Here is a 144,179-nt window from a genome sequence, read left to right as displayed (position 1 = left end):
AAATAACTCACAGAGCCTTATTCGGCAGTCTTTTTCAGTTGAGAGGCCTATTTGGGTGATAGGACTCTAATAAAATGGGAGAAAGAACACATGCCAACTCCTTTTATTAAAAAAAAATCTGAACAATCATTATTAAATAGAAATTAAAAAATCAAAAATATTTCCGAATATTTATTAGTTACTGAGAAATACACTATGCTGTAGAGATAAAGCAAAATGCATGATTTCATTTTCTGAAGTTCTAGAAAAGGCAAAACTGTAGTGGCAGCAGAGTAGAGATTGCCATGGGCCTATGAGTGGGCAATTGACTGCAGATAAATGTGAGCAAATTCACTGGGATGATGGAAATATATGTCATGATTTTGGTGGTTATTCCATTTGGAAATCGCATCCATTTTAAAATTCCACTTTATACATTTGTCAAAACCTATGAAATTGTACACTTATATTTAGTGAACTTATTATATGCAAATTATAACTTGATAAAACTGAAAAAAAAGTAAACCTTTACTACTAATTAAAGAACAACACCCTTATTTCTTAAACAAGTCAGAGGTTATAGACCACTATGTTCTTTTACCTTAACTCATCCTTATTACAGGCTTTATTTAGACATAAGTACAACTGAGAACTCTCAGAACTTTCAGACCCTCTGATAGGGGATTGAGGTCTTTGACATTTAGCAAGGAAAGAGAAGGTGGTCATTGCGGTGATAAATTAATAAATTTTTATAAGCATAAGTAAAATATACATGAAAGTCATCATAGATTTGGTTCAGTTGTACATTAAGTTTCCAAAAATTATTTAAAACTTTTTCTTAACTTCTGACATGTACATCTTCCCCCCAAAACACCCCCTCAGTACTGGCAGTGAGTTCTTTCCCCCCACGCATCTGGGCAATCACTAATATACTTTTGCTCTCCATAGATTTGCCTGTTCTGGACATTTTATTTAAATAGGAAAGTACTATACATACTTTTTTATTTTTTAAGTGCATGGTCCAGGAATCTAACCCAGGTCTCCCTCATGGAAGGTGAGCATTCTACCACTGATATATATACTGTTTTGCATGACTTCTTTCCATTTGCATAATGTTTTTAAGGTGTAACCAGGGAGTTAAGAACTAACTAATGATTATGATTGCTGAATCATAATATAGATGTTTTCTTTCTATATTACAGGATAGCCAAATACTAATACCTGAAATTACTGAAACTCAACTAGCCTCACACCTGTTTAAAGTTATTATTGTAATTATCACTCTAGCCTAGGCTTACCCTTGTTTTTACTTACTTAATAGTTTCAGCCTTGTGTATAGTTACTATTGCAATGGTTATTCTTGCCGATTCTCACCCTGGTTTGTACTTACTATTGTAATGATAACAACTATGTCTCCCTTGTTTGAATCTATAAAAACCATAAACCTCTTAGACTTGAGGACACAGATTTTTGGGCTGCTAGGCCCAAAAATCTCCTGCTTCACACCTGGCAAAGCATTATCCCTTTGAAACCTTTGTGTTTCAGGAAATGGTCATTTGAGCCACTGGGCAGAGAATTTACTGTCTTTGTCAGGTAACAATTTGATGACTCTGGTGGAACCAAAGGGCCATCTGCTGGAGTCTTGGGGCCCCAGTAAAGGACAGGCCACTAAATGTTCTTTAGTCTAGATGCTGGGCAACTGGGTTTTCTCTGGTGTATTGATACTCTAGATGCTTTCGGCGCCTTAAGAAATTTCAAAGAAAGAAATTGTTTCCAGTTCCAAGTCCAGACATCTGACTGGGTACATGGGCCATCAAGGTAAAAGTGGATCGGGAAGTCAGTTCAGAGGTTCGAGTCCCCTAGGCCTATAAACCTATAGGCCTAGAGTGAGAATTGGGTCTCACTTCTAGAAGATTCTCCTTTGCTCTGGTCTCTACATGTTCTGTTTTCTGAAAACCATTCTGTTTGGGGTTTGAGGCCCTGACCTGAGTTTGTCTGTTGAGTATACTCCTGAAAAATAAGTAATCCAACAATTAATTGGTTAAATAAAATTAAGTAGGCCTGTTTAACTGTTAGCCAGTAAGTTACCTGGGTATAGTAAGTGTTTAATGCTTGCAAATCAGTGTCTTAAGAACTTAATGTCTCTTTGTTAGTAGGTGTGTTCAGTCTAGTTATTAACTGATGTGCACTTAAATATAGTAAGTGTTAAGTGTCTGTTTAAATTTGTTAGTTGCTGTGTTCCTGCATTTGAATTGCTTAATTGTTCCTAATTGATTACAGAGTAAAAAAAAATTCAATAGGAAATCCTAATTCCAATTGCATTCCTCAATGTAGTAGTTTTGGCTTTATCTTGAAAAATTGGAAATATTTTAGTTATAAGCCTATGAAAAAAACAAAAATAGTTTATTGCTGCAACGCAGTCTGGCCTCAGTATGATTTTGGATCAGAATAGAAATGGCCTGAGAATGGCTTTATAGAAAAGAACACAGTTTTAAAGTTTGAGTTGTTTTACAGGAAAAAGTAGAAATGGGATGAGTTGATAGATGTTTAGTTCTTTATTTGTCTTTCCCAGCAATTCATATTGATGAGAAAATGTAGAATTTTACTGGTAGAGACTAGCAGAGAAAAGAAAACTGTCCTCCCTGATTCAAATCTACTGGATCTACTAGAATCTTTATTAACTCCTTCAGCTGCTCCACCTCCACCCTGTAATCATTGAGCCAACAGATCAGAAAAGGAGGAAGCTCCCTGACCTCCTCCTCCATATCTCTCTTTAGCAGAGGAAAAAGCTGGAGATAGAAATGTTCTTCCCCTCCAATACCTGTCAGGGAGCTCAATTTGGCCAGAGCTACTCTCAAAAACTGGCAGAACTACCAAAAAAAAAAAAAAAAAACTCTTGCCCCTCTGGCGAGTGCCTATAAGGATAGATGAACAGGGAGACCCAAGAATATTCCTACATGCGCACACCCCATTCACCACATTGCATTTACACAACTGTAAATAATACCCCACTCTATGGAGAGGACCTGAGGAAAATGTCACACTTTTATTTGCTTCAATATTTGCAATATATAATGAAAATAGGGCTGATATTCAAGCCTCATTAAATGCCCTGGTAAGAGGAGAAGAATGGAGAATAGTAATGGAAGAGGCAAAGCAGGAAGTAGATAAGAAACAGAAAAATCCTGGCAACTCCAGTGTATTCTGGAGCAAGTTTAGCAATACCTACAAGGGACCTGAGTGGGATCCAAATGATGCAGGTGACCAGGCTAAATTAGAGCGTTATGAAAAGTGCATGGGTGGGGGTGGGGGGGCAGGTCTGCAAAAAGGGGAAAAACTTACAAAATATAAATAAATAAATGAGATACTGCAGGGACCAAAGGAAAATCCCTCAGCTTTCCTTGAAAGAATTATATTATTTATTGGCAGTTCACAGATACAGATCCTGAAAGTCTAGAGAATGCCAGAAATTTAAACATGACTTTTATTACTGAAAATTTTCCTGAAATAACCACAGAACACAGATGGGGGGTTAGGATTGCCTGTCCCTAGGCTGGTTGAAATTACTTTTAAAATTTGCAGCAATGCAAGCAAGTTAAAAAAAACTGGTACTTCCAAAAGCAAGCAGCACTTGACGAACAACACCTTACAAGTCCTATGGCACTTCGTGGGTGCTCCTGAAGCAAGAATAACCAAGATGAGAAAAAGAGCACAAAGGTAAGGCCCCTAGAACCCCCCTTGAGAGTTAGAAGGGATTCCTAAGGAATTAGGAAACAACCGATGTGCATACTGCAAGAAAGAAGGGCACTGGAAAAGGGATTTTCCTGTCCATTCCCATGGTAAACACCTAAAGGACGTCTAGACAAGTCAAATTCCAGATATCGAAGGTGATGATGATGCAAACAATAGCAACTTGGAATGAAGGGGCCCAGGCGCTCTATTAGAAGAGAGGCGGCTTCTCCCAGTCTCCCAAAAAGAGCCTATAGTAACAAATACAGGTGGGTAAACAATCAACTTTCTTGTGGATACAGAAACCACATATTCAGGATAAATAAAAAATCTAATGTGATTTCCAACCAATCAGCTACTATAATGGAAGTATGTGAAAAAAGAGCAAATTTGAACCATTTTTGCAGCTGTCAAATTGGCACCAAAAATTTAATCCATAGTTACCTGTATTTGCTGGAAGGTCTGTTTCCTTGCTAGAAAAAGACCTGCTAACAAGTTAAATGCCCAAATAAACTGTTCTCCGGATTGTTTGTCAATAGAGGTGCCCCCAGGACAAGGCTTTGCGTTGAAAGCTGCCCTGCAGTTCATGAAGGAGGTAAGCAGACCATGCCTATTCCAGAAGAAATCTTGAGTGCTGTAAAACTGGAGTTATGGGCTGATGAAAAACCCGGATGTGCAAAAAATAGTAAGACTGGTTTGTTTCAATTTGCTAAAGTTGCCAGAATGTAATATACCAGAAATGGATTGGTTATTAGGTTACAAATTTACAATTGTAAGGCCATGAAAATGTCCATATTAAGGAATCCTGGGGAAGAAACCTTGACTTTGAAGAAAGGCCACCAGTCTCTGGAACACCTTTCTCAGCTGGGATGGCACTGGCTGGTGTCTGCGGGTTGTTACTTTTGGTTTGTTTTCCAGTGGTTTTCCCTCTAAGCTTGTGTGGGTCATCACTGAGCTTCTCTGGAGCAAACTCTGGATTTCATCTCTTAGTTTAGCACGTCCAAATATCTGTATTTCAGTTTCATCACTCTGGTCTCTGTTGGCTCTTAGTTTTCTCTCATAAAGGGCTCTACCTTGAATGGGAAAGATCACATCTGCATGGAAACAACCTAATTAAAAGTTCCCACCCCAAAATAAGTCTGCCTCCACAAGATTTGATTTAAAAAAACATGGCTTTTCTTGGAAACCTAACAGCTTCAAATCAGCAGATGGTCAAACTGAAACTTCAAAAGCCTGGTACTTATACCATGTTAAACAATACCCACTCAAACTGAGAAGGAATTATTCCATTAATTAGAGATATTCTTGAAATATCAATTAATACCACCCTGTCAATCTCTTTATAAACTCCAATATTGTCTGCATGAAAGCTAGGCACCTTAAATGAATGCCAGTTTATGCATTACCTCTGGGCCATTAATCAAATTGTATATGACATCCACTTGGTAGTTCCAAATCCATATGTTTTACTTACTAGTATCTAGAGATCTCTGTTCGTTTACTGTCTTAGATTTGAAAGGTGCCTTTTACTGCACACCCCTTAACCCGGGATCTCAAGCACTGTTTGCTCTTGAATGGGAAGACCCTGGTACTCATCTAAAATAATATTGCAGGATTGGTTTTCCCCAAGGATTTAAAAATGCTCCCACAATATTTGGAGAAGCATTAGCCAGAGACTAAAGGGATTTACACTTACACAAAGGAATACTGTTACAGTATGTAGATGATATTCTAGTAGGAAGCTGTACCAAAAAGGCATCAGATAAGAACACTATTTAAACTCTGAATTTCTTGGCAGACCGAGGGTACAAAGTCTCTAAGGAAAAGGCCCAGATTTCTAATGAGGCAGTGAAGTATTTATTTTTTGTGCTATCCAAAAGACAGATAAGCTATTGCCAGACCAGAGAGAGGGTTTAGTCTGAGTAACGGAGCCACTTACAAAAAGGCAGTTTTGAGGATTCTTAGAGATGGCAAGATCCTACAGAATTTGAATACCTAATTTTGGACTCATAGAAAAACCCTTATATAAAATCTTGACAGGATCTGAGTAAAAGCCTCTAAATCAGACTACTGAATGTAAAGATAACTTCCATAAAATAAAAAGAGAACTTTTAACTGCCCCAGCCCTTGGCCTCCCAGACCCAAGGAAACATTTTGACATTTTCATACATGAAAGACAAGGGATTGAATTAAGAGTGTTTACTCAAAAATTAGAAATGCCAGATGTCTTATGGACTATTTTTCTAAACAGCTAGATAATAGTACCCAAGGATGGTCAGTATGCCGAAGCGCTGTAGCAGCCATCTGTGACATTCTCAAAGAAGCTGAAAAATTTAGGACAATCCTCCACTGTGCACACACCAACTATGTACTGTCACTGTTAGGATACAAAGGTGAGTATAGGCTCACTGCTGGAGGCTTAGGTAAATATCAAGCTATTCTACTAGATGATCCTAATGTCACTCTAAAAGCTTCTTCTAGTCAAAACCCATGTACCTTAATTCCAAATAAGGAAAGTTAACTTGTGCATGACTATATACAATAATTAGTGAAGTCTATTCCAGCCACCTTGATTTGGCAAATCAATCTTTAGAACATCCAAACATGGAGATGTACACTAATGGAAGTAGCTGCATAGAAAAAGGACTTCAGAAAGCTGGTTATGCAGTGGTCACTCTACAAACAATACTAGAGAGTGGGCCCTTTTCACCAGTTCTCCCATGCCTATATATTGAAAAGATTATTCTGTCATAATTCAGTGGATTTGGGGCCCTTATCAAAGATAAGGCTTTTCAGCTTTGTTGATATGATCATATGAATTTTCCCTTTTGATTTGTCAATGTGCTGTATTAGATTGTTTGATTTTCTTATGTTGAATTACCCTTGCATTCCTGGTATAAACCCCATGTGGTTGTGATGTATATTTCTTTTAATGTGTCACTGAATTTGATTTGCTAATATTTTGTTGATAATATTTGCATCTTTGTTCATTACAGATACTGGTCTTTAGGTTTCTTTTCTTTTAGCTTCTTTATCCACTTTTGGTATTAGAGTGATTTTAGCTTCATAAAATGAGTTAGGTAGTGTTCCTTTTTCCTCAATTTTTTTGGAAGGGTGTGAGCATGATTGTTATTGGAATGTTTGATAAAATTCCCCCGTGAAATTCTCTCATCCTGGGCTTTTCCTTGTTGGATGATTTTTGAGGACTCATTGAATCGCTTTACTTGTAAGTGGTTTGTTGGAATCATCTATTTCTTCTTGAGTCATATAGGTAGTTCAAGTGTTTCTAGGAATTTGTCCATTTCATCTAAGTTTTCTTGTTTGTTCTATTTGTTCATAATATCCTCTTAAGATTTTTAAAATTTCTTCAGTATTCATAGTAACTACCCCCCTCTTGCTTCTGATTTAGTTTATTTGTATTCTCTCTCTTTTTTTCTTTGTCAGCTCAGTTAAGGGTCCATCAATTTTATTGATTTTCTCAAAGAATAAATTTTGGTTTTGTCGATTCTTTCTTTTGTTTTGTTCTTGCTTTCCAGTCCATTTATCTATGCTTTAGTCTTTGTTATTTCTCTCCATCTCTTTGCTTTTGGGTTTGTTTACTGTTCTTTCTCTAAATTCACCAGTGATTTAAGTCCTCCATTTTCACTAATTCTTGTTCTTTGATATAGGCATTTAGGGCATAAATTTCCCTGTCAAAACTGCCTTTGCCACATTTCATAAGTTCTGATATATTGTATTCTCATTATCATTCATCTCCAGGTATTTACAGATTGCTCTAGCAATTTCTTTTTTTTTTTAAACATGGGGAGGCACTGGGAATCGAACCTGGGTCCTCTAGCATGGCAGGCAAGCAGCAATTTCTTTTTTGACCTACTGATTATGAGTGCATCTTTGAATCTCCATATATTTGTGAAAGTTCTCGTTCTTTGGTGATTAATAATTTCCAGCTTCATTCTGTTTTGGACAGAGAAAATACTTTGGATAACTTCAATTTTAGTAAATTTACAAAGACCTGTTTTGTGCCCCAGCATATGATCTATCCTAAAGAATCTGCCATGAGCTCTATGGGAGAATGTATATCCTAGTGTTTTGGAGTGTAATTTTAGGTCTAGTTCATTTATCACATTTCTAAGTTCTCTATTTCCTTGTGATCCTCTGTCTTGTTGTTCTATCTATAGTGGAGAGTAGTGTATTGAAATCTCTCACTATTATTGTTGAAATGTCTATAGCTCCCTTCAGTTTTGCCAATGTTTGCCTCATGTACTTTAGAGCTCCTTGATTGGGAGCATAAACATTTATAATTGTTATATCTTTACTAAAGTTGTGTCTTCGTCTCTTATGATGTGTTTACATTTAAAGCCTATTTTATCTGATATTAGCATAGCCACTCCTGTTTTCTTTTTATTAAAATTTGCATATAACATCTTATTACATCCTTTCACTTTCAATCTATTTGTGTCCTTATGTCTTAGATGTGTCTCTTGTAAAAAGCATATAGATGGTGTCATGGTCAGGTTCATATATCAACTTGGCCAGGTGGTGGTACCCATTTGTCTGGCTCAGCAGGTGCTAACCTGCCTGTTACTATGAGGGCGTTTAATTGACTTAAATCATGTTTACATTGGCTACATTCACAGCTGATTGCATTTGTAATCAGCCAAGGGGCGTGTCTTCTGCAATGAGTGACGCTTAATCTAATCACTGGAAGGCTTTTAACAAGGATTCAGAAGAGATCGCCCTCTTCCTCTTTCAGCTGGCTGGCCTCTCCTGAGTCTATTGAAAGTTGGGCAGGGGAACACAGGAATTTCAGGGCAGAATGCACCCCACCATATATGAGACCTGAAATTGACTCCCAGCCTATGCATCCCCCAAAATGAAAGAAAAACTTCAACAATATTATGCCCCAAAGTCTGGTGGAGCAGCTGATCACAGTGCACAGGGCCAAGCAGTTTTGCTGCTCACAATATCCAATGGGACATCTATTCATGGTGTCCAGTGGAGCAAGGCTTTCACAATGGGTGGCTCCTTGCACCTCTGGGCTCCTCACAGGTGCTCCTGGCTGCAGGGCCATGTGGAGAGGTTTCTTCAGCTAGGTTGTATTGGAGGAAGCATTCTGCTCCCTCACATCTTCACTTCCCTATGTGCTGTCATCTGACCCCTGTGGGTTTGTGACCAAACCCTTCTCTCCCCATCCTAAATTTCCCACCTCTCTCTATGAGGACTTTCCCATGTAATGCTGAAGACCCTTTTTATCTTTCATCCCCTGGAATTTCATTCAGTCCTGGTCATTTTTCTATCCTCTTTCTTTTCGCCCCATGAAACAGGGAAAAACCAGCCTGCCTTTCACTGCCATCTTCCTGGAAGTCCAATTAATTAGTTTTAATGTGGAATATTCCATTGTATGAAATATCACTTCTTGTTTATCATTCATTGTTTATTGGATGTTTGATTTGTTTCCTCTTTTTGGTTCTTCTGAATAATGCTGCTATGAATTTTCATTTGTGTGTACATATAATATTATTTCTCTTGGACATGAAACTAGGAGTGGGATTAATGTCATATGGCAACTCTTTGCTTAAAGTGTTGAGAAACTGCCATATTGAGTTTCTCAACTCAGAGGCTGCAGTAGTTAACAATACCACCAGCAATTATGAAAATTCTAATTTCTGTCCACCCTTACTCACACTTGTAATGGTTTGTTTGTCCTTTTGATTATAGCCATTCTAGTGGGTGTGAAATTGGATCTCTTGTGGTTTTGAGTCATGTTTTCCTGATGATTAATGATGTTGAGCATGATAGTTGAGCATTCTCATGTGCTCATTGACATTTACATTTCTTCTATAGGGAAAAGTTTATTTGAATCTTTTACCTCTGCTTAATTGAGTTATTTGCCTTTTTACTACACAGTTTTAAGTGATCTTTATATATTCTAGATATAAACAAACTAACAGATGTATGATTTGAAAATATTTCTTCTCATTCTTTTGGCTTTTGTTCTCTTTTGCAACCTACTCTAGTGGAGGCTTTGCTCCCATTAAACTACAAAACTGGCCCTTTTCAAGAACAATGATCACCATTTATGTTTCTAAAATAATGGTCAGTCTCCAGTCCTTATCTTACTTTATTGCCAGCAGCATTTGAAGAAGTTAGCCACTTCATCTTCCATGGAACAGTCACTCTTGCCTCCCTGAAACAATGTTCTTCATTTACTGCTCAGGGAACAATTCATTCTTAAGCTTTTCTTATAGGATTATTTGTTTCTTTTCTGGCTTCTCTGTTTCAACTCTCCATCCTGATCTCTTCATGCTGGAGTGCCCTAGATTATTATCTAACAATACATATTTTCTTGTTGATCTCATTTGGTCTCATGACTATAATCTCAATTTATAGTATTCTGACTTTCAAATTATCATCTCTGAGTGGCATTATTTCCTCAACTCCAGACTTATATATCCAACAATGTTCTCAGTGTTTCCATTTGGACATCAAATATAAATCAAAATTTAAAAGGTCAGAAGTCTTGATATTTTTACCTAAACAACTCTGCCGTATTATCCCCCCTCAGTTCATGGAAAAGCCATCCTCCAGTTGCTTGAGTAAAAAACTATAGGGGCAAAAAGCAAAAAAAAAACAAGAAAAAACTATAGGGTCACTTTTCACATCTGTTTTACTTGTATTTCACATCCAGTCTACATTCAGCAGCCTCTATTCTCCACATACAACCAAATCCAATTGCTTCAAACCCTTCTACTGCCATGACCCTGATCCATTCTATATTCACCTCATGATTTGATTACTGAATCTCCAATATGATCTCCATACTTATGTTCATGCCTCCCTCTTTTACATTAACATTGAACCATGTTTTATTGTTCAAATCTCTCTATATATGTGTGTATGCATGCTTAAGTAGGCTAAAGGCTGTAACTTCTCATTTCAAAGTTTATGATCGTTTATTCCATCCAAAGAAAAGGCCCATTACTTACCTCACTCATCCCCTTCTTCTCTACTTTCCCTCACTCACCTCCTTCCATCACACTAATATTTTACTCTTTATGGAACACAACAGTCAAATACTTGCCATGGAGACTACACTGCCTTTTCCTTCCTCCAAACCTTTCTTTCACCTGATGCCTATTTCCCTTAAAAGTCTCAAGTCTTTTCTCTAGCATCACCTTTGCCAGAGTACACACTATTTAAAAATGCACTCACTCATCTGCTCACCTTAGCAGCACCTCATTCCCAATTATATTGCAATGATTTTTGTTTCTTCCATAATTAATATTACTTTCTGATATGCCAAATATATTCATATTCATCATGGTTATAGGATATTGCCTAGCCCTAACTCCAGAAGGTTAGGGCATGTTGACTCTGTTTACGAATGAGCTCCAACTACTTAAAATTGTGCCTGACACATAGGAGACATTCAATAATAATATTTGTTAATTGAATGCATGAATTCACATTGGTTTATCTGTATAAACATAACAGTAATTTAAGTTCTGATTATTTTTATCCCTTTTAGTTCTAAACACTAGGTCATATATTCTGAGATGAGACAGACATAAAGAATTTGGAGATGATTAAAAAAAATTGATCAGAGGTTTAGAAACTAGTACCTATAAACAAAATTAATGTAACTAGGATTATTTATCCAGGATGTAGAATGGTGACATAAAATCAATGCCACAGCCTTAGAAGGAAATTAAGGAAAGAAAAAATAATCTTTTTCCTCCCAAGTTAAAATTTTAGCCTTCCAGTATGGTTATATTCACTCACCTTAGTTTATTTCAATTGTGATACATGAGTAAAGAAGTATAATTAAGTAAAAGGATTTGTACTCATTTTTTAATAAGTCAACAACAGCATATACTTCTGTCTTTCCAGTTCTGTGACCTAACAACTAGCATTACCTCTGCTATCACATTTAACGCTACAGGCAGTAACAACTGCAAAACAAATTAAGTAATGTAAGACACAAAGTATTTTGCACCGTTATTTCATGTGCACTTCAAAATAAACTAGAGGGTTGTTAGACTAGATGTATTTATTGACAACACAGTTTATAGAAAAAGAAAGAGCACACATTGTTTAAAACGTGATGAGTTAAGATGTTTGGGATCTTTCAAAACTAGGTAAAAAAAAAAAAAACAGTCCTCTGTATATACCAAACAGCAGTCTGACCTTGTACTATTCACTCTGGGTGCAAACATTTCTTAGAGTTAACATCTTTCCTTCCTATAATGGGTTGAGAACATTCATCTTCCTTTATTTTCTAAAATAAGCTGCAAAGGAAGACTGGTGGAAGAGAAGTTTAATTATGCTGCATCAATATTTACTTTAATGTTTATTTTTAAACTTATAATCTATTTTCTATTTTACTTTTTTCTAATTTTCAGTTCTGAAAATAATCATCATCTATAAACTCCAACACACAGCTGTTTTCACAAGTGTCATCTCTCATTCTCCTCTGCCCCCAATCATCTAGCCAATCCACCAATGCTCACATTGAACTTTCTCCAAGAGTTTCCTGACTGCCCTCACTCTTTCCACATTAACCCCTAACCAATGCCTGGTTTGTAGGAGGATTTTTCAGGAACTTACATGTGAGAAACTACCTAAGGAAAAGGAATTCCTTAGGAAATATGCAGGGATCTTTTATTTTAGAGATTGTATGACATATATGTGATCAGAAATGACTCCAAAAATAAGCGGACTCTTTATTATTTGAAAGATAGCCAAAGGAATATTAAATTTCTCATGTTATTTAATCCCAAAATGGTTAGTGTGCTGATTTGAAACTATTATTTACCCCAGAAAAGCCAACTCTCAATCCTGATCCGGTGTTTTGGGGACAGCCATTTTCCTCTAATCAGGATTATAAGAAAATGTGGGGTGGAAACTTCGATTGTATGTTTCCGTGGAGTTGTGGCCTATCCAGTTTTGGGTGCATCTTTTGATTGGATTACTTCCATGAAGATGTGACTCTGCCCATTCAAGGCATGTCTTGAATAGTTTACTTGAGTTCTTCAAAAGGAGAAACATTTTAGAATTGCTTCAGAGCTGACAGAGATGCAGACATTTGGCGATGCTTGGAGTACTGACAGAGAGAGCAGATGACTGGACCTGGATGTTTGGAGATGCAGAGTCCAGCAGATGTCGCCATGTGTCTTGCCACGAGATGGTAAGCAAGCCAGAACCCAGAGTTGTGTCCCAGAGAAGCTAAGTGAAGGCCCACTAAGAAGAAATTACCCACATCAGAAGCTGGAAGCAATGGAACCAGGAACAAGGACCAGAAGATGCCAACCGTGTGCTTTCCTATGTGATCGACATCAGCCTTTCTTGAGTCAAGATATTTTTATCTGGATGTCTTAGTTTGGACATTTTTATTGCTTTAGAACTGTAAACTTATAACTTAATAAATACTCTTTTAAAACACCAACTCATTTCTGGTATATTGCATTTCAGCAGCATTAGCAAACTAAAACAGGTAGAAATCATTGTTTACTAGTTTTAGAATACAAAAATTTGAAATCATGCTGCTTTCCTTTCCCTTCTTTCTCTCCATCCTTCCTCCTTCTCTCCCATACTTCCATTTCTATTTCCATGCTTCCTTTCTTACTTCCAAATGCAGCCTAAGAGAGATTGAAAGACTTGAAGAGGGCAATCATGTCAACCTGCATAAGAACTGTGTAAAAGCAGAGCAGGGCAATAGCTCAGAATAGTAGGGAGTTTGTGTACACACAGGTCATTGAAGAAATAAATTAGTATATTGTAGCTAAAGGGATTCAAGTTCCTTATGGATGGAGAAAGGAGATATAAATATAGTAAAGCAGAAAGCTATTAGGAACACTAGTATTGGATTTGACACAAAACTCTCATTGTTATTATCTTCCTAATAATTCTATTTATTATATATGTGTGTTTATATTCTACATATACAATAATGTGTGTATATACACAAACAATGCATATGTATACATGTAAGTGTATGAGCATATATGAAGGTTTGTGTATATGTGCCTATATAGGTATGCAGTTTTCTATGCATATATACATAATCCACATGCACATATACATACACACACACATATATATATATATATATATACACATACATATGCATATGCAAACATGTATATACACACATGTACTCTAGCTGCATTCACTGAGAGGACTAGTGTTCTAGTTTGTTAGCTGTGGGAATGCAATATAGTAGAAATGGAATGGCTTTTAAAAAGGGGAATTTAAGAACAAGAAAAGTGTCCCAATTAAAATAAGTCTATAGAAATGTCCAATCTAAGGCATCCAGGGAGAGATACCTTGGTTCAAGAAGGCTGATGAAGTTCAGGGTTTCTCTCTCTAGTGAGACAGCACATAGCAAACACAGTCAGGGAGTCCCTCTTATCTGGAAAGCACATGGTGCTTTTTTTTTTTCTGCTAGCATTCTCTCCTGGTTTCACATTTCATGAAACTCCCCAGAAGGCGTTTTCCTTAATCATCTCCAAAGGTCACTGGCTGGTAGACTCTGTGCTTCTCGTGGCTATGTCATTCTCTGCTCTCTCAGAATCTCTCACTTTCTCAAAAATGTTTCCTCTTTTATAGGATATGAATAAACTAATCAAGACCTACCCAAATGGATGGAGATATATCACCACCTAACTCGGGTTAAGCACTACTCTTAATTGAGTCACATCTCCAGGAAGGTGATCTAATTACAGTTTCAAACATATAGTAATGAATAAGAATTAGAAGAAATGGCTGCCTTTGCAAAATGGGATTAGGATTAAAAATGGCTTTTCTAGGGTACATACATCCTTTCAAACCAGCACAACTCATGATCAACAATGCTCTATTAGAAATGAGTATACCTAGCACCCAGATCTTTTTTTCTAAATACCAGTTTCCACTAAAGAGAACACTAAAGAGAAAATTAATTGGAGAGATTCCCATTCCAGAACTACTGCTGAAAAAACCATGGTATAAACTAGAATATCTGTTTAGATATTCTATTAGATTCTCCAGGATTGATACAAAGAGGCTATGACCACCTGCTTCCACTTCTGGGACAAAAGGACGTTAATGATGGAAAAAGTTTCAGGCTATCTATAAAGAGGAAAGAGGTTTTCATAAAAATAAAAAATATATGTATAGAAAAAAAGGAAATAAACAGTTAAATTCTAATGGAACTTTTGAAGTCATTCATAAAGAATGGGCATGGCATAAAAGGAAATGAAAGAGCTTACTATTATAGACTTGTTTGCCCCTAATTGTCATCTGGGAGTAGGGAAATTTACCCAAGCTCAACCAACAACACTTGATTAAGGGGCTCCATTATATCATCTCCATTTATTCTAGCCTGCATGAATTTAACTAAAATTTTTTTGAAGAAGACTGGTAAGTAAAGTCATTAGAGCTGGGTATGGAATTCAACCAGACTGTTTGTTTAGGTGCTTGAAGTAAAGATTATTCACTTAAGGGCCGAGATCTTCTCATCTGGTGAATCCTGCTGTCCTGGGTATTGTAATACTTGATGGTGAATGGGACAGTAATGCAAAGGACCAAAAGTTAAGCTTGGAAATGCATTGGTATTATGGCACAAGAAACTATGTTTAAATTACAGATTAAAAGGCAAGAAAATATAAAAATGTCTTGTGATAACATCATCTACACCTAAAAGCCTATTTGGAGTCATGATGGCATATGAATGGATGAATTGCAATTTTATGCTATGCTGTTTGTAAGAAAAGTCTGTCATGTACCCAATCTTATTTTTGAGTTAAATTAACCAAACCTTTCCCTTCTCTATAGTGAAAATATAGCATGATTAAATCTTGGGAGGAGAAAAAGAAGAAAGTTTATATTTACTTTCCTAAAATGCCAGTTTTCCAAATGTCTTTATTTTAGCTACACAGAAAGTATGGAAATTGAAATCACAAATAAAGTATGGTAAAATACTTTATATGCAGACACAGATGTATTACATCTCTATATGTCAAATGTTTATTCAATGGAGAAAAAATCCCTTTTTAGCTTTGCATTTCAACAGTGTTTCAGTTAGATATTTTCAAGTGATCTGTTTTACAGATAATGTGTTCAAAAGAGATCAAAGAATTTCAGATTTCCTTATGTCTGCATAGGCTTTCTGGTAGAGATTTAGGATTTATTTCATTCTAGAATTATGTGGAAATTCATGGAAAATTTACCAATGTTTTTTGACTTTTAACAATTTACCTTCATTGAAGGAAATGTTCCATTTGATCTTCCTTCTTCTGCTGTTGATTTGCTGAAATCAAAATGCCTCTGAACTAGCTTACAGGGTTTGACAATTGCAGTTTTAGAGGTCAACCTCGGACTACATTTGTTCTCCTAGAATGCACATTCAGAGGTGTAGAGCAAGTTGTTATAAGATGTGCCATAGGAACATAGGCTCAGGCAGGACAGAACTTTCAGCAAATGACCACTTTATTACTCACACAATCCACAGGGTCCAGAAGAGTAGAGGAAGAGATTCCACCGTGGCTGGTCTGGAATGCCAATTGTTCATGTCGTGGTCAGTGGATGGCAGGTGTATATGCCCCACTTTGTGGTTGGGAGGGAAAGTGCCTGTGTTGTCAGATAGTGGTTATCTGTACACCAAGTGGAAGGGGCTTTGCCATTTATGAACAGCTGAGGCTGCTTGTTTCTCATACAGAATTCAAGGTAAGGTCAGGACATTTCATTATAGCTGACATCTCCAGGCTACAGAATGGAAACCGACTGAAATGTCTACACAACAAAAAAACATGATGGGTAAGCAAGGGCTGGATGTTGGCCACTGAAGGTGTCCATGACTTCTGCAGCGACTGATAGATGCTCAAAGCCAACTCAGGTATAACACAATGTAGGATTTGAGAGATCTAAGGGAAATATATGAGCTCTGAGACATGTTAAAATCCATACCCTTTTTGTTATATTTAACATGAAAATATTTTTGCATCACTTCCTCGTATGTGTTCTAAGATGGCAAGCATCTTAAATAAGAATAATTATTAGTTTTTCAATTTATTTGTATGTTGTTTACATCTAATTTTTTAATTGAGACAAAACATGCTTTTTTTATTAAAAATGATATTTCACTATGATAGACATTGAGTTACTTTTATGATGAACAAGCACTAATATAAATTATATATATATTAATATGCATCTAACATCAAAATATTCAGAAGAATTATAAATTTTTTAGAAGCTGTTTAAAAAATGGTGTGTCACCATGACAAATATTATCATGCCTCGCTAATATGGACTAATTATAATATAAAAACTCGGTGAACTGAAGTTGAGAGCATCGGCTATCAGGCTGAGGCCTATTGTAAAGGGTCTTAGATAGTCACATATTTTCAGGAGTTGTGACTGTTATTTCTAAATTGTGGGATAATGAGCTATTTGTATATAAGCCAGGTCTTCAGGTATTTACATGACACCCTAAGACTTAGAATTATAGCTCTAAAGCTATGAAAATCAGCAGTACCCCACATAAGAACTATTTAAAAAGTTGTAAAAGGGATCAGACTTTGACTAGAGATATGAAAGATGCTAATCTGAATAGAACTAAGGTAGATCAAAATACAGGGTGAAGGATGATATTATCCATATTTTTAAACTTCAACTTCTGTGTGAGACCAAAGAGAGATGATTATTTGGTGCAGAATTTATGTTTTCTGTTGCACATTACCTCATTTAACTTGTATGTCAGTTTAGCTGAACACCATAAGTACATGGAATATTGAATAGAGTGTGAGATTTTGTTGGTTTGTCCAAGTTAGTGAGATGCCCTGATATATCCAATAATTTGGGCAGTGAATAAAGTACTTGCAAAATGTCTTTGGGGGACTGGGGAGAAAGGAGGAAATATTAAATCTCCCCATTCGGAGAATTTCTGGTATGCTCGCAAGCAGTGGAGACAAACAAATCAATAGGTCAAGTCCTTGATCTTGGGATTCACCCCTATGAATCTTTGCAAAGGATAGGCTAAGTCTACTTAAAATTATGCCTAAAGTCACCCACAGAGAACTTCTTTTGTGCTCAGATGTGGCCTCTCTAAGCCAGCTAGGCAGATGAACTCACTGCCCTCCCCTCTACATGGGACTTGACTTCCAGGGGTGTAAATCTCCCTGGCAATGTAGGTGAGAACTTCTGGCATCATGGGACTGAGAAAGCCTTCTTGACCAAAAGGGGGAAGAGAGAAATAAGACAATATAAAGTGTCAGTGGCTGAGAGATTTCAAACAGAGTCAAGAGGTTATCCTGGAGGTTATTCTTATGCATTATACAGATATCACTTTTTAGTTTATGGCATATTGGAGTGACTGTAGGAAAGTACCTGAAACTATTGAGGTGTGTTCTGATAGTCTTGATTGTTGAAGATGATTGTAAAAAGATTTACGTTTTACATTGTGACTGCGTGACTGTGAAAACCTTGTGTCTGATGCTCTTTTTGTCCAGGCTAAGAATATATGAGTAAAAAAAATATGGATAAAAAGTAACTAAATAATGGAGGGGGTGAAGGGTAAAATAAATTGGATACACGGAAATACTTGTGGTCAATGAGAGGAAGGGGTAAGAGATATGCATGAGTTTTTTCTTTTGTCTTCTTGTTTTTTTTCCTGGAGTGATCCAAATGTTCTGGAAAATGATCATGATGATGAGGACACAACTATGTGATAATATTCTAAGCCACTGATTGTACACCATGTGTGGAGTGTATGCATGCAAAGATGTGTCGATAAAAATATTTTTTTTTAAAAAAGAAATACACACACACACAAATGGTGTTTCAAATATAGAATAAAAGTGAAATCTATTAATACATATTTAAATATAATACTGTGTATATATTCAAAGCAAACCCAAAGTAAAATATAATGAAATGGAGAGCTTAATAACAAAACATTTCAAAACTTTCACATAAATACAGATGAAAAATTGATCAATTTCTGACTACAAATCTGAATCATTAGTTTCTAGAGAACAATAACTCATCTTTGAAGAATTTATATAACACAACAAACTTAAAATAAAATCCAGATATAGTATTTATTGGAAACTTTGGTTTTTATATTAACAATTCCAATAACAATGCATAGCTAAGTAAGGAAATTGTAGTAAGATCCTATTGTAATAAGATCGTATTACAAAGTTGATGCAAGTTGGAACAGGTGATCGTATAGAAGGAAAGCTATGGTAAATTCTGTAAGAAATTTTTTATGGTATTCATTTTAATTCCCACTTTGTAAATAACACCAAATACCTACTTTCTTTGCACAGCAATTCTTAGGATTAATGATTTTGTTGCAATCTTTCATTGATCTTGAAACCCAATATGGTAGAAAATATTTCTGCTTATTTATGAAAATACAACCAACTCTTCATAGTTGTGTGTTGACTAATAATGAGATGCATACAAAAGAGATACAATTTTCTGCACTACATTAGATCAAAATGTTGAAGCTTCATTTGTAATCTTTACTCTGACTTTTTTTTTTTTTTTTTTTTTGACATGGGAAGGCTCTGGGAATCGAACCCAGGTCTCTGGCATTCATTTGTATCTGTAATAAGGGATTTAAATTTAGACATCCCATTCAGCTATTTCATAAATGTTTGTCTCAACACAATGCATAATGAGGATAAGAATTGGTAATTCCTAATTTATTTAAAGGCAACTAATTGTTATGTCCCACATTTAGTTTATCACAATTTTGATAGTAGTCGTGTTAGTTAGATTCATTTGTCAACTTGGCCAGGTGAGAATACCTAATCTTGTTGCTGCGGACATAAGCCAACAGTACATGTGAACCTCATCTGTTGCCAATTACATCTGCAGTCGGCTAGGAGGCGTGTCTGCTGCAATGAGTGACATTTGACTTAATTGGCTGGTGCTTAAATGAGAGAATGCAATGTAGCACAGCTAAGCAGCTCGGCATTCCTCATCTCAGCACTTGCAGATCAGCCCAGGCCTTTGGAGATGCAGAAAGAAGTCACCCCGGGGAAAGTTGTTGGAACCCAGGGGCCTGGAGAGAAGACCAGCAGAGACCATCCTGTGCCTTCCACGTAAGAAAGAACCTCAGTGGAAAGTTAGCTGCCTTTCCTCTGAAGAACCAACAAAATAAATCCCCTTTTATTAAAAGCCAATCCGTCTCTGGTGTGTTGCATTCCCGCAGCTAGCAAACTGAAACAGTAGTTTAAAATCTATTATCAAAATAGGCTTGAAACCTATTATAGGGGAGTACTAGGGTAGTTCAGTGGTAGAGTTCTCATCTGCCATACAGGAGACCTGGGTTCAATTTCACAAACAAACAACAAAAAACCAAGCAAATAAAAATTCAACAAAAGGTTGAATAATGGGATGCTGGCCTGGAAAAAGAATGAAGTGTGACCCCTACCATACAGAATAAAAAAAAAAAGTTGTACAACAACTTTAGACTTCTTCCTTACCTTTGATGTTTATATTTGTGTATTTATCAACCAATTTATTTTTTCTTCCTTCTCTTTCCTCTATATTTTTTCATATACAAATATTAAAGGTATTGTTCCTGTTTAATTTTTGGTTGCAGAATATGGAGGTGTGTTTGTGGTTGTCCCAGAAAAGAAAGTAAACTCACCTGGAAAATTGTGGTTAGATGAGGTTGTATTTCTCCTTTTTGGGAAAAGGGGATCTCTCTTTGAACTACAAAAATTTGAAATCACAATAGGCAGACAAAACTGCTGTCATTCTTGCTGCTTTTAAGTTTAAATATGGTTCAAGGTAATAACTTTCAGATATACAAAGTATTCATTTTCCTAATCATTATATCTATCATTCTGTCATAACATTATACAAATTTCATGACTTCGTTCACCCTATAGTATGTAGCAAATGTTACTAGGAATAACTGTGCAGGAAAACTAAATTTGTGGTATACTAAACTTTTTTATTTTTAATATCAGAAGTAAAGTGGATTTATAGCATCTAATTATACAATCAAAAAGTTGATTACTATATATTGTGCCACAAACCTTCTCTTTGTTGTACAAGGATGGGCTTAACGACAAATGTAATTTTTTTTTTAAAAAAAGAAAGAAAATTAAGACATCAATGAAATTGTATGCCTAGTAGTAAAACTCTTTATATCATGATCAATATATAGCCAATAACTCAAACAAGAAATTAATTCTTTAAAATTGTCTAACTTCAGAAATACTAAGAATAGATTGGAAATTATTTTAAGCATATGTCTTGGGATTTTTATGATTTTATAATAACTTGAATTTTATCACTACTCTTTTAATATAAAGAAATAGATTGCCTTTGACACCTGCAAGTGAGTGTAAGGGAAGTAATAATTTGGGAATAAATAAAGTCTTCTTTAGGGGTAGATATTCATTTTACGTATACATAAAAATGTGCTTTTAAGTAGCAGATAAAAATAAATGGTAGAATAAATTTAGTTATAATCGTAAGTATAGCATTATTGAAGAAATACAATATTTATTTTACATTTTCATCTCAAATATTAACTTTATAATAACAAGTCATATTATCTACATAACAATATTTGAATCATGGGAATAACTTTTTAAGCTGTAAAATCATTATATAAATATAATTCTTGTAAGGTAAATTTTATTTTTCTATACAACAAGATTTCTACTTATTTTTAAATGCACTCTTCTTTAGGAATATTTCACTGAAATCTATTCAGTTTATATAAGTTTACATATAATGCATAAGACATACATAAAGCATCTATTCATACTTTACATATATATTTAAAGATAGAGTGATAAGTGATAAATATAAGATAGAGCTGTGAGTGACATAGAGGTAACACCTCCTATGGGCCAGGCATTGTGATATAGTTGATAAATGATTGAGTAGATAGTTTAATCTGTTTAATGAGTGATTTATAATTAAATAAACAAGAGACTATTTATGCAATAAAGCCTATCATAAAGACAGTAAAAGTACAATGAAAATGCCTGTTCTAGTTTGCTAGCTGCCATGATGCTATATATCAGAACTAGAATGACTTTTAAAGAGGGGAATTTAATAAGTTGCTAATTTACACTTCAGAGGCTGAGAAAATTTCCCAATTAAAACAAGTCTATAAAAATGTTCAAATTAAGGCACCAGCAAGAGGTTACCTTCACTCAAGAAAGGTCGATGAAGTTCAGGGTTTCTCTCTCAACTGGAAACACACATGGTGAACCTGGCGACATCTACTAACTTCCTCTCCAGGCCTCTTGCTTCATGAAGCTCTCCCAGGGGTGTTCTCTTTTTTCATTTCCAAAGATAGCTGGCTGGTAGACTCTGTGGTTCGCTCATCATTCTGAAGCTTTCTTCAAAATGCTTCCTCTTTTAAAGGATTCCAGTAAAGTAATAAAGACCACCTGGAATGGGTGGAGTCACATCTCCGTGGAGATAACCTAAAATCAAGTTTCTAACCCATAGTACTGAATATGGATTAGAAGAAATGGTTGCTCCCACAAGATTGATTAGGATTAAAATATGGCTTTGCTAGGGTGTACATAAATCCTTTCAAACCTGTACAATACCCAAAAGGGAAATTTAAGCCAAGTTTGGCAGCTTCATGCAATTTATATCTAATATAGGAAGTTTATGCTAAAAATAAAAAAGATATTCGGGGTTACCTGTATGAAGAAGTAAAGGAACAGTGTTCCAGGAAGAGGAGACTACATGAACAAAAGCTGTGGCTGTGCAGACATGCATATTTCACTCCTGGGGCTAGTTACTGAGTAGACATGACTGAGCATAAAATAGAACATAAGTATGGGAATGATGAATGATAATGCTGGAGAGGTAGGGGTTATATCAGGTAGGCTTAGTGCAAGTTTAGCTCGAGAAAAATATGGAGGAATTGAAACAATTTACACAGGGAATAAGATAATGAAATTTGCTTTAGGAATGTCACTCCACATGAAAATTTAAGAGCATCTTGAAGGGCACATGTGATGGGACGCAAGAATAGTTCAGACTGTTTCACCAAGCGGTGGAAGCAGTAATGGAGCTGAGGATTTGAGGGTAATGTTGGCAGTAGAATAAGTAATGTCTAATGAAGAATGTATAGAAACTGGGGGATATGAGAGTGAAAGATGTCTTCTCAGATTTCTAGCAAGTCAGATGGTTGAATTGTGAAAGTGACTGAAGCATGCTACAGTGGAAAAATTATGTAAAAGTTTAGCAATGATATTGACACATTGCATGGCACAATTAGTGTGTTGCTTTGCATTTTTTTCAACAGACTCACAAAATGTACTTACAATTCATGCAATAGAGATAAATATAACATTAAAAACAAAACTTATTTTGAAGTCACAGAAAGAAGCAAGTTAATAAAGTATTATCTAAAAATTGGTGAGTGCATACATATTATTTTTTTCTGAGCATATAATTCTAGCTGTCTCCTCCTGAAATATTTCATCGAATTTTCTCAAATCAATTACAATTTACTCAAGTAGTAAATAATGGGTTTAAACTATGCACGTGTTTTCGCATTTATAAAAGCATTATAGAAAATATTTTATCAGAAGGTCGTCATATTTTTCCTACTTAGAATACAATTATGATGTGGATGACTTATCTGTTAGACTTAGTAGGCAAAGTTTATAGGGTCCACAATATTTTAGGGGTCCACAAAAATGCTTTAATTTCTTTTAAAATATGAAGGAAAATAAAATGACTTTTAGCCTGAAGAAAAATATATTCATATATCCATCTTTATGCCAACATGATCTTAAAACAAAATTTCAATATTTTAATGGAGAAAGGGGCCCACGAAAGGAATAACATGGCCCTGATTCAAGTGACCAAAAAAAAATCCCCAATTGGATACATTTAACTAGCTATCAGTAAATGGATACCACTTGTAAAACTAAAAATTTGAAGAATTTTGAAGCAGTAAGAAAGAAATGGTAGCAATGATGTAACTGCAGTCTTATCTGAGGCTTGGAGTACTCTTCTAAGTAGAACAGAAAGGGAGCAGGGGAAGCAGAGAGAAAGAGAGGGTCAGAGAGATGGATGAACAACAGACAGAAGAAATGTTATTCTATAAAGCCCAAGGAAAAACAAAAACATCAAACTTAGGGTCAAAAGTAATACGTGATCCTGGAGTAAGCATTCTGGTAAATTTAAATAAATAGACAAATAAACAAACAAAGAAAGAAACTATGTAAACCAAACAGCAGAACACCAGAAAATGTGGTTCTGCCCCATGTATTGAGGACCTGAGAGAAGAGACGTTTACATCAGAGATACAGACAAAGAGCCATCTTCTGAATATTCATGATCATCATGGACAGCGACACAGACCAGAGACTGAAATAGAACTAGACTCCCAAAATAATACAGAGGAAAAATAAAAGAAATAAAGACACTGACAAAATGCCCATTCTTTCATCACATATTCATTTGAAAATTATTTATGGAGTTACAGTTATTGTCCAGGCATTTTTCTAGGTATTGGTGATTGAGAAATCATTAAAAAAAAAAAAAAAACAAAAAAAAAAACTTCCCTTGTATGGGGCTTATATTGTCTCAGTTGTGGTAGACAATAAATAAATAAGAAAATATGATGCAGGTTAGGAATGCATGTTATGCATAAGTATATAGCAGAGTGCCATATGTTAAATACCTAGAGTATAGGAGTTTGGCCATTTTATATAGGTTGTTCATGAAGTCTTATTGATAAAATTAGACGTGCATATTTTTAAGGAAAATCCAATCAGAGGAAGGTGTATAGGAACTAGCTTAAAGTATTAAAAATAACAGACATGATTAGAGCAGCATGAGCAAGGAGGATTGTGAGGGATAAATTTTCTAGGGTACAAGTAAGGTATTTTATAATACCGTTAAGAATGTGGATTTTACAATGACTAAAAATAGAAGCCACTGGATGTCACTCTCCTTTTCAGCAGAGGACTAAAGGGTTTCAAGTGAATTTTTAATTTATTTTTTTGACATGGGCAGGCTCTGGGAAACAAACCTGGGTTTCCAGCACAGGAGGTGAGAATTCTGCCACAGAGCCACTGGTGCACTGCCCGCAAGTGAATTTTAAAAGCTTTCTTCTGCCTTCTTAGGAGAATAGACAGTGGGTAGGCAACACAATAGTAAGGAGACCAGTCAGGAAGCTATTGTTATAGTCCAGGCAAGAGATGATGATGTTGAATTAGTTTTCTATTTCTGCATAAGAAATTATTACAAACTCAGGTCAGCTTAAAACACATTTTCCTCATATTTTCCATGTGTCAGGAGTCTGGGTACAGATTAGCTGAGTACACTACTCAGAGTCTCACTAAGATGAAATCAAAGTGTTGTCTAGGACTAGTGTCTCCTACAAGGTGCAGGGACCTCTTACAAACGCTCTAGTTGCTCACAGAATTCAGCTCCTTGCCACTTTATAACTGAAATCTTGTTTTCTTACTAGCTGCCAGATGAGGACTGCATTCAGCTCTTGTAAACCACCATCAGGTCTTTGCCATGTGTCTTCCTCCTCTTAAAACATGACAGCTAACTTCTTCAAGAACACCAGAAGAGCATCGGGGCTCCTTCTTATCTCTTGGAACAATATATATGATTCGGTCAGGACTACTCAATATAATCTCCTTTTGATGAATTTAAAATCAACAAAATAGGGACCTTAATCATATCTGCAAAATCCTCTTTGACATATAGCATCATATAATTATGGGGGTAACAATCCCGTCATATTCAAAGGTCCTGTCTACACTCAAAGGAAAGTGATTATACAGGATATGTCCAACAGGAAAGGGGAATTCTGTGAAGCTATCTTAGAATTCTGCCTATTATATTGGCTTGAGTAAGAATGGTGGCAGTGGATTTCATAAAACTATAATAATATTCAATGTATTTTATGAAAATGAAACTGACAACATTTGCTCATGGACTGTATTTAGGGTGGGAGATAAAGAGGAATCGAGGAGAACTAAGAATCTCTGTAGGATCAAATTGTACAGATGAAGTTTCCATTAATTGATATGCAAAGAGCAAGTTTTCAAGAAGGAGGTGAAGAGTTTGCTTTGGGCATGCAAAAATATGACAGCTATCTATTCCACAAATAAGTATTGAATAGTGGGAGAGATCTAGGCCAGAGAAATAAATTTTGGAATCATCTACATATAATAATCGTGTGGCTGAAATTACTACAGAGTGCGTTCAGATAAAAAGAATAAAAGAGATGAGGCGACAGAATCCTGGGGCACACCATTGTGTGGGGTAAGGTTGAAAAATAAGAGTCAGCAAAGCAGACCAAAAAGAGTGGCAAGGAATATAGAAAAACCAAAAAATTGTGGTATTTCAAAAGCCATGGGAAAACTGTGTTTTCAGAAGCAGAGTGATTAACTGGATTAAAAATTACATGTAGGAATAATTTTAGGAACAGAAAGGCAGAAAAGCCTCCAGTAATGTAGGTCATCGTGATGGTTGGAGACTTCAAAACCTGACCCAGGAGATAAGTTTTATCTCTAAAGTTCTCCTGTGCAATCGTTAGAAATAGTCAGAAACATTCTTAAAAGGTGAAAAGAGATTTATATGGTCTGAGGATATTCACTACAGATATCCATATGGTACATGATTTGAAAATAAAAATAAAACAAATCTATTAGGAGAACTGACATCAAGAAAGAAAGCCAATGAGAAGGACTGCATGAGTAAGGAACTGTAGGACTCAGTCCTTCCATCAGAACAACTAGTAAACAAGAAGGAACTGTGTCAATCAACTGTTCTGGAACTCTGAAGGTCAAAGAAAAACTGCACAACAGCCAGGGAAGAGCAGGAGGAGAGGCTTTGAACAGTGGCGGCATTTTTTTTTTTTTTTTACATGGACAGGCTATGGGAATCGAACCCTGGTCTCCAGCATGGCAGGCGAGAATTCTGCCACTGCACCACCATTGCACTGCCCCAGTGACGGCATTTTATAATGGCAATATTTACAGGCAAATACATGGAAATTTCATTCATGTTAGTAACCTTATACATTCATATACATAATTTCAAATTGAATATCACTACCAGAATCAGTGACTACTTCAAAGGAAACTAAGATCAAATGACTGCATTCTGTGGTGAGGAGCATGGTAATTTTATTCTAATTTAATATCAACATTGAACAAAATTTAAAAAGCCACATAAGATCAATACCTTAGTATTTTTTGACCATATAATTAACAGTATGAATGAAGATGCAAGTCAGTTTCTATGCATTCGACAGAAAAGTTAGAAATATATACATTGTCCAATCACAAAAATAGCCAATGTTGCATATTCTATTGAAGTTTGCCCAAGGCACACAGATACAGGATAGATAGATGTATGAGCAATAAATTCTTTGAAATATTTATAAGTAAAGAAAGATAAGTAATCATTCAGGAACTTAAGACTGTGCTTCTTGAGATTCTGGATTTGGATAAGATCCAGAAAAATCAAAGCCTTCATAACATTTATATTTATATTTATTATATATTTTTATTCCAAATATTGTTCCCAGATAAAGAATATAAATGAACTATAATACAAAAGCTGCTATTTTACATAGACTTCATTTTACTTTATCTTCTGAGATATGCTTTCCTTTCCACAATCCTGAAGACAATCTCACGGAGTATTTAACTTGAAGAACTTATAAAGCTTCTCTTCACCTGGTTTTCTTCTCTTACTTTGTACCTTCAATTATTCAACATCTTATCAGTCCATAATGATACAGCTTTTCAAATGGTTAAGCCTTCAGCCCATTCCCAGGAAGATAGAATATCAAGCATTTCCAAAATTTAGAATTTATGGACTGTACTATTCTAGTCTAATGAAACAATAGGAAAAATAAGGATGACTTAGATTTGTTCCTTCTTTTCAATTCCTTACAAGTTCCACATAGTTTATTTCATGCACAGATACTTTTTGTCATTACCAAGGGTGTTCATTACAGAAGAAGTATTCAGTATTGTAGATGATGCTGAAGATTTTCAGATATGATTCATTTAACACTCAAGAGTTTAGTTCAGTAGATAATACATTTATTTTAACATGTCAATTCCTAGCAGCTGGTTCGGTGAAGTAAAACTGGATTGTATAAAATACATTGAGAAGGAAAATAATCTCATAGTATGTCCAATTTGATAAGAAAATTATTAGGCACATTAAGCATGCATTCTACAACAGGCATGCACTTAGGCGGGAAGACTCATATAGCACAGTAAGATATAAAAGGAAAGCAACCCCTTTGCAAAATACAGTTTTTCCAAGACCATTGCTTTTGAGAAATTTAGTTTTTACTTTTGATGCAGGGAAGCTCCATAAATCTAAATAATGTGTTTGTATAATTTATTCAGGTATAAGATAATATATAATGATTTTACTGTGCAATATAAGGAAATATGTTATTCAACCTTCTAATAATTTAATGGCAGATTTTTATTTTTTCTTGTAGTAAACTGAATGCATTTGAATAAATGAATGTCTATTACTGTATGCATCAAAAGTAAGGTGTATCTTTTTCTCCCAGCTACAAGAGATGAATCTTTAGCTTATTATACAACCTTTATATAACTCCCACAATTCTTATAAGATTGTTTTTCATGTCTGGTTTCATTAATAATTTTAAACAGCATGAGTGCTGTGATATTACCATATTTTCATCTCAATTCCTTCAAAAGCTGCTTTAATTTTTTATGATTACAAGTCCTCCTTTCTAATCCATTTGTTGCATAGCAGAGAGATCATTCTAAAGCAAAAGTTTCATTTTGTCACTCTTCTAATAAAATTGTTCCATAGCTACCCACTAATGTTAAAAAAATATATATATGGCATATTAGATAAGGCTTTTTATAATTTTTTTATAATCTTATCTCAACATCTTCACATTTTACTTATCCTCCCATTCCTCATCTATGCTCTGGGAATTTACACTACTCCTTTAAGTCACCATGTTCTCCCACGTCTCTTGATTTTCACACGTATATCTCATTTCCAATAACCTTAACAGTCCTTCATTTCTCAGTTAATTATTATCTCCTATCTTCAAACTCTTTTAAAGACATTGCCTATTCATGGAAATGCCCTATGCACATATTCAATTATTACCACATTATTCCATATATATTACTATTAAATATTATATCATATTGTAATTATATATTTGCATTCATATATGAATATATCATTTCTGGTTTATCACTAGTTTCTCTCCTTCCATCCTTGCTTCCATGAAATCTGCTCCTCACAGAAAAGCGGAGAAAGCTAAATTTTAAAACTTAAATCCTATTAAGCTCTACTTAAAATGCTCCAAATCTTTCCCATTACAGTTAGAAGAAATAAACACTTTACCCTTGTTTGCAAAGCCCCACCTGAGTTAGCTCCTGCCTGTTTTACTAATCCATTGTTTTACTGGTTATCTTTAGTCATTTGGATTTAAATATATCAACTTCCTTTGTTCTCCTCAGAAATATCATGTTCTTTTCTTATGACACCCTTTCTTTTATCACAAGTATTCTCCTTGATTGCCTAAACAATTATTCATATCCATATCTTCATGAAGGCATTCTCTAAGGGTGAACTTATTTAGCTCATGAATCTATAGAGTTCTGAACTAAACTGGGCTCAACTCCTCAACCAAAGAGTTCTTTACTTCTTGGCTAGACTCACTCATAATTTTTGATGGTCTAAATTCAGCTGGTGTTGTGAGGATGACTAGGCTTTATGTCTCCCATTTTCTAGGAAGCTAGTTTAAGCATGCTGTCATGGTGGCAACAGATGTTGAAAGATAGAAGTGAAAGCTCCTGCATGTGTTTCATGTACAGCAAACATCCTATGGCCAAAGCAAGTCAAATGGGCAAACCCAGAACCAAGGAATGGGGAAATAGACTCAACCCTTTTAGTAAGTTTATCTGCAGTACTTCACATCAAAGCATATGAATATTGAGAGAAGTGAAGAATTGCGACCATTAAAGAAAATAATCTCCCTCTCCTACTATTATTTATATCCCTTTTACATATAAAATATACTCACTCACAATCAAGACCAGCAAAAGTGTCATCTAATAATATCGAGCACAAAGTCTAGGATCTCAAAATCAATATGAGTGAAAAACGGGGCTTGTGTTGTCTGTGAACTTATGAACTACAAAGATGCCACCACACACCCAAAAGAAACAATGGTTAGAGAAGGCCAGGATAACCACAAAGAACACCTCCATTCCAAATCTATAAAGGGGAACTGCAGAAAAGTTAGCTGGTCCGCAGCAGTTTTCAAATCCCATTGGGTAAGTGGGTCTGGGTTGCCAAATCTGAGAGTACAAAATATCCTGAATTGACTTCAATTCTTTTCCATAGAAGTGACTTCTCAGTCCATTCTCCTCCATGTCTCTTGACATCACCATCTTGCATACCCTCCTTTTCCACTCACCTTCTTGGGAACTTCTAAAAAAGGCATTAGAAAACATTGCAAAATGTTCTCAGCTTGCTTCTAGGAAAACCTCGGGAGCACAGAATCTCCTGCTGAAAAACATGAGCAGACTCAGTCCTTTTTAGTTCAGGCTGTAGGAACTTCTTTCATTCTTGTTTCCTTAAAAACTTTGCAAGCTTTATAATTCACTGACTGTAATCCATTCTCTATTATTATAGCCACATTCATAATTACTTTCTTGCTGTGCCTTCCTCTCTGGAGTTATTTCCTACCATGTTGAGACCAGTCTTTAGTGGAGTATGCCATTAGACTTCCTAGAAACACTTTTGAGAGGGCTAAATGTGTTCAAGAAGCATTGCCTTAATTCTTTAAAGGGCCTTATCAGAGAAGTTCACAACTCTATGGTTTTGAGTTCTATATTCTGAAGTTGCACCTTATTTAATAGAATTATACTAGGTCAGAGTAAGAAACAATTTTATTTTCTAGCATAGCCAGTTCTAGCCCCTCTTGTAAACTATACCCTCTCCCCATTTTTTGAATGTCTCTTTCTTATAGTATTCAATAATATGCAATTTAGAAGGCCATCTGCAGCTTCCAACTTTTAGTCTGCAGAGTTCTTCATCCAATTCTAAATTGTAGCAAATTATTACTGAATATCTCACCACTACATAGCATAGGTCACTAGTTTTCCAGGATCCATGGTAGGGTTATGGTCATTTTGCAAGACTTTACTAACCAATATTTTACTCGTTATTGTTATGGCAGACCCTCTACTTTTAATATTAGATATCTGAATCAGAATCTATTGCTTCAATTTTGCTGCATAGCAAACCACCTCAAATTTCAGTGGCTTAGAAAATAAATATTATTTCATCCTCAGGTGTGGAGATCAGAAAGTTTATGGTTAGATGGATAGGTCTCATTCTAAGTTTAGCTCACTCCTAAATCAGGAAGCCAATTGGTTTGCTGTCAAATTGAGGAATAAGATCGTTTTACCTTACGTCTTTCATCCTCTAGGAGGGGATTCAGACATTTCCTCTGGCAGAAACATATCTTCCAAAGTGGAAGCAAAAACCTCTGTTTATATCAAGTATGCTGAGGTAATAGTGGCCCAGCTAAGTCAAATGTCTGTTGAGATTCCTCAGATTCAACAACTGCTTCTCTTTAGTTAGATGGCCTGCAAAGTAATATGGCAAAGACATAGCTAAAAAGAGAATTGGGACCATTAGTAGAATCAAATAATAGCACCTTTCTTGACATATATAATCTCAGTTCTCTCAAATCCCCTTTCATACCATGTCTAGTTATTCTTTGTCACATTCTCCTACTTTATTTTTCAGTATGCACTGACAGTCTGAAGTTATCTACCTTTGCTCCTTAACATTGTTACTGAAATTGAACCCTCAGACCAAGTGTTTCATTATTTCTAGACTACAGTGGAAATTTCTTCCTCATAACCAGGCTATTAGAATAATTGGAATCTTGGATGTGAGACCGTATTGAACAATGCCATGGAATGTTCCACGTGTCAAATATTGCATTGTTTTAGATCAAACATTCTTAGTGAGATTACAGGAGTAATGTATAGACCAGAAAGAATCCTTTTCAGAGAATAATTATAAGTATGGATAAACTGTTTAGAATAATGGATCAATTAGACAAATTAAAGCCCACTAAGGTGTTCCGAAGATACTGTTTCTGAATGAAACGTTTGGACCTAATAAGAAGATATCACCCTTTGCAAAATGGAATCATGGCAATACACATTTTGTGTAGTGGAGCAATCTACATTATAAAAATAATAGATATTCCTACGTAATATCTCAAGGGAAAAATGAAGAGTAGACCCAAGAATGTTAACTATGAGATCCTTGTTAAATAAGGTGAGAAAACTTAGAAGAAAAACGTGAGAATTGGAATATCCTTGAGTAGAATCTATTAAGAAGTCCGTAACCTATGTTGTAATTGAAGTAAAAGAAAGAAAAATCACTGAAGCCATATAAAATTCTCTGGAGAGAAAGGTAAAAAAAAAAAAAAAAAAGAGAGAAAAGAAATAAAAAGTAAACAGAGCTGGGCAGTACTGGTTTGCTGGATGTGTTCACTTTGTTAGAATTAATTTTAGGTATTTTCTTTGATTTGTGTACTTTTCCATAGCTATGCAATACATACGGAAAAGTTTTCATTATGCAGTCCCACAATAAGTTAGCATTTCACACCAAACATTTGGCAAAAAGTTTATATGTTATATAAAAAGAAAGAGATATGTAGTTGATATTTTAACATTGTGGCATTACTCAGTAATGTTGAAAATGTACTTACCTATGATGAAATTAAATTCATTGGCACACACTCTAGACAGTCTCTGACATCTGTGCAATATGAAACATGTATATGAATATTTATATCTCATCAATATAAAGCAAAAGAGAAGGGAACACAATCCAATGTTGACAGTTACTAAAATTAAAATATTTACAATATTACAATGAAAATTAATAAATACCAGCTTTACACCTCTAATCAAATGAATCCACAAAGCATAACATTGACCAAAAATCAAATAAGTCACAGATAATTGCAAATAAGATGATTAAATTTACATGAATTTCAAAATCAAATAAGAGATAAAACTGAATAATTTTAAGTTGAACTCAATATGTGGTAAATCTATTAAGCAAAGTGCAGGAACAAACATTTAAAATTCTGAATTTCAATTACTCCTGGGGATGAGATGATGAAGGACATAAAATTGGGGAAGATTATAATCAAATTTTCTAAAATTTTGGCAACATTCTACTTCTTAATCAGTGTGTTGTGCTCAACACCATTCATTTTAACAATTATTCTTTAAAATGTACCTAACATCTTAATATTCCTTAATAAACATTTGATAAAATTTTGATAATAAATTTAAAATTTTCATATAATGTATTGGTAAATGGAGAAATATTAAAGTTCCATTCTAATATATATAATGTGAAAGCAATAGCAAGTACAAAACTTGCTCAGGTCCATAACTGAAAAGTAAATTGAAACCATTTATTTAATAAAACAATCCTAAATTAATAATATCATTATCCAGTGTGTGAGCATTAAGGTTTTCTAGCACAAGCATGAAAGAAATTGATATTATTCAAAAGCTTTATTAAATTGCAATTTAAAAAACCTAAAATTCACTCATTTTAAGTCTATTGTTTAATGAGTTTTGTCATATTTTTATCATTGTGCCATTATCACCACAGTCCATTTATGAATGCCTCTACCAACTCAGAAAGTTTCCTTATGCCTAGCCTATTTGCAATCAATTTTCATTCCTACTTCAAAACTCAGAGCTGACTTTCTTTCTTTGTAGTTTTGCTTCCTTTAGTAATTTCATACAAATTAAATTTTTAAGAAATTGTCATCTTTTGTGCTTGTATTCTTTAAGTTATCATAATAATCTTGAAGTTCTTTTTAATGTGGAACAGTATTCCATTGTATGGATATACTATATTTTGTTTGTGTGGGTATGTGTGTTCCCAGTTTTCTGCTACTATGAAAATTGCTGCTATGCATATTCACACAGAAGACTTTGTATGGGAGGACTTCTGGGAATATGGCAGAGCAGAGTGTACTGAGTTCACTGCTGCTCCGTGAAATAAGTTAGGTGATGGGGCGAAAACGACTGCAGTCCTGAGGTGTGAGCAAACAAACAGGGTCTCTAGGGAGTTTGGGAAAGGAGAGAGGTGGGAGGACTGGGATGGGGGAGAGTGGGGTGGGTCAGGTGACTGTGATCCTGTTGGTGGGCTGTGGCGTAAGGGGAGGTGCAACCTGAGGGAACTGACTGTCCTTCTACTCCAGCCTGCCCCAGCTGCTGGCTGGAGAAACCTCCCTGCAGGGATCCAGGTAATTCATGCATGGATCCAGATGGTCTAAAGTGCCCACGTGGCAACAGGGGACAGAGCAGCTGCCCCCCACCCCATGCACACCCATTTTCCAGTAGCTGCTGCAGTCCAGGAGGGGTGGGCCTAAGGACAGAGGGTGAGGGTGCATCAGAATCCCACCAGCTAGTGAGAAGTGGTTAAGTGCAGGCTGGCTGCTGTGGTCAGGGAAGGAGAGCATGAGGGGAAGAGGTGCCTCAGGACCACCACCTGCTTGGGAGAAGGGTTAAGTACAGGGAGGCTGACTCCCTATCTGCCCAAGTTTTTTTTTTCCCCCTAATATTCTTTTTTTAGGTATAGTTTTTTAGATATCTTTTTATTAGTAGTTCAATTATTTTTAATTTATATATTATATATATTTTATATTTTAAACAATTTTTGTTTTTATTTCTTATTTTACATATTATTTTATTATCCTATTATATTTCACTTCTTTTTATTATTATTATTATTATTTTCTTAAATTTTCTCTGCCTTTGGTGGGCACCAGCCTTACTTTACTCCCGGTATATCTTGGGGTCTCTCCTTCTGACTCTCTGGCCTAATACCATTGAGATGTGTTTTATTGTAGTTCTTGTTGTGATTTTTTCATATTTTTGTTATATTCCTATTTTATTATCTTTTTTTAGGTACATGGGCCAGGAGACAAGCCAAGGTCTCCCACATTCTACCACCGAATACCCTTGCACCCTGGCCTAACTTCTAATAGACCCTCAAGCTGAATTCCATCCCCTACATGAGATCCAGACCTTGGTTTGGTGGAGAATAACTGATAAACCTAGTGCAAATGGAAATCTTTAATGCAAAACCAAGTAAATACAAAACTTTAAGTGAATGAAGTAAACTAACTTGCAAAATAACCATACTAAGGTAATTAAATTCCCGGAACAAAACAGAAAATCACAAAGCATGTGAAGATCCAAGAAGAAATGACTCAGCCAAATGACCCAATTAAAACTCCAGAGGGGACACAGAATATGGAACAACTCAAGGATATTTATAAAGAAATAAAGATAACAGGAAGACACTAGAAGAGCATAAAGAACAATTTGAAAGATTAAATAGAAAAATGTCAGATCCTACAGAAATGAAAGATGCAGTAGACCAAATTAGAAAATACTAAAGACACATGATAGAAGATTCAAAGAAGCAGAATGAAGAGTAAGTGAGCTAGAAGACAGAACAATTGAACTAGAGCACACTAAAGAACAAATGGCAAATAAGATGGGAAAAATGCAACTGGATATTAGGGAAATGAGAGTCAACAAGAGACACACAATATATCATTAGTGTCCCAAATAGAGAAGAGAAGAGTTGGGAAAGTTAGTTGAAAATATAATTGGAGAAAACTACCCAACTCTTATAAAAGATATAGGTATGCAAATCAAAGAGGCCAATGTATTCTAAATAGAATAAGTCCGAATAGGCCTACTCCAAGACACATACTAAATCAGACTGTTAAATGTTGAAGAAAAAGTGCTGAAAGTAGCATGAGAAAACTAATGTTACACAAAAGGGAAAACATATAATGACTTCAGATTACGCCACAAGCAACATGGAAGCAAGAAGGCAATAGATTGAAATATTTAAGATCCTGATGAGAAGGACTTTCAGCTAAGAATTCTTTACCCAGCCAAGTTATCCTTCAAAATTGAAGAAGAAAAAAGAAATTGAAAGAGAGATTAAAATCTTCAAAGACAAACAAAGATTGGGAGAACTAGTCAACAAGAGACCTGCCCGACAAGAAATACTTAAGGAAGTCCTATCAGAAGAATGCCAGTAATGGTAATTTAAAGGTTAAAAAGAAAGAGAAGGAAAAGAATATATAAATCTGATAAATAAAACCTAAATGATTAGATAGTAAAGTCAAGAGCTGCTTTTGCAGTAATCGCTTTAAATGTTAGTGGACTACACTTGCCAATTAAAAATACAGACTGGCAGAATGGACTAAAAAATGTAATCCAACTATATGCTGTTTTCAAGAAACACATTTTAGAGTCAAAGACTCAATTAGATCAAAAGTAATTTATGGAAAAAGATGTTGTATGCAAGCTGTAAACAAAAGAAAGCAGAGGTATCTACACTCATATCAGATAAAGTAGACTTTAAATGTAAAGACATCATAAGAGACAAAGAAGGACATCACATATTAATAACATCAAGAAGAAATAACAACCACAAATGTCTATGCTCCCAATAAAGGAGCTTCAAAGTACATGAGGAACATATTTTCATAACTGAAGGGGGCTATAGATGTTTCAACAATAGTAGTGGGAGACTTCAATACACCACTGTTCACATTAGATAGAACAACCGGACAGAAAATCAATAAGGAACTTGTTGGGATAAATGAATTAGACCTAATAGACACATATAGATCATTATACTTCAAAACACCGGGATATATATTCTTCTCTAGTACACATGGAACATTCTCCAGGAGAGATTATATACTAGGACAAAGAGTCTTAGCAATGTAATACAGTTGAAACTATCCGAAGCACTTTCTCTGTCCACATCAGAATAAAGCTGGAAATTAATCATTATTAAAGAACCAGAACTTTTACAAATATATGGAGTACAAACAACACAGTCTTAAATAATCAGGACATCAAGGAGGAAATTGCTAGAGAAATTGGTAAATATCTGGAGATAAATGACAATAATTAATCTTATAAGATATTGCAAAGGCAGTGCTGAGAGGAAAATTTATTGCACTAAATGACTATATTGAAAAACAAAAAAAAAGAATGAGCAAAACTTGTGATTTAATTGCCACCTGGAGGATTTAGAGAAAAAACAACAAATTAACCCCAAAGCAAATAAAAGACAAGTAATAACAAAAATTAAAGCAGAAATAAACAAATTGGAGAATAATAAAACAATAGAGAGAATCAACAAAACCAAAAGTTGGTTCTTTGAGAAAATCAATAAAATTGAGGGACCCTTAGCTAGTCTGATGAAGAAAGAAAGAGAGAGGATGCAAATAAACAAAATAAGAAGCAAAGGCATTGTCATTAGTATGAATCCTGACAAAATTTTAAAAATCATAAGACAATACTATGAATAACTATATGTCAAAAAAAAGTATGCAACTTATATGACATGGACAAATTCCTAGAAACACTATATTGACTCAAGAAGAAATAGAAGATCTCAGCAGACCAATTACAAGTAAGGAGATTCAATCAATCATCAAAAATCTTCCCAGTACCAGATGTCTTCACAGGTGAATTTTATCAAACATTCCAAAAAGAACTAACACCAATTCTGCTCAAACTTTTCCAAACATTTTGAGGATAAAGATCATTACTTAACTAATTTTATGAAGCCTAAAATCACTCTAACACCAAAACTGGATAAAGACACCACAAGAAAGAAAGACTATAGGCCAATCTCCCTAATGAATGTAGATGCAAAAATCTTTAACAAAATACTAGCAAATCAAATCCAAGAATATATTAAAAGAATTATACATCATAACCAAGTGGGGTTTATACCAGCAATGCAAGGGTGGTTCAACACAAGAAAATCAATCAATATGATGCAGCATATTAACAAATCAAAAGGGAAAAATCTCTTTGTCATATCACTTGATGCCATAAAAGCATTCAACAAAATCCAGCATCCTTTCCTGGTAAAAACACTTCAGAGGTAGGGATAGGAGGAAATTGTCTTAATATCATAGCCAGCATCGTACTTAACAGTGAGAGACTGAAAGTAGTTCTCCCTTGTCTCAGTAATGAGACAAGGATGCCCATTGTCACAATTATTATTCAACATTGTATTAGAAGTCCTAGTTGGAGTGATTAGACAGGAAAAAGAAATAAAAGCCATCAAAATAGGGAAGGAAGAAATAAAACTTTCATTTGGTGATGACATAATCCTATACTTAAAAAACCCTGAGAAATCTATGGCAAAGCTACTTGAGCTAATAAACAAATTCAGCAAAGCAGTAAGATACAAGATTAATGTACAAACATGAGTTACGTTTCTATACAAAAGCAAAGACCAATCTGAGGAGACAATTAAGGAAAAAAATTCCATTCAAATAGTGACCAAAAAATCAGTGTCTAGGAATAAGCCTAACCATCGATGTCAAGAACTGAACACAGAAAATTACAAAAAATAATTGCTAAAAGAAATACAAAATGACCTAAATGGATGGAAAGATATTCCATGCTCATGGATATAAAGGTTGAATACCGTTAAGAGGACAATTCTACCCGAACTGGTCTATAGATTCAATACAATACCAATTAAAATCCCAACACTGAAGATTTGGAAAATATGGTTATCAAAATCACATTGAAGGGAAATAGACCCTGAAAAGCTGAAGATATCCTAAAAAAGAAGAGTGAAGTGGAAGGACTATCATTTCCTGACTTTGAAGCTTACTATAAAGCCACAATGGTCAAAACAACATCGTGCTGGCACAAAAATGGAAGTATTGACCAGTGGAATTAAATTGAGCATATGGAGATAGACCACCAAATCGATCATCAGTTGTTCTTGTATAAGGTCCCACATCTGCTGATTTATGACAGAATCGTGTTTAAAATAAATGAGAATGGGAGAACTGGGTTTCAATAGCCAAAACAATGAAAGAAGACCCCTACATTACACCCTATACAAAAATTAACTCAAATTAGATTAAAGGCATAAATGTAAGAGCCAGGACCATAAAACTTCTAGAAGAAAATGTAAGGAAACATCTTCAAGCTCTAGTAACAAGAGGTAGCTTCTTAAACATTATACCTAAATCACAAGCAGAGAAAGAAAAAATAGACAAATGGGAACTCCTTAAGATCAAGAGCTTCTGTACCTCAAAGGACTTTATTTAAAAATGAAGAGCCAGCCAACAGAATGGGGAAAATATTTGGAAGCCACATATTGGATAAAGGCTTCATATCTTATGTACATAAAACATTACACAGCTAAACAATAAAAGAACAAATAACCCAAATATAAAATGGGCAGAGGATATGAATAAACACTTTTCTGAAGAAGAAATACAGATGGCTAAATAGCACATGAAGAGTTGCTCATTTTCATTAGCTATAAGGGAAACACAAAATTAAGACACAATGGGATATCTTTTCACACCTCAAAGAATGGCTGCTATTAAACAGGCAACTATAAATGTTGGAGAGGATGTGGAGAAATCGGAACCCTTATTCACTGTTGGTAGGAATGTATAAAGGTACAACCATTGTAGAAGACAGTTTGACAATTTCTCAGAAAACTAAATATTGAGTTGCCCTATGACTCAGCGATACCAATATTTGGTATATATATCCATAAGAGTTGAGTGCAGTGATATGAACAGACATTTGCACACCGATGTTAATAGTGGCACTGTTCAAAATTGCTAAAAATGGAAACAATCCAAATGCCTATTAACTAGATAAGTGGATAAACAAAATATGGTATATACATATGATGGACCATTACGCAGCAGTAAGGCAAAATAATGTCCTGAAACATACAACAATGTGGATAAATCTTGTGGACATAATACTGAGTGAAATAGTCATACACAAAAGGGCAGATACTATATGATTTTGCTACAAGACTCTGCTAAAGGTAATCTCAGAGATTACACTGTAGAATATAGGAGATATAGGGGTATACAAAAGCTAGAGATGGAGGAAAGCTCCCCAAAGAGGTTGAACCTAAATGTAAGGGAATGGAGAGAAGTGATAGCAACTAATTAGTGGGTTTATAAATTAAACTGCCATTTTGAAGGTGAATATGATTGAAAGGGGATGTACAGTGCCATATACCCCACTGATTAAATTATGAGCGTGAATAAGTTTTCACATGAACTATCTCAATGGTTCAATAGTGGACAAAGAGTCAATAGTAGCGGGATATAGGGAGAAAACTACAAATACTTTCTAGGCCAATAATTTACAGGAAGTCATCGACAGTATGATGGCACAACTAATTGGAGATGGGGAGAGGACAAGTGTTATGGTGTGGTTTTGATTCCATGGTTGGTAATGTTGTGTTTGTTGATTCTTTGTCATTTAGGGCCAATGAAAATTGTCTAAAATTGAGAGCACTGCTTATTGTACAACCAAATAGCAATTCTGTTAGACATGGTCTGTTTAATTTGGACATTATCCATGATGCCCAATAGATGGAGAGAGCCAAAGGATACAATGAATGAGAAGTATAATGGTGGATGGTGATACATTTATATGATGGACTTTGGTGTGGCTACAAAAAGGAGGGATGTCAAGGGACACACAATAAAGTGCATAAACCTTAGGGACAATGTGTTGTGCAACATAAACAAGAAACAAAAGAACAAATATGCTAAGATCTCTCTCAGAAAATGCTGGAAAGAAAATGGGAGCCTAGACTGTGGGTTCTTATAGCAGCCACATTTGGTCTGAAGTTTAAAATGTATTTTTGGATCTGAGACACTGAGCTATATATTTATCAGCTGGCATTTCCTTGGAATCTTGAGTAACTCTGTGACACCTGGGTTGCAGAAAAGGAGTGCTGCAGACTGAAAGTTAGCATAGCTATATATAATAACAGTTAAATTAACAGAAAGAGAGATCAGGCCTCAATTAGCATTTAAAACAAGGCCAATCTGGCTGGGTCTAAGTAAATTAAAATGCAGTGCAAAAAATGATAGTGTATATACTGTAGAACTTCAGCTACTATATGAAATCAAAGGCAGAGAAAGTTATGTCTAGAACCTAATTTTTCTGTAACACAATCTAAATCAACCTGCCTGGACAGCTCATTTGAACAACCCAAACTCCTGGAGTCCAGAACAGGAATGGGGCCTTGTAATTCTCTAGAATTGAATATATTACCAGGACACATCTCAGACTATAGTGCGCTAACTGAAAAATATTAATAGAGTCCCTTGAGGATCTGAAGGTGAAAATACAAAATGAAATTATTAAACTCATTAATCTGGGAAACTCTGGGTACTCTCTCAACCACTGGGGACTCTCAAGAAAATAGGCCAAGCTCTGGATTTTGAGGATTGTCCTTAAGAAACTTATTTCTGAAGGGAGAAACTAAGACAACCCATAGTGAGGCCTAAGAGTTGCTTCTAGGAAGGCTCTTTGTTGCTCAGATGTGGCCTCTTTTTTAAGCTCAATTCTGCAAAGAAAATCAGTGTCCTCCCCATGGTGTGGGACAATCCATTCAGGGGTGAAAATCTCCCTGACGATGAGGAGCATGAATCCTGGGGACGAGTTTAACCCTGACACCATGGGATTGACAACACCTTCCTGACCAAAAGGGGTAAAGAAGTATAATAAAATAAAACATCCGTAACCAAGATAGTTCATATGGAGTCAAGAGGCTATGAGGCTGCTCTTATGCAAGCTTCAGTTAGATAGTGTTGATTGCCGTGGTTGGCTAAACCCCAATCAATGTCACTTCTCTTGACTCTTAAGAACACCTAAAGTTTGAACTGAGACTCTCTAAAGATTACATGCACTAAATTTGCTTTCCTGGAACATATAATTCCTGAAGAGTTCCTAGGTCAGATAAATCCTAAAACTCAGAGGGACCAGCCTCTCCAGGATTATCAATTAATTGCATCTCTCTATTCTTGAGTATGGACACCCCTTCTCAATATGAAAAGTCAGAACAGGCATCACCCAAAGGCCAATATATATAGGGAGAAGGAGTAAAGGAAATGGAAGATGTATAATAGAGAAAATGGAATTTAACAAATGAGTATGACTGTTGAGTCACTATATTAATATTCCTTCTAGCCTCCAGTGTTTTGGAGCAGCTAGAAGGGAAAATCTGAGATGATGGAATGGTAGCCCATGATAAATTCTGGGATCTGATTTGTAACTATTTATTGATGTGTGCTTTGAAACGTATTGCTTTTTCTTTGTTTGCTTTGTATATGTTATATTATATATTAAAAAAAAACATTAAAAAAGACCTTGTGTGGACAGATGTTTTCATTTCACTTGGTTTGATATTCCAACTAATATTAATGCACTTGAAAGAAAATATGAATAAGACAAAAGCCAAATTTTAAAATACATGTATTTTATAAGTAAACATTTAAAAATGTATTTTTATTTTTTTGTTTTCAAAGATGAATGTTATTTCTACATTGGCTATAGATGCAGAAGCCATTAATAGTTGATAAATAATTAACATGACATTAAAATAGTTGGGTCATTTGATAAAGTTTAAATTGAAAAAATATAAGAAGTACTAAATATTTATTTAAATTGTAAAATTCAAAAGATCTAGGTAAAATATAAAAAATGCCTAGAAACAGTAATAAAATAATTATTTAAATGATGATGTTCAAATGAAAAATATAACATTATTTTATGCAACATAAACTCTAAAGAAAATGAATTTTGAGTTATACAAAATATTATAACCTTATCATATATGCTTTGATTTGCATTTTAGAAAGAGACCTTCAAAATGATTTGGGAAATAACACAGTGAAGTTTAACTTAAATGCTATTTTGAATTTTAGTAATTATGTTTATCTCTTGATGTATCTCAAATATTGCTTTATATAGCCTCACAGAGTGAGACTTGAGCAAGTATTATCAATGAAACTGATTTATTCTAGGGTGAATCTTTTTGATTTATAACTCTTTTGTCCATATATGAATCTCTCCTGCTAAACTTTTTCACATACCTTTTTGCCTTCTCCAAGACCCCTTGTGAGAATATGTTTCTGAAATTATAATAGGGAAAATTGTGTACCTACCACACATACCAGGGATAGTTTATCTAGCTCTTTGTCACCCTAAGAAAAAAACAATGTCTTGGAAGCTCCATCCTTATTCCTTTTGTGAAAATAACAAGCAGTCTGAAGAAAACAGAAATTCAGATTTATTTTAACCATCTATAATAATTCCATGTAACTTAAATTAGAATATTATCACACAACAAGATTGTTACTATATGGTTTGTGAGCTATTTTGATTATTTTTAGTCTCAGTTTTGTTTTTTCATATAATTAAGTGATAATTTTTAAAATTCGATTTTAATAATTCATGTTCTCTATAGCAACTAGACTTCAAGTGTTATCACTTTGTTAAAATCAATTAAAATACAAGAATAATTTTATATTCAGGTACTCTCCTAGAAATATAAAAATGGTTGAGAAGTAATGTTTAACTTTATCTTCAAGCCCAGTTTTTTGAACTGGAAGAAGCCTTACAAATAAATACAAAACATTAGCAGAATTTTATAAAGCAAAGATTAAACATAAAAGGAGTGATTAATAAGAATAAACTGGCAAGGAGCCTTCACAAAGAGCAACTGAGAAGACTTCATGAAACAGATACTGTACAAGTCTTCTACGTAAGAAAGAAAAGGTCCCAGTTTTTTTAAGAATCTTGTCTCAGAAGCGATGCATATAGAGAGAGTTAAGTTGGGAAGTTATTCCATTAAATTCAAATGCAATGTTATGCTTATTTGGCAAATGAGCCATGAGGATTGTCCTGTCATGAACATATGGATACATTTACTAGAGATATTTTCTAAAATATTTACCAAGTGAAAGTTTCTACTGTGGTAAACATATCATCCTGTACTTTGTTCATCTGAGCTATTTAATTAAAGTATTAACTACCTGAAATGAATAATATTATTCATTTAAGAATAGATGAAGATAGGGCGGGCCGCGGTGGCTCAGCGGGCAAGAGTGCTTGCCTGCCATGCCGGAGGACCCCGGTTCGATTCCCGGCCCCAGCCCATGTAAAAAACAAACAAACAAACAAAATATAATAATAAAACAAGAAAATGTTTAAAGATGTTTCCCTTTCTTCCTCCCTTCCTTCCTTCCATCCTTCCTTCCTTCTCTCTGTCTTTCCTTCCCTTAAAAAAAAAAATAAAAAAAAAAAAAAAAAAGAATAGATGAAGATAGATACATATATACGGACTCAAGTCAATATTATATTTTATGATAATTTACATCTTCATTGGTCAGGAAAAAAGAAAATATCTTTCTATTGCATCTTTCTGAACTATAAATAAGAAATCTGATATATCTGAATTTTATACTGCACTTATTCATAATGTACAGGATTTATAATATTTTAGTTGAAACCCCTCCTGTACTATGCTTTATAATGTCTAGGCAAGGGAACATTAATTATTCTTTAAAGAGAACATAAAAAATGGAAAAAAGTAAAAATATCCATAAAATATTTTATTAGACTCCAAATTAATCCTTAAAAAATGCAAATAGAATAGAAATATAACTGTGTGTTTCAGTGAAGATATTCTCAGTAAATGCATAAAAAACTAGTACAAATTCATTTTCAACATATTCATGATTTACTTTCAGAATGAAATTTAATATAATAGTTTTTATTTTTCATTTTTTAAGTATGAAGCTTAACTTCTACACTTAATTTGTTTTGACTCCACTTTAGTATATATTTACAAGTATAATTGTTTTTAATGTTTTTCCCTTAAGGATAAGTAAAAAAATAATAATATAACTCCGAAGAGAAGAAATTTGTCCTCCAAGCAAATTAATCTGCTTCTGTAATAGAATTAATAATATATTTTACTTTGAAATGTATAACAGGATTTATTTCCTAATCTCCTTTTCTTAAATAATAAATGCTGCCTTCCACAAATCTGAATACACTAACTAAGTAGGAAATTTTACCCAAAGTCTATGGAGCTTTTATGATTTGTCATTCTCCATTTGTATCTAGATGCAAGTTGACTAATATGTTATAAGTGTATCTGTCTGAAGTGTATACCAGTGAATTCACATAACTACCATTTACAAATTTCCATTATGAATTCTGGATAAGACATATGAAGAGTAGAAGGTAGACAACAAGCTGTCCATATAACTATTTTTTGCATTATTTTAATCTTTAAAAATTGTAATTTATTCAAATGGCAATTAAGTGCCAAACACTCAAGCACTAGAAACTCTTTGTCTTAAGCATAATATTACTGGCCAACATTGACAAATCTTTGCTCATAGATGAATAGGATTGAAATATTATGCTTTCCCTCATAGGTAGTCTGTCTTCTAGGTAGGCAGAATTCTAAAGTGATCCCATGATCTTCATTCCTATTGTTATTTCCACTATAAAGTAACCTAGTATGGCAAAAGGAATTTTGCAGATTTGATTAAGTTTACTAATCAGTTGAATTCATGATACACAGATTATCTATGTTGGTTTAACTTAATCATATCAGCCCACTCAAATCAGAGAGTTTTCTGCAGCTGGTTGCATAATAAGATGTCTGATAGATACAAAGGATGAGAGAGATTTGAGGCAATGTACATTCTCTGTTGCTGAGATGGAGAAAGTCACAAGATGAGAATGGAGAGCAGCCTATGTTAGCTGAGAGCAGTACCCAGCCAATAGCCAGCAAGAATCAGGGACTTTAGCCCTCCAAATATGAGGCATTGAATTCTGCTAATGACAGGAGTGAGCATGGAGGAGGACAGGAGCTGCAGATGAGCCTACATCTTGATTTCAGAATGAGCAGAGAATGCAATCAAGCTGTTTCTGATTTCCAATTGACAGAAATGTAAGCTAATTAATGAATGTTAATATAAATCACTAAGATTGTGGTAATTTTTAATGCACCAATAGAAAATCAATAAACCCTCAATGTGATCACTTAATTTTAGCAAACTGATTCTACCATACATTTCAAATATATTTTGGACATATTGTTTATTAATTTTTTAATTTTTTCTGAATAATCAAATAAATTATTATCTGTCATCATCAGTGGAAAGTGAAGTATTCTTTCCTGATATACCCTGCTTTAGTTTCTTGGCTGCTAAAACAAATACCATACAATAAGGAGGATTCAACAGGAATTTATTGGCTCACAGTTTCAGAAGCTAGAAAGCATGCCTTCTCCATAGGTCTGTATTTTCTCACTGGCCAGCTGTGTTGGGGGTCCATAGCCTCTCAGTCACATGGCAATGCACTTGGTGGTCTTTCCTTTCTCTTCCAGGATACAATGACTTCCAGCTTCTACTGCTGTCTATGGTTACTCTTTTCATCTGATTTTTTTTTTCCTTTGGGTGGGGGTGCATGGTCCAGGTTGAACCCAGGTCTCCTGCAAAAAGACAAACATTCTACCACTGAACCACTGATTCATGGTTCATCCCCATCTGATTTTAACTCTGCCTATAAGGACTCCTGTAATCCAGATTAAAGCCCAACCTGATTCAGTAGGGTCACAGTTTAACTGAAATAACATCTTGAAGAGATCTTATTTACAATGGGTCCATACCCACAAGACCAGGGGTTGAAAACTGAACATGCCTTTTGTGGGGGACATGATTCAATTCTCAAACTTCTTAAAAATCTTGAAGTTACTCTGAGAAAGAGCTAATTTTTCTGTATAATATACAGAACAATCTAGAAATTCAGGTCACTCTCTTGCATTTTCTTGCAGCTGTACAACTCATAATGGCTTCCCTCCTCAAGAGGGAAGTGGGAGAGATAAACTCCCATCTCTAGACACTTTTTCAAATAGGTCATACGATTAAGTCAGGTCCACGCATCACAATCTCCTTACACATAATCTTAACATAAACTGATCAGGAACTTTATGTCTGCAGAATACTTTTAAATCTGTCATATAGCATAGCATAATCTCTGGATGGATAACCCCTCCCCTTTACCTCATTTTATTGCTATATTCTACCCGGTAACAGATACTGATCCTACCCACATTCAAGGGGAGGGAATTATATAAGGCATGGGTCAGTAAGTGTTTTCTTTGCCTGGTGACCATGATGAAAAAGGCAATGAAACTGGTTTATGATGTCTTTATATTCAGTATTTTTAATTCACTTATTCATATATTCAACAAAATTATATAATTCACTTATTAGGCATGGTTTTATTTGCAAAGGACACCTCAGTGAACAAACTGGATAAATAATATGATCTCTTAGAACTTACATTCTTTTAACAAGGTATAAGATAAATTCATAAACGCTTGACATGAAGTCAGACAACAATAAGGCTGAGAAGATAAACAAGTGCAAACAGTTAAAGTTGGAAGAGTGATATTATTTTGGAGAGAAATATTTCAGAACTGACTTGAAAGAGTGAGAATACTCAGGCATATGGCCAAGGTCATTTCTGGTACAGGGAAGGGCAATGCCTAAGGCTTTGGGGCAGAAACGTGGATAAGAACAGTGTGGAGGCTATGCAGACAGGTCAAAATGAGCAAGGAGAAGAATTTACACGAGGTGAGAGAGTCTTCCAAGGATATAATAATGCAGACTGTGTTAGTTAGATTCAGTTGTCAACTTGGCCAGGTGAGCATTCCTAGTTCTGTTGCTGCAGACACAAACCAATGGTACGTGAATCTCATCTGTTGCTAATTATATCTGCAGTCAGCTAGGAGGCATGTCTGCTGCAATGAGTGACGTTTGACTTAATTGGCTGGTGCTTAAATGAGAGAACGCAATGTAGCACAGCCTAGCAGCTCGGCATTCCTCATCTCAGCACTTGCATCTCAGCCCAGGCCTTTGGTGATGCAGAAAGAAGTCACCCCGGGGAAAGTCGTTGGAACCCAGGGGCCTGGAAAGAAGACCAGCAGAGACCATCCTGTGCCTTCCACGTAAGAAAGAACCTCAGTGGAAAGTTAGCTGCCTTTCCTCTGAAGAACCAACAAAATAAATCCCCTTTTATTAAAAGCCAATCCATCTCTGGTGTGTTGCATTCCAGCAGCTAGCAAACTAGAACACAGACTTATGGGGTCCTTTTTTTATTTGCTTGTGATGCAAATGTGCCCAGAGGTTTTGAACTATGGAGTTACATAATGTTTCTTGTCTTTTAAATGGCTTCTGGCTGCTGTGTAAGATATAAAGTTTAAGGAAAAGAAAAGACTAATTCAAGGAAGCAATGATACTAGTTGTTATCACAAAGAAAATAAATGAAAGCAAATACATACCATAATTTTGAAAATCATTCACAAATTAATGCCTTATCCCTATTGTGGAATTTCTAAAACTTGTCAGCATTTCTTCTGTACCTCCTATGTTCCTTTCAATTTCTCCTCTATTTGTATTCTGTAATGCCACTGACTTTGTGCTACAGAAACAGTTTCTTTTCCTTCTTTTCTTCTGGGTCAATCTATGATCCTTTCAGGGATGACTGATAATATAATTATTGTAGCTTACAATCAGATTGAGGAGGATATTTTCTTCAGGAATTGAGGAAAGAAGTTTCAACATCCTATCACTTATGAATGAAGATAGGGCTATGAAGGAAAACTTCTTAGATTTATAAAACCACAATGTATGGCATTCACTAATAGAAAATGTGCTATGCATTTGTCCTTTCCTTCAATGATATGTCATTTAGATAAGAGTCTAAGATCTTTTCCCTTTAAGAGAATTTGTAAATATTTGATGAGGTTTTCAGCAGAGAACTATTTTTAGCTTTAATATTGTTTTTACTTGATCACCAACTAGTACATCCTGCTTTTCTCCTGCATTGTAACAATAAAAATGATATGAATGAGCCAAACAGTGGGATTTTGGCACATAAGCAGTTTATCAAGTTTTCAACAGACTTTCCAATGAACATTATTAAATTACTAACTTTAGAAAATGGCCCTCACTTGAGTGAAAAAGTTCTCATGTAACTTAGATTTCGATGGAACAAAAAATAATATGGGCTGAGTTCTATGGCAGCTCCTAAATATTACTCTGCCAAGTGCATTGGCAAAGCCCATTCATGTGAGAAACCATTCTTGAAGAGAGTATTTCTGAGAGAACTTCAGTTCAGCAATTTAATGAATAACATATAATAAATAATTTGAGCTCAGAATGTATAAGGCACTCAAATGTGATAGTTTATGTGTGCACATGTATGCCAATTGCTCAAATTGAATCTTAGGCATTTTGAGAAAGTATTGTAGGTGATTTCATGAGGGGATCTAAAAACAAAAACCCATAAGTGCTCTAAGGCAGTTTGATAGAGAAGTTCATTTATTTTTTTTACAAATGTGCTACTTCCACAAATTAAGCTCTTTTCCTCTAAATAAGCTTTAGACCATGTATTTTGTTTTAATTTTATTTTTGTTAGGGAATATCTGAAATTTGTGAAAAAAAAGGAAGTTGTATTGAAATGTTATAAAAATGTTATGAAAACACATTTAAGTCACAAGTTGATCTATTGAGTTCATCTGACTTCTTGTAAATAGCACACTTAACCTCTTGTTTATTTTTGCCATATTCACTATGTTTAATTGAATACCCTGATGCTTCCTGTGTAGGTACTAAAAATAAATTTTCAAAATTTATCCATAGTTTAAAAGTTAGGTGAGATTAAGTGATTCGGCAAAATTATGTTATATTTTATTTTACTGGTTAAGTCATTTTAATCCAGGAAAATTAATATCAAGTGCAAACAAACATGTTACTATCAAAATACATCATTTTTTTATATTCCAAATTGAAATCTTAAAAAAAAAATCGGCCTTCCCTGGGTATGTTACTTTGCTTTTACTGCATAATCAAATACACCATATACCTCAGGCATTTTTATTTCATAACTCAGGGACTAAATCCTTACTTAGCTGATAGAAAATGTTCAGAAGATGAACACAATTCCCAACCAATGTCCTTTACCTATGGTGACCCAGCTACATTGGGTCACATACCAATATGTTGCATGTTTCTTGAGTATTTTTGATCAATTTTTAAAAAACTGAATTTTATTTTACCACAGTTTATTTTCTATTTCCACTGTTATAACTTCATTTTATACATCTAAACTCACATATTTTATCTTCTTGAAAATATTTTCACTTCTCTTTCAATTTTGCAATGTACTGTCTTTACACATTGAATTTTGCTATTGCACAGTAATTTTCTTTCTCACAGTACTTCAAAGATTTCATTTCTATTGTATTCTGGCTTTCATGATTTTAGCAGGAAATCTGTTGGTAGCAGGATTTTGCTGCATGTTGCATATTTGTTCAATATATAGTTCCTCTCTGTATTTAATACTTCTATATTCTTCAAGCTGCTTTTAAGATTTTGTCTATGTCTTTTGTTTTCTCATTCAATTTGAATATGATCTTTGTGCTTTTGCTCATTTTGCTTGCTTTTATTTTTGTTTTTAATTCTGCTAGGGGTGCCATGAGGATCTTGGATATATATCTTGATGTTTATCTATATTTTGGCAATATTTTCAGTCATTATTTCTTCAATCATTTCTTCTGCTTCATTCTCTTTCCCCCTCCTTTCTCTTTTTCTCCTCTCCTCTCCTCTTCTTTTTCTGGAATTTCAACATAAATATGTTACAAGACATAATATTTTCCACAGTTCCTAAGCTGCATGTTGTTTCTGTTTTTCTCTTCATGTTTTTTTATTCTCATGTTTCACTTTTGATAGTATCTATTGACTTATCTTCCTGCCCAGTGATTTTTCACTAGCTATGTTGATTATATATATAAGCCTATTGGAAGCATTTTTAGCTTAGTTACTGTGTTTCTGATTTCTAGTGTTTCCTTGTCATCCTTTCTTATAATGTCCATCTCCTCTGAAATTACCCAATAAGTCTTGTAGTGCTTATTGTCCTTTTCCATGAAGACTAAAGATTTGTTATACAGTGGAAAGAGAGGTGAAGGGTTTGGATCAGTTTCCTGCTTCTTCTGCACTGCTGCTATTTCCAACTCTCACTCTTCCCTATCTTTTATGTAAGTACTCAGGTGATTCATGGAGAAAGATCCTGAAAGAGGATTCAGACACACCTGAGATTTGAGTCCTTTGAAGGTTTAGGGTTGTCCTGTCAGCCTGCATTTAGATCTCCTAATATGTTAACTGTTATGACTCAACTGTTCTTATCACTTACATCTGTATCAATTGATCAACTGTTGGCATCTCCTCCATCCCTGAAAGATAGGTTCTACTTAGGTTTTGAACCATGTCAATGTTCTGCAATCTCAACCCTTTGATGGGATTTTAAAAGGTATGCATTTGAAATTATTCTGTCTATTTATTGCTGTAAACAAGGACATGATGTTCCAACCAGTTCTCTATATTCTTTAGAGAGGTCAGATAATTTTGCTTTTTTATTAGGGATCATTTATGTCTGTTTTATTTCATAAATGAAACATTTATGAGTTTCATTTATGTTATTGTGTGAAGTTAATGTCCACTGCTGTATTGTATTTCATTTCAAGAATATATATTTTATTCTTTCTTTAAAGTATTTCTAGTTTTGGACCTTTATTTTATATTCATATTTGGCTATACTTAAGTTATGACCATCTTGAATAAACAAAATTGAGAATGATGTACAGAGCCATACTTATTAGTGCATTTATTTGTAAGAGAAAACAGGCACTGAGAAACAAAATAATTGTGGGTCTATTAGATAACAGAGAAGATCCCTGAGTTATCACTTGAGGAACAGCACACAAAATGGGAGCCCAACCAAACTCCTCTGTAAGTCCTCTCACCTTTCTCACCTATGTCTTTTTGAGAGTGCCTGCATATTCTCCTAAATGTGTTCTCAATAAATTTTCTGACTGCCTACTCAGTGCTGTGCTGTACCCTTGAATTCTTTCTCATGGCATGGCCAAGAACCTGGAAAATGAAATCTGGCAATATGGTTTGGCAAGGTGGCCAGGAGTGACTTCTCTCCAACTGTCTGGATTGTTGCATACTGGGAGGCTTGGCCATGTACTTTTATTTTCTTCTCCCTGCTTGCCACATTGTGATCCTCTCCTATGTCCTCATATAACTCTATTTCTCTAGGAATCTATGGGCCAAATGTGACTACCCCAGGACATAAACTCACTTCACCCTGACCCAGTGGCTCCCTCCTCAGAGATGGCAGGAACCCTGTCTCAACATGTAGATCCAAGGAGCTTCAGGATCTACTACCCTTTGGTACTGAAGGCTTCTTTCTGTGTAGAGCAGGAGTCCAGTGGGAGCCAAATCAAGACCTCTCTCTGTCTCTCTGCAGCTCTCCAAAACTTCTCCATGCTCTCTTTTCCTCCCTTGTGAGGGCTTGGATCCTTCCTCCTGCTGAATCTGTTCATCTTTTCACCTCCTCCACAGAGATCCTCTTTTATCTCCAGAGAATCACCTTTCTCCTCTGTCTGACTTTCTATGTCATCTGAGACCTTCCATCTTTTGTAACGTAGGATTTTGAGCTAAGGATTCTTGTACCAAACAAGGTATTATCTTTGACACTCTAGAAAGTCCCTTCTTGTTTATGCCCATGGGAGTTTTGTTCTTTCCAATGGGAGTATATCCCCTTGAAAGTCAGAAATGAGATGTGCAGAGTAAGCAAAAGTCCTAGCTAACTTAATTAGAGTAAAATGAGCCTGTAAAAGCTGGTAGGTCTCCAAGCACACAGGCCCTCTGGCTCTATGTTTGCTCATGACATCATTCTCATGACCAGCTCCTCACTTTTTATTTCCAAGTCTTTCTGTCTCTTTGTCCATGACTATGTCTTGATTCCCACAGTGTTCTGCTATTAGCTATCTTGAAGGTATCATCTAGTACAAGTAGAAACCACTGGCTGGGGAGAATTCACTGTTGAGTGTGCATTCACTTTCTTAAAAAAATTGTTTTGTAAGGAATGAAGGGAGCCTCACTCCTGGTCCTGTCTTATAAAGTGTCCATAACCAGACCCCTCTGATTGACTAAAAAGGACACTAAGCCATGTTCTAAAAAGAGCCCAATTTCTTTACCACATGTTCTTTCCTTCTAGTTCTATCATGGCAGCACCTAGGACTGGTATCCATGAGATCCCCTCCCTAAGATTTCTTTGTTGTGATAAAACCTTTCTATTGTCTGAAGCAGAAATCTAATCAGTAACTTAAGAGCACAGACATGCAGTAAAATGAGTGGGTTGTCTCAGTAGCTTCGGAATGGTACCGAGTCATCCATCTTCTGTGTCTCCAGGGATACCTAGAGATAGAGATCCTGATCCAATGGGCCCAAGGTATCAGCTCCCAGAACAGCAGGCCAGCATCTGGGATCCCAGGCACTAGTAGGAAAATCTCCCTTTTTTCTCTCTCTTCTTTAAAAATGGGTAGTGCTCCCAGTCTACTGCAATACTGCCTTGTTGCAATATCATCTTGAGGATTGCCAATGTTAGCCTACAAATAAGACAGTAAACTATAATCCTATCTCATAATTTAATCTCTTTTGTAAGAGGGAGAGAAAGTGGTAAGAAATTCTCTACATAAAACCTGTACGGCATTTTATCAAGACTAACCCATAAAGAACCCTTGCAAATTATGTCATGCCCAAGAGAACTGTCAGAAACTTCTTCATGAATCTTATTCATGGAAGGAGGCAGATATTTTAAATAATCATCTTCTAAAACCCCAGATTCCTTGTCTAATCTCTATTGAACTCCATTACAGCCAAATATAAAAATCCATTCTAAATTACGCTCTTTTATAGTCCTCAGAAAACAGGAAATTAGAGGACAAAAGTAAACCTGGGAGCATTATCCTAGATTTCTCTCAGGTGGGCCAAGTGTCCATACCTCAAGAACAAAAAATGGGAAATGCCAATAATCAATATAAGCTAAAAAATGGGAATCACAGCCCTCCAATGGAACTCTCAATTACAATACAATTATCCAGTCTGTAAAGATAGTTAAAAATTCTCTTTGCCCGGATATCTGTAGCTCTCTATCAAGGCAAGGAGCTGAGAAGGACCTGTAGCTTCTATTATGCCATGTCTCAATTTAAAACAAGGCCAAGGAAGAGTAAAAAGCAAAGATAGGCAAGCAAAGACCAAAGAACAGGCTCAAATTATTGCAGTTGCTGTTAACTATTTATTTTCCTCTCAAGGTCACCCAAATCACAGCTCAAAACTTCAAGTGGGGTGGGCCACGGTGGCTCAGCAGGCAAGAATGCTTGCCTGCCATGCCAGAGGACCCGGGTTCGATTCCTGATGCCTGCCCATGTAAAAAACAAACAAGCAAACGAACAAAAAAACTTCAAGTGCCTTGCTTCAACTGTGAGTCATAGGGCCACTGGCAAAGAGAGTGCCAGAAACCACAAGACACCCCTCAACCTCAGGGCCTTTGGGGCTTTGCTCCAGGTTCCACCAACATGAGCTTTGGTCCCAGGGACAGCACTGTTTCTTGAAGTGTGGGTGAGGAGAGGCAGGACAGCCCCTCAAGCCCTGCTCACAGCAAGTAAAAAAGATTAAAGTGCCCCAGGACGCTTATGGTTCTGCTGACTTCACATCTGACCAACTTAGAGGAGCCCTAGGTGACACTCAATGTAAGAGGTAAAATTATTAAGTTCTTAATTAATACTGAAGCCATTATGTCCTAAACTTCCACTCTGAGGCTACTTCCACTCAGACTTGCCTAGTTATGGGTATTGACAGTAAAACCAAATCTAAAACCTTCACTATCTCGCTCCTTTGTAAGCATAAGGCTAGTGACCCATGAATTTCTCATTCTCCATGAATGACCCACTCCTGTTCTAGGAAAGACCATCTTCACTCATTGGGGGCCACCATAAGACTAGTAAACCAAACTAGATCTGAGGCCTCTTGGCATCCCAAAAGAAATCTTTAAGCAAAAATATCCAATAATCCTTTTTTATGGAATAAAAACAACCCAAGGTAGGCTGGCTGAGTAGTGCTGATGAGCATTCAGGTCAAGCCTAAACTAACTTTTCCCATTGAAAACAACAACCTTTTAAACAGGAAGGTAAAACATTTCCAGCTAAGTACAAAAACTTCCTTGAAAACCAACTCCTCCTCCCGTGTCTTGGTTTTTAGTCATAAATTTTTAAAAATACATTTCTGCATCCCTCTTCATCTTTACTCTCAATACATATTTCTTTTGAATATAAAAATAAAATTCCTACCCTCCTCACTTAGATAGTGCTACCTTAAAGGTTTCAAAATAATCCCCATATCTTAAAAAACATCTTATCAGAAGGCCTTGCTGACCTCCACCTGCCTCAGAGCAGTTCTATCAGAATACTTTGGTGACTTCCAACTGCCTCAGAGCACAGTCTTGCAAAATGTTAACTTTGTAAAGTAATATTTTTGTAACACAAAAGTAAATTTTGTTTGGACAGGCCATGTTGGCTCAACAGGCAGAGATCTCACCTGCCAATCGACCCGGGTTTGATTCCTGGTGCCTGCCAATGCAAAAAAAAAAAAGATAAATTGTTTTATTGTAGTCATTGCTAACTAAGTACATATTAAAAGTCACAGAAAGTTTAAGAAAGTAAATTTTGTAGTTGGTTGCTGACCACAAGACCTGGATGGAAGTGAAAGATTGTGGAGTGGTGTAAAAAGTACGTTTTTAGTCACCAGTAAGTACAAGAAGTTGTAAAAGGTTATGAAAGTAAATTCTGTCCATTTATTCAATGCTGATCAAAATTTAATAAGACTTTTTATAATATTAAAAAAACTTTTGCATGAAAGCATGTATGCATACAAAACTTAGATTTCAGTTTCTCTGTTAAAATAATGTAGATTGTTAGTCTATTCTTTTTTAACTTTCTAATTATATAGTATGACATATATACAAAACAAAGAATGAAAAAGCAGTATTTTTCAAGGCACTCTTCAACATGCAGTTATAGGACAGATCCCAGAATTTATCTTGGGTTAGCATTGTATTATCTCACATTTTTTCAGTCTAGCTGCTCCAGAACATTGGAGGCTAGAAAGAATATATATATTACCATCACAATTTGTTTTTGGTGAAAAATATCATATGTTTCCAAAAAAGCAATACATTTCAAAGCACAACACAATGGTTAGTTGTAGAATGGATTCAGAGATTAGTATGGTTTACAATTCCACAATTTTAGGTTTTTACTTCTAGCTGCTCTAACATATTGGGACTAAAAGAAATATCAGTTTAATGATTTGGCAATTATATTCATTTGTTAAACGCTATTTTTTCTATATAACTTCACTATCACCATTGATTTTTCTATCCCATTCTTTAGGAGTATTTGGGCTATGGCCATTCTAACTTTTTCATGTTGGAAGTTTGGAAGGTGCTGTTGATAATATGTGATGGGGGGGTGCAGCTAGTTGATAATCTGAAGAGGCTAGACCTTCTGGTTTCAAGACTTATCAGGCCCAGGGACCCATCTTGAGGTTGTACATTTCTGGAACCTACCCAAGTGCATAGAACCTTTGTAGAATCTTATATATTGCCCTAGGTGTTCTTTAGGATTGGCTGGAATGGTTTTAGTTGGGGTTTGGCAAGTTATGATAGGTAACAATGTCTAACTGAAGCTTCCACAAGAGTGACCTCCAGAGTAGTCTCCTGACTCTATTTGAACTCCCTCAGTCACTTATACCTTATTTGTTAAAGTTCTTTTCCCCTTTTTGGTCAGAATGGTATTGTTGATCCCATGGTGCCAGGGCTAGACTCATCCCTGGCATCATCTCTCATGCCACCAGGGAGACTTTCACCCCTGAATGTTATTCCCACATAGTGGGGAGGACAAAAATTTCAGTTGGAAAGTTGGGCTTAGAGAGAGAGAGGCCACATCTGAGCAACAAAAGAGGTCCTTCAGAAGTAACTCTTAGGCATATCTGTAGATAAGCTAAGCTTCACTGCTACATACATAAGCTTCACAAGAGCAAGCCTCAAGATCAAGGGCTTGGATTATTGATTTGGGTGTCTTGAATGTTTGACACAGTATCAAGGGTTTCCAAAGTGGTAAAGTTTAATAGTCCTATTTTTTTTTTCCTCCCATCCCAGAAAAGATAAGAATGTTAGTCTCCTCTTAACGAAAGGTTATAAAAAGTTTTCTTACCTATCTGAACACTCTGCCTAAAAGATAAGAATTTTATATAATATTGTGCGAGTTTGAAGGAATTTATGTATTAGAAGAGCCATGTTTTAATTCTAGTCAATCTTGTACGAGCGATGGTTTCTTCTAATCCCTATTCAGTACCATAGGTTGGAAACTTGATTAGGTTATCTTCACAGAGATGTGACTCAATCAATTGTGGGTGTTAAACTTGATTAGATGGAGACATGTTTCCACCCATTCTACCTGGGGCTTCTTTAGATTACTGGAATCCTATAAAAGAGGAGACATTTTGGAGAGAGTGTCTTTTGAGAATGAGGAGAGAGCTGCAGAGAAATGACAGAAGGACAAAAGAACCACAGAGTCCACCCAGTTAGCAACCTTTGGAGATGAAGAAGGAAAATGCTTCCTGGGGAGTTTCATGAAGCAAGATATCTGGAGAGAAAGTCAGCAGATGCTGCCATGTTTGCCATATACACTTCCAATTCAGAGAGAAATGCTGAATGTCATTGGCCTTCTTGAATGAAAGTATCTTTCCTTGCATGCCTTAGATTAGACATTTCTATAGACTTATTTTAAATTTGGATAATTAATTAAACTCATAACTTATTGTCATGGTTAGGGACAGGTGTCAACTTGGCCAAGTTGTGGTACCTGTTCATCTGATTGGGCAAGCGCTGGCCTGTCTGTTGCAATGAGGACATTTCATAGGATTAGGTCATGATCACGTCAGCTACATCCACAGCTGATTCCATTTGTAATCAGCCAAAGGGGAGTGTCTTCTGCAATTAGTGATGCTAAATCCAATCATGGGAAGCCTTTTAAGGAGGACTCAGAGGAGACAGATTGCATTCCTGCTTTGGCTGGTGAGCCTCTCCTGTAGTTCATCCAGGCCATCCATTGGAGTCATCAGCTTCGTAGCCTGCCCTGTGGATTTTGGACTCTGCATTCCTACAGTCACGTGAGACACTTTCATAAATTTTATATTTGCAAGTGTTCCCTGTTGATTCTGTTTCTCTAGAGAACCCTAACTAATACATCTTGGTACCAGGAGTGGTTCTTAAGGAACAGAATCTTAAAAATGGGTTTTTATGAATGGTTTTCTACTCTGACTGGGCTCAGAGACACTAAGGACTCTGATTCCCGTAATCAGAATGACACTCCCAATCCATGGACTGAGTTGGCAAAGGAGATAGTCAAAATATCATCATTCGATTCTCCTAATGCTTCACTTGTACAAAGCCAGATTGTGGGGGATAACGTTTTTGACACCTTTACAGAGTTTTGTAGAAATAAGAGTTATAGAGATGTTGGTTGGTTGTTGTTAGATACACTGTCTACATTAAAGGGTGAAAGAGATGGGCTTAAGGCTTCAAACAAGAAGCTTAAGTGCCGTCTGAAAGATGTAGAGGTTTCTATGAGTATCCTGAAGAAAAATTTTATTTCCTGTAGCCGTAGACTTGAGATCTCTGAAAATCAGACTCAGAATCTTATTGTTAGAGTAGCAACTTTACAACGTAAACTGAAATCTCAGTTTTCCATGGTGTCTGCCGTTAAAGTGAGGGCATTGATTGGAAAGGAGTGAGACCCTGAAAAATGGGATGGTGACATATGGATTGATAATGATGTTGGGGGTGAGGTTGAAACCCTAGACCATGCTGAGCCTTCTTTAGATAACCCTGTAATAGTCTGCCCTGAGGACATAGCTGCCCCACCTCCAGCTTGCCTTGAGGAATTGGCCACCCAACCTCCTCCTGAAGGGATTAGCCCTAGAGTTATTAATCCTGTTTCACCAGATGAAACTGCAAATGAAAGCCCTGAAGCAAATGGCTTGGAAGATATTTCTAATTCTTTTCATGACCCACCCCCACCACCCCTCATTTCCTCTAGACCTATAACTAGACTAAAGTCCCAACAGGCCCCTAAAGGTGAGGTACAAAGTATCACACATGAGGAGGTACGTTATACTCCAAAAGGAGTGTGTGAGTTTTCCAATTTATATAGACAGAAATCAAGGGAATATGTGTGGCAATGGATTTTAAGAGTGTGGGATAATGGTGGGAGGAATATAAGGCTGGATCAGGCTGAATTTATTGATATGGGCCCACTAAGCAGAGATTCTGCATTCAATGTTATAGCTAGAGCAGTTAGAAAAGGTGTTAACAGCTTGTTTGGGTGGTTGGTTGAAACATGGATCAAAAGGTGGCCAACATTACCTGAGGTTGAAATGCCAGAACTTCCCTGGTATAATGTAGATGAGGGGATCCAGAGGCTTAGAGAGATTGGAATGTTAGAGTGGATTTATCATGCAAAGCCTACTCTTACACCCCAGGAATGTCCAGAGGATGCACCTTTTGCCAGAACAGTGAGAAATAAATTTGTGAGACTAGCACCATCATCCCTCAAGAGCTCTGTGGTTGCACTTCTCTGTAGGTCAGATATTACTGTAGGAACTGCTGTCACTGAGCTGGAATCCTTAAACACAATGGGGATGACAGGATCCCGAGTTGGCAGAAGCCAGGTGGTAGCACTTAATCACCAAAGACAGGGTAGACGTGGGTATTATAATAGACAACAAACTCAAAGGAGGCATCAAAATTATATGACATGCAGAGATTTGTGGCATTGGCTAGTAAATCATGGGGTGCTTAGAAATACAATAGAAGGGCAGCCTACTAAATTCTTGTTGGAACTGTATAAACAAAAGAGTTCTAGGTCAAGGGAACAGAAGTCTAACCTGAATTACAAAAACACAGAGTCACGGCCCCTTAACCAATTTCCAGACTTGAAACAGTTTACAGACCCTGAGCCCCTTGAATGAAGGGGAGGCCAGGTCCCTATGGGGAAGAAACCTGTTACACTGCCACAAATTTATACTGCTAACCTTCCTCTAAGTCTTCCCCAAGGAGACCGACAGCCTTTTACCAGGGTAACTGTGCATTGGGGAAAAGGAAATGATCAGATATTTCGGGGATTATTAGACACTGGTTCAGAAGTGACATTAATTCCAGGGGACCCAAAACGTCACTGTGGACCACCAGTCAGAGTGGGGGCTTATGGAGGCCAGGTGATCAATGGAGTTTTAGCTCAGGTCCATCTCACAGCGGGTCCAGTGGGCCCCCGGACCCATCCTGTAGTTATTTCCCCAGTTCCGGAATGTATAATTGGCATAGACATACTGAGCAACTGGCAGAATCCCCACGTTGGTTCTCTAACTCGTGCAGTGAGGGCTATTATGGTGGGAAAGGCCAAGTAGAAGCCACTAGAACTACCCATACCAAGCAAAATAGTAAATCAAAAGCAATACCGTATTCCTGGAGGGATTGCAGAGATTACTGCCACTCTTAAGGACTTGAAAGATGCAGGGGTGGTGATTCCCACCACATCCCCATTCAACTCTCCTATTTGGCTTGTGCAGAAAACAGATGGGTCTTGGAGAATGACAGTGGATTATCGTAAACTCAACCAGGTGGTAACTCCAATTGCAGCTGCTGTTCCAGATGTAGTATCATTGCTTGAGCAAATCAATACATCCCCTGGTACCTGGTATGCAGCTATTGATCTGGCAAATGCTTTTTTCTCAATAGCTATTAGTAAGGACCACCAGAAACAGTTTCCATTCAGCTGGCAAGGTCAGCAATATACTTTCACTGTCCTACCTCAGGGGTATATCAACTCTCCAGCCCTATGTCATAATCTTGTTCGCAGAGACCTTGATCGTTTCTCCCTCCCACAAGACATCACACTGGTCCATTATATGGATGATATCATGTTGATTGGACCTAGTGAGCAAGAAGTAGCAACTATTCTAGATTTACTGGTAAGGCATTTGCGTATCAGAGGATGGGAGATAAATCCAACAAAAATACAGGGGCCTTCCACCTCAGTAAAATTTCTAGGTGTTCAGTGGTGTGGGGCATGTCGAGATATCCCTTCTAAGGTGAAGGATAAATTACTGCATCTGGCCCCTCCCACAACCAAAAAAGAGGCACAATGCCTAGTTGGTCTTTTTGGATTTTGGCGACAACATATTCCTCATTTGGGTGTGCTACTCCGGCCCATTTATCGAGTGACCAGAAAATCTGCTAATTTTGAGTGGGGACCTGAACAAGAGGAGGCTCTGCGACAGGTCCAGGCTGCTGTGCAAGCTGCTCTGCCACTTGGGCCATATGATCCAGCAGATCCAATGGTGCTGGAAGTGTCAGTGGCAAATAGAGATGCTGTCTGGAGCCTTTGGCAGGCCCCAGTAGGAGAATCATAATGCAGACCCTTAGGATTTTGGAGCAAAGCCTTACCATCTGCTGCAGATAACTACTCTCCTTTTGAGAAACAGCTTTTGGCCTGCTACTGGGCCTTAGTAGAGACTGAACGCTTAACCATGGGCCACTAAGTTACCATGAGACCTGAGTTGCCTATCATGAGTTGGGTGTTGTCTGACCCACCAAGCCATAAAGTTGGGCGTGCACAGCAGCACTCTATTGTAAAGTGGAAATGGTATATACGAGATAGAGCCAGAGCAGGTCCTGAAGGCACAAGTAAGTTACATGAAGAAGTGGCACAAGTGCCCATGGTTTCCACTCCTGCTGCCACATTACCTTCTCTTTCCCAGACCAGAGCTATGGCCTCTTGGGGAGTTCCTTACAGTGAATTGACTGAGGAAGAGAAAACTCGGGCCTGGTTTACAGATGGCTCAGCACGATATGCAGGTACCACCCGAAAGTGGACAGCTGCAGCATTACAACCCCTTTCTGGGGTGTCCTTGAAGGACAGTGGTGAGGGGAAATCCTCCCAGTGGGCAGAACTTCGAGCAGTGCACCTGGTTGTTCATTTTGCTTGGAAGGAAAACTGGCCAGAGGTGCATTTGTATACTGACTCATGTGCTGTTGCTAATGGTTTGGCTGGATGGTCAGGGACTTGGAAAGACCATAATTGGAAAATTGGTGGCAAAGAGGTCTGGGGAAGAAGTATGTGGATAGACCTTTCTGAGTGGGCTAAAAACATGAAGATATTTGTGTCCCATGTGAATGCACACCAGAGGGTGACTTCAGCAGAGGAAGATTTTAATAATCAAGTGGATAAGATGACCCGTTCTATGGATACCAGTCAGCCTCTTTCCCCAGCAACTCCTGTTATTGCCCAATGGGCTCATGAACAAAGTGGTCATGGTGGTAGGGATGGAGGTTATGCATGGGCTCAGCAACATGGACTTCCACTCACCAAGGCTGACCTGGCTACAGCCACTGCTGAGTGCCCAATCTGCCAGCAGCAGAGACCCACACTCAGCCCCCGATATGGCACCATTCCCCGAGGTGACCAGCCAGCTACATGGTGGCAGGTTGATTACATTGGACCACTCCCTTCATGGAAGGGGCAGCGATTTGTTCTAACTGGAATAGACACATACTCTGGATATGGGTTTGCTTTCCCTGCAGGCAATGCTTCTGCCAAAACTACTATCCGTGGGCTTACAGAATGCCTTATCCATCGTCATGGTATTCCACATAGCATTGCTTCGGATCAAGGAACACACTTCACAGCAAATGAAGTGCGGGAATGGGCACGTGCTCATGGAATTCTCTGGTCTTACCATGTTCCCCATCATCCAGAAGCTGCTGGATTGATAGAACAGTGGAATGGCCTTTTGAAAACTCAATTACAGTGTCAACTAGGTGGCAAAAACTTGAAAGGCTGGGATAATGTTCTCCAGGAAGCTGTGTATGCTCTGAATCAGCGTCCACTGTATGGTGCTGTTTCTCCCATAGCCAGGATCTTTGGGTCCAGGAACCAAGAGGTGGAAATGGGTGTGGTGCCACTCACTATTTCTCCTAGTGATCCACTCGGAAAATTTTTGCTTCCTGTCCCTGCTACCCTGAGTTCTGCTGGTCTACAGGTTTTAGTTCCAAAACGGGGTGTGCTTTCTCCAGGAGAAACAACAGTGATACCACTGAACTGGAAGTTAAGATTGCCACCTGGCCACTTTGGGCTACTTATGCCTCTGGATCAACACACCAAGAAGGGGATTACATTATTGTCTGGGGTAATTGACCCTGACTATCAGAAGGAAGTAGGACTGCACCTACATAATGGAGGTAAAGAAGAGTTTTCTTGGAATATAGGAGATCCCCTGGGGCATCTATTAGTACTACCATACCCTGTGATTAAAATCAATGGAAAACTGCAACAACACAATCCAGGCAGGACCACCAATGGCTCTGAGACTTCAGGAATGAAGGTTTGGGTCACCCCACCAGGCAAAGAACCACGGCCAGCTGAAGTGCTTGCTGAGGGGAAAGGGAACATGGAATGGGTAGTGGAAGAAGGTAGTGATAAATATGAACTTCGACCACGTGATCAGTTACAGAAACGAGGACTGTAATGCTGTTTTGTTTGTGTTATACTATTTAAGTTGTAAGATATCAAGTTTAAGAATGAATGTTGCCCAAGGATTTGCACACTATTCTGGAGAGATTTAATGTGTTTCTAGTTATATGCAGGACAGTTGAGTATTGTCAGGTAAAAGAAAAAATGTGTGCTTGTTTTCATTTGGAAATTAAGTATGGTCTAAGGTGATATATATATATATATATATATATATGTGCCAAGTTGACAAGGGGTGGACTGTCATGGTTAGGGACAGGTGTCAACTTGGCCAAGTTGTGGTACCTGTTCATCTGATTGGGCAAGCGCTGGCCTGTCTGTTGCAATGAGGACATTTCATAGGATTAGGTCATGATCACGTCAGCTACATCCACAGCTGATTCCATTTGTAATCAGCCAAAGGGGAGTGTCTTCTGCAATTAGTGATGCTAAATCCAATCATGGGAAGCCTTTTAAGGAGGACTCAGAGGAGACAGATTGCATTCCCGCTTTGGCTGGTGAGCCTCTCCTGTGGAGTTCATCCAGGCCATCCATTGGAGTCATCAGCTTCGTAGCCTGCCCTGTGGATTTTGGACTCTGCATTCCTACGGTCACGTGAGACACTTTCATAAATTTTATATTTGCAAGTGTTCCCTGTTGATTCTGTTTCTCTAGAGAACCCTAACTAATACACTTATTAAATTCACCTTTTTAAAGCTGTTCTGTTTCTAGTATGTTGCATTCTGGCAGGTAGTAAACTAGAACAAGCATCAAAATAATATCCTTGCCAATGTTTAAGTTAATCTTATTCTTTATTTCAGAAAACAAATCTTCTCACTCTTAAAGGAAAACTGTTGCAAAGAATTTATTCTCTCATCCTGTAAAAGTAAGGTGCTAAAATAGTTTAACATTTTACATAAAGAGAGGTTTAAGAAGTATTACAATAATTAAAAGAAATATTCTATCCTTCTGTTAGCTAAATTTGCATGGGTAAAATGTCATCATATATTTAAAAATAATTTAAAATTCCTAAAAACTTAATATTCTCACTGGCCATGTTATATCTTAATACTTATCTATATAATAACCAAATTTACTTGTTAGTTACACTACTTTATTCTTCTCTAATGGTATATGTGGATAGCTATAAGTCAAAAACTTTATCTTCAACAAAAAGGACTCAGGAAGAAAAACAAGACAAATATAAAGATTAGATGCTATCTGTTAATTAACATAACCCTGGTAAAAATGTAGACATAAACATGAGAAAGCTTCTGTTATAGTTTGTATTTAATAATCCTAACATAAAACAACTGTCAAATGTTTTATTTCTAAGAGAATGTTCATTTTAAATATGCTTATAAAAAACTAAAGGTTAAAGTATAATCTTTCATAATCACATTTACTCCTAAGCTTTAACTGTTATGTCTAAATTCTAAAATACTTTGCTCTTTGTATAACTCAGTAGATGCCTAAAATGTTAAGTATATGTATAACACCCAAGACTCAGTGTTAAAGTTCTCCAGCTCTAAAAGTCAGCATTACTCTATACAGCAGAATGTAAATTATACTAATCTAGTTAGGATTAAAATAAATATGCTGCCACTATTCTAAAACATTAACTTCTGTGTGAAATCAAAAAGAACAAAAGTATTTTAAGCAACATATATATTTGCATATATATATATATATATGCAAATTCCCTTTAAAAAATGGCCATAAAACCATCAAATTTCCCCACCTAGGGAACTGCTTCTATTCTTTTAAGCAAGGAGGTCTCCCAATTTAATAAGCCACAGGTCTGCCCCCATGGGCTTTAGCTCAAAAAGTAGAATTGCCCTCATCTGAGCTCTAAAACTTAAAAAAGGGAAAAAGGCTAAATCTCTACACCAATACTAAATATGGTCCCCTCATCCTGCATGTTCACACAGCAGTGTGGAAAGAGAAAGTCTTTTCACAAAAGGCTGAACCCCAATTTAAAAATGCTAAATCTCCTAAATGTCATTCTCTTACCAACAGAAAAATAGTGGTAATTCATTGAACTAGCCTTTAAAAAATGCTATCATCTCTCAAAGGAACAAATGAGCCAACACAGCAACCAAAGATGTAGCTCAATCAAATCCCTTCTAAACCTCATTCCTGCACCCTTTAAATTGCCACATGCACCCTATTATTCCTTAGTGAAGCAGGATACCTGGGATTCACTCAAACCTAAATGGTAATTTCCATCCCTGTTCCATTGTCTCTCTTGGTTAATGCATCTCCTAGGACCATTCACTTCTATCTTCCCTTGATATTGAATGGCCCTTGCATTTTTAAACTTCTCATCAAGTTTATTTTTTTCCATACTAGAAACCTTTCTCACCAAACCAATGCTGATGTGAAAATTTTCAACCATACAACTGATTCCTCCAGATTCCTGCCAGAAAGTTCTATACCCCATCAGGCAAGGCCTACACCCTCTGACAAGCAGGAAACAGCTACAGAAAACAGACACTGGTTCCTCAGAAATCATTAACATTAAGGGTCAAGAACTCTCTGAGGGGAAATTTGAGGCATGCTAGAACAGGAAGGGGAGAGAAAAAAAAAACTGGAAGGTAGCCCTCGGACAAGGATAATTAATCAAGGTCAGGATGGCATACACCCTGGATAGACACCCTGCCTGGGGCTGCCACTTCTGAGCAAAACTCAGCAGCAGCAGACCTATCAAGAGTCAAAGAATCCCAAGTTGAGTGAGTCATCTATGGAGAAAGGTTGAGCCAAATAACCCCCACCTGAGTGAGACATCTACAGAGAATGATGAACCAATGGGCCCACCCCAATACACTACCACCAGGCACTGGCCTGGAAAGAAGGAAGTGTAGAACAAAAAGCTTAAACAAGGAAGGGGGAGGGAGAAGAATAAGTAAAACTAATCTGTAAAAGTGAATTTCCCCACACTGCCTATTGCTTCATGCCTTGCATCTTTCTTTTCATGTGAGAATGCCCATGTCTTCTCATATGTATATCTAATAAATTTTCTGCCTGCTTACTCACTGTGCTGTCCCCTTGAATTCCTTCTTGCTCCATGTCCAAGAATTAGAAACTGAAATCTGGCAACAGTATGGATCTGGGTTTGCATTTTTAAAAATAGAGAGTCAATTAAATTAGGATCCTTTATCAACTAAATTATTCTTTTATGACAGAAAAAATTATTTGTTAAGTATTTAAGTGTTAAAATTTTCACTAGTCCACTGATTTTTTTTTTATTGTATAACATAAACACAGAGCAAAGAAAGAAAAAAACAATAGTTTTCAAAGCACTCTTTAACAAGTAGTTACAGGACAGATCCCAGAGTTTGTTGTGGGCTACCATACCATCATCTCAGGTTTTTCAATCTAGCTGCCCTAGAACATAGAATGTTAGAAGGAATAAATATTTTTTTAGCATCACAATTGACTATTTTGTGAAAAATAATGCATATACAAAAAAGCAATGAATTCATTCGCAATCGACTCCTCAGTCAGTGTGTCCTCCAGCCACCTACATTCATTAGGCATCATGTATAGCTCCCAAAGGACACAGTCCAACAACACTCTCAATTTTACACAATTTCACTTTTCCCAAAAGAAAGATAACCAATGAACACACCCTCACCAAATAGAAGACCTAAACCTCCCCTTCAACCTTGTCGCTGCCTCCATTATTTTAACCTGTGTTGCTGTGATACTGCTGATGTTTTCCTGTTAAACATACCCCGCAGCATGCAATAGCAGTTTTTCCCCTGTACTCTGGACTTAAATTCTCTTTGTACATGAATCATACCTTTAAAGTAGTTCTTCAAAGAACTTACTTTTATATTTCTAGTGTTAATCAATGGGACACATAGGTCTATACAACCCCTTTCAATCATGTTCACTTTCAATATGGCAATATTACTTATAGACAAGTTCACCTTCAGTATGGCAATATTATTTATAGACCAAGTAGAGAAGCACCTTAACTTTTATCTATTCCCTAACATGTGAGTTCAATCTCAATAGATAACCATTCACCATCTCTAGTTTCTATATACCTCTCAGACCCATATATTTTGTATTATAAGCCTCAGATTTTACCTTTATCAAGGTCATAAAAGTGGAGTCATACAGTATCTATCCTTTCGTGTCTGGCTTATTTCACTCAGCATTGTGTCCTCAAGGCTCATACATCTTGTCATGTGCTTCAGGATGTCATTTCTTCTTACTGTTGCGAATATTCCATCGTATGTATATACCACATTTTATTAACCTACTCGTCTGTTGATGGGCATTTGGATTGTTTCCACCTTTCAGCAATTGTGGATAATTAGGCCATGAAAATTAGTGTGCAAATGTTTGTTTGTGTCACTGCTTTCAGCTCTTTTAGGTATATACCAAGCAGTGCTATTGCTGGGTCATAGGGCAACTCAATATTTAGTTTCCTAAGGAACTGACAAACTGTCTTCGATAGTGGCTGTAGAATTATACATTCCCACCAGCAGCAATGCATGTGTCTCAATTTCTCTACATCCTCTCCAACATTTGTAGTTTCATGTTTGTTTAATAGCAGCCTTTTTTGTAGGTGTGAGGTGGTATTTCATTTTAGTCTTGATCTGCGTGTGCCTTATTGCTAATGAAAATGAGCATCTCTTCATGTGCTTTTGAGCCATCTGTATTTGCTCTTAAGAAAAATGCTTATTCATAGCTTTAACCAATTTTATAATTGGGTTGTTTGTTCTTTTGTTGTTGAGTTGTATGGTTTCTTTATGTGTATAGAATATCAAACCTTTGTCTGATGTTTGATTTCCAAATATTTTCACCCATTAAATTTTCTGCCTCTTAACCTTTTTTTCAAAGTCTTTTGAGGTGCAGAAGCATTTCCTTCGCTATTGATATCCAGTTGTCCCATGCCCATTTATTGAAAATACTATATTTATCCTTCCTATCTATAAGCAGGGAATGTCTTTCCACCTATTTAAATCTTCTTTGATTTCTTTTAACAATATTTTGCAGTTTTCTGTATACAAATCCTTTACATCCCTAGTTAAGTTCATTTCTAAATCCTTGATTCTTTTAGTTGCTATTTTGAGTGGATTTTTTTTTCCTTAGTTGACTCTTCAGTTAGGCTATTGTTTGTGTATAGAAATGTTACTGATTTTTGAACATTAATTTTATATCTTGCCACTGTTCTGAATTTGCTTAATAGCTCAAGTATCTTTGTTGTAAATTTCTCAGGATTTTCCAAGTATAATATCATGTTACTGATTTTTGCACATCAATTCTCATCTATTTGAATCACTGTGTCTAAAAGGAGTCTCCTGTAAGCAGCATATAGCTGAATTATATTTCTTAATCCACTCTGCCAATCTTTATCTTTTAATTGATAAGTTTAGTTCATTGACATTTAAAGTTGTTACTGAAAATATGTTTCTTGATTCCACTATCTTATCTTTTTTTATTTTATTTGTCAGATCTATATATTATTTTCCCTTTTTCTCTTTGTATTCTTTAAATTATCTTTAATGGTACTCTTCAATTCTGTGCCCTCCTCCAGACCTCCCTCTCCTGTCTTTTTTTTTTTTTTTTTTTCAGCCGGCAGATCTCCTTTTAGTGTTTCTTGTATGCCCAGTCTCTTGTTGACAAATTCTTTCAGGGTTTGTTTGTTTGTGAAAATTTTAATCTCTCCCTCAGTTTTGAAGGACAACTTGGCAGAGTACAGAATTCTTTGCTGGAAACCTTTCTCTTTCAGGATCTTAAGTGTATCATACCCCTGCCTTCCCATTTCCATAGTGTCAGTTGAGTAGTCTGACCCAGTCTTAAGTGGTTACTCGTGCATGTAGTAGATTGTTTTTCTCTTGCAGCTTTCAGAATTTTCTGCTTCTCTTCAACATTTGACAGACTGATTAGTATGTGTCTTGGGGAAGGCTTATTTGGATTTATTCTATTTGGAGTTCACTGGGTTTCTTTGACTTGAATATTTGTGGCCATTATAAGGGTTGGGAATATATATCCCATTATACCCTTAACTAATCTTTCTAGTCCTTTACTCTTCTCTTTTCTTTTTGGGAGATGGGTGATTCTTATATTTGTGCACTTTGTTTTGGCCATTATTTCCCTGAAATCCAATTCAAATATGTCCATTTTTTTTTTATCATTTGCTGTTTTGAGTGTTTGAAATCACTTGCCCTGTCTTGTAGTTCATTTATTCTTTCTTCTGTCTCTTCAAATATGCCTTACCTTACAGTAAACTCTGTAGTAAACCAACACATGCTATAAGAAAAAGTGAGCTAAGATTATTCTGGCAATTCAGTATAGTGAAGATAAACAATATAACACTAACTTAAACTTTCTTAAATATAGATAATTGTCAAATAAAAAAATCAATGAAACACTTTCTTCTATTTATTTATACATGTATATATATTCAGCTATATAGTTATCACTTTGCATATATATAAATGTGTATTTATATAAAAATAAAACATAAAAAATGACTGATTTGAGATGAAATCTGTCATAAATATAAATGCAAATGAGTTTAATCTGTGTATTAAAAGTTTAAAAAGATTATAAGAAGTGAATCAAGGCAAAATACAACCCCATGCTGCATGCACAATTCAAAAGGTTAAAAATAAAGGGATACTGCACTACACAAACAGTGAAGCCTAAGTTAAACCATGGACTATAGTTAATAGTACAATTATACAAATATGCTTTCATCAATTTTGACAAATGTATCAAACTATACAAGATGTTAGTACTAGTATGGTAGATGAGTATCCCAAATTTTGTACATGAGTGTTCTATAAATGCAAATTTCTCCAATAAACAAATTAATTAATTATTTAATTAAAAGTAATATAGTGGACAAATGCAAATGAAAAGGAAAAAAAGCACACCTTGACCTTAGACAGAATAGGATTTCTGTAAATTTGACAGGCCAGGGTGCATGGGTGGTTCAGTGGCAGAATGCTTGCCTTCCATGGGGAGACCTGGGTTTGATTCCTAAACCATGCATCCCTCCTAAAAAAAGAGCAAAAATTTTGACAGACCAGGATATATGACACTGAAATAAATATGTATTGAAATAGAGATAAATATCATTACACCAAAAATTTGCATTTATTATCATTAAGCATAAACTTGAACAGATGAAAGGAAAAGTAAAAAGACAAGTAACAGGATATTTTAATGCACCCCTTGTGCTAGTTTGAAAGTGTTGTGTACCCCAGGAAAGCATGTCTTTTAATCCTGGTTCAGTATTGTAGGGTGGAAAGCCTTTTGATTAGATCATCTCCGTGGAGATGTGGCACTCCAAGTTGTGGGTGTTCTTTGATCAGATTATTTCCAGGAAGATGTGGCATGCCCAATTGCAGGTGTTGCCTTTTGGTTAACTGGCAATGTGACTCCACTCATTCAAGGTGGATCTTGATTAGCTTACCAGAGTCCTTTAAATATTTTGAAGACACCTAAGATGTAGCCTTAGGTACAGCATTTGGAAAAGCAGATGCAGACACTTGGAAAAGAGTTGCTTCCGAGTTGGCAGAGACATAGATGTTTGGAGATGCTTGGAGTGCTGACAGAGAGCAGATGCCTAGATATGGTTACAGCCCAGCAGACGTCACCATGTGACTTCCCATGAGATGATAAGCAAGCAAGAACCCAAAGTTATGTTCTGGAGGAGTTATGTGAATGCCCACATATGCTTAGAGAGGAAACCACTGGCATCCGAAGCTGGAAGCAGTGAAACTAGGAACAAAGACCAGTAGATGCCAGCCATGTGTCTTCCCAGCCAACAAGAGATGTTCCAGATGGTATCAGCCTTTCTTGAGTCAAGGGGACCTCTTGTTGGTGCCTTAATTTGGACATTTTCACAGTCTTAGAACTGTAAATGTGCAATGTAGTAAATTGTCTTTATACAAGCCTTTCTATTTCTGGTATATCACATTCTGGCAGCTTAACAAACTAATACACCCTTCTTGATGGATAAAAAGGCAATAATTTAGTAAAAATACATGACCTAAATAACATAATAACTTTTTGTCTTTAAGTTATATTTTAAATCTTTTATCCTTGCCATTGATCGTTTCTATTTGTTTCACGTACACATAAAGTTTTATAAAAACTGACCCCAGATTAGCTAATATCCAAAGAAAAGATCAATGAATTCTATAAGAATCAGCATTCTCTGCAAAATATAAATTAATAACAAATGATATAAAGTTTAGGTAATGACATAATGACATTCATTTGTATGTTTATATGCACATACACACATATGGAGAGAGATTTAGCAAAAGAGAATGCTTATGCACACAAACACCCCAAGTTATTTGATATAATGGGAAAAAGATGTCATTTATAATAGCAACCATAATAAAAGATCTATGCATAAAATTAGTAAGAAAGTTGTAAAACTTAGTAGCAATATATTTTAAAACTACTTTAAATATCAAATCTAAAACAGTACAAATGCAGACTTGAAGAAATGGAAAAATACTTGTATTAGTTTCCTAGGCTTCCATAATAAAGTATCACAAACTTGGTGGTTTAACAACAGAAATTTATTCTTGCACAGTTCTGTAGGCTAGAAATTCAAAATCAAGGTGTCAGCAGGGCCATGCTCCCACTGAAGTTTCTAGGACAGCATCCTCCCTTGTCTCTTCCTGACTTAGAGTTGATGTCTGAAACCCTTGGTGATCTTTGGCTTGTGAGAACGTAAATTAAGTCTCTGCCTCTGTCTTCATCTGTCCATCCTCTGTGCCTATCTCTCTTTTCTTTCCCTAAGGACAGTCAGATTGGATTAGGGCCCACTTTCCTCCAGAATGAACTCCCTTAACTAGATTATACATATAAAGATCCTATTTCCAAATAGTCACATTTATAGGCATCAGGGATTGCAATTTCAATGTATCTTTTGGGGACATACAATTCAATCCATAGCAATAGTTCATTCTGGGATAGGACTTGTCATAGACCTGTCAATTCTATTTAAATGATGCATAAATCTCTAATCATCCCCATTAAATGAACAATAGTAATAGCAATAAACAAGTCCTCTATTAAGAATTGAGTCTCTATTCCAGAGAGTATCTTTTTTCTTGGAGAAGATGCTGATTCCAGGTGTGAGGCAGGAAATACAAACATGAGATTGGCACATTCTGTAGTATCAATGTAAAAGGAGGCCAAAATGATTGCAGCATATCAAAGGAATACAAAAGCTGAAAAAAAGCAAAAAGTAAACAAACAAACAAAAAATGCAGGATCCCACAGACTGAAAACATGACAATTTTATCATCAAAAAATCGCAATGAAGGCAAGTCATTGAAATGTTTCCAAGTGCCTAAAAGCCCATTGGTTCATAGTAAAACTTCATACGGCCGAGAAATACACCCAGTAAAAAAAATAAAAAGTCAAAAAAAAAACACAAAAACTCAATGTAAGCCACTGGGAATAAACTAATGATGCCAATTTCTTAGTCTAAAATCTAGCAATTAAAGAGGCAGAATTTAGCTTTGATCTTCCCTTCTCTTTCCAGTAAAGGATGAATTTCATAGAAAGCAAAAACAATGTTTTATAGGATAAAAATGTATTTTAAAGGGAAATTTCTTATAATAATTGTGGAAAGAGTAATAAAATCAGAAAAATCACAAAAATGCAGCCCCAAATGAAATCAATGTATCACAAATCAATTAGGGGAAAAGTTGATGGGAAATTTACAGTGGAGATATCAGGATCCCAGCATCTGAATATAACATTTAGTCTTAACGTCACTAAAAGTGGGGCAGGCAGGTTTCACAGCCTTTTTAGATTATGCAATATAAAGTAAGTGATACTCCCTATAAAGTCTCCTAACCAAAATCCAAATCTAATTAAGTCTTTAAAGCAAGTATTAATTTATAGTAAATGTTGGAGATTAAGGAACAAATGTTGCAAGGCTAATAGTAGCTGTCACAATAAAATGTCGATTTCATTACAAAATATATACTTTGCCCATGAGAAAAGAAGCTGGGCTGAGAGGTAAAGGGCTTAATTTCACTAGACCTAGAATTGTCCTGAGCAGTCCTACAAAAAGAACAATCTCCGTGCACAGCTACATGTATTATAACAGTGAGAACATGATTTGCACATAGTCTCAGTGAGACCCTCAAAAAGATTCTGCTATTGAGGCTAGCTATGAAGAAGCATGCCTATGCAATCAGCAGAGCATTTAAAAACAAAACAACAAGGGGGACTCATTTTGGAGACCCTCCTTCTAAGTGGGAGGACACACCTTCAGTTCGGGTGCCACTGATGTGTGCAGGAAACAACTTAGAACACCTAGTAATTTAGTAGCCTTGGAAGAAGAAGAAAAAAAAGCATGCAACCAGAAGAAGGAAAAAAACACGAATGATAACTGAGTTAGAAAACTGAGCCAATAAAGAGTAAATAACCATGAATGGAAAATAACCGTTTTTTTATTAATCATGCAAGTTTCCTATATAACTAGAGAGGAAGCAAAAAATATTGATTAAGTTACAGTGAAACAATAACTGAGAAGTAGTTTGCTACATTTTGAAAATCAAAAATTACTGTTTTAAAAGAATAATCAGAAATACTATAAAATTATCTAATATTTCTTACTTAAGGAATGAAAACAAACAAAATGCGATTGTTTTATGCATTTGATTTCTGGAACAATGCATTACTTGTAATTTTTTTAAAAGAAATTAAGCTCAACAGATTCAATTAACGCCCCTACCCGTGACCATCTTCCTTATTTACAAAAAGGTAGCTGTATCCTGAGCTTCGTGGATATTCTTCCTATCTGTTTTACTAATTGTATCGTGCATATGCATATGCATTCATAAATACTATAGCTTTTTTCTGTATGTTTTTTCAATATATGCACAAATATATTCACTTATCTTGCATCCTCCATTATCTTGCTGCAATTTTTAGAAAAACAATAATATCTACAGAACAGTACCATTAATTAGTGTGTAGTATCTATCTATTGATGTATCTTCTCATCTTCGTCTATATGTATATCTATAAAGTACTTGTATTTGTTTCTCTATGTCTATGCTTATCTCTATGTCTACCTCTCTCTCTCTCTCTCTCTAAATCATCTACTATTTACAAAATTTTATGAATTTCTCTTCGATGGAGGTTAGAAAGGGACGTTTTTTCCACCTTTGAGTTTCAAGGAAAGGTATAATCCCCCCAAAAGAGCATCCGTTCTCTTGTTTCCTCCATTTATTCAGCCCTTGAAATGTATAGGTATTTAATTGGTAAGTATTGGAAAATGTAACATGGTTTTCTCTGTTATCCAGACCTCAAAGAAGCAAGCTTACATTTTGTCCTTGAACTCCCCAGCTATTTCCTTTCAAATATTTCACAAGCAGGAATGGTATGTATTTATGCTATGTATTGAGAATCTCCAGTTAGCATGCTGAGAAATGATCCCTACTACAAATTATGCTATAATTTAATTTCTTGAACATGTCTCAATTGCATAATTAGGATATTAGCATATGTCCCAAATGGAATTTCTGGATCAGGAGGTATATGCAACTTCAATTTGCATGATTATTGTTGAATTGCTCAAAGGGGGTTATACCTATTTACAAATCTGCTAATTCTATTTCATAGCCTGTTTTTCTATTCTTTAACACTTAGAACTATCAAAATTTTATTTATATATGATATTTTTAACTTTGACACTTATAATTTAAACTCATTGTATCTTTTTATGACGTCTTTGTTTCCTAATGCAGGTCTTTTGTATTCACTATATAAAATAATTTGAATTATTGTTTGACATATTTTAATCTTCATAAGACCTATTATTGAATGAGAAAAAGGCCTGGGTTTCAGAAATTGTGAGAAAAGGTGATGTTTCAGTTTGCATTCTATTAGTGTGTATGGTATTCTACGACTTACAACTTTTTAAATCTCTAAAGCAAATCAAGTACCTAACAAAATTATGTAGTTTACAATAAAACATTTTAAATTTTGTACTTTCTCAATATCCCAATTTTAGGGGCAATTTATGATTTTCCTTCTGAATTTGCCAAAGCATAAAACGCTTTTGGATTCATAATATATATCTAGTGAATTATAACTGGAATTATGCTCTTCTTCAATATAATATCTGTATATACAAGAAGATAATTGATGTTCCTGATCAGTGATAAAAGATTTATTTTTGCTGAATATATTATGAGAGAGTAAAAGAAGGTCAAAAAGTAACTTATTCTTTATGATCATTTGCCTTTCTAGTTTTCTGCTCTTTTCAAATAGAGTCTAATATAACGATTTATCACTTATCATGAGGTTATGACCCTGATGATCTCAGCTCTTTTGAACCAAACTGAAAAGCCAACAGAGAAAAACATTCTCTATTTAACAGAGCAAATTCCATGGCTAAAAGTTTTTATTTGATTTTTTCCTGTTCCCAATACTACTCCATGTCTCTTAATTTGAACATAATTTTAAGGATCTCAGCTATTCATATTCTTGCAGATCAGATTTAAAGCAGCAGAAAAAGGCACATTAAGTGCCAAAAAGTTATTGCTAGAATTTAATACAGTGTAAGAAGGATACAAAAACTATTAATATAGAAGGTATAAATGAGATTTCTAGGAAAATGTGACAATAAAGAGTCAGGATTAATAAGACATGCATTTTATTAGCTTATCTGAACTTGATTTTTGTCTACCTACACCTCACTCTTGCAACTCGTAATGATGTAGTACTTTCTACTATTGATCCTTCACCTATTTGAGATAAGAGGGTACAAAACCAGAGCTACCTCTTTGTACCATTAAAATCCTGAAGGGAATTCTGAAAATGATTACATGGAGTTGGGGAATTATATGTGTAGTACCTCAAAGCTTGCAACATTGGAAGAGATCAAGGCCTCACCGCAAATCAATTTATTCAGATCTCAAAATAAACAAAATAATATTTAAATGCACTCACATGTAAGATGAGGAATAACTTATCTTTCTCATTATATACTATAATTGGCAAGCAATATCTATGAGCAGTTCTTATTAATAATTTAAGCTAATGCTTGTTATTGATTTTAACATGTCCCTTTTCTCAAAATTATCACAAGTAATGGTTGCTAAACTTAAAGAAATCTTGCTGTAGCCTGTTTCAGTAAATAGAAATATAACAAAAAAAGAAACCTCTCTTCTAATATACCAGTATTTTACATTCTGATAATGCATATGAAATTAAAAATTAATCATCAGTGAAATGAATTTTAATTATGATTATTACAGTTACTTTATAGCAAGTAAATACATAGTTATTGCATTTACTTATTTGACATGGTTGGGATGAGATGAACATGGACATCATTTATTATAAATATGAAGCAAAATGACTGAGACTATGAGTAATCATACTTAGGACCATGTTCCTCTCAGTTTTCTCTCTCCGATAATTTGAATCTATATGTTCAAATTATTTCTTTATAATGCAACTATTATATTATCCCCCAAATTATACTACATGAAAGAAAAAGAATTACTGGATCAAAAAATCTGTTTTCTAACTCTTGATATGCATTGGTATATTCTTTCTGTATTGACTTCACTGTCTACATTTGGGATAAGGTATACATACCATTGTTTTAGTTTTCTAATGCTGCTGGAATACAAGACACTAGAAATAGAATAAAGGGAATTCATTAAGATAAGAGCTTACGATTCTAAGGCCATAAAAATGTCCAAACTAAAGCATTCAGAGACAGATACATTGACTCAAGAAATGCCAATGTCTGTCATATAGACATTGGCTATGGCTGACCTCTGCTGGTTCTTGTTCCCGTATCCATTGCTTCCAACTTCTGATTCCAGTGGCTTTCTCACTAAGCATCTGTGGGGCCTGACTTAGCTGTTCTGGGGCTAACCTCTGGGTTTCATCTCTTAACTTAGCATCTCCTAGGGCCAGAGATTTCTTCTCTTCAGTTTCTGACTATTTCTGACAGATCTTGCTTTGCACCAAGTTATTCAGGTCTCCATCTCTAAATGTCTTCATCTATGTTACTTTTTGCTTCTCCAAAATGCTCCTCCTTTTAAAAGACTCTAATAAACTAATCAAAACCATCTCCATCTGATTAAAAGGTAATACCCACAAGTAGGTGTGTCTCAACTCCATGGAAACAATCTAATCAAGAGGTCACACCCTACAATTATGAGTTAGGATTTACAGAGCATGGCTGCCACCACAGGATTGATCAAGATAAAAAAACATGGCTTTCTTGGGGAACATTATAATTTCAAACTAGCACAACTATCATTTATCTTAAATGGATGAAGATTATTTTAAATTAATGAAAGTAATATTTTTAAATTGAAATTCTGAAGATGCTGTTGAGAAGAGGTTTCTACCCCCATATAGGTTTTAAAAATTTAATGTTTGTATGTGCATGTGTGTTTGAGTGTCTAGTTGTAATTTAACTATGAGAAACAGATTTCTGTAAATATATTGATCACTTAGATAAATACATTGTAAGGTAAATTTATACTTCCTAAGGTGGCAAGCTGAATTAAAAACTTGAGGCAATTAGACAAATTCAACAGAAAAAGGAATATAACCATCATTGGATAAATGTGAGATGCTGTGCTAAAATGACATAGATTTATTATGTGTATTAATTATATTTGGCATATGATCTTCTGCTTTTCACTTCCATTTGCCTGTGTAAAATACTTCACTGAAGGGGAAGTATTCGTATCATTTCCCTTCATTTACAAAATCTATTTTCTCTCCTTATTTCATGTTCATAAAATTGGTTAAAGTATGAAAAATTCAAGTAAATTTTAACTGTACTGTGATTCCACATAAAAAGTATAGAAAACCTTAGAGTGCACTTGAGTCTATTGTTATCCTCCCTTACAATATTCAACTAACTCTCCTCAGATAAAGACACAACTTACATATATTTTTATCATTTGCAAATAATAACTTATTAGATGAGGCATGGGGGTTTTTCAGAACAGATTCATATGTAATAAGCAAAATAAGCAAAATGATATGTACCATTTTTGTTTTGATAGAAGAGGCTTGGTAAACACCAGGTAATTTTGGAAATAGAAATCTTATTTATTCATTAACTTATACTTTTAATCAAAACTCTAATTCAATCTTAGAAAAAAAATATGTATCCAGACCAAGTATGAGTGTGTTTGCATAAGCTCATTAGAAGAATTTATGGCTATAAAAACTTTATTTTATCAACTCTTTATTTTTTTAAAAAAATGGGTTTTAGGGCTGCTGAGGAAAAAAAAAGGAAGTTTCTTTAAAGGACAGAAAAGCATAAATGTGTTTACACTCTCAAAACTGTTGCTTCTATTAAAAAACGTCACACCAGGCTTTTTCTTACAGCTAGTGAGTAACTGAATAGTTTGAGAATCAGCTAGATCCCATCCACAGTCAAACACATTTATTATTCTAGTTTACTAGCTGCCAGAATGCAATATGCCGGAAGTGGAATGGCTTTTTAAAAAGGAGAATTTAATAAGTTGCTAGTTTACATTTCTAAGCCTGGGAAAATGTCCCAATTAAAACAAGTCTATAGAAATGTTCAATCTAAGGCATCCAGGGAGAGATACCTTGATTCAAGAAGAGCAATGAAGTTCAGGGTTTCTCTCTCTCACTGGAAGGGCACATGGTGAACATAGAGTCATCTGCTAGCTTCCTCTACAGCTCCCTGGGAGGCATTTTCCGTCTTCATCTCCAAAAGTCATTGGGTGGTGGTCCTGTGGAATTCTCTGTTGTGGCTTTCTCACGGCTCTGCCATTCTCTGCTCTTCAGATTCTCCCACTTTCTTCAAAATGCTCCCTCTTTTATAGGATTCCCATTAGTAATCAAGACCTACTTGGAATGGGTGGAGATACATCTCCACCTAAACCAGTTTAATAACCACTCTTGATTATGTCACATCTCCAGGGAGGTAATCTAATTAAAGTTTCAAACATAGTGTACTGAAAAGGGATTAGAAGAAATGGCTGCCTTTACAAAATAGAATTAGGATTAAAACAGAGCTATTCCAGGGCATATACATCTTTTCAAACTCACACAATCATATTGCTTTTAAGGTGCAACCCAAAATATTTGGCATAACAAAATAATCAATTATTTAAACCTTCTTCATTATTCTAAATATTCACTGTATTGAAGCAAATGACTGTTTAACTTTCCTGAGCTGCTCAAGCTAATATCATGAAATGGGTTGGGTTAAACAATGGGAATTTATTAAGTTTTTTGGCAAATGCAGTTTGAAGCTCAGACAATGCCAAAATCAAAATACCGTGAATTGAAGCTTTTCACCCAAAGACTATGGTATTCTGGATTTGACTGCTGTGATCCTTGGTTCTAGGTTTATCTGATGTCAAGACTCATGGCAACATCCCCTGGTTCAACCTTTCTCTTCCAGGTTCTGTTGATGTCCAGCTTCTTGCTTCCTGAGGATTTCTCAGTTTGTCTGAATTTCATTCAGCTTATAAAGGACTACAGTAATAGAATTAAGACCCATCCTGATGTAGGTACCGTAGAGCTTAATTGAAGTAATCTCATCAAAAGTTTCTACTTACACTGGATTCACACTCACAGGAAAGGTTTACATTTAAGAACATGTTTTTCCAGGGTACATACATCTCAAGGCCAGCACAATAACTTATGCAATTTTTATTTTCTTGTTAACTATACAACATTTACTTTTTCTTAATGGAAATTATATGCTAAAACTATTACAAAATACCTGAACCTGAGTTATGTTTGTATATAATGGTTCTCAAAATCTTACATATCTGAAATTTAAAATACAAAATTAAATAATTTATATTTTATTTATGAACAAAATATCAAGCAATAACATTTCTTTTTCTAATTTGTTAATTTACGTTATTTTTATATTGATTATTGATGGGCTTAAGCATGTTTATTTCTTAACCTTTTAAATAATTTTTCCTCTGGACCATTTACTTTTTATCAACCAGTTTAATTTTATTTTTATCATCAATAATTTTTTCAATACTATATTTAAAATGATGTTGGTTTGTTGCTTTGCTTTTATGTTCATTTATGAACTCTTTATTACTAATCTTTTTAAAATTTAAAATCAATATTTGCAATATTTTTCATAAGAACTTTGGAATCTGTTTCTTAATTTTAACCCCAAACCAAGAGAAACATTACATTTTATTTTATTATCATTCAAATTTCAAATGCAATTTTTTGAGGCTTTTCTTTTTAGTTTATAAGCTGCTGGAATGCAATATACTAGAAATGGAACTGCTTTTAAAAGGGAATTTATTAAGTTACAAGTTTACAGCTCTAAGCCTATAAAAATGATCAAACTAAGGCATCCAGAGACAGACACTTAATTTAAGGAAGGCTGATGAGTGTGGAATACCTCCGTCAGCTGGGAAGTCATGTGGCTGGAACCTTCTGGACCCTCCCTCCTGGGCTCCATTCCTTTCAGCCTCTGTTCCTCTGGTTCCTCACTCTGCTTCTCCATGGCTGGCTTTCATCTCTTGGCTTCCCTTGGCTCTCCCCAGGTTCTGGCTTTCTTAACATCTTATTGTGATGTCTGTTGGGCTCCAAGCACCTCCAAACAGCTGTGTCTCTGTTCTCTAAGTGTTGACAACTGTTCTTCCCAAAATAGTTCCTCTTTTAAAGGACTCCAGTAAACTAGCCAAGACTCACCTGGAGTGGGCAGTCACATCTTCATCTAATCAAAAGGTCAAACCCCAATTGCACATTGTCACATCTCCATGGGCATAATCTAATCAATAGTTTCTGCCCTGCAATGTTGAATTAGGATTAAAAGTAATGGCTGCCTCCACAAGATTGACTCAGAATTAAAACATGGCTGTTCTGGGGTACATAATATTTTCAAACGGGCACAACTATGATTTAGCATATTTTAAACAAATGTCTACCGACATTAAAAATTGAGGTATATGTGTCCAAGAAAGTATACTGATTGCATTAATTTGTAAACAGCAGCTCAACAAGTTTACTTTTTGACTGTTCAAAACCTTTGCCCATTTTTAATTGGATTGTTTGTCTTTTATTGTTGAATTGTAAGAGATATTTATATTATCCTGGATGAACGTCATATAGATAAAATTTTGCTCCTATTTTATTGGTTGTCCTTTTACTTTTTGTATTCTACCATTTGAAGCACACAATCTTTTAATTTTGATCAAAAGCCAAATTATCTATTTTTTTTTCTTTTGCTCCTTTTGCTTTTTGCCTCATATCAAAGAAAATATTGCCTATTCTAAGGTCACTAAGATTTACTCCTAAGTAATCTTTTTCTTCTAGAAATCGTATTGTTTTACCTCCTACATTTAACATTTATTTATGGCATGATGTAGGAATATTGCAAAAATCTTTTCGTTCCAGAATAATTTCTTGAAAAGATTATCACTTCTGCATTGAATTGTCTTGGGACACCTGTCAAAAATCAATTGACCATAAATGTAAAAGTTTATTTGTCCATTTCTCTATTCAATTCTGTAATATTTTGTTACACAATTATTTTTGGAATGTGCTGTTCAGTAAATATGTTTAAAAATGTTTTATCATCTTACTGGATTGGCAGTGTTAAATTTATAAAATGGCTCTCTTTATCCTTACTGGATATGTTTTAGAACGATTTTGTCTGATATTAGCATGGTTACTCAGCTTTCTTATGGTTACTATTTTACGATATAGCTTTTTCAATCTTTTTAATTACAACCAATAGCTGTCTTTGAATCTCACAGACATTTCTTATCCACAACCTATAGTCAAATCATCTGTTTTGTCTATGCTGTCATTCTCTATCTTTTGATAGGCATTTAAAATCAATTGACATTTTATGTAATTCCCAGTAAAGTGGGATTAGGTCTACAATTTCACTATTTGCTTTCTTTATGCCTTATTCTCTTTTTGCTCTATTCCTCTATGACTTCATTTCTGTGTGTTAAATAGGTATTTTCTAGTATGCCATTTTACTATCACTGCTTCTTTTATTATATTTCTTTTGAGTTATTGCCTTAGTTTTTGCCCTAGGGATTACAATTAACATCTCTCATAGTTTCCTATTGCTGCCTTAACAAATTTCCACAAACTTAGTGTCAGAAAAATACAATTTCATTTTGATGGATTTCTGGTGGTCAGAAATCTGAAATCAGCTTCACTGGGCTAGCATCAAGGTATGGGCAGGGGTATATTTATTCTGGCAACTTTGGAATATGGACTTTCTTATGGGCATTATTGTGTCAGCCACACTCTTAAATTAAGCAATGATATTCATATTAACACAATCATAATTTCAAGATTAAATGAAAGTTTGGTTCCAATGTTGTTTTGTTCCTACCTTCATTTTATCATTGTCATACAAATTACATCTTTACACATTAAAAGTCCATCAGCACAGTTTTATTGCTTCATGCAATATAATTTTATATCTTACAGGAAAAAAAGAAACAAAAAATGTATATTTTTAGTTTCTTTTATATTCATGCATGTAAATATTTACCTTTATTAGTGCTTGCTCTTTCTTCATTTGAAATTAGAATCAATCTTCAAGACCCAATTGTTTTTTATTAGAATTCAGCTATTAATCTGATGAAGTCTCCTTGAACATGATTGCTTTCCAGATCCTCTTTGCCTTTGGTTTATGACAATTTGCCCTTGATGTTTCTAGCAGTCTGTTTCTTTGCAGTTATTCTACTTGTAATTCATTGAGCTTGGATGTACAGATTCATATTTTACATCAAATTTAGCAGGTTTTAGTCATTTTTTCAAATTTTCTTCCTACAATTTTCTCTCTCTCCTCTCCTTTTAGCACAACCATTATATACATGCTAGTATGCTTGATGGTGTTGAACAGAACTCAATAACTCTGTTAAATTATCTCTATTCTTTTTTTTTCTTTCAGTTCCTCTGCTTTCAAATTCCAATTGAAATATCTGCACATTCATTGATTATTTCTTTTGTCAGTTAAAATCTGTTGTTGAGTCATTTTAGATATTGCATTTTTCAACTCCAGAATTCTATTTGGTTCTTCTTTATGACTTCTATCCCTTTATTAATCATTGCTATTTAGTGAAATGGTATTCTCATATTTTATTTTAATTGTTTAGTTATGATTTCTTTTAGTTCTTCAAGTACACTTAGAATAGATCATTTAAATTCATCCCAATGCAAAGCGAACATCTGAGCTTTCTCAAGGACAGTCTATGTTGATTGATTTTTTATTACTGTTTGAATCACATTTCTCTGATTCATTGTATGGTTCATTATTTTTGTTGAAATCTGAGCATTTTAAATAGTACTATGTGGCAACTCCTGTTATCAGATCTTTTTCCTACACAGGGTTTTTTTTTTTTTTTTTCTCTTTGTGGTTGCTATTTTTTTCCTCAGTGGCTTTACTAGAAAAATTCTGTAAAGCCCATATTCTTTGCTGTGTGTGGTTCTCTATACCTTTGTTAGCTTAGTGGTCAGCAAAAAATTGGATAGAGCTTTCCTTAGATGCCTTGAACCAACAAGTTTCCCAATATTTGCTGAGGAACCCTGTGTGTAGATAGGGTGGGGTGAGGTATGATTTCTAGCATCTGGCAATTTGCAACTTTAACCGAGCCTCCACTTCTTGTGAAGGACAGTCAAAACAGAGACATCGGGGCATTTTCATTATCTAACTTAGTAATTGCAAATATCAATATTTCAAACTAAATTAAAGAAATCTTCTACTACACAATACATCTTAATCATTGCTTTATTCTCAAATATATATGTAATATGAATAGGTTTGAAATCTTATATGTAAAACCAAGGTTGAGGTCAAATGTGAATCAGAAAAATATTTCTAATATATTGCTAAATGTATTGCTGATTCCCAGGAAAAATAATAAGAGCAAATTATATACACATAAATGTGATTTTGCAAGTAATTTTTTTGGTGGGGGCAAGTAATTTCTTTTTAAAGAGTATTAAAATATATTACTGCATTAAGGTATAATAAATAACTTGAAACTAAAATTCTAATTCTTCTAACTAAAAAACAACAAAAAGGACAAGAACAAGAAGGAGCAGCTATCTTCATACTTATACCAAAAGATGAATACCATACAGAAAATTTCTTACATTTTTCAAAAAATCCAGGTTAAGAAACAGCTCTGGCAGTGGGTGAGGAGTATATCACACTTTGGGCAGCCAGACCAGTTCTTACAGGTCATTAAAGTGCGATTTGGCAGATTATTGCATTAGTGTGGAACCACATATCCTAAAACGCAATGCAGCTTTCCAAATTGCCTAACTTGCATCCAACACAAGCACTGGATTAAAAAGATTGGCTGCATTACTTTTTACAATTTTCTTCCAAAAATATTTTGGTATAATTTGCAATGTACTTTTTCAGCTGATATCAACATTTTCATAAATAGACGAAAATAAGGGTGAATATAGGTCATAGGGTGAGGTGGGATCACAAGGTTTTCTAGCATTTTCAGAGTAGGATTGGGATGTCAATGTATAATTGCATTTTCTTTATATTTGATAATTATATACTATTGTCCTTACAAAAGTGCTATGTTTAAAAAATTTGTGTTTTCAAAAACAAATCACTTAGCATTGAAATTTCATAATGCTAAGACAAGCCTATTCCCATTGTGCATTACACTGCTTTAAAAAATCACCCTGAGGATTTTTCCACATTTAGTTTTTTTTTAAATTTATTTGCATGGGCTGGCACCAGGAATTGAACCCAGGTCTCCAGCATGGGAGGTGAGAACTCTGCCTGCTGAGCCACCATGACCTGCCCCAGCACACATTTACTTTTAAAAGAAACTTTACTATAATTTCAACAGGATACTTAATAGATTCCTTGGATTTTGCAAATTATTTTTGGAAATTTTGACAATTCAAAATGTGTCTTCTCTCTGTATCTCTTTCTTGACTCTCACTCTCCATCTTCCTCACTTTTGTCAAATAGATTTTTCTTATTCGCTTGCTTCCTTTAGGCATGCAGCCATACTTTCTATAAACAATACTATTTTTTTATTTTTCAAATGGTATATCCGTTATTTCTTTGTCTTGACTAATTAAATTGACAAGTACATTCAGAGCACTATGAAATAACAGTGAGCATATAATCTTATGCTTAATTTCAATTGAAATGATTGCTAGAAACCACAATGAAATATAATACTATTGTTTGCTTTGATGTTTAAATTTTACAAAAAGTAAAAAAAAGTGATTATTTTCCCTTTAACTATGATTACTGCTATATTTTTTCAGTATTTATTAAGGTGATTATGTGACCTTTTTGTTAGCAATATTAATATAGTGATTTTAGTAGTTTCTAGTATTTAACCATCAAGTATTGAGATGAAATGTACTGGTGACTTGTTTTAAATAAACTTTACAATATCGTATTTTATCATTATCATTTATCATTATTTTATCATTAATTCTTTTTTTTTGCTGCTTTTAGGTCCAAATATCAGTGTTTTTACCTGCCTGGCATGTATGTATGCACGTGTGTATAATTATATATACATACACACATATATCAACATATATGTAAATATTTTTATATTTGTACATACTTTCAATATTTCTTACCAGTTTTAGAATATTGAATTTTAGAAAAATTTAGTGGGTAAGATGTTTGTGAGCCCACACTGTTTAGAGAGTGGATTTTTAGCAACTTCCAACTATTAAACTGTTTTCCAACTTTACTGAGCCCCTCAGTTTTTCTAAGTTTTTGGGCGATAATTTTCATAGATATATTTTCATAGAAACTGTATCTACTTAAATATTTTTCAAATTTCATTCCATAGACTATTGCAATACAATATTATGGCTTTATAAAGCTCATTTTAAACAAATGTTTAATGCCTGTTTTCAGTCTATGAGTCTAGTCCATGGCTCCTGATTTTTAATATATCAGGTGTCCTCTAACCTCAACATTTTTAGTTAATTAAATGTCTCAATTTTTCACCTTTTCTTTGGAACTGACCTTTCGCAAGTTTGCTCACATTTTGGTGTAAAAAGTATTTTGAATTTAATTATCAATTCTACATTTCTTTTATTCTTAATTAATCATGTACACTTTTAGTTTTTTATTTGTTCTTTATTGTTTCCATCTCTTTATATTATATATATATATATATAATTTTTTAACAATTTGAGTTGAAGACTTTTTTTATCCGACTCTATTTTTCTCATTTAATAATGCACATATTTAAGGTGATTCTTTCCATTTAGTATGAATTTAGCCATTTCTCATAGGTACAACAACTACTTTATATGAAATATGTTTGCAACCTGTCATGTTCATGGTCTGGAGGCCTTTAATCAGGGAAATAACATAATCTCATCTGATGTTTAAAAAATTTACTGGCTTTTAGTTGGAGAATGGTTAGAGAAATATTAGGATTGTATTTGGAAGACCGAAGTACAATTACCCATCTCTTAACTTTGCGTTTCAGAAATTCTGTTCCTTAATAAGCTTGTTTTTCAGTGGACAACAAGATTAGGTTCTGAAGAGAACCAAATTATACTGAAGGACAGTTATTCAAGCAAATGTTCATAAATAATTAAAAAATATAATGGAGTATGTACGGTGTAGGGTAGTCTAATAGTTGTCCTGATAGAGCCATGTGCTTATCTCTAGGAACACAGAAGTCTACTACTGACCCTTGACCAACATACAAACAAGATGAACTTTTGATGAGGTGTGTTTAAAGTTTGAAACTCCTGTAGATATAACCTGCAGGTATCTAACATTTTGGTATAGATTGATGGCTTATTCCTGGTTTAGCCAGTTACTCAGCCTCTTTTGACCATGTGACCAGTTGGGCAGAGAAGTCCTGTTAGAAAAGTTTTGCTGTGATTAATCTGAAGACAAAGTTCATTATGTGCAACTGAAAAAGGACCTTAAGGAGCTGAGCTTTATGTCTCAGAGTCTTCTTGCTTGCTATCACTTTCTTGCTCCTGTTCTATATCCTTTACTTTAATAAAATCTCATGTGAGTAAACATGAGGAATATTTTGAGTGGTTTCCATTAACTGACACTGTAATTGATTAAGCTTATTAATCAAGAAGAGCTAAAAGAAAAATTTGCCACAATTTTGGAATCAAGAAAATGGTAGGTAAGAATGAGCATATAGAAAAGCAAAGATGATCCAAAAGACTTATATTTGAGTATGTACCTTAGATCTGATGTGATCCATACAAACATCAGAATACAGGCTTCACAAATCCAGCAACCCAATGAAATAGGAGAAGGTAGAGGTTCTTCTTCATCTGACTGGCTGGTGGCAGTCTTGCCTAGTGTTGATTATATGTTCATTTTATGTTTTTCTACATTTTCTCAGCTCTTCTGGCTTTCTTTTTTTTTCTTTTTTTGCATAGGCAGGCACCAGGAATTGAACCCAGGTCTCCAATATGGGAGGCAAGCATTCTACCTGCTGAGCAACTGTGGCCTGCTTTCCAGTTATCTTTCATAAGTACGTATGGCAAATCAGACCTTATATTTGATGATTTTCAAGGATTTTTGTTGTTATTATTGCCTGGATTTCCTGTCAAAATGGAAAATGTCTTAGTCCTACAGCCTGTCACTTAATGTCATAAGTCATTTCTTTGTGATATAATATACCCAAGTATCGTGTATGTGTAAGACTGTCTCATGGCATGAATATATTCTCACCCTCTTTAATATATGAAGACTTTCATTCTCATAGGAATTTCAGATAGCTGCAACTTGCACTGGAATTCAAGTATTCTCTATGCTTACTTCCAAATAAGAAATGGCCCTCATTAATAATCTCTATAGCTCTAAGAATCTCCGTTGATCAAAATAATTTATGGAGTTTTATTTTCTGGATCTTCCTTATTTTATTACAAAATATGAAGATATTTATGTTTTAAATTTGAAATGCAAAATTAGCACATGATAATGAGCATACTACCACCCATTCTTATATGCTTTGTTTTAGTTTCCCTGGCTGCTCAAGCATGTACCATGCAATGGGTTGATTTAAACAATGGGCATTTTAGAACCTCATAGTTTTGAGGCCAAGAGAAAGTCCATAACAAGGTCTTAAAACAGACATTTTTTCTTCCTGAAGACTAGTATTCTAGGGCTGGCTGCTGGCCATCCCATCCTGCTCCTCTGTCACATGGCAATGCAGATGGTGGCCTTTCCTACTTTCCCTATTCTCTTCCATGTTCCACTGAATTTCGGCTTCTTGCTTCCTATAGCCTTCTCTGTGTTTGAATTTCGTTCTTCTCATAAATGACTCTATTAATAAGATTAAGACTTATCCCAGTTGGGTTGGGCCACACTTTAAATCAAATAACCCCATCAGAAGGTACTACTTACAATTGGTTCATACCACAGGAGTGAATTCTTTTTTTTCTGCATGGGCAGGCACTCTCAGGCATGGTAGTCAAGAAATCTGCTACTGAACCATTGTCACACTGCCCAGGAATGGATTCATTTTAAGAACTTTTTCAGGGGTACATGCAGCTACAAGCTATCTCATGCCTCTTTAAAGAAACTTGCCCATTCTCTACCCCCTTTACAATCATCATGAATTATGGAAAGCCTACTGAGTCTAGAATGAACCAGCCCTCAGTTTATTAAGGATGAGCACCTTATGCTTCTGACTTCAAATTCTTGTTAGTAACAGCTAATATCAATGCATTTATTTCTAGGTGTAATCCAAAGTGGCAAAAGCAATCCAGGAGTCACATTAATACCACAGGATTGAATAAATTAAATATCTTTGGATATTTATAGTCAACACATATTTTTGTAGCTTTCCTTCTCAAGGAAATCAAAGCTTACAAAACTTAGGCATCAAATTTTAGGTTCCCACATGAAGAGATAAAAGCTCATATGTGATTTGGAACCAGAAATGTCTGACTACCCCATCTATAAACCTAAACTTAATGTTAACACTTTATGTAAATACTATGTTATATGAATTTATCTGGATTGTAAGACCTGCTTTTATTAACTATACCATAATCCAAAATTACATTTTATCTTTATTATAATTAAAATGAAAATTCAATAAAGATATTTAGACAAAAGGTGGTAAGTTATAGCCGCTACCAAAAGGGCAGTTGAACTCTTATTACCAGTCAAAATGTAGCAAGTGTCCATTACTTCCACTCTAATAATAATAAAGCCAGATAAACTGTAAAGGATATTTTCTGAAAAACTGTCAGAGAGCTGAAGAAATAAATAAATCTAAATTTAACTAAATTCCTGAAAAGGATGAATGCTTCATAGGAAAATTTCAGTCCTTATTGCTTTTTATTTTGGTAGAGGGGAAGTAAAAGAATTAATCCATTATAGATGACAGAAAGGAGAAACAAGCCATACTTTTACTGAATAATCCATGGCTAGGCATTGGCTGGAGTAAAATATTAGAAATCTGAAGAGCTTAAGCCACATAGTAGTCTGCAAAAGTCTTTCACAGATCTGTCTTGAGTTTTCAGAGTGAATATAACCAAAGTTTTCATCAAAGGAGAGCAAAGGCAGACACTTCCTTGGGTGGACCCTCCTTATGTACAAAGCAGCACTTCTCCAAAAGAAAGAGGTAGAGAATTAGAGAGAGAAGAAAACCATAAAAATACTCTTGGCTCAGATACCAAAGACTGAGTGCAAGATTACAGAAAGAAATCCATCCAACTTACTCATGATTTTCAGCTTCCAAAATGTAAGGGCAGGACAAGAAATCTGTGAATTGGGCTAAAGTAATAAGGCGATAAGATACAAGAATATAAGCCTTGCTCAGACCCTGTCATCAAAATATCTGAGGACAATAGTGCAGTAAATCAAGGAGATAACATCAATGGTGTGACAGAGTAAGAAGCTGCTGGTGAACAGCCTACCATTAAGAGAGTCAAAAACAGAGTATATCAGAATAAACTTTCCACAAATTCTGGGAAATGATAGAGGCAAGAGAATGACTCAATGAACATGAAAAAGAAAATAACAATAACTAAAAACAGAAGGAGAGCTATAAAGTAAGTTTACTTGTCATGACCCCTCCCCCTCCTCATTCTACATGCTGTTTACAATCCACAGCAGTAGCTTGGGGGCCCATATACATTCAAGTGGGGGTCCCTAGGGCCTGATTGTTAGTTCACCTAAATGAAATAATTGGTGTTTTTGTGCATTAACCTAAAGTGGCTACATGAAAGACTGACTCTTATTACCTGTCTGGCTCCCTTAACCTGGAATTTACCTAGTGTTGTGAAGCAGTTCAGAAAAGAAGAGGACATATGCAGAGCTGTCTCACTGCAGAAGGGTGGAAGAGAGCATTTAATCAGAGCCTTTGCTGAAAATTGGAACAAAAAGGCAGACCAGACAACTGAAGTGGATTTGAGATGACTACAGTTTCATGGGATAAAAATCTATGATTGAGACAAAGAGCAGTCTCAAGACCCTGGAAGGAGAAATTGGGGAGTAAAATATATATATTTTGTTTGTATGTGTGTGTGTAGAGGAAACAGCCATAAATATTGAGAAATTCTTGAAAAGTACTATACATGCCCAAATAAATATACGGGCTCCGAGAACCCTAAAAAGAACTGAACTGTTCACTGCATGTTGACCTATAGGTTTAGTATAAACACGTCTAAGCACTGAAGAAGAGCCTTAACACAGAGCTGATCTATTCTAAAACTATGGATAAGAGGGGAAATCTGCCTACCAGAGTTAGCACATCAAAATTGCAAATGTCAGAGTTAAATAAAAGATTATAACACATACAAAGAAACAGGAAGAGATGATCCATTCAAAGGAACAAAATGAAACAAAAGGGAAACCACAGACTTTAGAACCACTAGTCAAAGATTTTAAGTTAACTCTCATAAATAACTTCAATGAGCTAAAGGAAAATATAGGCATAGAACTAAAGGAAATTAAGAAAACAATGCATGAACAAAAGGAAGATTTAAAGTTTTTTAAAAAGCAATAAGCAGAAATTTTGAAGGTGATGCACTAAATAACAGAAGTAAAAAATACACTAGAGGGATTTGATAGCAGAATTGAAAATGAAGAATCACTGAACTAAAAGATAATATAAATGAAATTATTCATCTGACAAGCAAAAAGAAAAAGCCTGAAACGTGGCCAGGGCCTAAAGTACCTGTGAAACAACTCTAAGCTAACCAACATATTCATTATGAGTGTCTCAGAAGGAGAAGAGAAGGAGCAAATGGCAGAAAGAATATATGAAGTAATAATGACCAAAACTTCTCTAAATTGATGAAAAACATGAATATACACCATCCAAGAAGTCCAGTGAACTCAAGACCCACACCATGATACATTTAATTAACCCTGTTATAGACCAAAGACAAAGAGCAGATCCTAAAAGCAGCAAGAGAGAAGCAACACATCTTCTATGAGAGATCCTAAATAAATTTAAGTGCTGTTTTCATGAGAAGTGTGAAGACAAAAAGAAAGTGTGATGGCATAGTTAAAGTACCGAAAGAGAAAAATCATCAGCCAAGAATTTTATATCCAGTGAACTATCCTGCAAAATGAGGGATAGTTAAAGACATTATCAGATAAACAAAAGCTGAGGAAGTTTTTCACTCTTAGACTTGCCCTACAAACAGTGCCAAAGGAAGTTTTTCAGGTTGAAAGGTAAAGACACTAAACAGAAGCTTGGAGACATATGAAGAAGAAGAGATTTCTAGTAATAGTATTTCATGGGTAAATACTTAAATACCAGTTCTGTTTTGTCCTCAGTATATAACTCTACTTCTTATTTCTTACAAGATCTAAAACTCAAATGCATAAGAAATATCCATAATTTTATGTCACTGCACTTGAATAATATAAAGATGTAATGTATAGCAAGAATAACATAAGGGGATGACAGGAGAGTATAGGAACAGAGACTTTGAATGATACTGAAGTTATATTGGCATCATTGCAAACAGGTTTGCTATAGGTTTGGGACATTAAATATAAATCTCATGTTAATGACAAGGAAAATATCTGAAAAATATACACAAATGGAAATGAGAACGGGATCCATCTGTTTCACTATAAAATATCAACTGCATACAAAAGAAGACAATAATAGAAGAAATGAGGGTCAAAAATTGTAAAGTATATAAGAAACAAATGATAAAATGCCTGAAGTAAGTCCTGCCTTATAAATAAATACTTTGAATGTGAATGGATTAAACTCTCCAATCAAAAGCCTTGATTTGGCAAAAGCATGATTCAACTGTGTGTTTTTATAAGAAACTCCTCTTAGAAAGACACAAATAGGCTGAAAGTGAAAGGATGGAGTGGCTATATTAACATCAAGCAAAATAGACTTTAAGTAAAAATAGGTTACAAGAAGAAATATAAGGACACTATATGTTTCCTCAAAGTTTGAAGCAGCAAGAAGATATAATGGTTATAAACATACTGCACCTAATCACAGAGCCCAAATATACATGTAGCAAACTTTGACAAAACTAAAGGGAAAAATAAACACTTCCACAAAAATATTTGAAGAATTCAACATTCCATTTAAAATAATGGATAGATCATCTAGGAAAAAGAGCAATAAGTAAACTGCGTAATTGTGTAATACTATAAACAAACTAGACTTAGTAGACATTCATAGCACACTCCACTCACCAGGAGAAGTATGCACAATCTTTTGAAATGCACATGGACTATTTTCCAGGATAGAACACATGTTAGGCCATGCAAAATTCTCAATAAATTTACAAAGATTAGAAGCATACAAAGCATTCTCTCACTACACAATGGAATGAAGCTGAAAATCATGGGTGGGCCACAACGGCTCTGTAGGCAGAGTTCTCGCCTGCCATGTAAGAGACCCAGGTTTGATTTCCAGTGCGTGCCCACGCCAAAAAAAAAAAAAAAAGAAAAAATCAGTAGAGAAGGAAAATCCATATATATAACAACATTCTGAACTAAATGATCTGTCAAAAAAAGAAATAACATGAATATTAGAAAACATCATGAAGTGAAAGAAAATGAAATCACAACATTAAATTTATGAGATGCAGTGAAGGCAGTGCTAAGAGAGAAATTTATAACTTTAAATGCCTTTAATAAAAATGATCTCAAATCAATAACTCAACTTTATACTTTAAAGAACTAGAAAGGAAGAGCAAATTAAACTTAAAGTTAATAGAGGTTAAGAAATAAAAAAAAGAATGTAGTAAAGATAAAGGAAATAAGTCTAAGATCAAGAGCACTTCACTGGTGAGTTCTACAAAACATTCAAAGAAGTACCACCATGACTTCTCTAAATCTTGCAATAACTGAAGAAGGAACTTTTTCTATCTCATTCTATGTGTTTGGCATTACATGGATACCAAAGTCAGATAAAGACATCACAAGAAAAGAAAGCTACAGACTAATTTCCCTTATGAATATAGATGTAAAAAATCCTTAACAAACAACTAGAAAATCAAAGCCAAAAAGATTCTACATTATTACAAAATGGGGTTTATCTCAGAAATGTAAGAGTAGTTCAACATAAGAAAATTGATCCATGTAATAAACACGTTAGTAGAAGTAAATAAAATATTTCATGACTATATGGATTGATTCAAAAAGAGAGAGTTTATTGTAAAAGCACTCATAAAACCTATCAACATGTTAAAGTGTATGTAGGAAAAACCCCACAGCTGACATTGTGTTCAATGGTGAAAGAAATAAAGTTTCCTTCCAGAGATCAGGAACAGGACAAGAAGGCTTGCTTTCACCATTGCTATGCTAGCTAGAGCAATTACGCTAGAAAAAGAAATAAAAAGATCCGGCTTGGAAAGGAAGAAGTAAAACTATATCTGTTCACAGATGCTATGATATTTTATGAGTAAAAAATCCCAAATAATCCACAAGAAAACTGCTAGAGCTAATAAATAAGTCCAGCAAAGCCTCAGGCTAAAAGATTACAAAATATTCAATTTGGTGTAAATTTTTAAAAATTCATGCAAGATAGCATTGAAAAAAATATACAATACCCAGCAATACATTTATCAAGGAGGAGAAGGACTTGTACATTGAAAACAATGAAACATTGTTGAATGTACTAAAATAAGATTTAAATAAATGTCAAGGTATCCCATGTTCATGGTTAGGAAAATTTAATATCATTAAGATGTCAACATTAATAATTTTCAAAGCAACTTACAGATTCAACACTATCTCTATCAAAATTCCAGAAGCAGAAATGGAAAAGCCTATCCTCAAACTCGTATGGAATCCCAAGGGGACCTGATAGCCAATCAATATTGAAAATGAAGGGCAAAGTTAGAAGTTTCACACTTCCTGATTTCTAAATTTACTTAGCTACAGAATCAAAACAGTGCAGTAATGGGTATAAAGATTAACATATATACCAAGGGAATAGAATTGAGAGTTTGTAAATAAAACCATGCATATATAGCCAACTGATTATTGATAAGGTTGTTAAGTACATTAATTGTGTAAGGAATAGTATCTGCAAAAAATTGTGCTAGGAAAATGTGACATCAACATGCAGAAAATGAAGTTGGACCTCTGCCTCACTCCAAATACAAAATTGACTCTAAATGAAACAAAGACTTAAATATAAGAGATAAAGCCATAAACTCTCAGAAGGAAGCATAGAAGAAGTGTTCAAAGGCTTGGATTTGGCAATGATTTCTTAGATATGAAATGAAAATAAATTTCATCAGAAATAAAAACTTTCGTATGTCCTGGGACATTATCAGGAAAATAAAAAATTCAAACTACAGAATAGGAGATAATAACTGCTAAACATACATCAGATAAGGGTTTAATATTGAGAATACATGAAGAACTACAATATCACCTCAATAACAAACATCAAAAAAAACAATAAAAATGGCAAAGGATTCTAATAGTCATTTCTTCAAAGAATATACACAAGTGTACAATAAGCACACGGAAAGATCCTCGAAATCACTGGTCATCAATGGAATGCAAATTCAAACCAAAATAGGATACCACTATGATCACTATTTTATTTTTAATCTTCTGAGGAACTACCAAAGTGATTTCCACAGTGAATGCAGTTTCACTTCTGGGTAAATACCCAAAGAGTTGAAAGCATAAACTCAGACAAATATTTGTACACAAAAGTTCATAGCAGCAATATTCACAATAATCAAAAGGTGTAAGCAACCCTAGTATCCAACAACAGATGAATGGATATACAAATATGGTATATACATAAAATAGAATATATTATTCAGTCATAAAAAGAAATGAAGCTTTTAAATATATCACATCATGGATTAAACTTGACACCATGTTGACTGAAATAAACCAGACACCAAAAGTACAAATATTGCAAGATATCATTTATATGAAAAATAATCAAATTCATAGAGACAGATAGTATATTACAGATTACCAGGGACTAGGGTATGTGGGAATGATGAGTCATTTCTTAATGGTGCTGAGAGTCTGTTTAAGGAGCAGAAAATATTTGGTTAATTGTTGGTGTTGATGATAGCAAAATATTGGTGGACATAATAAATTCTAGTGAATCTTACACTTGAAAGAGATTAAAATGGGAAATTTTTATCTGTACCTATGTTATTACAATGAAAAGTTATAAAAAGTTGTGAACAAGATCAAATTTAAATAAGGCATCAAGTGATACCAATCAAAATGAATTCTCACTGGAAACTAAACGTAGGAAGACAGTGGAATCACATCTTAAAACAGAGAAGATAAAAGCAAATGTCAACCTTGACTTAAACATTCAGTTGAATAATCCTAAAAAGTGAATTGTAAAATAAATCATTTTCAGGCAAAAACAGGCTGAGACAAATTCTGAAATAGAATATATGTTTAAAGTTTTCCTGGATAAATATTAAAATCTCTTAAAATTTTAGTAGTTTTTAAACACACACATACATATAGATGTCTAGTGGTTACCACATTGGAAAGCACAGCTTTAGAGAAATAAAATTACTCAAAAATTACAAGTTGAAGTCATTAGAGGAGAAAAAAATAGAATTCCAAGTTACATATACTTCAATATTGTCATTTTTATAATGAAAATAATAATAATAACCTACATCACAGTATTTTTATAAGTATAGTATGATTTAATTATATGTAGCAAACTTAACTCACTGCCTGACACATCATAAGTGTTATGTAATATTAACATTAGCTCTATCAATATTTCAGATTTTGAAATATGTTTTGAGCACGATAATGAAAAGAAGGCTCTTTGTGTGCTATATGAGTAAGTTAATGAGAAAGCTTTTCTGAAATCTTGAAAGTAGAAAAAAATCATTATCTAAGAGTAAACAAAATATAATTCATCAAAGAGAAGTTTTACTACATCTTATTAACAGGATATGTCCCTGGCCTTATTATATGTCTGACATTATTACAGTATGGAAAGTAAAAAGGAATCAAACCAAAATATGAGCCCTGAGCAAAGAAGGCTAATAAAAGGATCAGACAAGAAAATATTTTCATAATATTTTTAAGGCTGCTACAAAAAAAACCAATATCTGATGATATTTGAATGTATCATTATGGTAGATTGAATTGTGCAGCCCAACAAAAGACATGTTCATCTTAATCTCTTTTCCTGTGGGATACTATTTATAAATAGTATCATTGAATATGTTAAGATGTGTCAAGGTATGGACTTATGTGTATAGGAACTTCCAAGATCTTATTTAGGTGTAACCAACTGAATCAGAGTAAGTCTTTTCCATATCACTGGAAGCCTTTTAAAGAGAGGAAATCCAAACACAGACATCATGGAAAGCCATAGGAGGAAACAAAGAGCATTGCCATATGATGGAGGTCTGCCAACTTATCATGCCATTTATCATGGCAGAAAGCATAGTCTTGCCAACGTTATTGAGTTTGGACTTTCAGCCTTCAAAACTGTGAGACTATTAAAAAGATACACTGGCTTTTTGCGTCCTTATTTGTGTCAGTGTAAGGACAGAAACTGCCTCTGCTGAGAGAGCAGAAACCAAGGCTAGTGCCCATGTTAGGCCTTCAGGGATCCACCAGACCAAGAAACTATCACATCCCCACCCCGCACACACACCCCACCAATGGTGCTTTAGCTCTCTACTTATTAGTAGATGCTGTTGAGGGACCAGAAGCCTCTGAAGCCATGAGGGCCAAAACTTAGTCGAGAACCCCTGCTTATCCCTCAGGAATCCTCCAGACCAAACTTAACCTTCAACGCCAACTTTTGGTTGGCTAAGTTTTCTCTGCACACCCTGTCCCTGGCCCACTGCTCCTGGAATCTGGACCATGTTTCTACAGCTGCCACCACTTCCGCAGTCACAATTACTGTGGGCTGAGGAGTGTGGCTGGTCACTGGCTGAAGCACACCTTCACTTAAAAAAGATGTACTCTCGGAAACCTCTCCCTTCATCTGGTACTCTGGTTATCCAATCTGGTTCCAGTGTTTCCTCCCAATTAATTCCAGTCTTTTATTAGCCCAGTCATTTTTCTGGTGGAGGAAACAATTTGTATAGCTTCCCACTCTACTGTTTTGCACCAACACTCATCCCACAAACATTTTTAACTCTGAAAAACACAATTCTTACATATGATTAGTTATAAATACACCAGGACAATTGTGTACAAAGTGAAGCATTCTTCCCAGGACAAAAAATTAATGATAAAATATATCTTTCAGTAATAGCCTAATGAACACAGAGCCCTATTACAAATAGGCAAATATATATGCTTTGAAGGACATAGAAATAAATTTGAATTTTAAATTGCATTCCTTTAAAAACTAAGTTGTTATTGAAATATGAAATGCATGCAAAAGCTGCAAAATAATGTACATACATCTTGAAAAATACTTAAAGTATGAACAAAATTACTTATCAAAATATCAAGAAATAGAAACTACAACAGCCAGAGAAACTCCTTGATGTGCTAGCCCACAGCACAACTTGTCTCCAGTAGCAACCAGTATTTTGACTCAGTTCACAAGATTAATTTTACATTATGTTGCTTTCCTCCAGGGAGGGCATACTTTGTTCTGGTAGGCAGTTTAGCTAAACTAAAATCACCAACAAAAAGTAAGGAATCAAGTTGATTTTACTCTACTTTCCAGGCTTTCTATCTGCTATTACATAAGTAGTTTGACCTTATTGAATATTGTAGGACTTCCTGAGTTACACTGAAATTCAGGAGTGTTAATTCATCCATGATAGTGGACACTGAAATGCTATTTTTATTTTCTATATGTGTTGAGGCTGCCCAAATTTCTGTCCAGCATCTGAGCTTCTGGACTGCTTCTTGCAAATCATCAAATATCTGCAAAAGTTATAAAAAATAAGGTAGCATGCCATTTCTGACTTGGACCTTGGGCCTTGTCTTAGTTTGCAAGTTGCTGGAATGCTATACATCAGAACTGGTACTGCTTTTAAAAAGAGGAATTTAATTAGTGTTCTAAGCCTATGAAAATGTCCAGTCTAAGGCATCCAGGAAAGGGTACCTTAATTCAGGAAAGGCCAATGGGACTGGAATGCACGTCAGTGAGAAGGCACACTTGTTCCTTCCTGGTCCCTTGTTCCTGGGCTCCATTGATTTCAGCCTCCATTGCTGTGGGGGTTACTCTTTTGCTTCTCTGGGGCTGGCGTTCATCTCTTAGATTCCATTGGCTCTTTCCAGGTTCTGATTTGTTTAACAACTCATGCAAAATCTTCTGGGCTCCAAGCATCTCCAAACATACATGTCTCTATTCTCTAAGTATCAGCATCTGCGTCAGCTCTGCTCAGAAGTTTCTGTTCAGTCTGTGATTTCTAAGGTTTCTCCAAAATCTTTCCTTTCTAAAGGATTGCAGTAAAGTAATCAAGAACCACCTGGAATGGGTGGGGTCTCATCCCCATCTAATCAAATGTTCATACCCACAATTGGGCGTGTCACATTTCCATGGAGATAATCTAATCAAGTGTTTCCAATCTACTTTCTTGAATCAAGATTAAAAGTAACAGCTGCCTCCACAAGATGGAATCAGGATTACAACATAGTCTTCTGGGGTACATAATATTTTCAAACTGGCACATGTCCCTTCATCTTGCCTGCACTGGTGCATTGGTAGATCTCTGAGATCTATATCTATCTATATCTATATCTATATCTATATCTATATCTATATCTATATCTATATCTATATCTATATCTATATCTATATCTACATCTATATAGAGATAGAGATATAGATATAGATATTGATACTGCTTTTCTGCATTTTCTCAGCAGTAGGATTGAACTGATAATAACCATAAATGTTAAAAGAAATAAAACATACTTCTAAATTTTCAGAAACAATTTTCAGCTTAAAAACAACAACACAGGAGCAGTATGTGAGAAATAAAAGTTATAGTACAAATTTTATGTTTTATTTTACCATAACATAGGTAAAATTTTCTTAATATCTTTCTTATCTTTTAAAGACCCAGTTATTTGTTACCTAGACTTTTAATTCTCAAAATTTCTTTGAAATTATCTATTTTTCAATTTTTTATCAGAAGTATTGTTCAGTATTCTGTAAGGATGTAACCACAATATTAGCTAAGGGTTTCTCTCAAGGATATTAATTATAAATTAAAGAAATTTTGTACTTCCACCATTCTCTCTGACTTTTCCAAATTCCTTTTGCTATGTTAGTTTGATTTTTCTTTGTCTTGCCTTTTATATTAAAGGCTTCCCTAAAAAGTCTGCTTATATTTGTCTATTTTCTTATATTTTTTATAAACAGTTCTTATATCAAATATTCTGCTTGGACGTAACTTAAGAAAGAGGGTAGGAAGTAAGCAAAACAGCTTAAGAACATCAATCTGATTCCAAACCCCAACTGCTTTACCTCTAAGGCATGTTGCTTGAGGATATTTTACATTATTTCAGTTATATTTTATCTGAAGGCAACTATTCTAATTTTAGCAAGGCAGAGAATATTTATAAGGTTCTAAAAATGTGTTAATGATATTGATTATTAAAAATTCAGAATTGCATTTTAAATTCTCCCAGCACTTCTGTTCAATAAAGCTAATTACAGTAAGTGCAGCCAAAAATTACTTACTACAATTTTACAGATATGACTTTTTTACTTTATTGAAAATATAATAAAATGCACTTTAGATTATGAAGTAAAAGTAAACCCCAGTTTGCATGGTAGTTGTAATTCTGGAAATTTGGAGTATATTAAAACTCCCCAAAACATAATTCAAGTAAAAAATGGAATTGGCTTCTAAGCTTAGATAAAGTTTAATATAGTGTTCATACACACACACACACACACACACACACACACACACACATACACACACACACACACATACATATCCTGTCATATCTGCTTCTCTGGGAAACTCTGTCTAATACAGATTTTGGTACCAACCATAGGGTAATGTCATGTCAAATACCTAAAAATGTAGAAATGGCTTTGGAATTCAGTAAGAGGTAGAGACTGTAAGAATTATGAAGTTTTGATAGACAAAAGCCTAGATTGTTTTGAAGAGACTATCAGTAGAGATATGCAGTTCAAATGTACCTCTGATTAGACCTTAGAAGGAAATAGTGAATGTACTATTGGAAATTGGAAGAAAGCCAATTCTAGTTATTAAAGGGGCAGAGAACTTAGAAAAATTGTGTTCTCCTGTTGCAAGGAAGGCAAAAGTGCAAGCTTGTACTTGGATATATAACTAAGATTTCCAAGCTAAGTTTGGAAGATGTGACTTGTTTTTTCCTTGAAGCTTATAGTAAGATGTGAGAAGAAAGAAGCCATGGAGCACAACCAGATACTCAAAGTTATCAGAAAACCCAGAAGAGAAAGTAGAGAGGCCCTCATGTGCTTTGTCATGTAGATAAAACATCAAGAACCAAGGATCACAAACAGCTAGCACCAGAATACCAGTCTTCTTGGAGAAAGCATCCATTTTGGCTTCTCCTAGTCTCAAAACCATGAGCCAATAAATCACCATTGTTTAAGCCAAAGCATCACACAAAGCAAGGACAATAAAATAGAACCAAACACACTACATGTGTTTCTATGGTGTAGGAGAGTTGAAGTTAATCTCAAGGATGTTGGAAAAAGAGAAACAAATAAGAAGGGAGACTTGTAAGGAAAGTGCATACTATGGTTAACACAAGTTGTAGTAATACATACACCCATATATACACACACATTTCTAGTTTACTGGTTCTGGTCACAATCCTTGGCAAAGCAAATGGAAATGGTTAAAGATGAACATGACCGAGAATTGCTGCTATCCAATAGCATCTTTCAGTCCAGAATATGTCTGGTTTCTGTCTTTCAGGCCAGAAATATCCCTTTACTTATTTCAAACTCTCCCCTCCCACAACCCCCCAAAGACAGAGGGAAATTGAAATATCATTGCACTTGATTTAGTATGTGGGTCTGCTTTTTATCTTATCTTATTTTATCTTATCTCTTCAACATATTATGTAGCTTCCCTGACTTTTAGTCAAAAAATGCCAGGAGAAGTTAAAGCCAGACTGACTATTTAAATATGAGAAGGTAGAAAATTATGTCTAATCAAGTATGTCTCAGGAGGACTGTTCTAGTTTCCTAGTTGCTGGAATGCAATATACCAGAGATGGGATGGCTTTGAAAAAAGGGGAATTTAATAAATTTCTAGTTTACAGTTCTAAGGGCAAGAAAATGTCTAATTAAAACGAGTCTATAGAAATGTCCAGCAAAGTCATCCAGAGAAAGATACCTTGGTTCAAGAAGCCAGTGAAGTTCAGAGTTTCTCTCTCAAGTAGAAGGGCATATGGCGAACACAGTCAAGGCTTCTCTCTCAGCTGGAAGGGCACATGGTGAACCCGGCATCATCTGCTAGCTTTCTCTCCTGGCTTCTGGTTTCACGAAGGTCCCCAGGAGGCATTTTCCTTCTTCATCTCCAAAGGTTGCTGGCTGGTGGACTCTTCTGCTTCGTGGTGCTGTAGCATTCTCTGCTCTCTCTGAATCTCTCAATCTCTAAAACGTTTCCTCTTTTATAGGACTCCAAAAACCCAATCAAAACCCACCCAAATGGGTGGAGACATATCATCACCTAATCCAGTTTAACAACCATTCTTGACTAAATCACATCATCCAGGGAGATAATCTTATCACAGTTTCAAACATATAGGCTTGAATAGGGATTATTCTACCTTTAGGAAATGGGATTTTGATTAAAACATGGCTTTTCTAGGGGGCATACTTCCTTTCAAACCAGCACAAGGACATAAAGCCAGTCTGGGGAGGTTGGACAAAATTTCCTTTATTCTTCCAGAATTAGTGCTAGAGTAAACCACTTAGGTCTTAAATGATGAAGTAGGGTTGCTGTACACTGCTAGAGTGGCTGGTTCTCTGCCGTAAAGCTCTGGGACTGTCCTTCTCAGAGAGGATCTCCAGGCAGGTCTCTCACCTCATGTCCTGGAGAGGAATATCAAGAGGAAGAGGCATGGGGTGGGATGGGGAAGGGCAAGATACTGAAGGAAGAATTCTTCCCAGGGCAGTACAAATCCCCTTTTGAATCATAAGAGTCACTGTCTTCCACACAGCAGAACCTTCAGATACTTTACAATTATGATGTCATAGGACAGTAGACTTGGCTTCATACTCTGATATTGTTGAGGGAAATACAAATAAATACAAGCTATGGGGTTATAGCACAGAAGAAATCTGAAGTGTGAAATTACACTGAATAAGAAAGTGAAACTAACAAGAAAATTCTTTTGATGGCAGGCATCAAAACAAATTTTGAATGTGCAATCTAGTAAGTTATGTTGTGAAGGAGGCTTCAATGTTGACTTCACATAGCCCATGACCTTGCTCCCAAATAATAAAGGTCCTTAGAATATTTGAAGTCTATATTTCTCCCTCCTGATTTATACATTATCATATCTAGATATTTAGAACATAATATATATTTCTAGATGTTATTTATAGACATTATTATTATGATTTTTAAACTTTTGGTTTTAAGTATTCTAAAAATCACTATCTAGCTTTTAGCTATTCAATCAGTAGTTTAATATTACCTAAAGCACAATGTTTCTTAGAGTATACTAAGGTCAACAGAATTTATTTCAACACAGAGACCATGTTAAACTAAGTGATTGTTTGGTTGGAACTTAAACTGCCTGAAAACACTGATTTTTTTTTACTGTTTGTAAAGTTTTGCCTTTTCCAGAATGTCATATTGTTGGAATCATAAAAGCTTTTCTCTTTCACTAAGAAATATGAATTTAAGGGTCCTCCATGATTTTGGTGTATCATTTAAAACCTCAGTGCTTATTACTGCTGAAAATATTCCATTGTATGATGCACCACAGATTAACCACTGGTCTATTAAAGGTAATTTTGGTTGTTTCCAATTTTGGTAATTATAAATGAAGTTGCTATAAATATCTGGTGCAGGATTTTGCGTAGGCTTAAGTTTTCATCTCATTTGTATAAATACCAAATTGTTGGATTATGTGCTAAACTTCAGCTTAACTTTGTAAGAAATTACCAAAGTGTCTTTCAAAGTGATAGCAACATTTTGTACTCCCACAAGCAGTGAGAGTTCCTGTTGCTGTACATCTTTACCAGCATTTGGTTTTGTCTCTGTTTTGGATTTTAGCCATCCAAATAGGTGTGTAGTGATGTTTGAATTGGCAAATATTTAATGACATATGATGCTGAATATCTTGCATATGCTTATTTGCTATCTATGTATCTTCTTCAGTGCAATGTCTTTTCAAATATTTTGCCCATTTTGCCATTGGATAATTTTTCTGATTGTTGAGTTTTAAGAATTATTTGTATAATTTGGATATGTTTTTTGCTTAATATTTATTTTACAAATATTTCTTCTCAGTCTGTGATTTAAATTCTCATTTCCTTAAAATTTATTTCACAGTGGAGAAGTTTTTCATTTTAATAAGATTGAATTTATCAATTTCTATTTTCATGGATGTTTGTGTGTGTATGGGTTATATCTGAATAACTCATCAACAAATTCAAGCTCAGCTAAATTTTCTCCTATGTTATCTTCTAGAAGTTATACAGCTTTTCATTTTACATTTAAGTCTTTAGGCTATGTTGAGTTAATTTTTGTGGTCATAAGCCATTTCCATTGTTTCTCCTTTGCTCAATTTGCTTTATGAGTCTCTCTTTCTCCCATGATTATGTGCTTGTGTGTATGTGTATGTGTGATTGAAGAATTAATCCAAATGACTTTGCTTGTGTGAACAGAAAGTTGTTCTATAAGAATATTCTCATATAAGTAAGGCTACCTAACAACAGCTATATTTTGAAATAAATAAAATATTACCACTCTTCAAATGACACTTAAGAGGGAGAAGCATTGTAATAGTGGTTAAAAGAGAAAGTGTGTTTGGGCCAAAATAAGATCTGAAATTATAGTTCGGCCCTTTATCCTTGTTTGTCATTAAAAAAATTTAAATATCAAAATATATCTAAATATATGTTATATCCAATTCTTTAAAATCTGTTTGATCTTAGCATGCATGATTATTTTAGTCATAGGTAGAAACCAATAATAACTTTAAAGTGACTGGGTTCTGAAATCTAATAGTACCCCAGCTCTGACTTGGTGCTTTACTTGCAATTTGACTCCTAGTTGATTCCCAAAGACTTCAATAAATTAAGAATACTTCCTAGTGTAAAGAGAGATTAATTGCACACAGTCATTAATATCAGTAATGTGTTTACTTTTTCCACCAAAACTTACATTAATTTGGTGTAGTCTAAATGCTCCCTATGATAATTTGCTTTGTTGAGCTCACATTTAATTTTTTCTTAGTGAGAGTTTCTGTTTAACAGTATTGTGCATGGATAAATATTGTGATGTAGTTTCTGATAGTCATTTAGGAGTATAATGCAATCATTTTTAGCATGTGTCAATTTATTCCATTTTTCATTTTGTGTTCACTTAAAATCTCATCTCTTTTTAAGTAGGAGAAAGCAAGTATATTAAATATATTAAAATAATGGTTATTTGATCCACTCTGACTTGAAAATGAATATAGAGTTAATTTATTTCCATTCTTTTAATTTTTGGATGGAACATTTATTAAATACTAGCAACTTTCCTTCCTATCTTTCTTCCAGTCTGTCAAGACGTGGAGTGATTTTGTTAAAGCTATTCCAGAGCTATACAAAGTCATTCAATTCATTTTGCCTTTCACCATATCTTTTGGCTCAGTGATGGAAATATGGCAAACAGTCTCTGGATTTGTTCTATGTGTGCCTAAAGAAAAGATATTCTCTCATTATGCTAAGCATGAAAAAGGAAGTATGTGTTCACTTTCTGTGAGCTGATAACAGCAATGCTGCAACTATAAAGTCTTAAGATGCAACAGTAATTAAGATGTGGAGACAAGTAAAGGAGATAGATATGTTCCTTATTAACACTTTTGATTTAATATATGAAACATTGTCTGAAGTCAGATTTTTCTCACTAATTTTCAATCCTATACACCCTATTTTTATTGAGATAAGACCCACATATGGAAACATCAAAACAATATAAATATATTGAAGAGTAAAGCATCACAACATAAAGGCCGACAAACAAAATGCTACCAGCATCCTCAAAGCTTCTTGATGCCTCTTGCCAATCACTATGCTTTTCCTCCTATACAAAGGCAGCAAAACACTGGATTGTCACATGAGATGATTAGTTTTGACTGAAATTGAACTATATGCCCATAAATTCATAGAATCTGAATTCATATGTGTTTAGCTTTTTTCCTTAAACTTGTCTATGGTATTCATCCACAAATAATAGTTGTTCATTCATTTTCATTGTTGTAGTTTATTCTATTCATGACCATAACGATTTTATTTATCCAGTGTACTCTTTGTTTTTTTCACCATTATGATTTAGTTAAACTTATTTAGTATAATTTCAAACTTTTTTTGTTATTTTAGCAAAAAGAAAACAAATACCATATAGAGAACTCCACTCCACCAGGTACCCAGCGCCAGAAATTTTAAATATTTTGCCAACTTTCCTCTATCTATCTATCTATCTATCTATCTATCTATCTATCTGTCTGTCTGTCTGTCTGTCTGTCTGTCTGTCTGTCTGTCTATCTATCTATCTATCTATCTATCTATGATGGTTAGATTCTGGTGTCAACTTGGCCAAGTGATTATGTCCAGTTGTCTGGTCAGGCAAGCAGTAGTCTGACTGTGGCTGCAAGGATATTTTGTGGTTGGTTGACAAACCAGAAGACTGGTTTATTAAAATATCATTCAGTTCATTGCTGATTGTGTCTCTGATCAACTAAGGCATGTCTCCCACCACTGAGATCATTCAATCTCATGTAGTGAATCTCTGAAGACTCATAAGGAAGAAGAGAGATTTTTTTTCATTGTTTCTTCAGCCACTGAGCTTCTCCTATGGAGTTTGTCCAGAACCTTCATTGTCATTATTTTTACTGGAGGTCTTAATATCTTCGTGTTGATTCAGTCAACTGCCTAGCATTCTTTCCTTTTAACCATTAGCATTTCTTGTAGTACTAAGTTTGTGATGATGAAGTACCACAAGTTTGGTTTTGTGGGAATGTCTTAATTCTTCCTTCATTTTTTCTTTCCATATGAATAAGACTAGTTTATTAATCTCTATAACTTGATTTGTGTAAATATATATATATATACGTATTTTTTTTGGTGCATGGGCCAGGAATTGAACATGGGTCTCCTGCATTGCAGGGACACATTCTACCACTGAATCACCCATGCACCCTCTTCCTTCATTTTTGAAACATATTTTTACCAGATGTAGAATTTTTGGTTGGTAGTTTTTTTTACTGTCAGTACTCTGCAGTTTTCTTCACATTACCTTTGACCTCTAAAATTTCTGATGTGAGGTCAACATCTATTCTTTTGAATTCTTCACTGCAGGTGAACTGTTGCTTCTATATTGTGGCTTTCAGAATTCTCTATTTTTGGCATTCAACAATTTGAATATATCATGGCCTGGTGTGGATCTATTTGAGTATATTCTACCTAGGTTTCATTATGTATATTCATGTCTCATTAAATTTGGGGAGTTTTCATCAACTACTTCTTCAAATATTCTTATTTCTCCTTTCTTATTTTTTCCCCTTTGGATCTCTCACAATGTGTACAGTGGTATGCTTAATTGTATCCCACAGTTCTCTCAGAAACTGTTCACTTTTCTTCATTCTTTCCTCTTTCTTCTCCTCTTTCCTTTTTCTTCTCCTCAGGCTGGATGATTTCAGTTATCTTATCTTCCAGTTCACTGATCTTTTTTCTTCTGTCAACTCCAATTTATTTTTAAACCCATCCAGGGTATTTTTAATTACTGCTACTACAGTCTTCATTTCTGTTTTGGTTCCTTTTCATCCCTCTAATGAGATCATCTTTATGTTCTTCTATGGTTTTTCTGAATTCCTTTGCTTCTTTTGCCATGTGTTCCTTTAGTTCTTTGAGCATATTTAGGTCTATTTTTAAAAGTCTCTGTCTGAAATGTCCAAGTCTGAACTTCCTCATTGATATTTTCTAATCTTTATTTTTTTTCCTTTGCCTGAACGTACATTCTCTGTTTCATTAGATGTTTTGCAGCATTTTGTTGAAACCTCGATATTTTGATTAATTTTAATGTATTATCACTGGAATTTAGATGCTGAGGCATTTATCCCTTAAGCTGTTATCCAGCTGGTGTTCTAACAGTGTTTTCCATGAATGCCAGGAGCTAACCAAAAAGAAAACACTTTTCCTAGTCTTTGTAAACTAACCTATGCAAGTGTCCTTCTTCAGAATTTATCCCTACCATGAGTAAATCTAAGCCACAGTGTCCTTTATGCAAATGTATGTTGTCTTGGGCATGGATGTGTGGCCCTATAAAATCCTCCATTTATATGGATTACAGTATTCCTTCTTCCCTAGGAAAGAGTCCCTATTGTCCCAGGCACTGAACACTATGTCCTACAGCCCACCATGCCATGCCCCAGGAAAAGACTTGACTGCTCCACAGAGTTCTGTAGGAGCACTCTGTGAGCTGATTTTGATATGCAGGTCAAGGTCTGATACAGTGAGTTCCTCAGGCCACCACCAGACATAATGGGCCAACATATCTGCTGCCAATATATGTATAAGGGTTACTGTGCTCCTACTAGAACCAGAACCAGGGATATGTATTGAGAGTGTTGCTGGCTGCACAGTGAGCTGGTGGAATGATGAGGGGCCATCCAGTGCATGACCAGATCTCACCACTTTTAAATAAGTTGTTCCTTGATTCAGCACACATCTTTTTATTGCAGTGTTTTAACTGTTCTCTGGAGCTTTAAGAGAGATGTTTCTGGTAGTTCTTTGCTGGTTGTGAAGACCTTCTTGAGAGTGAGAAATGGAGCTGTGAAGCTCTTATTGTGCTATATGATTGGCATTTTGCCACTGTTAGAGATTTGGTGACTTCATTGTCATGACAAAAAGGACTTATAAACTTTTCTCCAAATGATAATGTAGGGATCAGTCTTTTGCTTTCTTGTTACAAAATCTTATAGGACTTCATCATCTTCTTCATTAATTCTAGTCAGGAGGAGAGTGTTCTTTTCAGTTGCAGTCATTCAGTATCCCAAGCTGATGTAAATTCTGCCATCTTCATCAGGTAACTTTGGTTTGGAGGCTAAGAGAAGTTCAAAATTGAGGGGTCAACAAAGTAATGCTTTCTTCCATAAGAATGCGGTATTCTGATCTGGCTGCTGGAAATCCTTGGTTATTGGCTTTTCTGTCACATCTCTAATATGTTTTTTTAATACGCATTAAAATCAAGGATGTGGTTTAAAGATTTCTCACCTTGATTGCAACATAATGTCTTCATTCCATGAGTTTTCTGATGCCAAACTAGTTGAGGCATCCTTCTGAAAGACCTCCCATGTTCATAACATTCATAAAGATCTCCCTTCAATATGAATTGTTTAATAGGTTGACCTGACCACTGAGAGATTTACAAAATTCCCCTCTGTTCTTTCAAATTTATCTATGTTTTCATATAGGAAACAAGACTATGCCTTCAGATTTCATTATTTCTAACTTATGAATTGAATTATGTTTATCTAGAAAATTAGGTTCATCTCTCTCTCTCTCTATCTATCTATCTAATAAATCTGCCTGACTATTTTGAAGACTGTGTTGAGGATGTATCTTCCAGAACTGATATTTGTAAGTAAATTGGATTTATCAAACAATACCATTGGATTGAATTTTTTTGAGCCATCTAAATTGTATAAATTTATTGTAACAATACTTGATATATCTGGCTTCTAGTTAAGATTACCTTTGTGAGGTTTTTTTTTTTCATTTTGTATTTTTTTTTAACTTCAAGTCAGTATGAAAGATAGGGGAATAATCATAGTCTAATCAGGATAGAGGGAGCATAAAACTCCCACACATAGTTTAATATGGAACAATTCTAATTTACTGAAGAAGTAATATCTCTAGGGCCCCAAATTTCAGGGTCCCTGCTATTTTTCCCACTGTACATAGGTCCTTGGCTTTGCTTGCTGGCTTGCAAGCCTGAAACACAGTGGAAAACTATTCACTAATTCACTAAATTTGACAAATGTGTTCAAGCTAAACACAAGTTCATGACAATTTATATCTCTGAGCTATATTTTCATTTAGATTTTGGCCTTTGTACTCCTTACTTTTATTTGCCAGTTCATGGATACATTTAAATTTTTTTTAATTATTTCATTTTACACTTATATCTGTTTTCAACAAGAAATTAAACAATAGTGCCATAAGTAAGGACACTATTACCAATACATGGCACAGATGTTTGTGCAGATGAAATATATTTACTGTCTATCACACCATTTGACTTGTTAAAAATTATTTAATTTTTGACTAATATTTTCTTTATCCACCTTACAGTCTAATTTTATGGAGTAATGACTGTGTATAATAGGAGTGCAACAGGCTCTGGAATATGATGTGATAATTCTCAAGAAAATGTCAGTCTGTTGAGAAAAAACCCAACCTACATGCAGGTACATTTAATAGCTGGTTTACTGGTTTACTCTGCTAATTCTCATGTTAACCTTGAAACAGTCCATGGTTTTTCCAATAAGTAGGCACTTATTGTCCTTACTTATTACTTCCCCCCAAGTCTTCACATGACTCATTTCCCAATATCTATTAAGATAAAAACTCCCCTTTTAGATCTCTCTAGATGATCCTCATTAAAATAGATAACGCCTCCCACTATCATTTATTTTCTTAATCTAAGTAGTATGTAACAGTATCAGTAGTTCTTTTAAGTCATTTGGTTACTTAGTTATTGCAGGTCTCTCCCAAGGAATTGCTTTACTTCTTACCACTCTAATTCATAGATAAGTGTTGAACACAAGGTAGATGCTCAAGAAATACTTGTTGCAAAACAAGTATAGAGAGCAACATTATACTATTTATATAAGCTCAATCGAAGAACAGAAAAAATATATAGAAAGGAAATCTATAGCTACATAAAGGGAAAGCAGAGCCTGCTATTGCAAATAGGAAGGTAATACTGAGTACAAACATTTACTCCTGTCCAAGCAACAAACTTTTATTTTTTCCTTCTCTCTGACCCTATTTCTTAAGTCATGGAGATGAAATCTTGAGAAAAGTATCAATGGACTGAAAAGGGGAAGCTCGTGTAGAGAAAATAAAATTTTAATCTTGAAATAAATTATATTGATCTTCTCACTTGTTTTATTACCAAAATGGCTATCTTATCTTCAAAACTTAGGACTAAAATTCAAAGACCTCTTCATCAGAGATAGAACATACTTCCAATCCATAAGAGCTGCCCCCAAATATAGGAGTTTCAATCAATTAGTGAAATATTTGTAAACTACTATATTAATGGTCTTCAGAGTTTCTTAACCATTAGCATGAAACACTTGACTTCAAATATTATGGGTAAAAATGCACATGAAGTACGAAGAGAAAAACAAATAAGATATGCCTATCTTACTGGGCATAAATAACAGGTCTGGGAGAACATATCACCATCTCAATACCAAAGTGAATATCTTACAAGAATGAAAGATATGATCCACAAAGATATATTAAATTATCCTTTGGTTGATTTCTGTTATTGAAGATGATGTAGTCACTTATTTCCTACTCCTCCACTCTAGGTTAAACAAATACCCTAAAAATTAGTCAACAAACAATGATGAAGGGTACTGTAAGCTGGTAAAAATAAGGTAGACTGGGTTAGATGTCAGGACTCGAGGAAGGACAATCTGATGCATTTCCTGTTTTCTTTTGATCTCACGAATATCTCTAGACTGGATGTTGGAGAGGCCTAAAACCAACAATCTTTGAACAGGCATGGGAAAAAACAAATAAAAAACCAGAGGCATGGTGGACAGCCCTAGTCCTCACTCCATGCCCCACTCCTATGGACAGTCTTATCCACTAGCAACAATGACAATGACATAAACTGAATCAGTCCAAGCTTCTGATAAGCATTCAGGGCACCAATGACCAACTGATCTGAGAGAAACACCGTCCATAAAGAAGTCCTGGACATATGAAGCTGAGCTTCATTCAGAGGACACAATAGGTGGATGGATCTACCAGCAACAAAGTTTTGTGGGTGATCCCAGCCCTTGCTATTCAACCAGAGCCCCTGCATAATACTTTTAAGTGCTAAAAGAACTGTCACTCCCAAATCCTATATTCAATCAAATTATCTTTCGACAATGAGAATGAAATAAAGAAATTCTCAGACAATGGGAAACTAAAATAATTATTGCTGGGAGAACTATCATTAATAGGGCTAAAAGAATCTCACCAAACAGAAGAAACTTCAAAAGTGAAGGAGTAATAAAGACTTTCTTGGGCAAACAAAATCAATGGAATTCACCACCAGTGGGACTGTTCTAAAGGAAATGTTAATTCTTAGGTAAAAGGACAATAAGAGAAGTTGTAAACTCAGAGCTATATAAAGAAATGAAGAGCATTAGGGAATAAATAAATGAATGGCAAGTTAAATCTTTTACTTTTGTCTTGTTCTTAATTAATATAAAGACAACTTTTAAAATTAATGATAGTAACGGTATATGGGTGATTATATCATATGGATACATGGTATGAATGACAGCAATGCCATCAGTGATGGAAGAAATTGGAAATTCTCTCATATTAGGAACCTGTACTGCATGTGAAGTAGAACAGTGTTATTTAAAGGTGGATCTAGAATAGTTAAAAATGTGTACTGTGCACTGTGGCACAAATACCAAAATTATTTTTTGAAAGAAGTATAATTGATGTTTTGGTGAGGACATAACTAGAGAAACAGAGCCATTAGTGTATGTGTGTGTGTGTGTGTGTATACATATATATACACACACACACACACACAATATACACACAAAAGCAGAGAGAGAGATGCTTGTGGGTGGTAGTCCTTAGGGAAAATATTCAGTGTGACATGATAAACGGGCACAAACACAGACTTCGGAGAAATTCAAAATTTGGGGATGTGAAGAACAGCTTGAATTTGAGAAAGAGAAAAAGGTGCAACCCCAGAGAACTGGAATTCCGAGAAATCAATAGAAGAAAGTGTTGTAGGAGAAGAGTTGCAAAAAAGCTGGTGGAAGGTAACAAAAAGAAGAAATGAGACATTCCCATAGAATTTGGTTATATGAAAATTATTGGCAGCATTAGTAAAACAGTTTTGAGTGGTGTGGAATTGATGACTCCACCATCTTTCACGTTCTTTACAACTGAAAAAAAATTATGTTCATATCTCACATGGAATCCAGCAAAATTTTCCAACTCTATTTTCAATATTCAGCTAGAATCTTTTTTATTTCATGTTAGGAGTTGAATTCTTTTTTTGCAATATCCATAAACATTGCTATTCTATATCTATCCAGAAAGACAATTTTCTCCTATTTTTATAAATAACAACTTGAATTCTATTGTATGACAGGGTGACAAATACATTTGTTAACCAAGCGGAATACAGATACTTTTATTTACAACTTATACCTACAATACCAGTACACATAGCTGGCCCATTAGTTGTTACAGCTATTTGGAACTAGTGCCCAAGCTATGCATAGTAGTTTACATATCTAAATCTCATGTAGAAAGAACAATTATGTTATGAACTATTAACTACATCACTGTGTAGCTCATCTCAGTTACAGGTAAATGTGGTTTGACTATATCTCATTCTCTCTGCTGCTACTACCCTGCTTTGAGCCCCATCATCTCTGCTCTGAACAACTGTTTCTTTCTAGTCTCTTTTAAGAACCCCCCATAATATGAATCATCTTTTAAAAATAAAAATTAACTTGCATCATTCCTCTCCTTTAAACATTGAAATGATCCCCCATTTTATTCCAAGTAAAAGGCAAATCATTTACAAGAACTTTCAAGGTTCTGATTGAACTGGCTCTTTTTTACCTCCCTGACCCCACCTCCTTCTCTTTTCATTCTCCTTCCTTTCACTCCAGTCAGAATGTCCTGTTTACCCAGTCACGTAAAATGAGGTTCCTTTGACTTTTCAGTCATGACTGGGAACACTTCCTCTTTAACTGTGCTGAAGTCACATGTAAGGGAAGCCAGTGAACACTGAACAAAAGTCACATAGCCAGCAGTGACATAAAAGGGTGGGATGTAGGGACATCTTAGTTGGTACGGCCACCTGTCATGTTGACAATCGTATAATATAGGTTATAATATCACTTCAGGTCTTAATTCATCTTTAGCTTCCTAGAAACCTGATACCCATTTAGATAATAGAATTTTTAAAATAGTATGTTTATTTAAGTAGATTTATTCATTTTACATTCCTTTTAATTTTATCAAAAATCACTCCTAGATTTTGATTTTACTGCTTTACTGTTTATATTCTTGTGAAATATTACTTTTTTTCCTTTAAAATTTCTGTTGCTTTTTTCCCCATAATCACCAATGCTAAGTGTATTTTGTATTTTTCCACTTTACTCCAGGGCCAGAATTTAATTAAGATAATCCCTTAAATGTATTCTGGTATTTGTTTGGATAGTGAAATATCACTGGATAAAGTAATGCAAACTCATAAGCTTCAACTTGCTAATACAAAATATAGATTTATCGACCTCATTTAATTCTCATTTCTTGACTGGCAGACAGCTGGAGTAAGATTAAAGTTCTTCTTTGATGCCAGAGGAGCCTATTTCAACCTACAGAAGGGTGAAGATTAAATGTAGTTCTCCAATAAAGAACTTCTCCCTATAGGATGTATAAGCAGAAGTAGAAAAACGATTCTTAAAACCGTGATATAGATGAATTTGCCAAGATGATACAGTAGTCCATGTTTGCAAACTTACTTGTTTTTGAACACAAAAGGAGTAAAGAATACATTTTATAAAAACGAAAGACATATTTGGTACTATATAAAAAAATAAATAAAATAAAATAAAAAGGAATGTTTCTGTGAACAAGAAGTGAATCATAAACAGAAAACAATGAAATAGGTTGAAACCTTGAGCTTTCAATTTTCCAAGTCCACACAGCAAATAGTTGCTGGGAGTACGTTTCCTGAGCTGTATAGGAAATTAGCCAAAGGTTTTTACCACAACATCGTCTTGTAGGTTCAGGTTGATTTAGCTAAGCTAGACATATAGAAATGTCTCATTAAAAGTCGTTATCATAAGGTATAGTGGTGGTCTTTGTCAAAAATTCAAGGAATTATTGAGAAATATTATTAAAATTTATATGGTTCAGAAGTGACACTGATATAAGATCAGTATTAAAAGTTTATTGTGGGTGGTGCAATGGTGATTCAGGGGTGGAATTCTCACCTGTCATGCCAGAGACCCGGTTCAATTCCTGGAGCCTGCCCACATCAAAAAAAAAATTGTTTATTTTTTTCTATACAACAAAACAATAATTTAGAAAATAAGGTTAATTTTTAAAATAATGTTAAAAATAACAACAAATATCAAAGCATTTATATATATATATATTTTTAAAAGATATCCCCAGATATCCACTTGGCTTACTTTCTCATTAACTCCAAATACGTTTTTACAGTCAGGATTATTTTAAACTCCTGTTTAATCTCCCATTCCCTGATCCCTCACCACTCCCTCCCACTTCTCCTTATCCTGCTCTACTCACTTTTTCTTATCATTTACCACCTTCAAAAACAATACAATTTTTATAGTTTATATGTTTATTGTTGGACTTTATTTTCTAGAATACAAGTTCCTTAAGAGTAGGAATATTTTTTTGTTCACTTGTGGTATTGCAAACTCTAGAACCATGTATAGTAAATAGGAATAATAAATATGAACAAATATCAATAATTGTTAACCAACAGTTAATTGTTAATAATTAGTTATCAATGAGTACGAATACTACATAGTAATGAACATTGTTTTCCTGAGTTGAATTGTACATGTGAAACTGAAGAAATTATGTGATTTATGCGAGGATGGGCAGATGTTTAGAGTCTGTTTGGATTAAAATCAATCTTATTTCCAGATTAACTCTCTGGCCTGCACATTTTAGGACATAGAAGTTTCATTTAGGTACCTTTAAAATAGAAATTCCCAAGTCCATTACTCAGAGATTCTAATTTTCTAGCTAAGGTTTTTGATCTGGAAATCTATATTGTAACAACCACACCATATGCTTCTGATGTACTAATTTCCACTTTGAAAATGCTGCACTGATCCATGCGTCATTGCAACAATGCCTGATCTAATGTTATTTCCTCTTTATTCCAATTGTTTGAATTACTTTTGATGTTATAGAACTGTGCTTCTGCATCCTACTTGCATACTGAGGTAGAAAAATTAATACTGGAGATTCTACCTCTGAGTAAAGTGGAATAAACCCACTCCACCTTGTCTTACTCATAGAATGCAGCTGTTAAGCCTGGGCATAATGAATTAAAAAAATTTTTTTTGAGGATTCTAAAAAGTAAAATAGCAAGTATATAGGGAAGAAGATAAGAATACACCTTTTTTTTTTCTTTTTCCTGAGTGAAAGAAACTTGCTTCAAATGTTATGTACTATATGGCTCCACTTATGACCTTCTTGCAAAAACAGTTACTGCAGGTCTGTAGTAAGGAAGAACAGATTAATGGTTACTAGGGGATAGCCCCCTATAAGGGGACAGCACAAAGTAGTATTTGTGGTAGATGGAACTCTGTTGCAGTAAGACTTTGGTGGTGGTTTAACAAAACTGTACATATATTCCAATTTATAGGACTGCATATACAAAAAGTTCATTTTATGGCATTAATTAAAAATAAATTAATATAAAATAAAATAATATTGTTTTAAATTCTGCCATCACCAACACTACCACCAAATAATTCCTAAGTCAGGTATTAGTACCAGTTATTTTTGAAATACCTTAAATAGAGGTTTAGTTTTTGAAATCTCTACTTGCAATTTCAAATGGAGCCAAAGACAAGAACCGCTGCACTAGATCCTACTGTCATCCTTGGCTGCATCTCCATACTATTCCTGCTTATTTTGCATTTGGCAGTCTTTTCTCTCAAGGTAGGCTGAGCCATTTTGAAATGCACTGACTTTGTTAAGTCTTTACGCAAAATCTTAGAAAACAACATAATAAAATATTTTAAGATTTCCTAATTTTAAATACCTGTAGGGCTAAAATTAGTCTGATGTGAGACCATAACTAACATTGTTATCCAATCATCCACAAGATTATATATTATTACATCTGTTGCGTTTGGTGTGGTTGATTGTACATACATTTTTGTAAATTCATTTTGTAGGCCATGCACTAGGCAAAAAAAAAACTATTAAACTATTATTTCATTTACTATTTATGCCACCATATTAGGTATTGTCACACTTAAAAAGAATGAACTGGGGATGCAAGGGTAGTTCGGTGGTAGAATTCTCTTCTGCCATGCAGGAGACCCATGTTCAATTCCCAGTTCATGCACTTCCCCAAAAACAAACAAACAAGCAAAACAAGCAAAGCAAACAAACAAACAAAAATTCAACAAATGGTGCTGCAATAACTGGATACTCACATGGAAAAAATAATGAAATGTGACCCTGCCATACAACATACAAATTAAATTAAAAAATGAATGAATTGAAGTTTAGAGATTGGTTGGACTTACTCAGGTTCCCAGAGATAGCAATGATCCAGTCTCGATCTTAAAGCTGATAGTTTTAACCCACAATAAAAAATGTTGCCTATAAATAAGCAGGCCATTTGATAGTCATTGATAATGTAAAACTCATGATACCTTTTCATCATGTGAATGCTGAAGTAGAACATGTAATCTGTGCAACCTGACTGGAAACTTTTCTGGTCAATAGTTAAAACGTGTGTACTCAACAGTAATGTGCCACTGACATTATAATTCACATATGATTAATAATTTTAGTGCCTCATTAATACTGGGAACGTTCAGAATATATTTGAAAATTAACAGGCTGACAAATGTTGAAATGCATACAGAATTTTTAATATGCTAAACAAAAATAATCATTTAAAATTAGCTAAAAATTAATTTTATGGTAACAGAATAAAAAATAAATATTGTCACTAGTTCACATACTCTGTATACATTTTTCAGTATGTACTATCTTCCAGTGATTCACAGTAAATATAATTATATAACATCAGCCAAGCTCATAGCTTTAAAAGCTCAAGATTTCTCCAAGCTTCTGTTTTGTATTTTACTTTCTATATAGAGAGCTGTATCAGGATATTTAGCTATAGAGAGCAAATCAAACACGAGCAAAAATAGAATAGGAACACAGTGTCATTTTTAAGGATTGAGGAATGTTAAAACTCCCTTTTTTGAGAAATTTATTGAGAAATATTTTAAGAGCTATCATAGGTAGTATAAGGATATTCTCAAATCAATTACAGAATTCCAAAAGCTTTTTTAAATATTTACATGTGTCAAACAAGTTGCAGTCATTTCAGCTGTGGGAGGTCCAGCACAATGGCGCAGTCTCAGTTCTTTACGTGATGACTATGAAGGTAAAAAGCCTACAGAAAAGATAACAATTTATTTAATTTAAATTATTTATTGAACTATTTTCATTTGTAACAGGAATACTAAGTGTAAACAATAAAGCAATTGAATCAAACAATTTCCCAACATTTTAGCATCAGATTCTATAACTCTGCTTGATGTAAATAATTGTCAGAGACTTATAATAAAAATCCTGTTCAAACAAATTTCCATCTGTGTCAAAGAAATTTCAACCTCAAAAATTCTACCCAAGATGAATATTGCTTTTATGACAATAATAACTAACATTTTCCCAGACCTTGAAACATAGACAGATACATATTCAGAAATACCATAAATTGAATTAGGGCAATATATGTTCAAGAACAAAAGAATTCTCTACAGATCTCGAAATCATGCTAATCCAACAATAAAACTGCCTGTACCTAAGTATATTTCACAAGCATATCTTTAAATTAAATTGGTTGAGGTATCTTTTGTTGATAATGCAAATGAAAACCAATTTTCTTTCCTAAAATATTCTTTTACTATTATTTCTGTTTTTTTTTCCTTCGTATTAGCTTACAGAAGTTTAATTGGTACCTTGTTACTGTTGGCTTTAATAACAAACATAATGACAATAGTTCCAACAATACATTTGAAAGATTGATTTTCTATATATTTAAAAATTTTAAAACCAAGTTAGCATTATTTTTTACTTCGATCATAGTGACTCTTCAGAAAGCAAAAAGATTTATGATCAATTCCTTAATAATTTAAAGTTCAATTCTAGCTGATAAGAAGACCCTTGCTGGTCTATGCTTTCTTTTTTCACAATATACAGATATTCAACCCTTTATTTAGGGCTTGACTAAGATGTTTATTTTATGATTGCTGACTTTCCTTTTCAACTAGATTGCTTAGTTTTGACAAAAAATATTTTTAGAATATATTAACAAAAAGAAAATAAAAACCTAGAGCACAATAAGCACTTAAGCAATAATAAGGAAAACATAAAAAGTGTTTGGTAATATGCTTTAAAATGAAGTCTGCCCAACAGTGAACACAGCCTTCTATTGAAGAGGTTCCTGCCATTCTCCACGTTTCAGGGCATTTGATGTCGCCTCCCTTGTCGCGTGTTCTCATTCACCCAGAACAAGTTGAACATGGTCTCTTTGATAAATGTAGATATAGATTTGTATACATAATGATATCTCTCTATATAGGTACATATGTGCACAAATATGCATATATATTTACTTTTATTATTGCATTGCATTTTAGTTCAACACAATTATCCCCTTTCCTCTCATATTTGACCTTCTTTTGGACAAGAGTCACACACCGACTATCTGTTATCAACTTGTTAAATATTTATTTTGAGGTGACTGTATCCCATACATATATCGGAGGTATGGAAATAACTTTTTAATTTCTGCCGTCAAGGCATTTGTTTCTAGGGAATAGAGGGACCAGGGAAAAAAAAACAACATCGATCATGTGATAAGCAGTCTTGCATGTATTTATTTCCAGTATATAGATCCATTTCTGGGAACTCAAATTCTCATCATTGGCAGGTGGTCCTGAATCCATTGTATCTAACTAGGTAAAGATAAACTTTAATTCTTTGCTATCTTCAGACATTTGTTCTACCTCATAATGAAGCTCAGTAAGTACTTTGATCTTGTACTCCACAAGACACTTGTGTCTGCAGTACACTTCCTTTTCTGCATGAACTGGTTCGAGTACATGACTATTTCTTACAATGAAATGACCCCTGACTGAAACAAATAAATATGATATTTACTATATAGAAGGGTTGTACAAAGTGCATTGGCACTTTGGATAAGTCTGTTATTCAGGCTATGAGTGATAAGCAGTGATAAATGTAGGAAAGTGCAAGATGAGGACAAATTATAGGAAGCTCAAACAGTATAGATCTTTCATTATAGAAGGTACAGTTGATAAAATATGCTTTCAACAGAGAAGGGGCTAATGTTTTTGTTTGTTGCTGTTGGATATATGAATAGATCTAGTCTATATATCCTTGCATCACCTTGAATTATTATATGGATATTTACCTCACTTCAATATTGCATTTTTAATTACTTCATGCCCCTCAACACTAACGATTTTTAATGCTTAATTAGTACTAGTATGGCTTTCTCAAGAAGCAACACTTTTGCTTTCTGTATCACTTAAAAAAAACATTCAAAATACTTTTTCCTCAAAAGAGCCTTATCTGGGTCAAATGACTTTTCTATGAAGCAATATAATAGGACACTCTCAGATGTGGACATATTACACTGCTTCAGTTCTGTGCATTAATCATTAATGCAATTAGAGATCCGAGTATGTTTCAATAGCCACCACCATTATTGATTTGTTTATTGGGAAGTACTGGATTTGCCTTTATTTTTATGATAAATTCAGTAATGAAAACTTTTAAAAAGAAACAATATGTATTCTCAAATCTTTGGGTATTGTTATTTAGTAGATCTGCAATTCTGAGTTCTCACATTTCACATCACCTCACATTCAGGGTATGAGAAAGTTTATTTCCTCAAGTTTCAGTTTCCTCATAAGAAAAGGAAAGGGGAAATTTCTCAGCTCTAATGGTCCAGCACTACCACTGTAAAAAATCATTTTCTAATATTTTGCCATATTTGCCATAAAAAAATAACACGAGTGGCTAAACAAACTGTGGTATATACATACGATGGAATATTATGCAGCTTTAAGACAAGATAAACTTATGAAACATGTAATAACATGGATGGACCTAGAGAATATTATGCTGAGTGAGTCCAGCCAAAAACTAAAGGACAGATACTGTATGGTCCCACTGATGTGAACGGACATTCGAGAATAAACTTGAAATATGTCATTGGTAACAGAGTCCAGCAGGAGTTAGAAACAGGGTAAGACAATGGGTAATTGAAGCTGAAGGGATACAGACTGTGCAACAGGACTAGATACAAAAACTCAAAAATGACAGCACAATAATACCTAATTGTAAAGTAATCATATTAAAACACTGAATGAAGCTGCATCTGAGCTATAGGGTTTTTTTGTTTGTTTGTTTGTTTGTTTTTTTACTATTATTACTACTTTTATTTCTTTTCTCTATATTAACATTTTATATCTTTTTCTGTTGTGTTGCTAGTTCCTCTAAACCTATGCAAATGTACTAAGAAACGATGATCATGCATCTATGTGATGATGTTAAGAATTACTGAGTGCATATGTAGAATGGTATGATTTCTAAATGTTGTGTTAATTTCTTTTTTTTTCTTTCTGTTAATAAAAAAATAAAAAAAATAAAAAAAACTACTGCTTTTTTATTTCTTTACTTTGTACATATGTTAAACTACACAATAAAAAACTTAAAAATCTGAAAAAAATAAAACACCACCACCAACAAAAAAGAATGAGTGGCTTCTAATGTGAACTGATTCCAGCTAACAATATCAATCCAGCTGTTTATATTGCCTTTGCTATTCTATTTTTATGTCTCATATTATCTGCTATATGCATCTTGCTTTCTCATAACAGTAAATTAAAACTGAATGTTGGATTCCACAATGCAAAGAGCTGGCTGAGAGAAACTGTAAGGAGAAAAGAATAGGAAATTGATAGTAATAATTGATAGCTACTTACAAAAAGAAAAAATGAAATAGAGAGATGCTCTGAACATAGAATTATGGCAGGTAACAGTTTAGGCTTTGAGTTTACATTAAAGTTAATGCTAACTGCAGTGAGAAAGAGAGACATATGTTCAGGATTTTGTGAAAATATGATATAGAAATTGCTAATTTATTTTTATCTTTTAGATAGTTATATTATTAATTAAATAATTAAAAATGAAGTAGCATCGTTCAATGTACTTATATTATTATGCTACCATCAGACAGTATTGTGCTATCCACTTCTGAATTTTTACAATCAGTCCTGTTGCCCATTCTGTATTCTTTCAGCACCAAATGCATAATCTCTACACTTTTTTTATCTCCTGATAACCTGTGTTCTTAACTTTAACTCTCAAAGTTCACTCATTGATATTACTTCTTATTAGTGATACCATATAGTATTTATCCTTTTGTTTCTAGATAATTTCACTCGGTATAATGTCCTCAAGGTTCATCCACATTGTTACATGCTTCATGGCTTTATTCTGTCTTACAGCTGTGAAACTATTCCAATATATGTATAAACCACAGTTTATTTAGGTCCTCATCCAATGATAGGCATTTGGGTTTTTTCCATCCCTTAGCAATCATGAACAATGTTTCTATAAACATCATGTCCATTTGTGTCCTTGACTTAGTTCCTCTGAATGCATACCTAGTAATGGGATTGCTGGATAATATGGCAATTCTATACTTAACTTCTTGAGGAACCATCAAACTACCTTCCAGAATGATTGTACCATTTATATTCCCAAAACATTCGATAAGTATGCCTCTTTCTCTACTTTCTCTCTATCACTTGTTGTTTCTGTTTCTTTGATAATGGCCATTTTAGTGGATGCGAGATGATATCTCATTGCGGTTTTGATTTACAATTCCTTAATACCCAGCGCAGTTGAGCATTTATTCATGTGCCTTCTAAGCACTTGTGTTTCCTCTTCTGAAAAGTCTGTTTATTCCTTTTGCCCATTTTTAATTGGGTTGTTTGTCTTTTTGTTGTTGAGTTGTAAAATCTCTTTATATATTCTTGATACTAAACCTTTATCTGACATTTGTTTTCCAAATATTGTCCCCTATTGCATTGGTTGCTTTTTTCCTTTCCTTACAAACTTCTTGAATTCACAAAAGTTCTTAACTTTGAGGAGATACCATTTATATATATATATATATTTATTGATTGCTTTTGCTTTGGGTGTAAGGTCTGGGAAACCTATTACAAGATTTACAATGCATTTATCTGCATTTTCTTCTAAAAGTTTTATGCTCTTAAGTCTAATGTTTAGGTCTTTGATCAATTTTGAATGAATTTTTGGAGAGAATGTGAGATATGGATCCTCTTTCATTCTTTTGTATATGGATGTCCAGTTCTCAAAACACCATTTATTGAAGAAGCTGCTCTGTCCCAGGTGGGTTGGATTGATGGCCTTATCAAAGACCAATTGTCCATAGGTGAGAGGATCTATTTCTGAACACTTAACTCAAAACCATTAGTCAGTATGTCTATCTTTATGCCAGTGTTATGCTGTTTTAAACATTGTAGTTTTGTAATATAATTTAAAGTCAGGTAAGGTGACATTTTCCACTGCATTTTTCCTTCTCAAGATATTTTTAGCTATTTGAGGAACCCTGTCTTTCTGAATAAATTTGGTTATTGGTTTTCCTATTTCTGCAAAGTAAGTTTTTGGGATTTTAATTGGTGTTGCTTTGCTTCTGTAAATTAATTTGGGTTGATTTGACATATTAACTATATTTAATCTTCTAATCAATGAACACAATATGAAGCTTAATGTGAGTATGTTGAGGGAAAAGGGCTGGGGGCATGATGAAATTAGAAGGAAAGATAGAGGATAAATAAAGACTGAGATGGTATAATTTAGGAATGCCTAGAGTGGACAATGATTCTGATGAAATGTATAAATATAAAAATGTGCTTGCCTGAGGGAGAACAAATGAATGACAACATTGCAATGTGTTGAAAATGAGATGGTATACAGGAAAAAAGTACTATCAATACAAACTAGGGCCTATAGTCAACTTAGCATTGTAATATGTTTCCACTGAATGTAGCAAAGGTATTATGCCAAAACTAAAAATCAACAAGCAGGTGGTATGGGGAAGGGGTATGAATTCTTTGTGAAAGAAAATAAAATATCTTCATATAGATTGTGATGGCATAAGCATGTTTGTTTTACTTAAGATGGATTGTATGATGTGTGAATAAAATTGTTTAAAAATGAACAGAGAGAAATAAGTGCTAAAGAAATGTGGAGAAAGAGATGTACCTATTCACTGTTGGTAGGGAACTTAAAAAGTGCAGACCATCTGGAAGGCAGCAATGTGGTGTCATAGGAAGCTAGTGGTGGGTTCTCCATATCTTCCTGCAACCCTGTTACTAGGTATTATACCTGGAGGAACTGAGAGTGGGGATACAATTGGACATTTGCACACTGGTGTTTATGGCACAGTATTCCCAACTGTCAGTGGATGGAGGTGGCCTAAGGGTACAATGACCGAAAGATAAAAGGGGACCAGTGGTGTATACATACAGTGGACTACTGAGCAGCTGCAAGAAGAAATGCATGTAAGGGGAATGAATCTTAAGGACAGTGTGTTGCATGTAATGGCAGAAACAAAAAAGACAAATATTTTCATGCCTCACTCAAATGGACTAACTGCAATATAAAAACTTAGAAAATTGAATTTGAGACCATAGGTTATTAGGTTGGGATCTACTGTAAAGGTTCCTAGATGGTAAGCTGTTAACAGCAATTACATGTATTCAGAGTTGTAACTGTCATTTCTAAATTCTGAGATACTGAGCTATTTGTGTATAAACTGGTCATTCTCTGAAACTTTGGGTGTTAATGTGACACCTGAAACTGAGTTAGAACTATGAAAGTAAGCATTACCCCCATATAACAGCTATTGAAAAAGTTGAAAAAATGATTAAACTTCGATGAGAGACATGAATGAAGCTGATTTAGACAGGACTAAGGTAAGTCAGAATACAAAGTAAAAATGATATGGCCCATATTTGAAAATTTCAACTTCTATGTGAGACCAAAGGGAGAGATGTTTATTTGATGCAAAATTTATATTTTGGGTTGTGCATTATCTAATTTAACTTGTATGGTCAGTTTACTTGAACAACATAATCACATGGAATCTTGAATAGGACATGAGATCTTGTTGGTTTGTCCAGGTTAGTGTAATGCCCTGATATATCCCAGAATAATTTGTTCAGAGAATCAAAAGTCTTTGCAATGTCCTCTTGAAGGACTGGGGAGAAAGGAGGGAATATTCAACTTCCCCATCTGGGCAATTTCTGATATCCTTACAAATAGGGAGCACAATTAATTCAATAGGCTGAATGCTCAATCTTGAGGCACACCCTATGAAACTTGTTCCTGCAAGGAGAATCCAAGCCTACTGTTAATTATGCCTAAGTCATCCCCAGATAACCTCTTTTGTTGCTCAGATATGGCCTGTCTCTCTAAGCCACCTTGACATATGAACTCAGTTCCCTCCCCCCGATTTTGGATCCTTCCCAGGGGTGTAAATCTCCTGGAGTGATGCAAATGTTCAAAAAATGATCATGGTTCTGAATATAAAACCATGTGATGATATTATGAACCATTGATTGTATACTATATATGGACTGTATGTGTGTGAAGATTTTTCAGTAAAAATAAATATTTTTAATAGTTATATGTATGCAGGTCTTGGCACATATAAAATACAACACATTTCCAAAAAACAGAAATGAAATAGCAAATTATGTTAGGAATTTTAATGTAGATAAAATTAAATTTAGGAAAGAGGCTGAACAATGAATTCTATAAAGGCAATGAGGATTCTTTAAAAACTATTAACTTAAAAAGACATTTTTCCAAACAGTCAACTAAGATGGTGGCATAGGATGCTCCAAGGTGCTATTCCCCCATGGTGTCTTTAAGCAACTAGCAAAAACTATAGAGCCATCTTCCTCAAAACTCCTGAAAATAATTAAAGGGCTGCAGTACTGTGAAATCAAGAAAATGCAGATTTAAATACAGAAGAAGCTTGTGGTGTCCTTACTGGTACCTTCCACACCTCTCCTTGGTGCAGTGTGGAGCCAGTCTTGTATCCCATTGTGGGCCTGGCCCTGTCTGAGAGAGGGGTGATGACTATGAACAAACTTGTTTATCTGATGTTGGTGCCAGTCTATCAAATGGGAGTCTGAAATACTGAGCAGAAAGCTTGCTTGGGCTTATGCTTCCAGAATTTATGCTGCAGGCAGAATCAGCTTGTGAACAGCTAAAGCAGCATAAGAAACATTTAAGTCAAAATGGCCTAAGTCAAAGAATTACCTACTTAAAGGCAATTAATAGAGCACTTAAAAGGGAATAAAGCTTATTTCATAAGAAGTAGAGAGGGAATTTGATTCTTGCAAATGGTGAAATTTCTAAAATCATGAGCAAGCATGAATGAAAACAAGATACAGGCGCAGAAAAGACTGAGAGGATCTTGTACTTCACATTCACTCATTCATATATCCATGATAAGAGGGGTAAGTTCAAAAAGAGAGCACCACAAGCACAGAATCAACCTGTAAAGACTGAAAAGTGCTTTCATTGCATTGGTATGCTTGCTTTTGTTAGTCCCACACTTAAGGAAATTTCTGTTATATTAATAGCTGGATAAAATATAAGTAACAGTACAAGGACTAAATTCTAGATATAGTACCTTAAAATATAAAAATGTACAGTGAGTAATAAAAGATTTCAAGATAAACAAAGGAATAAAAAAAAATGGTCCATCCAAAGGAAGAAGATAAAAATTCAGAAGCCATCAATAAAGAAGATCAGATTTTGGACATTCCAGGTGAAGACTTGAAAAAATTTGATTCTTATTACATTCAAATAGATAAAGGAAAGCAAAAAGAAAGAACTAAGCTATATCAGGAAAGCAATGAATGGACAATAAAGATATACACATTTTAATAAGGAACCAAACAGAAATACTGGAGTTAAACAATACAATAACTGAAATAAACAAGTCCCTAAAGGATTTCAACCACAGGTTGGAGCTTGAAGAATAAATAAAAAAACAGTGAACTCAAAGACAAAACTATGAAATACTTAGACGGAGACACAAAAAAGAGAAATAAAAGTGAACAGACTCTAAAAGATCAGTGGAAAAGCATCAAATGCAATAATATATGTATTATGTGATTCTCAGAGGGAGAAGAGCAGAAGGGGCAGAAGAAGTTTCAAGATATAATGTCAGAAAATTTCCAAATTTAATAAAAGATGTAAATATACACATTCAAGAAGTAATGAACCCCAAATGGGATAGAATTGAAGTGAATCATATCCTGACATATGATAGTCAAAATGGCAAATGCAAAGGATGAGGAGACAGTTCTGAAAGCTTCAAGAGAAAAGCAGCGTGTTATGCACTAGTTAGTCCAATAAAATTCAGCACTAATGTCTCATCAGAAACCAGGGAGGTAAGAAGAAATGAAGTATTTAAAGTGCTGAAATAAAAAAAAAATTCTAACTAAGAAATTTATAACCTTCCAGGCTGTCATTAAATATGACAGTAAGATGAATACTTCCCAGATGGACAAAAGCTGAAGAAGTTCATCACCCATAGATCTACTCAACAAACAATGTTCAGTAAAGCTCTACAGACTGACAGAAAAGACCTTAGCTAGGGGATTGCAGCAATGAAAAGAAAGAGCTCCAGTAGAGTTAAATGTATTTGTAATTATAAATATCACTTCTATTGTATTGCATTTTTCATATGTAAATCTAAGTTTACTTCTTTCCAATTCTAAAGTTCAAATGCACGGAAAGTAATTAAATATGTATGGTTTGGGACATGAAATTTATTTAAAAATAACTTATGGAGAGGGGCCAAGATGACGGCTTAGTAAGGTGCGTGTGTTTTAGTTCGTCCCCCAGAGCAACTACTAAATAACCAGAAACAGTACAGAACAGCTCCCGGAGCGACGACAGAGACCGGACACACAGCGTACCCCCATCTGGACAAGATGGACCAGCTGCGAGACTCCGCAACAGTGAGTTTCCTGAGCCATGCACACTTTCGCAAGCCGCGCAGGTGGGCGGCGGGCACCCCTCCCTCACAGGCGGCTTCCCGGACAGGCTGTGGGTCTTGGAAAAGTGCGTTCCCCAAGCCGCGGCGGCTGGCGACTGGCGACTGGCACCCCTCCCCCACAGGCGGCTTCCCAGACCGGCTGCGGGTCTCGGAGCGGCAGGTTCCCCAAGCAGTTGCAGCCGGTGACAGGTGCCCCTTCCCCACAGGCAGCTTCCCAGACTGGCTGCGGGTCTCGGAGTGGCAGGCTCCCCAAGCCATGGCGGCCGGCGACAGGCACCCCTTTTCCACTGGTGGCTTCCCGGAGAGAAAGGAAAGAGTCTCCAACAGTGGCAGGGACTGGGTCTAACCAAACACCAATAGTGGCATTAACAAACAAATTCTGACTGCTAGAAGTGGGCCCCAAGGTCAGGCGAAACTGATCAAGGCGGAAGTCACCTATTGGGCTGACTGAAAGGGAGGAAATGGGATGAAGTGGAGCCTTCTGTGGTTGTTTCTGCGGAGGCTTGGTTGCATCTGGACTCGGCACCGGGATTGCATAGGCTGCAACTGCCCCGGGCACAGAAACAGGCTGCTTTCAGGGCTGTCTACCACCTGAAACTTCCCCACAGGAGGGGTGAAACGCAACTCAGGCGGAATATCTCTCTCAAGGAAATCAGATCCCAAGGCTTCGCAATTTGAAGCCATTAAAACCAGCCTACAAACTTTTCTCTGTCTCCACCATGTCCCCAGCAGGAAGAGCCTTCCAAAGTTAAAGGAGCCACAACATATTTTGCTGGTGGGACCCACAGACAGACAAGCGCCACATACTGGGCAGGATAAGAAAGCAATCTCCAGAATAGACTAATTAAGGTAATTAAATGTCCAGACGCCAGCAAAAAATAACATATCACACCAGGAAAACTGAATATATGGCCCAGTCAAAGGAACAAACCAATAGTTCAAATGAGATACAGGAGCTGAGAAAACTAATTCTGAATATACGAAGAGAAATGGAAAACCTCTTCAAAAACCAAATCAACAAATTGAGGGAAGACATGAAGAAGGCAAGGAATGAACAAAAAGAAGAAATGGAAAGTCTGAAAAAACAAATCACAGAACTTATGGGATTGAAAGATACAGTAGAAGAGATGAAAAAAAAACAATGGAAACCTACAATGGTAGATTTCAAGAGACAGAGGTTAGAATTAGTGAACTGGAGGATGGAACATCTGAAATCCAAAAAGAAACAGAAACTATAGGGAAAAGAATGGAAAAATTTGAGCAGGGGCTCAGGGAATTGAATGATAATATGAAGTGCACAAATATACTTGTTGTGGGTGTCCAAGAAGGAGAAGAGAAGGGAAAAGGAGGAGAAAAACTAATGGAAGAAATTATCACTGAAAATTTCCCAACTCTTATGAAAGACCTAAAATTACAGATCCAAGAAGTGCAGCGCACCCCAAAGAGAATAGATCCAAATAGGCATTCTCCAAGACACTTACTAGTTAGAATGTCAGAGGTCAAAGAGAAAGAGAGGATCTTCAAAGCAGTAAGAGAAAAACAATCCATCACATACAAGGGAAACCCAATGAGAATATGTGTAGATTTCTCAGCAGAAACCATGGAGGCAAGAAGACAGTGGGATGATATATTTAAATTACTAAAAGAGAAAAACTGCCAAACAAGATTTCTATATCTAGCAAAATTGTCCTTCAAAAATGAGGGAGAAATTAAAACATTTTCAGACAAAAAGTCACTGAGAGAATTTGTGACCAAGAGACCAGCTCTGCAAGAAATACTAAAGGGAGCACTAGAGACAGATATGAAAAGACAGAAGAGAGAGGTGTGGAGAAGAGTGTAGAAAGAAGGAAAATTGGATATGATATATACAATACAAAAGGCAAAATAGTAGAGGAAAGTATTACCCAAACAGTAATAACACTAAATGTTAATGGACTGAATTTCCCAATCAAAAGACATAGACTGGCAGAATGGATTAAAAAACAGGATCCTTCTATATGCTGTCTACAGGAAACACATCTTAGACCCAAAGATAAACATAGGTTGAAAGTGAAAGTTTGGGAAAAGATATTTCATGCAAATAACAACCAGAAAAGAGCAGGAGTAGCTATACTAATATCCAACAAATTAGACTTCAAATGTAAAACAGTTAAAAGAGAAAAAGAAGGATACTATCTACTAATAAAAGGAACAATTCAGCAAGAAGACATAACAATCATAATTATTTATGCACCGAACTAGAATGCCCCAAAATACATGAGGAAAACACTGCAAACACTGAAAAGGGAAATAGACACATATACCATAATAGTTGGAGACTTCAATTCCCCACTCTCATCAATGGATGGAACATCTAGACAGAGGATCAATAAAGAAACAGAGAATTTGAATATTACAATAAATAAGCTAGACTTAACAGACATTTATAGGACATTACACCCCACAACAGCAGGATACAACTTTTTCTCAAGTGCTCATGGATCATTCTCAAAGATAGACCATATGCTGGGTCACAAAGCAATTTTCAACAAATTTAAAAAGATTGAAATCATACATAACAATTTCTCATATCATAAAGGAATGAAGTTGGAAATCAATAATAGGCAGAGTGCCAGAAAATTCACAAATATGTGGAAGCTCAACAACACACTCTTAAACAACCAGTGGGTCAAGGAAGAAATTACAAGAGAAATTAGTAAATATCTCGAGGTGAATGGAAATGAAAACACAACATATCAAAACCTATGGGATGCAGCAAAGGCAGTGCTAAGAGGGAAATTTATTGTCCTAAATGCCTATATCAAAAAAGAAGAAAGGGCAAACATTCGGGAATTAACTGTCCACTTGGAAGAAATGGAGAAAGAACAGCAAACTAACCCCAAAACAAGCAAAAGGAAAGAAATAACAAAGATTAGAGCAGAAATAAATGAAATTGAGAACATGAAAACAATAGAGAAAATCAATAAGACCAGAAGTTGGTTGTATGAGAATATCAACAAGATTGATGGGCCCTTAGCAAGAGTGACAAAAAGAAGAAGAGAGAAGATGCAAATAAATAAGATCAGAAATGGAAGAGGAGACATAACCACTGACCCTACAGAAATAAAAGGGGTAATAACAGGATACTATGAACAACTTTATGCTAACAAATACAACAATGTAGATGAAATGGACAACTTCCTAGAAAGGCATGAGAAACCAACTTTGACTTAAGAAGAAACAGATGACCTCAACAAACCAATCACAAGTAAAGAAATTGAATCAGTCATTCAAAATCTTCCCAAAAAGAAAAGTCCAGGACCAGACGGCTTCACATGTGAATTCTACCAAACATTCCAGAAAGAATTAGTACCAACCCTGCTCAAACTCTTCAAAAAAATTGAAGTGGAGGGAAAGCTGCCTAATTCATTCTATGAAGCCAACATCACCCTCATACCAAAACCAGGCAAAGATATTACAAAAAAAGAAAACTACAGACCAATCTCTCTAATGAATGTAGATGCAAAATTCCTCAACAAAATTCTAGCAAATCGAATCCAGCAACACATTAAAAGAATTATACATCATGACCAAGTAGGATTCATCCCAGGTATGCAAGGATGCTTCAACATAAGAAAATCAATTAATGTAATACACCATATCAAAATCCCAACAACTTATTTTTCAGAAATAGAAAAACCAATAAGCAAATTTATCTGGAAGGGCAGGGTGCCCCAAATTGCTAAAAGTATCTTGAGGAAAAAAAACGAAGCTGGAGGTCTCACACTGCCTTACTTTAAGGCATATTATGAAGCCACAGTGGTCAAAACAGCATGGTATTGGCATAAAGATAGATATATCGACCAATGGAATCGAATAGAGTGCTCAGATATAGACCCTCTCATCTATGGACATTTGATCTTTGATAAGGCAGTCAAGCCAACTCACCTGAGACAGAACGGTCTCTTCAATAAATGGTGCCTAGAGAACTGGATATCCATATGCAAAATAATGAAAGAGGACTCATATCTCACACCCTATACAAAAGTTAACTCAAAATGGATCAAAGATCTAAACATTAGGTCTAAGACCATAAAACAGTTAGAGGAAAATATAGGGAGATATCTTATGAATCTTACAACTGGAGGCGATTTTATGGACCTTAAACCTAAAGCAAGAGCACTGGAGAAAGAAAGAAATAAATGGGAGCTCCTCAAAATTAAACACTTTTGTGCATCAAAGAACTTCATCAAGAAAGTAGAAAGACAGCCTACACAATGGGAGACAATATTTGGAAACGACATATCAGATAAAGGTCTAGTATCCAAAATTTATAAAGAGATTGTTCAACTCAACAACAAAAAGACAGCCAACCCAATTACAAAATGGGAAAAAGACTTGAACAGACACTTCTCAGAAGAGGAAATACAAATGGCCAAAAGGTACATGAAGAGATGCTCAATGTCCCTGGCCATTAGAGAAATGCAAGTCAAAACCACAATGAGATATCATCTCACACCCACCAGAATGGCCATTATCAACAAAACAGAAAATGACAAATGCTGGAGAGGATGTGGAGAAAGAGGCACACTTATCCACTGTTGGTGGGAATGTCAAATGGTGCAACCACTGTGGAAGGCAGTTTGGTGGTTCCTCAAAAAGCTGAATATAGAATTGCCATATGACCCAGCAATACCATTGCTAGGTATCTACTCAGAGGACTTAAGGGCAAAGACACTAACGGACATTTGCACACCAATGTTTATAGCAGCATTATTTACAATTGCAAAGAGATGGAAACAGCCAAAATGTCCATCAACAGACGAGTAGCTAATCAAACTGTGGTATATACATATGATGGAATATTATGCAGCTTTAAGACAGAATAAACTTATGAAGCATGTAATAACATGGATGGACCTAGAGAACATTATGCTGAGTGAGACTAGCCAAAAACTAAAGGACAAATACTGTATGGTCTCACTGATATGAACCGACATTAGTGAATAAACTTGGAATATGTCATTGGTAACAGAGACCATCAGGAGATAGAAATAGGGTAAGATACTGGGTAATTGGAGCTGAAGGGATACAGACTGTGCAACAGGACTGTATACAAAAACTCAGAAATGGACAGCACAATACTACCTAATTGTAATGTAATTATGTTAAAACATTGAATGAAGCTTCATGTGAGGTATAGGTTTTTTTTTTCTCTCTATTATCGTTTTATTTCTTATTCTGTTGTATTTTTATTTCTTTTTGTAAATTGATGCAAATGTGCTAAGAAATGATGAATATGCAACTATGTGATGATATTAAGAATTACTGATTATATATGTAGAATGGAATGATTTCTAAATGTTTTGTTTGTTAATTTTTTTAATTAATAAAAAATAAAAAATAAAATAAAAACAAAAATAACTTATAACAAGTACAACAAAAAGGTCTAGGACAGTGTCTGTGTATGCTATCAAAGTTAAATTAGTATCAGATCAAATTTGATTGCTAAAGATTTGGGGTGTTAAATTTTAAGCCCCTGGTTACTGCAAAGAAAATATATACAGAATGAAATGAGAAGGAAATAAAAATTATACTATACAAAAGATCAAATAAATATGAAATTAGGCATTGCCACAAGAATTGAGGGGCAAACAATCTGTAAGACTTACAAAGACCAAATATCAAAATTGCAGAAGAAAGTCCTGTATTATCAGTGATTACCTTAAATTTATTAACTCTCCAGTCAAATGAGATATTGGTAGAATGGATTAAACAGAAAAAATGACCCAACCATATGCTGTATATAAGAGACTCATTTTAAATTCAAAGATGCAGTAGGTTGAAAGTGAAAGAATGGAAAATAATATCCCATACAAATAGTATCAAAAATGATCTGGGGTAACTATTTTAATACCAGATAAAACAGACCTTATGTGAAAAACTTTTAGTGAGAAAAAAGAAGGTTCCTCTATACTGATAAAGGGGTCAATTTAAGAAGATATAACTATATATATATATATAGGCATACACATTTGAGGCTCTTATCTAATGGCAGAGCCCCAAAATATATGAATAATAATAGATTTGATGGAAAAGATAGACAGTTTTACTTTAATAGTAGGAGTCTTTAAAACACTACTTTCAATAATGGATAGAACATCTAGTAGGAGTTTGATAAGGAAATAGAAGACTTGAATGATACTCTAAACCAACTAGACCTAATCAATATGCAGAACACTTGACCCAACAGCAGCAGAATGCACATTTTTCCCTAGTGCACATGGGTCATTCTCCAGGAAAAAAACATATGTTAAAGTCTCAAAACAAGCCTCAAAACATTAAAAAGTATTGAAATCATAGAGTGTATCCTCTCTGATTACAATGGCATGATCAAGTCAAAAATCAATATAGAAGAAAACTTTGAAAATTCCAAAATATGTGGAAGTTAACCAATACACTCTCAAACAACCAATGGGCCAAAGAATAAATTACAAGGGAAATTAGTAAATACCTTGAAGTGAATGAAAATAAAAACATAACAAAACATTAGGATGCATCAAAGACAGTTCTGAAAGGGAAATTCATTGTTCAAAGGGCTTGCATTAAAACGATGAGAGATCTCAAACTAGAGATTAGCTAATAGAGTTAACAAATGAATTCAGCAAAGTGGCAGGTATGAGATCAACACATAAAGCTCAGGGGAGTTTCTATGCACTAAAAATGAACAATCTGAAGAAGACATCAAGAAAATAATCTATTTAAAATAGCAATGAAAATAATCAAATATATAGGGATAAACTCAAACAAGAATGTAAAGGACTTATATATAAGTAACCACAAAATGTTGGTAAAAGAAATAAATGGGAGGACATTATAAGTTCATTAACTGGAAGACTGAATATTGTTAAGATGTCAATTCTACCCAATTCAGTTTACAGATTAAATGCAATCTCATTCAAGATCTAATAGTTTTCTTTGCAGAAATGGAAAAACAAGTGATTAAATTTGTTTGGAAGGATAAGGGACCTTAATAAACAAAACCATTGTGAAAAAGAACAAAGTTATAGTCACATTTCCAAATTTCCAACTTATTACAAAGCTGCAGCAATCAAAAGAGCACAAGTTGTTGGCACAAGGACACACACATAGAGAAATGACATTGAACTGAGAGAGATCAGAAATAAACTCTCACATCTGTGACCAATTGATTTTTGACAAGAGTGCCAAATCCAGTCAATGGGGAAAGAATACTTTCTTTAAAATTTGATGCTAGGAAAACTGGAGATATTCATATGCAAAAGAATGAAAAATCATGCAGTGCATTCAGAGTTTAGTGCACCTCCTAATGGGTCACACTTTGTAACTTTCCTTTATGGCACAGTGGGACTTCAGACTAGTTATAATTTTGGAAGAAAAGAAGGGTGGTGGGGCAGTGTTAGGGAAATCACAGACACCTCTTAAGCAGCTATCCCAAGGATCTCATTTATCCCACCTTCTCCTCTGGGGAAGTCACAGACACATGGTAAGTGACATCCTCAGGCATTCTTCCAAGCCCCACCTCCTTTTCCATTGTGTGCCATTCCACAACCTAGGGGAATGTTAACTCTAATTAAAATGCTTGGCCAGACCTTGAACCCAGAAATTAGAAATAAGCAACCCCAGATGCTTATCAAAACAGAAATTTTCAGTGGCAAGAAAATTTCCACTGTCCCCAAGAGACAGTTAAAAACCATTCCCAAACAGTATGTAGATGATCTCTCTTCTCTGATGCAAACTGGGGTTTGCTGAGCTTCCATCTATTGATAGGGACCTGAAGCAGTTTTTATCCACCCTGAGAGACTGGCCCTGATCAGACTTCTTACCCAAAGACTTCTTTGAAGTCTTTTTACTGTCTGTCAAAGAGATTATAGACCCTTTCTGACTCTATTTTAAGCAAGGAATATAGGATCATTTGCTAAGAACGTAGTTGAAACCTTGAACTTGTGATCCCATGGTGCACCATTGTGGCAACTCTTCACAGGCAGGTCATGAAAAGAAATAACAGTGTTTTGTAAGCAACTTCTGTCAGGTCATTTCATTACAGTTTCATCTGGTGAAATAGAGTTAATCTCAACAGATTGAGGTGTGAGAACTGTTTTTCTCAGAGGAGGCAGTTACAGATTTATCAGGCAAAACAGGTTTAATCTTTCCAGAGGGAAGTGGGATTGGTGATTCCTTAGGGTTGACTGGATGTGTCCCATATCCCCCCAAAAAACTGCATGATTTTCCAATTTCTACAGACAAATATCAGAGTGGGCATGCATATATAACGGTGTGGAATAATGCTGGAAGGAACATGAAGTTGAATCAGCCTGAATTTATTGATATGAGCCCACAAAGCAGAGATTATGGATTTAATGCTATAGATAAAAGATAAGAAAGAGCTCTAAGAGTTTGTTCTTTTGATTGGCTGAGGCATGGACCAAGTGGCAACCTATATTAAATGAAGTTAAAATAACACAACGGTGTTGATGTAATATGGATAAATGGATCCAAAATCTTAGAGAGATTTGAATATCAGAATAGTTTTATCATGTAAAACTGGCTGGTCAACTCTAAAAATGTCCAGATGGCTTATTCTGAATACTAAAGTTCTTTGAAATGTAAATCCTCCAGCCATCTATATATTAAAATATATGCTGTCTTTCTTGATTGTGTTTACTCTTCAACTTGAGAATTACTGAAACCCTGTAGTAGAATATCAATTCTAGTTTTCTATACAGTTATTTTAGGTTTAATTTGTATAAAACCTTACATATTTAATTCGCAGTAAGATTCTGGTGTACACATTTAAAGAGTCACTCAGGATTGATAAGCTAAAAATGGAAATAAGTGTGTTTCTCTTTTTTCTTCCCTGGACAAAATTTTTGCTCATGCATAAAGCTATCTATAATTTATAGTCAAGTTCTTTTATAGATATCTTAATAATTGTGGGAACTACTTTGTTAATGCTTATGAGATCGCTAGAATCATAATCAATGTTCTGTATTAATTTTTATTTTGTGTAACTTCTTTTAATTTCTTATCATTTCTTCTTTTCTCTGTGATAAAAATCAGCTTATACAAGATTGTTACACTTTGTTTAGAAATATTCAGAGAGTTGTTGACTATCATAAAAGTGAAAAAAAACTCCCTACTGGATGTGACACTATACACCATAATCTTGCCAATAAATATGAATAAGCATTTCCCTGTTGTAGTAGGTGTGGAGTTCACATTTTAAATATTTTTTACTAATTAACATGCAGGTAATATTTGGGCAATTTTCTGAAACTTGAAGGACAGCATTCTTCTATGTACTTTTATTATACACTATTTTACTAACAAACAGTTTTATGTTCTCCCATGTGTATATATCCCTTAAAATTGTACATGTATTTCATAGAAAAACAACTTTTTAGACCTTGCTAGAGAGGTCATTACCAGTGACTATTTAAAATCACTTCTTTTTGCCTAATGAATTAGTATTTATTGTGGCATTTTACCAAAACAACAAGGTGCAGCTTTTCTTGAAAGTGTAGAAACTTCTTAAATCTTCACAGAATAAGCTTTCTTTCCAAGAACAACTTTGCAAGTTTTTTGTTTTTTTTTTTCCATTTCATTTTGCCTATCTGACAGTTGGCTAGATATGGAAGTAAAAAAAAAAAAATGCAGGTTAAAGGCCAGGTGTTAATTTTGTTGAGTTTCACTAATTAGCAATGACTTGCTTCCAGCTATGAGTAACCATTAAACCTAAATTAAAAAGGATAAAGCTGGCAAAATTTGCCTAGAGCATGTGAGGTTCAAAAATCAAATGGTCATTAGATCACTGCTGATGACAAGATATTTCACTATAGCTATTAGGCATACTAAAGCTTTTACAAACTCTTGAATTTATTTAACTGTTACTTTGGGATGAAATGCTTACTTTGATTAGTGTCTACTGTATTATTAGCTTAAACTCAATCAATATAATTGGACACTACACTCACTAGGATTTTCTAAATGTCTGTGAATTCTATGTATCATGTATTTCTAGCACAATTTACAGAGTTGTGCCATCTTCAACATTAATTAAATTGTCAAAAATTTCCATATATACAAACCAGCATATATTTCGTAGAAAGAACTACATAAGTTTTAAAGCCAAAATAGTGGATAACATTTTTAGTGTCCATCTTTCTTTATCTTTCAAATTGGTTTTGAAGGTATTTCCTCTGTAAACATTTTCCACATTAAACCCTTGCTTAAGGAGATAGAAAGAACATGGATTGTTATTCTCTCTCTCCCTCTCCGTCACTTTCTTTTCTTTTCTCTTCATTGGTATAGCTGCTTCATTTCATACTTATTTTTCTCTAAGAACATGCAAACTCTTTTCTTGTGCCTGTCTTCTTCTATACTGAGGCAATCAAAACTTATTTATAGATATTTAAGGATTAATCCACCCTAATCTTGAAAATTCATTCATTGGATAAAATATACATAATAAATACTATTCAAAGGTAAATGCTAGGAGGTGGGAAAAGATGGTGGTGTAGGGAAATGGGGAATTTAGCTAGACTTTAGGGCAGCTGTAAGTAGCCAGAAACTTAATGGAACAACTGTTTGGGGGGCATCAGTGACCAGTCACACACCATATACCTGTCTAGAATGGGTGGAAGTGCTGAGAGCGCAGGAAAGAGCTGCAAGTAAGTCTCCAAAGCAATGCAACCTGCACTGCCATGCAGGCTGTTTTAGAGATACTTCCCTGTGGGAAAAATAAGTAGTCTCTACTAAAAGCAAGGGATGGTAGCTCAGCCAAGCTCTAATTACAGAATTCATAAACACATTTGGACTGCAGAATGCAAGCTCTGAGCACAGATAAACTGAAACCAAGCATGACAGTAACTCTGAGGTTTCTCCCAGCAGAGAGGATGTGGGGTTGATGGGAAAAAAAAAAAAAACCTTAAACCAAAAAGACAGAGGCTTTTGGAGTTGTCTGAGCTCAAAATACTGGGAAATGGCTGTTCCTCAAAAAAAGGGGTACCTTGAGCTGGGTACTAACTCCAGCACTTGACTAGTGAACATAGCCTGGAGACCAGTTCTGAAAAAAAAATTATATTAAATTATTCTTAGTATCTCATTTTAAAAAGTTAAAGGCATTCTCAATCATCAGCACTGACACAGGCAAGTGTGGAGTTAAGTATGCCTGAGAGCCAAAGTAACTAGACAAATGGAGACAAAGGGTATATATTCCTCAAAGAAAAATGGTGGTAAAAATGGTGGCATGCATTCAGAGAATTCAGACCCCAGGGCTGGAAAATAGAAACAGCTTAAGTTTATCATCTACCTCAGTCTCTGAACCATGCTCGGGTAAAGGGTCTGCTGAGAATTAGAGGCACCACACCACTTTATACCAGTGAAGAGCTATAGGCTAACAAGTACCAACAACAGGATGAGAAAAGCATAAAATCTAAAGGCTCCAAAGAGAAGACTGGAAATCTGCTGGGTCTCATCATTAAGAAACTTAACACTGTGTATACCCTCCTTCTGAGACCTGGACTGATATGCCTGGGGAAAACTAATTGAGGTGATTCATATCTTTGGAGGCTTTCCTCAAAAAAGGTTCCAATAGGCAAAACAAGAACCAGAAAAACAAGAGCTGAAAATTTCCTATCAGTTAAGCAGAAGCTATGCTAGAGTTCTAGATAAGTTGAACTGAATGTCAAAGAAGAGATAGAGAACAAAGCCAACAACCTTATGCTCTGGAGAATAAAAATGACCTCCAGAATAAACTAATCAAGGAAGTCAGATGCCAAGGCACCAAAAAAAATTGTGAATCATACTAGGAAGCACAAAAATGTGGCCCAGTCAAAGGAATAAACTAACACTCAAATGAGATACAGGAGTAGAAAAACCAATTAAAGATCTTCAAACAAATCTTCTACTTCAAGTCAATGAGTTGAGGGAAGATATGGCAAAAGAGATGAAGGATATAAAGAAGATATTGGATAACACTAAAGAAGAATGTTAAAGCTTGAAGAAAAGTGAAAGAACTTATAGAAATGAAAGGCACAATAGAAGAGACAGAAAAGCACAATGGAGATGTTCAACAGCAGATTTGGAGACACAGAAGAAAGGATTAGTAAAATAGAGAACAGGACATCTGAAATCCTACACACAAAAGCATAGGTAGGAAAGAGTGGGAAAATATAAGCAGGGTCTCAGAGACTTGAATGACAATATGATGCATATGAGTATTCATGTAATGGGTGTTGAATAAGGAAAAGAGAACAGAAAAGGGGCAAAAAGTATAATGGACAAAATAATCACTGAAAATTTTTCAACTCTAATGAAAAACATAAAGTACAGATCCAAGAAGCACAGCATACCTCAAACATAATAGATCTGGACAGACATACTCCAAGACACTAATCAGATTGTCAAATGTCAAAGACAAAGAGAGAATTCTGAAAGCTGCAAGAGAAAAATAATTCATCCCATACAAGGGAAGCTCAATAAGACTATGTGAGAATTTCTCAGTAGAAACCATGGAGGCAAGAAGGCTTCCATGATATATTTACGATAGTAAAGTGAAAAACTAACAACCCAAATTTCTATATCTGACAAACTTGCCCTTCAAAAATGAGAGAGTTTGTGCACAAGAGACCTGCTTTACAAAAAAAATATTAAAGGGAGCACTACAGGAAGATAGGAAAAGACAAGAGGGAGATATAGGGAAGAGTGTAGAAATGAAGATTATCATTGATGGTAAAAAGAGAGAAAAAATAAGCACAATATTGTAAGTATAATGAACAAAGCTGAATATACGTTTGAAAGAGGAAAGCTAGGGGCATGTATGACAAAAGAAGGAAAGGTAGAGGATACTACTGGTGAAACAAGAGTGGAGGTAAAGTTGATTAAAGTTACAAATATAAGAAAGTTTTAACATAAGGAAGAACAAAGGAATGTCAGCATTACAAGGTGTTGAAAATGAAATGGTATATGAAAAAAAAATCAATGAAAAGTAGTTAATACTAACATTGCAATATGTTTCCATCAATTACAATAAAGACAATATACCAAAGTTAAATGTCAGTAATAGGGGGATATAAGGGAAGGGTGTGGTATTATTGATGTTATTATTATTTTCTTCTTTTTATTTTTTTTATTCTTCATTCTCCCCCTTTTCTTCTTTCTTTGTGAAGCTACTGGAAATATCATTCATATTTTGCGGTGGTGAATGCATATCTATGTGATTATACCAGGAGTTATTGATTATATCCTTAGGATAGACTGTATGGTGTATGAATAAAACTGTTTAAAAATAAAAAGAAAGACACAGTGCTGGACAAATTGTGGAGAGAGAGTTGGTCAGGAAGTAGAGTGGTGTAGCCCCTCTGGAGGTCAGTGTGTGTGATGGTTCCAAACGAGGCTAAATATAAAGTTTCCATATGACCCTGCAACCTTGTCATTAGGTATTGTTCTAACCTATTAGCTGCCAGAATGCAATATACCTGAAACAGAATGGCTTTTAAAAAGGGGGATTAAAAAGTTACAAGTTTACAGTTCAAAAGTAGTGAAAATGTCCATATTAAAGCAAGTTTACAAAAATGTCCAATCTAAGGCAACCAAGGAAGGATATTTTGGCTCAAGAAGGCCGATGACATTCAAGATTTCTCTCTCAACTGAAAAGACACATGGTAAACATGGTGGTGTCTGCTAGCTTTTTCTCCCAGCTTCTTATTTCATAAAGCTCCCCTGGGGGCATTTCCCTCTGCCTCTCCAAAGATCTCTGGCTGCATGGGCAGGGTAGCTCTTTCTAAAATGGTTCCCACTTAAAGTCTTCCAGTAAGAAACCCCACCTTGAATGGATGGCAACACACTTCCATGGAAATCATCTAATCAAAAGTTACCAACCACGACTAGGTGGGTCACATCTCCACGGATAATTGAAAGACTCCTACCCAGCAATACTGAATGAGGATTAAAAGATATGGCTTTCCTGAGGTCCACAAATTCAAACCAGCATGTTCTACCCTTTGGACCCCAACAAGACATGTTTTCTTCCAAATTCACTCCATCACAATGTCAGAAATCCTTAAGCCATTTCAGTAACAATACAAGTATAATACAAGGTTAAAACCAGGAAAAGTCTCATTAAAGTCAGCTACAGGCATGATCTGTCGTAACGCAAACTCTCCTCTGGCTCTGGACCTGTAAAACTTAGAACAAGTAATTTGGTGCCAGCATAAAAAGGAGGAACAGTCATAGGATACATATACCCATTTCCATAGGAAGAAATTGGAAGGAACACAGAGGTTACTGGATCCAAGCAGTTTTTGCAGGACAAAGTCCATCATATTTTTAAAGTATGAGAGTCATTTATCTTCAGGGCTTTACAATGCAGCAGACCCCCACTTTTTCCAAGGGCTTACACACTGACCCACCTCTCTCTGAATGCAACCTTGGGGGACATTGAGTAGACCACATTCTCCTCTGCTCCACCCTCTCCAAGCATCATGGCTGCACCAGAATGCCATCTCTAGGGAACATGTTCAACTTCTCCATGTGATGGCAGCCCAATCTCCAAAGAATGTGCTGCACCCTCTCCAAGGCCTCAGAAGGCATGACCCTTCCACTGCCATGAGGTGGAAGGCCCATCTTCTGCCTCTGAGGCAAACTCACCCTCTCCAAGAACTTGGTGGGTCTGGTCTCCTAGCCCAAGGTTTTCTGACTTAAGACTTTAGTTTCCATGGTTCTGCCTCTGAAGTTAATTAACCTTTATACTGTCCTTTTCAGAGCCTCCTAGTCCAGATTGGCATTGGCTCCATTTGTTGGCTTTCATTGTAGTAAGCAGGGATTATGCCCATCAAATCACAGGAGTTTCCACAAATCTTTCCTGGATAACTCCATTCCCCATCCTGTTTTTTTCTGAGATAGCTAACTGGTTCCACATTTGGTTAAACCCTCACATGGGCCATTATTCTCTGTGGTTTCCCTTCTTGAAAGCCCAGAATTTTCTAGAACATCAATTTCTGGTTTCTTTGTGACTGAGAGTTCAGTTCTCAGCATATCTCTTTCCTGTCCCATTTCACTGTAAGCTTTGCAGAGAAATCAGGTTGTACTTTCCACATTTAATGTGGAAATCTCTTCTGCTAAATATACAAGTACATAGTTTTTAAAAACCGCCTTCCAGCCAAAGCCACTCATCAATTTTACCAGATTATCTGCCATTTTAAAACCTTCCTTCCAGTTTGCAATAACACATGCTTCATTTCTGCATAGAGTCTCATCAGAAGTATTTTTAGAGTCCGCATTCCTACCAACAGTCTCTTCAAAGCATTCTTGGTCTTCTCTATCAAGCTCCTCACAACTCCACCAGAATCTTTCCCCTATCTACTTAAAAAGCTATTCCAACATATTGAGTATTTGAAAACCACAGAAGCATCCCACTTCTCTGATATCAAAATCTGTTCTAGTTTGCTAGCTGCCAGAATGCAATATACCAGAAATGGAATGGCTTTTTAAAAGGGGAATTTGATAAGTTGCAAATTTATAGTTCTAATGTAGTAAAAATGTACAAATTAAAGCAAGTCGATGAAAATATCTGCTCTAAGGCATCCAGAGAAAGACACCTTAGTTCAATAAGGCCAATGACATTTGGGATTTCTCTCAAAACTGGAAAGAGACATGGCCAACATGGTGGTATCTGCTAACTTTCTTCCCTGGCTTCTTGTTTCATGAAGCTCCTGTGGGAGTGTTTTCCTTCTGCATCTCCAGAGGTCTCTAGCTGCATGGGCTCTGTAGCTCTTTCCAAAATGATTCCCACTTAAAGGGCTCCAGTAAGCAACACTGACACCTCCATGGAAATCATCTAATCAAAAGTTACCACCCACGATTGGGTGGGTCACATCTCCATGAATAATTAATAATTAATAATAAGGGTTAAAGGGCATTGCTTTTCTGGGGTCCACAAATTCAAACCAGCACAGGTATATACTTGGAAGAACTGAAATGAGGAATACAAATGGACATTTGCAAACTGGTGTTTATGGCAGCAGTATTCATGAGTTGCATTGGATGGAAGTGCCCTAAAGGTACATAGACTGAAGAGTAGAAGAGGGAACTGTGGTGTATACATAGAGTGGAATATTGAGTATCTGCAAGAAGGAATGAACTTGTGA

The 144,179-nt window shown here is 35.1% G+C and overlaps 2 long non-coding RNA genes across 2 annotated transcripts; both read right to left on the bottom strand.

Moving 5' to 3' along the window:
• Positions 1-30,147: 30,147 nt before the first annotated feature.
• On the bottom strand, positions 30,148-31,615 carry LOC143679468 (uncharacterized). Its single transcript, XR_013173789.1, has 3 exons — positions 31,459-31,615; positions 31,160-31,367; positions 30,148-30,252 (listed from the first exon to the last, which is right to left on the bottom strand). It is a non-coding gene; the product is annotated as an uncharacterized LOC143679468 (long non-coding RNA).
• An 18,264-nt stretch (positions 31,616-49,879) lies between these two features.
• LOC143679467 (uncharacterized) lies at positions 49,880-102,891 on the bottom strand. The gene is made up of 3 exons (XR_013173788.1): positions 102,661-102,891; positions 55,178-55,209; positions 49,880-50,351 (listed from the first exon to the last, which is right to left on the bottom strand). It is a non-coding gene; the product is annotated as an uncharacterized LOC143679467 (long non-coding RNA).
• Positions 102,892-144,179: the final 41,288 nt, after the last annotated feature.

The sequence above is a fragment of the Tamandua tetradactyla genome, chromosome 4 (assembly GCF_023851605.1).
Source record: "Tamandua tetradactyla isolate mTamTet1 chromosome 4, mTamTet1.pri, whole genome shotgun sequence".
NCBI classification, from domain to species: Eukaryota; Metazoa; Chordata; class Mammalia; order Pilosa; family Myrmecophagidae; genus Tamandua; species Tamandua tetradactyla.
This window is presented reverse-complemented; position numbering and strand designations above follow the sequence as displayed.